General features: G+C 38.4%; 7 protein-coding genes and 1 pseudogene across 11 annotated transcripts; 4 read left to right on the top strand and 4 right to left on the bottom strand.

Moving 5' to 3' along the window:
* Positions 1-45,112: 45,112 nt before the first annotated feature.
* On the top strand, positions 45,113-46,147 carry LOC122034112 (NAC domain-containing protein 100-like). The gene has a single exon (XM_042593238.1). The coding sequence runs from the start codon at positions 45,440-45,442 to the stop codon at positions 46,145-46,147; it is 708 nt and encodes a 235-aa protein (XP_042449172.1). The 5' UTR covers positions 45,113-45,439.
* Positions 46,148-47,302: 1,155 nt separating this feature from the next.
* On the bottom strand, positions 47,303-52,321 carry LOC122034822. 2 transcript variants are annotated; one of them, XM_042594177.1, is made up of 6 exons: positions 52,086-52,321; positions 51,923-51,972; positions 51,709-51,814; positions 51,480-51,538; positions 47,523-47,604; positions 47,303-47,438 (listed from the first exon to the last, which is right to left on the bottom strand). In XM_042594177.1, the coding sequence occupies exons 1-5, from the start codon at positions 52,203-52,205 to the stop codon at positions 47,550-47,552; spliced, it is 390 nt and encodes a 129-aa protein (XP_042450111.1). In that variant the 5' UTR covers positions 52,206-52,321; the 3' UTR covers positions 47,303-47,438; positions 47,523-47,549. The 2 variants fall into 2 exon arrangements, with proteins under 2 accessions (XP_042450111.1, XP_042450110.1); XM_042594176.1 differs by having other exon boundaries at positions 47,303-47,604.
* An 11,930-nt stretch (positions 52,322-64,251) lies between these two features.
* Positions 64,252-66,288, top strand: LOC122034113 (zinc finger MYM-type protein 1-like). Its single transcript, XM_042593239.1, has one exon. The coding sequence runs from the start codon at positions 64,252-64,254 to the stop codon at positions 66,286-66,288; it is 2,037 nt and encodes a 678-aa protein (XP_042449173.1).
* Positions 66,289-70,908: 4,620 nt separating this feature from the next.
* Positions 70,909-71,627, top strand: LOC122034614 (putative calcium-binding protein CML19). Its single transcript, XM_042593928.1, has one exon. It carries the CDS (start codon positions 70,980-70,982, stop codon positions 71,487-71,489), a length of 510 nt encoding a protein of 169 aa, XP_042449862.1. The 5' UTR covers positions 70,909-70,979; the 3' UTR covers positions 71,490-71,627.
* Positions 71,628-78,735: 7,108 nt separating this feature from the next.
* On the top strand, positions 78,736-79,591 carry LOC122034114 (L10-interacting MYB domain-containing protein-like). The gene is made up of 2 exons (XM_042593240.1): positions 78,736-79,014; positions 79,100-79,591. The coding sequence occupies exons 1-2, from the start codon at positions 78,736-78,738 to the stop codon at positions 79,589-79,591; spliced, it is 771 nt and encodes a 256-aa protein (XP_042449174.1).
* A 1,133-nt stretch (positions 79,592-80,724) lies between these two features.
* On the bottom strand, positions 80,725-101,833 carry LOC122033376 (annotated as a pseudogene).
* A 787-nt stretch (positions 101,834-102,620) lies between these two features.
* Positions 102,621-109,066, bottom strand: LOC122034201 (chaperone protein dnaJ 10-like). Its single transcript, XM_042593342.1, has 10 exons — positions 108,560-109,066; positions 107,462-107,521; positions 106,293-106,375; positions 105,946-106,105; positions 105,413-105,542; positions 104,345-104,503; positions 103,975-104,153; positions 103,801-103,881; positions 103,219-103,377; positions 102,621-103,010 (listed from the first exon to the last, which is right to left on the bottom strand). Exons 1-10 carry the CDS (start codon positions 108,644-108,646, stop codon positions 102,918-102,920), a joined length of 1,191 nt encoding a protein of 396 aa, XP_042449276.1. The 5' UTR covers positions 108,647-109,066; the 3' UTR covers positions 102,621-102,917.
* A 25,485-nt stretch (positions 109,067-134,551) lies between these two features.
* Positions 134,552-141,396, bottom strand: LOC122034289 (probable glucomannan 4-beta-mannosyltransferase 4). 4 transcript variants are annotated; one of them, XR_006126673.1, is made up of 11 exons: positions 141,188-141,396; positions 140,766-141,097; positions 140,560-140,658; positions 138,740-138,992; positions 137,193-137,303; positions 136,393-136,529; positions 135,744-135,857; positions 135,620-135,667; positions 135,468-135,540; positions 135,107-135,301; positions 134,552-135,028 (listed from the first exon to the last, which is right to left on the bottom strand). XR_006126673.1 is itself a non-coding variant. In XM_042593472.1 (10 exons), exons 1-10 carry the CDS (start codon positions 141,273-141,275, stop codon positions 134,866-134,868), a joined length of 1,692 nt encoding a protein of 563 aa, XP_042449406.1. In that variant the 5' UTR covers positions 141,276-141,394; the 3' UTR covers positions 134,552-134,865. The 4 variants fall into 4 exon arrangements, 3 of the variants coding, with proteins under 3 accessions (XP_042449406.1, XP_042449408.1, XP_042449407.1); XM_042593472.1 differs by having other exon boundaries at positions 135,468-135,667; positions 141,188-141,394; XM_042593474.1 differs by lacking the exon at positions 141,188-141,396 and having other exon boundaries at positions 135,468-135,667; positions 138,740-139,005; positions 140,766-140,903.
* Positions 141,397-144,179: the final 2,783 nt, after the last annotated feature.

Raw genomic sequence — 144,179 nt, forward strand, 5'->3', positions numbered from 1 at the left:
CAAACAATGAAATACCAAACCCCTCCTACGCTAATATAGCATAGGAATAACTCGGGTCGTCCGCCAACGAAAGCAACGATAGGTTGATAAACTTAGGATCGTATGCTATTTCTATTTTTGGGATTTTTAATATGGAATTGGGGGTTTTGGATTTTGATTCTAAATCTAACAAATTAAAAGCAAGACAAGTAGGAAATTAATCTAGTGCTAGAATAAAATCTAACTAAGTGCAAATAATTAATTTATAACGCATTGTCACACTACGTTATGGATTAACTATCAACACAATTAAACTAATGAATAAAATGACGAAGCATTAAAAAAAGAAAATTAGTATTTTTGTGCATTATTTTGGCTCTTATTACTTGACATTTTTACCTTCTCACATGCTTAATTTTATGCTTATATTATATTTTGTGAGTAAGATTTATTTTGGACTTAAATGTAAATTTCCTACAATTATGAAATTTAATCTCATGTTTTTATTTTGGTTTTGTAGGGAATTCAAGGAGCCATAGCCCATAGACATGAGTTGAGTCAAATAAATTGGATGCAATGCTAGGGTTGAGCATGAGCTAATTTAAAGAGCTTAGTTCATTTCATTCCAATTTGGATCAAGAAAGAAGAATCCAATCAACAACAATCCACTTCTAAGCCTTATCCAAAGCCTAACTCATTCAATTTGAAGCCCAATTTGAACTCTACTATTAATGAATCGGGTCTAAGCTCTAACGGATCTTTTCCTTTACCCAAAACCTTTACCCGACCCGTTAAGAAACTTCTCTTCTTCTCCTCATGCGACATCATGCCCAATCCCTTCTCGGTTCGCGAATCTTCCTCGCGGGCTAGGGTTTGCGACACATCCACACCGCCGACGCCTCTCTTCTTCCTTCTCTCCGGTCTGCGGCCCCATTTCTTCTCTTCCCTTACCGTCGGCCGGCCATCCACAGCTCACTACTTCTTCTTCTCAATTCCAGCGGAGACGACAGCAGCAATCTCAGCGGGGCAGCGAGTGATAGCGACAATCCCGACCATATTCACCTCACCGGAGGGGTTCTCCGGTGTGATCTCCACTGTCCGGCTTTCTTCTGGAAACTCCACTTCTTAGGGTTCAGGCGGTGGAGCAAGGAGGAGGCAGCAGCAGGTATTCCACCATTTCGAGCCACTTCCAGCGATGGTTCTCTGTTGGAAGATTTGTATCCTATTTTTTTCGAAGCAAGCAGCAACCAGCGGAGAGAGCTACTGTTCACTAGTTTTTGGGGGTTCCGAGCCGGGCCTTTTGTGTGACGGCGAAGGGTAGTCTTTGGTAATCGGAAACGGATGTGTGGATTGTGGTTTGGATAATTAGAATTTTCTTGTTTAGTTAGTTTAATTTGGTTCATTGTTAATGTTTGTGTTGAATTGTGGTTGAATGCTTGTATTAACTTGATCTTTCATGTTTAAATTGCACATACTATGTTCAATTTGATTAAGGCTCACAACATGCTCGATGAAATGCTTCAACCAGTAGTTAGGTTCAATTTTGATGTATTTTAGTTCGGTTAATTTTTGCTTTGTCTTGTTCGTTCAATTTCATTAGGTTCTAATTTTGATTGAATGCAATTAGGATAGATTAGCTTAGGTTTTGTTACATGCTTTAGGTTCCGTTACATGGTAGTTTTGTTATGCTTTACTTAATGTTGTTCTTAATTTTTGCAATTATAGTTAGGTTAGGTTTAGCTTTATTACTTGCATTGTCTTTCATTTACTAGATTAGGTTTTATTTAATGCTTTGTCATTTCATTCATTAGTTTAATTGTGTTGATAGTTAATCCATAACGTAGTGTGACAATGCGTTATGAATTAATTATTTGCACTTAGTTAGATTTTATTCCAGCACTAGATTAATTTCCTACTTGTCTTGCTTTTAATTTGTTAGATTTAGAATCAAAATCCAAAACCCCCAATTTCATATTAAAAATCCCAAAAATAAAAATAACATACGATCCTAAGTTTATCATCCTATCGTTGCTTTCATTGGCGGACGACCTGAGTCATTCCTATGCTACATTAGCGTAGGAGGGGTTTGGTATTTCATTATTTGATGCCCAATTCACGATAAAATTGGGCCATAATCAAATTGGCGCCGTTGTCGGGGAACAACTAGCGGTGTTTGGTAATCTTAGGATTGTTTTTCTATTTTCTCTCTTTTCTTGTTTCTATTTTTTGTGGTTGCAAAATTCAAAAATATTGTTAGGGGATTAATTATTTCATCTCTTGTATGCATCTGTCCTATATTGTCTATTTCCTGTGTCTTTTGATGGTATTTGCATGAGTGTTTCAGGTAAGACCAGGAAATCTGTGTGTTATCATTAGCAGTTTCAAAGTTTCAGTCTGTTCAGAATCTCAGACTTGATAAGCAACATGAAGGACACTGAAAAGACTCTCAGAGAGCTTTGGGTGCCAGATTTATCAGCTAATTCATTTTGCATTCATTATTCTGATTTAGAGGCAGACTTTGAGTTATGGAAAATTATTCATCTATTATCGAAGTTTCATGGATTTTCTGGTGAGGATCCCAACAGACATCTGCAAGAACTAGATATGGTGTGCTCTTCATGGAACCCACTTGGCATATCAGAAGAAGATGTTAAACTTATAGCATTTCCATTTTCAGTAGCAGATTCAACAAAAGATTGGTTGTATTGTCTCCCACCCAACTCTATCACCAGCTGGATCGAGATGAAGAAATTATTTCTGGCAAGATTCTTTCCTGCTTCTAGGATTATAGCTATTCGGAGGAGTATTTGTGGAATTCAACAATTTATAGGAGAATCATTTCAAGATTATTGGGATAGATTTAAAAGACTTGTTGCTAGTTGCCCTCAGCACCAGATAAGCGATCAGCTACTGATTGTATACTTCTATGAGGGATTGCTTCCCATGGACAGAAGTATGGTTAATGCGGCTAGTGGAGGGGCTCTAGTTAACAAGACATCTACTCAAGCTAAAGAACTTATCGAGATTATGGCTATAAATTATCAGCAATATGGGACTAGACTGATGATTACCGAGGATGTTCATTCCTTTGCCAGTGTACTCCCTACCAGGATCCAGTATTTTCAGCCTAATCCTCAGTCTTATCAGATCCATCAACAGGACAGGTATAATTTTGTTGTGGGATTCGGGTATGGGAACACACAACAAGGGAATTCTGATTAGTCCCAACATTATCAATCATATCTTCAGCATCAGCCTGAGCAGCATTTTTGGGAGCAGTCACAACAACTTGTACAACATCAAGAAACACAATTTCAACCAAGGACATATTCATCGACACAGTTACAGTTGCATTCAGATCAACCTACCGCATCAATTCCCGAGGAGATGGATTGTAGAGTTTGTGATATTTCTGATCTTAATTCTGTTTCTCTACATGACTCTTCTAGTTTTTTACATTGTGATGTTGTAGTTGATCCTGATAATATTTTTGTTGACGATATTGTTGTTCCAGATAGTCTTGATGTTGCAGGTATAGGAGATAATGATGGAAGTGTAGGGAAGACCCAAGAATCACTTCCTTTGACTATTCTATCACCCGTGTCAGCTGAGCCAGTTGAGCCTGCTATTGTACTTATTGATGATGGAAGTGTAGGGAAAACTCAAGAATCACTTCCGTTGATTGTACCTGATTTAGAGCCAGTTCTTTCACCTGACCAAGATAATGTCGCATTTACTGTTTTAGAATCTCTAGGTAACTTTCAGGATGGTAAGGTCAATATTTCTTTTGAATCTTTATGAAATTCCATGGAGGTAGTTCATTTTGATTATAGTGGATATGACATATCTTTTGATTCATGCTCTGTTGATTTTGATATTGTTTATAGCCCATCTCACACAGCATGCGTGCAGGAATTGCATCCTCTTTTTAGTGCACAGGATTTCTTCAGACATTTCATTTACAATCAGTCAGGTAAGGATGTAGTCTACCATTTGAAGAAAACCCTAACATTTTATGCAATAATGAAGCTTCTGGAGTGGTCACTCCAACTGAACCGTCTTTGGCCATCGGAGAAAATTTTTGAGGAGTCGAAGGTGGAGGGAGCGATCCTCACTTCATCTACATTCATTCCACTTCCAGATTGACTTCTAGAACTGAGTCGACTTTGACCACCAGAATTTCAGGGGAGTCTGTTCTATCTTACTTTTTCTTTTTCTTTCTACTTGTATATATGTTTTTACTTTCTTTGCTTTGTTTATGTTATTTGTTTTTCCTTGACAGTTCATTTTTAGTTTGTCTTGTCGGGTTTTCGTAATAAATTTCCTATGCATTCTTTTTATCATTTTAGAAATTGTGAAAGTTAGTTAAATTTGATTGTCTAATTTGATTATTTATTGTCATAATTAGATTCTTGGATTACATGTGATTACAACTTGATGATGAATTCTATATTGGTAGATTGAGATGATAATTTTGATATACCTAGTGAGGATATTTTTAAGTCTATTATTCCTATTGATGTGTGATGCACTTGTGGTTAATGCTACTCTAGAACTTGCTTAATTCTTTCAAGACCACATTATCATAGGTTTACATAATTTTTATGAAGGCTATCTCAGTTCTTTTTATTCATTACTTTTGTTATCATATGTTTCTTGAACAAAATCCATATCATTCATCATATCATTCTTTTCTCTATTCATTTATTTCCATTTATTTCACTCTCTTACTTTCTTTGGATGTGGATATCTTGGATGTTATATGATGAGTGTTTTGCCCGAGACGGACAAAAATTTAAGTGTGGGGGAGAGAAATAGTTTAGTAGAATTTAGGGGAAGCATAGGTGAACCATGCTTGATCACCATAGGTAAACCATGCTTTGTATCTTTTTATTTGAGCTATGGATGATGTTGTATAGTGATGCACAACATGTTGAAGAAAAAAAAAGTTGAAAAAAAACAAAAGAAAAAAAAAGCAGCAAATGAAAAAAAAAAAGAGAAACAAAAACAAAAACAGCAAAGAAAATAAAACAGTAAAGACAAAAATAGGAAAAAAAGAGAAAAATACTTTTGACATGTTGTGCTATTTTAATGAATGATAATTTTTACTTTAGCGATATTGAGATATTATTGTATGTCATGTGTAAATTTTTAGTGTGAAATGCTAGGGTAGGAGTTGTTCATATTTTTATTGTATTGATGAAAGGTGATAGAATTTTTTGTGAGTAACAATCTTTATGGTAGCAAAAATTGGATTTTATTGTAGATCATGAGTGAATGTTTATTGAAAAGCTATCGTAGAGATTGTTTACATTTTTATTGAGTTGTGAAAAGCTAGTTTGGGAGTTTGGATGTACTACTTTTTGGGGCATTATTTTCTTTGACTCATCTATGTAGCATTTCATTATGTCCATGTCTTCCACCATTATCTTATTTTACCTTCCTTATTTCTTCTCTTATACTATCATTTGCTTAATTCATGTTCCCCTTACATTTCAAATAATGCCTTCATTATTTTATTGTGCACTCTTTTGTTTATAGTGGTGGAGATTAGAAGAAAATCAAGCATATGGTAGTGCATTAATCATGAGTAGCTTGAATGAGCTCCATTATTGTATATATATGAGAGAAGAGCCACAATCACTTACCTTGTGAGGTTATTTCGTTATCATTCTCATTTTATCCATTATGAATTGAAGTTATCATGCTTGTTAATTAGTGTATGAATTGAATCCATGAATGCTTTGGTCATTTGAATTGGACAATCCTAGGTAACTCTCTTTTTACTATTTTCTATATATGATTGAGTATTACTAAGGGAATGCATCTTAGTTATTTTCTTATTTTATTTATTTCTCGAGAGGAGCAAGAATAAGTGTGGGGGAGTTGATAATTAGTATTTTTGTGCATTATTTTAACTCTTATTACTTGACATTTTTACCTTCTCACATGCTTAATTTTGTGGTTATATTATATTTTGTGAGTAAGATTTATTTTGGACTTAAATGTAAATTTCCTACAATTATGGAATTTAATCGCATGTTTTTATTTTGGTTTTGTAGGGAATTCAAGGAGTCATAGACATGAGTTGAGTCAAATCAATTGGATGCAATGCTAGGATTGAGCATGAGCTAATTTGAAGAGCTTAGTTCATTTCATTCCAATTCGGATCAAGAAAGAAGAATCCAATCAACAACAATCCACTTCTAAGCTTTATCCAAAGCCCAACTCATTCAATTTGAAGCCCAATTTGAACTCTACTATTAATGAATCGGGTCTAAGCTCTAACAAATCTTTTCCTTTACCCAAAACCTTTACCCAACCTGTTAAGAAACTTCTCTTCTTCTCCTCACGCGACATCACGCCCAATCCCTTCTCGGTTCACGAATATTCCTCGCGGGTTAGGGTTTGTGACACATCCACACCGCTGACGCCTCTCTTCTTCCTTCTCTCCGGTCGGCGGCCCCGTTTCTTCTCTTCCCTTGCCGCCAGTCGGCCATCCACAGCTCACTACTTCTTCTTCTCAATTCCAACGGTGACGGCAGCAGCAATCTCAGTGGGGCAGTGAGCGACGGCGACGATCCCGACCATATTCACCTCACCGGAGGGGTTCTCTGGTGTGATCTCCACTGTCCGGCTTTCTTCTGGAAACTCCACTTCTTGGGGTTCAGGCGGTGGAGCAAGGAGGAGGCGGCAGCAGGTATTCCACCATTTCGAGCCACTTCCAGCGATGGTTCTCTGTTGGAAGATCTGTATCCTATTTTTGTCGAAGCAAGCAGGAACAAGCGGAGAGAGCTACTGTTTATTGGTTTTTGGGGGTTCCGAGCCGGGCCTTTTGTGTGACGGCGAAGGGTAGTCTTTGGTAATCGGAAACGGATGTGTGGAATTGTTGGAGTGTATACTAAAAGCCTAGCTTTTGGTATAAACATTTATCTAGAAATAAGAATCACATTGGTCGAATGTCTACATTTATGATAAATGTAGTTGTTCAATTAATTTATATTGTAGATGACATGGTGTGTGGTGTCACACACAGAAGATCATGTTATCAGTAGCTTATAAATTATAAACAGTAGCTCACGACCATGATGGAAAGGAACAAACCATTGGAAGGTCGTAGTGTAATTAGGTATTTGTTTATCTTAACTATATAATTACACTAGTACACTCAGAGTGTATTGAGTAGGACCATTTGAGGCCGTTTCTTTTATACTGACTTTATAAAGAAACAAAGACCTCGGTTATTATGGAAGTGTGTGCTCTTAATCCTAATGTAATAACAAGCACATATATTTGATATTTATTTCTTTAATTTATCAATGGGTGAGATTTAGTTCGTTGAATCAATAAACCCGATAAGTTGGGAAATGGTATCACTTATAGTGTGTGTTGTTGATTATAGAAGGAAACTGTGTCCTAGAGATACTAGGTTGATAATGTCCTCAAGAGGAGCTCATAAAGATTGTCATGTTAAACCCTGCAGGTGGACTTAGTCCGACATGATAATAAGGTTGAGTGGTACTACTCTTGGACTTAGATATTAATTAAATGAGTTGTCAATAACTCACTTAATTAGTGGACATTTGATATCTTAAACAGGGGAGACTAACACACTCATAATAAGAAGGAGCCCAAAATGTAATTTGGGATTGGTGCGGTAGTTCAATGATAATTCTCTAGTGGAATGAATTATCATTGATAAAATTAAGTTGTGTGTTCGGCGAACACGGATGCTTAATTTTATCGGAGACCAAAACCAATTCCTCCTCTCGGTCCCTATCGTAGCCTCTTATTTGTAGAAGTTTTATACCCACCTATACCCACCTTCTATACCCACTAATAAGGCGGCCAAGCTAGCTTGGGAACCAAGCTAGGGCCGGCCTAGGTATATTATTGGGTGGCCCTAGCTTGAACCCAAGCTAGTGGGCCGGCCAAATTAAATTAAAAAGGGATTTTAATTTTAGTTTTTATTATGTGGAAGAAATAATTTTTTAAAGAAAATTAAAATTAAAATATCTCTCTTGTAAAAGATCTACAAAAGATTAAAGAAAGAGATTAGATCTCTTTCCTTATTTGTAGATTGATGAGTTATTTTATTTTCTCTTTAAAAATTATCCACATGTTGATAAAATTAAAATTATAGAAATTTCCTTTATCAACCATGAAGAGATTTTTAAAGAGAAATTTTATTTTTAAAATTTCTGGAAACAAATTAGGAAGTTTTAATTTGTTGATTAAAACTTGTCTAATTTATTTCCTCTAGAAGTGGCCGGCCATTAGAGATTAAATTGGGAAATTTTATTTAATTTTTCTCAATTAAATCATGTCAAGGAAATTAAGAAAATTTTATTGTAATTAAATTTCCTAATTTGCCTAGGCCAAGGAATATAAAAGAAGGTGTGAGGGTGCCTTCACAATACACAACATCTATTATTCCACTCCCTCTTTTGTTCCTTGGTGTGGCCGGCCAACCTCTCCCTCTCTTCCTCTTGTGGTGGCCGAACCCTACCCTTCTATTGGAGCTCTTGTGGTGGCCTGATACTACTCGGAGAAGAAGAAGAAGAAGGAGAGAAAGCTAGCATCTCTTGGAGCTTGGTTAGTATTTTGTTTTTCTTCCTTGGTGAAGCTTCCTCTTTGTTGGCCGAACCTAGGTAGGAGGAGAAGAAGGTGATTGGTGGTTTCTTGTCTCGGAAGATCGTTGCCCACACAACGTCCGAGGTTAGAAGAGGAATACGGTAGAAGATCAAGAGGTTTTTCTACAAGGTATAACTAGTAAATTTTATTTCCGCATCATGCTAGTTATTTATGGAAATAATACCAAATACAAGAGGCTTACGTTCTAGAATTTCGAATATGTTTTTTCGAAGTTGTGTTCTTTTGTTTCTTTCTTTTCCTTGTGATTTGATTGTTCTCTTTGGTTAACCTAAAGTTATTTTAGGAAATTAAATATTAGCTTTCTATTAAAGGTTTTGTCTAGTCGGTGGTGGTTGCTCCCATATCCAAGAAGGCCATGTGCCTCGCCACGTCAGTACTGGGAACCTTTTATGGAAATTAATATTTAATGGAATTAATAACTTAAGGAGACTTGGGTCGAACGTGTTAAGTTCCGCGGGCGATCCAAAATTTAATTTAAAAGAACACATGGTAGCTAGGAAAAGGTTCAGACCTTTGTACAAAATTTTTGTATAGTGGAACCTATAGGTTTTCCGAGTAGCAACCAACAGGAATATGGTTTGGATAATTAGAATTTTCTTGTTTAGTTAGTTTAATTTGGTTCATTGTTAATGTTTGTGTTGAATTGTGGTTGAATGCTTGTATTAACTTGATCTTTCATGTTTAAATTGCACGTACTATGTTCAATTTGATTAAGGCTCACAACATGCTCGATGAAATGCTTCAACCAGTAGTTAGGTTCAATTTTGATGCATTTTAGTTCAGTTAATTTTTGCTTTGTCTTGTTCATTCAATTTCATTTGGTTCTAATTTTGATTGAATGCAATTAGGGTAGATTAGCTTAGGTTTTGTTACATGTTTTAGGTTCCGTTACATGCTAGTTTTGTTATGCTTTACTTAATGTTGTTTTTAATTTTTGCAATTGTAGTTAGGTTAGGTTTAGCTTTATTACTTGCATTGTCTTTCATTTACTAGATTAGGTTTTATTTAATGCTTCATTATTTCATTCATTAGTTTAATTGTGTTGATAGTTGATCCATAACGTAGTGTGACAATGCGTTATGAATTAATTATTTGCATTTAGTTAGATTTTATTCCAGCACTAGATTAATTTCCTACTTGTCTTGCTTTTAATTTGTTAGATTTAGAATCAAAATCCAAAACCCCCAATTCCGTATTAAAAATCGCAAAAATAGGAATAACATACGATCCTAAGTTTATCATCCTATCGTTGCTTTCGTTGGCGGACGACCTGAGTCATTCCTATGCTACATTAGCGTAGGAGGGGTTTGATATTTCATTGTTTGATGCCCAATTCACGACAAAATTAGGTCGTAATCACACGGGCCTCTCTCTTCTCCCCATCGGCACTGCTGTGCGATTTTGGCCGAGGGGAGAAGAGAGAGGGTCATGCCAATTGGCACGGTCGTGCAGAAACCCTACCTACACGACCATGTCTATAAGACACAGTCGTGCCCCTACCCGTGTGCGCTGCCCACCCCTCTAAAATGCCCTAATTCCCATCTCCTTCTCTCCCAAAAGTTTTCTCCTCCCCACTACACCTCATCAAACCCCAATCCCTACCTCTAAAGTTCATCTTTATTTAGATCTACATCTAGATCTAACACTTCTTCAGGCCACAAATCCGGATAGAGAGAAGCAACTCCCCTATTTTTCTTCCTTCTCCTCCTCTTTCATCCTCAAGATCCATCTCCACCTACAAGAAATTCCTCAAAGTTCACCTTGCACATCATGTCGCAAATATTGAAGAGACTTCGTCGAGGAAGCGGTGGATCTGGCGAAGGAGATGTGCTGGGAGGAGACAAAGGCAAAGGGAAGGCTTCTTCTTCAAAAGGCAAAGGAAAAAGGGTGGCACACGACGAAGGTAATGAAAACGAGTTTAATATTATTTTTAGAAATCATGAACATAAAACTAGATATGATATCCTTGTTGCTAGAAGAATTATATGCACTAGATATATGGATCCCACTACTTTGGATATGCTAGGAATTAGGGAGGACGTAGATTGGATGATTAGTTCCTTAGACTAGAATGATATTATGTATGCTCATTCACCGACTTACCCCCGCCTAGTCCTTGAATTTTTGAGCTCAATTGATGTTAAATTTTCGTCTAAGGATGACTACGTAGGGGTCATAACTTTTAGGTTGATGAATAAAGAATTTCGGTGGGTGTTTAGTGATTTTAATAATTATTTTGGTTTACCTATTGGTGGTGCCCATAGATTTGATGAGGAGATTAAATGGAATGAATTTTGGACGTCAAAAACCGGATTAAAGGACCCTTACGAACCCTCTAGAGCTAAGGCATCCCGCATGCAAAACCCGACCTTTAGATACATTCACCGAGTGATGAGCAAAATGATTTTTGGTCGAGGAGAGTGTTAGAGTGTATACTAAAAGCCTAGCTTTTGGTATAAACATTTATCTAGAAAAAAGAATCACATTGGTCAAATATCTACATTTATGATAAATGTAGTTGTTCAATTAATTTATATTGTAGATAACATGGTGTGTGGTATCACACACAGAGGATCATGTTATCAGCACCTTATAAATTATAAACAGTAGCTCACGACCAAGATGGAAAGGAACAAACCATTGGAAGGTCGTAGTGTAATTAGGTATTAGTTTATCTTAACTATATAATTACACTAGTATACTTAGAGTGTATTGAGTAGGACCATTAGAGGTCGTTTCTTTTTATACTGACTTTATAAAGGAACAAAAACCTCAGTTATTATGGAAGTGTGTGCTCTTAATCCTAATATAATAACAAGCACATATATTTGATATTTATTTCTTTAATTTATCAATGGGTGAGATTTTGTTTGATAAATCAATAAGCCTGATAAGTTGGGAAATGATATCACTTATAGTGTGTGTTGTTGATTATAGAAGGAAACTGTGTCCTAATGATCTAGGTTGATAATGTCCCCAAGAGGAGCTCATAAGGATTGTCATGTTAAACCCTGCAGGTGGACATAGTCCGACATGACGATAATGTTGAGTGGTACTACTCTTGGACTAAGATATTAATTAAGTGAGTTGTCAGTAACTCATTTAATTAGTGGGCATTCGACATCTTAAACACAGGGAGACTAACACACTCATAATAAGAAAGAGCTCAAAATGTAATTTGGGATTGATGCGGTAGTTCAATAATAGTTCTTTAGTGGAATGAATTATTATTGATGGAATTAAGTTGTGTGTTCGGGGCGAACACGGGAAGCTTAATTTCATCGGGAGACTAAAACAAATTCCTCCTCTCGGTCCCTATCGTAGCCTCTTGTATATAGAGATTTATACCCACCACATACCCACCTTCTTACCCAACCTATAGGGGCCGGCCAAGCCAAGCTTGAAGCTCAAGCTTAGGGATGGCCAAGCTTAAAGGTTGAGCCTTAAGGTGGCCGGCCAATAGCTTGGAGCCCAAGCTTAGGTGGCCGACCACATCATATTAAAAAGATATTTTTGTTAAAATTATTTCTTATGTGGATATCATGGTTTTAAAAGAGAGTTTGAAATTTAAATCTTTCCTTTTATAGTTTTCTACAAAAGATTAAGAAAAGATTTGAAATCTTTCCTTATTTGTAGATTGAAAGGTAGATTTTAATTTTGAGAAAACTTTCCTTTTTTAACCATGTTCATGATTTAAAAGAAAGTCTAAAAATTAAATATTCTCTTTTATTAGTTTCTACAAAAGATTAAGAAAAGATTTGATATCTTTTCTTATTTGTAGATTGAAAAGAGATTTTAATTTTTAGAGATAACTTTCCTTTTTGGAAATTATCCACATGTTTAAAAGAAAGATTTTAATTTATAAAATTTCCTTTTTACTAACCAATCATGAAGGGATTAAAATTATTGGAGAAATTTTTATAAATTTCTAGAAACAAATTAGGAAGTTTTAATTCTTGTGTGAATTAAATTTTCCTTGTTTTGGGGAGAAAGTGGCCGACCATATGAATTGAGAAAAGAAAATTGATTTTTAATTAATTAAAATTTCCTTTTCATGGCAAAAGAATTAAGGAAGTTTTTATTAAAATTTCCTTATTTTCCAAGACTAAGGATTATAAAAGAGGGGGTAGAGGTGTCTTCATGGCTAACGACTCTATTCTATTCTTCCTCTCTTTTCCTCCTTGGTGGCCGGCCCTAGCTTCTCCCTCTTCTATTCTTCTTGTGGCTGGCGGTAACCCCTCTTGGAGCTCTTGATGGTGGCCGGTTCTAGCTAGGAGAAGAAGGAGAGAAAGGAGGTTTTGTTTCATGCATCCCTTGGAGCTTGGTGGTGGTGGTCGTACCTCTACTTCTCTTGGAGAATTGTGGTGGTCGAAACCTAGAAGGAAGAAGAAGGTGCTTGGTGGTTCTCATCTCGGAAGATCGTTGCCCACACAACGTCCCAGGTTAGAAGAGGAATACGGTAGAAGATCAAGAGGTTATTTGCTTACAAAGAAAGGTATAACTAGTAATTGTTTTCCGCATCATGCTAGTTTTCTTTGTATAGTTATTTTTGGAAATACCAAACACAAGAGGCATATGATTTTAGAGTTTTCGGATATGTTTCGAGGTTGTGTTTCTTTTCTTTTATTTTTCGAATTTGTGATTCGATTGTTCTTTTTGGTTAACCTAGAGTTATTTAAGGAAATAAACATTAGCTTTCCTTAAAAGACTTTGTCTAGATGGTGATGGTTGCTCCCATATCCAAGAAGGCCATGTGCCTCGCCATGCAGTCCTGAAAGCTAATTTTAGAAATTAATATTTATGGAATTAATAACTTAGGTAGATTTGAATCAATAGTGTTAAGTTCCGCTTGCGATTCAAATCTAAACCATTAAAAACAGATAAGTTAAATTTGGAATCAATGATGTTAAGTTCCGTCTGCGATTCCTAATTTAACTTCTAAACAACACAATAGGTTATTTAAGGAAAGGTTCGACACTTGTACAAAAAAAATTTGTACAGTAGAACCGGTACATTTTCCTAGGACTAACCAACAATTGGCATCAGAGCTAGGGTTTGCCTCTGTGTGTTTGGTTTCCAAATTAGGTTATGCACATGTCATACATAATTTAGGTAGGATAATAGTAGGATGTGCTAACTTTGTGATTGCAGGCTCCAACTATTATGGCTTATAGATGTTGTGTGATTGGACCCTTGGACATGTCAAAGGCATTATTTTGTGTGTGCATAATTCTATGTAACTAATATAGCAGGAGCTATATTAGCCCTAGGTTTTAGAATTTTATTTTTCGATCTAGATTACATGTACATTCCATTTATGGAATATAGGATCGATATTTGTAAAATTCTAATTTTGTCGCGGATCGGATGCTTATGAGGCGTGGTACTTTTGGAGCACCAGAGGTGCAACGGAATAAGAAGCAAGATGGATGCGACGATTTGACCCAATGACAGTGGCTAAAGATGGCAGCAGCTAGGGTTGGAGCACACGGAGGACAGTGATGGGAAAAGGCCATAATAGTTGGAAAATAATTTTCTTATTTATTGCTTTTATTTACTGTGATGTGTGTGTATGCATGTGATGTATGCTAGGATAGTTTAAAATTCCTCACTTTAAATAACTAAGTGGGAGAGGGACTTATTTTAATAAATTCCACGGTATCCATTACTGGTTTGTAAGTGATGCAAATAAACTTGCGCGTTGTCTCTAAGTGCCTTCCTCCATATCGGATGAGTTTGTTAGCGGATCACTAGATCAAACTTCCATTTAGGATGACTATAGGAAATTAATTAAGAGCGTGTGATCTTCCCCATCGGAAGGGGCACAATCTTTTTAATGGACTTAGTTTCAAGTAATGGTATACACTTAGGCACGTCTAATAGTATTCTCTCCATCGGAGTCACTGCTATTATTTGTGTGACTAAAGGAAAACCAACTATTAATTTGTCAAAAAGATAAGTTGACAAGATAATAAAATTAAAATCCTCTCTTACAAATGTCGAGTTTTTCTATGCGTCCACACTATCGTGGCATACAGAATTCACGGTGTATGAGGTAATTTTATTTGTCAGGATGACAAGGTGTAACGCCCGAAATTTCTCAAAATAATTATTAGAAATATCCTAGTATTTTTCTGGAATTTTAGGATATTTTTACAGAATTTTTAGAATAGCGGAAGTAGCAAAAATAAATAGAAAACGAAAATAGCCTACGCGGGAATTGAACCCAAGACCTAGCGAACCCTATGACTTATAGATAGCTTTAGTAAACCATGTGGCTCCAGCAGGGGTGTGCTGAAAGAAAAGGGAATCAATTAGATTTATATTTGAGTTGGGTGAATTACCCACTTAATATAAATAAGGAACTAATTAGTGGGGAGATAACTTTTAACGTAACTTTTCTTCTCCTCAACCTAATTCCGTCGACCCCTCTCCCTTCCTCTTCTTCTCTCGGCGCCAACCAAAAGCAAAGGCTAGGGTTCCATCCCCTAGGCTAGGAGCACCTTCCGGCGACGACTCCGACACGAGGACGCTTCCCTCCGCGAGAAGAACGCATAGGCGCGAGAAGATTGTCGAAAGGATCGTCTCCTCCGGAGATCTAGCGATTAGAACCGTAAGAAAATCCGAACAGGAGGTAAGAAACCCCTCACCTGCAGTATAAGTAGCTCTCGTGTGAATTTCATGTATTAGTTTAGTAATATGTAGACTACCGACACAAAGGATGCGAATTAGCGCATACCAAGTGTTCGATTTAAATTGTTTAGCACAGAAAAATGCAACTTAGGCATTTTAGTGGCTTAGATAAATGCAATAGAAGCATTTCATAGCTTATTGAGTCTTGCTCCAGCTTTTACAGGACTAGATGTCCAATGGGTGGGCTCCCACAGTCGCCTCTAGGTTTAGATAACCTAGTTCTAGGTTTAGACAACCTAGTAAAAGCAAGACGAGAATTTATTAGCTTATGTTCAGTATTTTACTTTCTCAGTGGCACTGTACTGGATTAGATATCCATTGGGTTGGGCTCCCACAGTCGTCCCTAGGTTTAGATAACCTAGTAACCCTACTAAATTCGGGACTTGCAAACCCGAGTCTAGTTAGGGATGCGCGCATAGCACGTACAGATATCGGGCCCATCAGCAGCATGATTAGTATTTTCATCTATTATATATGTATTTTTAAACTCTCACAAAATAGTTGGGTGAAATCAGGATAGCTTTAGCATTTGCTAGAATTAGCTCAGTTCATGCTTCAGTTCAGCTCACTCTTATGATTATGTATGATAGCTCTATGTTCAGTTTTATTACACATGCTTTAGATGATAGTATGTCATGACTAGCTTTGATTTCTATGTATGATAGCATGCCATGTTTTAGTCTAAACAGTACATATTTCAAATAGCATGTTTTAAAGGCATATTGCATCGAATGCATGTTTTTGTGAGGTAGATGGTTTCTTACTAAGCGAAAGCTTACAGATACTTTTTCCTTATACTGCAGATAGAGGTAAAGGAAAAATGGACTAGTGGAGGCTGGAGGGCAATGCGATGAAGATGTGTGTGGATGGAACTTGGAACAAAGATCTTAGGGAATCACAGTGAACCTTGTTTTGGACATTTATGAACTTAGCATTTCTTATTACGCTACTTTTACTCATTTAAGTGTTTGCATGCATGGAGTAATAGAAACTCTGCTTAGATTGTTAGTAAACCTGTTTAGAATGCTAGCTGATTGTTATTAGAATGTTTTCTAGTCATTTTAGAACTTGTAATGTGATTGAGGCATGAAACAGTGCTGAAATCAGAGCTTAGCTGCAAAATTAGAAACCCCAATCGATCGGTGGATCGATTGGGGGTTCCCAATCGATCAGCTGATCGATTGGGCAATTTGTTCCACGAACAGTAGGCTTCTGGATCGATCAGCCGATCGATCCAGCAATTTCTGTCGCGAACAGAGAGCTCCGGGATCGATTGCTGGATCGATTGACCAGACTGGATCGATCAGCCGATCGATCCAGAATATTGCCCCGAGCACAGTAGCGTGCTAGATCGATCACTGGATCGATCCAACCCAAGTCCCGCATACAGTAGCCAGCTGAGTCGATCACTAGATCAATTCAACCATTCCAATCGATCTGTGGATCGATTGGGAGGTCTGATAACAGCCAGAAAACGTTATTTCAGTTCCTTGACCATAGGGGATGTAGTATATGTTAAGTACACTTTAGTTACGCCCCTTAATACATGTAGAACCAAGAAATGTTGATAGTTTAGCAAAATTTTAATTAGTACAGCTTCCACACCTAGATTTGATGATGGTCTTGGAATAGTTAGCACAGCATAATGTGACGATCGGCCTTACAGCTTCTTTAGTAGAAGGCGGGTCGTTACACAAGGAAATAAAATTAATGGGAAAAACTCTTCTTACAAATGTTTGGTTTTGTATACGTCCACACTATCGTGGCATACAAAATTCACGACGTTTGAGGTAATTTTATTTGTCATAAAAATTTATTGACAAAATAATTAATGGGTAAAACCCTCCTCTTACAAATGTTCGAATTTGTATACGTCCACACTATCGTGGCATGCAAAATTCCCGGTGTTTGAGGTGTTGGTGAATTTAAATAATATTGTTTGAGGAATCAATGTTATTTTAAATTCAAAGTTTTGACCAAAATATTTGATCAAAGATAGACCAACTATTAATTTTATTTGTCATGAAGTTAGAATGATGAGATAATAAAATTAATAGACAAAATCTCTTTTTGTATACATCCACACTATCGTGGCATACAAAATTTACGGGGATTTTAAAGTGTTGGTCTTGACCAAATATTTTTGTGATTCTTAGGATTTTAAATGTTTGTCAATCCCCTAGTTGTTATACTATAGAATAGACTTAGTAGTCCAAATTGTAATGATTAGAAAACTTGAACATTAAGGTAGACTGTCCTCTCAGAACTGAGAGCAATATAGGTGTATTTAAATCATTTGTTGTTGAAACATGTTTAGTGGTGCTATCTACCAGTACTTGGAGTGTAGATACAGATACCACTAATCATGTTTGCAATTCATTGCAGGTTCCAGGAAACTCGACAACTATATGAAAAGGAAAACACCGTCTGCATGGGCACTACTGCAAAAGTAGCAGCTGTTGCAGTGGGAGATGTTTATCCTCTGATTGGAATAAAATATGGATTTTTAGAAATTGTCTTTACGTACTAAGTTTAGAAAGAATCTGATTTCGATTTCTAAGCTATTAAAGAATAGATATTCTGTCTATTTTGATAACAAGCTTGTTATCAAGAAAAATAGAAAAGTTATCTATTCTGGTACGTTAGTTGACAATTTATAATCCAATAACTCCCACGATGCAATAACACATTTTCTAAATAAGAGAAAGTAACCTTCGGAAATGAACCAATCATATTTTTGGCATCTAAGGTTAGGTTATATTAACTTGAGTAGGATTCAAAGGATTATAATCAATGAACTCTTGGGTTCATTGGTAGTGGAAATCTTTCCAACCTGCGAGTCTTACTTGGAAGGAAAAATAACCAAGAAGCTTTTAAGTCTAAAGGGGTATAGAGCCAAAGATATGTTGGAATTGGTTCATTCTGATTTGTGTAGACCTTTGCCTATCCAGGCAAGAGGTTGTTTCGAATATTTCGTCTCTTTTATAGACGACTATTCGAGATAAGGATACATTTACTTGACTCGCCACAAGTCTAAGTGCTTTGATTAGTTCAAAGAATACTAGGTTGATGTGGAGTAACGTCAAAGTAAAAGTATCAAGATACTACGGTGAAATCGTAGTAACAAATACCTCTTAGGAGAGTTTAGGAGTCACTTATCAGAAGTCGGGATTCAATCGCAACTAACTGCACCTGGTACACCCCAACAGAATGGTGTAGTAGAAAGAAGGTATAAGGCTCTTATGGAATAATTAGATCGATGATGAGTTATTCAGAAAATTACCAAATTCATTTTAAGGATATACACTGGAAACGGAAGTGAACATAGTACCTTCTAAGTCAGAACTCTCTATTCCATAGAATTACAGATTGGGCGTAAGCCTAGTCTGAAGCATATTCAGATTTGGGTAGTCTAGCACATGAGAGACACTGATAATATTGGACATGAGTTCACTAGTTTGTGAGTTATCCTAGAAAAATGAAAAGAGGTTTTTAGTCCTTAAAATCGGAAAGTCATTGTTGGTACCAATGCCCGATTTTATAAAAGGACTATACTATTAACCACAAGCTCATGAGTAAATTTGTTCTTAAGGAAATAATAAAGGACACGTCTAATCTAGTACCAACTGTACAAGATGAAATATCATAAGAAACTGCAACACGTATCACAAATGATACACAATTATAGACAGTGCCTCGTCTTAGTGGGAGGGTTGTCAGGCAACCTAAAAGATTCGTGCTTTGGGAAAGTCTTTGGACTTGATTCCTGGTCAACATGAACCCAATCCCCAGACATATAACGAAGCACTCCAAGATAAAGATGCAGCATCTTGGCAAAGAGCGATGAATATAGAAATAGAATTTAGTATTCTAATAAATTCTGGGAGCTTATAGTATCACCAAATGGTGTAAAAGTCATTGGGTGAAAATAAGTCTACAATAGAAAAAAGGGATAGATGGGAAAGTGGAAACTTTCAAAGCAAGGCTTGTTGAAAAAGGGAAACCTTTTATTGGTAGTCATGCTTAAGTCTATCCGGATTCTTTTATCTATTTGGCAAGTGGATGTCAAAACAACATTCCTTAATGGAAGTCTTGAAGAAAGCATCCATATAAAGCAACCAGAAGGGTTCATTGCAAAGGGCAAAGAGCATCTTGTGTGCAAGCTCAATCAATCTATGGACTGAAGCAAAGCTTCAAGGTCTTGGAACATCCGGTTTATCAAAGTAATCCAGACCTATGGATTTATTTAGTAACCGGATAAGTCTTGTGTATACAAAAAGTGTGATGGAAATATGGTGGTATTTCTTGTACTATACGTAGATAACATTTTTGGTAGTTGGAAACAATATCAAAGTGTTGTCAGAGGTAAGGGTATGGTTGTCCAAATAATTCGATATGAAGGACTTGGGAGAATGTATATATTCTTGGGATCAAACTAATAAGGGATCGTAAGAAAAGAATATTTTACTTATCCCAAGCTTCATATATCGAAATAATCCTTGCTCGTTTTAAGCATGCAAAACTCCAAGAAAGGTTTCTTACCTTTTCAGCATGGAGTAGCTTTATCTAAAAGGATGTCTCCGAAGACATCAAAGGAGATAGAAGAAATGAAGGCAGTTCCTTATGCTTCGGCTGTCGGAAGCCTAATGTATGCTATGCACGAGACCAGATATCTGTTTTACCGTGGGCATAATTAGCAGATATCAAAGTAATCCTGAACAGGGACATTGGTCTGCGGTAAAGCATATATTGAAGTAACTAAGAGGCACTAGAGTTATATGCTAGTTTACAAGACAGATAATTTGTTCCATGTGGGTTTCATGGATTTTGACATCCAATCGGATAGGGACAATAGTAAGTCGACCTCGGGTTTTTTTGTTTACTTTAGGAGGTGAAGTCATAACTATGGAAGAGTGATAAGCATAGGTGCTTTTTCGGACTCCACCATAGAAGCTGAGTATATGGCAGCCTCTGAGGTAGCCATAGAAGCTGAATGACTCAGTAACCTCAAGATAGACTTAGATATGATTTCTGGTTTGTCCAATGATTATTACAATTTATTGTAATAATAAGTGGTGCAGTAGCAAACTCGAAGAAACCATGAGTCCATAAGGCAAGTAAACACAATAGAGCGCAAGTACCACCCAATACGAGACATCGTATAAACGAGGATAAGTTGTTGCCGTCTAGATTGCATCAGATGATAACCTGTAGATCTTTATAGGTCCTTAAGGCAAGAGCTTTTGATGGACATGTTAAAGGGATAAGAATCAGATGTATGGCAGCAGATATAGCAGCTTAGTCTTTTAGTATAAGTGGGAGATTGTTAGAGTGTATACTAAAAGCCTAGCTTTTGGTATAAACATTTATCTAGAAAAAAGAATCACATTGGTCAAATGTCTATATTTATGATAAATGCAGTTGTACAATTAATTTATATTGTAGATAACATGGTGTGTGGTGTCACACACAGAGGATCATGTTATCAGCACCTTATAAATTATAAACAGTAGCTCACGACCAAGATGGAAAGGAACAAACCATTGGAAGGTCGTAGTGTAATTAGGTATTAGTTTATCTTAACTATACAATTACACTAGTACACTTAGAGTGTATTGAGTAGGACCATTAGAGGTCGTTTCTTTTTATACTGACTTTATAAAGGAACAAAAACCTCAGTTATTATGGAAGTGTGTGCTCTTAATCCTAATATAATAACAAGCACATATATTTGATATTTATTTCTTTAATTTATCAATGGGTGAGATTTTGTTTGATAAATCAATAAGCCTGATAAGTTGGGAAATGATATCACTTATAGTGTGTGTTGTTGATTATAGAAGGAAACTGTGTCCTAATGATCTAGGTTGATAATGTCCCCAAGAGGAGCTCATAAGGATTGTCATGTTAAACCCTGCAGGTGGACTTAGTCCGACATGACGATAAGATTGAGTGGTACTACTCTTGGACTAAGATATTAATTAAGTGAGTTGTCAGTAACTCATTTAATTAGTGGGCATTCGACATCTTAAACACAGGGAGACTAACACACTCATAATAAGAAGGAGCCCAAAATGTAATTTGGGATTGATGCGGTAGTTCAATAATAGTTCTTTAGTGGAATGAATTATTATTGATGGAATTAAGTTGTGTGTTCGGGGAGAACACGGGAAGCTTAATTTCATCGGGAGACTAAAACCAATTCCTCCTCTCGGTCCCTATCGTAGCCTTTTGTATATAGAGATTTATACCCACCACATACCCACCTTCTTACCCAACCTATAGGGGCCGGCCAAGCCAAGCTTGAAGCTCAAGCTTAGGGCCGGCCAAGCCTAAAGGTTGAGCCTTAAGGTGGCCGGCCAATAGCTTGGAGCCCAAGATTAGGTGGCCGGCCACATCATATTAAAAAGGAATTTTTGTTAAAATTATTTCTTATGTGGATATCATGATTTTAAAAGAGAATTTGAAATTTAAATCTTTCCTTTTATAGTTTTCTACAAAAGATTAAGAAAAGATTTGAAATCTTTCCTTATTTGTAGATTGAAAGGTAGATTTTAATTTTGAGAAAACTTTCCTTTTTTAACCATGTTCATGATTTAAAAGAAAGTTTAAAAATTAAATATTCTCTTTTATTAGTTTCTACAAAAGATTAAGAAAAGATTTGATATCTTTCCTTATTTGTAGATTGAAAAGAGATTTTAATTTTTAGAGATAACTTTCCTTTTTGGAAATTATCCACATGTTTAAAAGAAAGATTTTAATTTATAAAATTTCCTTTTTACTAACCAATCATGAAGGGATTAAAATTATTGGAGAAATTTTTATAAATTTCTAGAAACAAATTAGGAAGTTTTAATTCTTGTGTGAATTAAATTTTCCTTGTTTTGGGGAGAAAGTGGCCGGCCATATGAATTGAGAAAAGAAAATTAATTTTTAATTAATTAAATTTTCCTTTTCATGGCAAAAGAATTAAGAAAGTTTTTATTAAAATTTCCTTATTTGCCAAAACCAAGGATTATAAAAGAGGGGTAGAGGTGTCTTCATGGCTAACGACTCTATTCTATTCTTCCTCTCTTTTCCTCCTTGGTGGCCGGCCCTAGCTTCTCCCTCTTCTCTTCTTCTTGTGGCCGGCGGCAACCCTTCTTGGAGCTCTTGATGGTGGTCGGTTCTAGCTAGGAGAAGAAGGAGAGAAAGGAGGTTTTGTTTCATGCATCCCTTGGAGCTTGGTGGTGGTGGCCGGACCTCTACTTCTCTTGGAGAATCGTGGTGGCCGAAACCTAGAAGGAAGAAGAAGGTGCTTGGTGGTTCTCATCTTGAAAGATCGTTGCCCACACAACGTCCGAGGTTAGAAGAGGAATACGGTAGAAGATCAAGAGGTTATTTGCTTACAAAGAAAGGTATAACTAGTAATTATTTTCCGCATCATACTAGTTTTCTTTGTATAGTTATTTTTGGAAATACCAAACACAAGAGGCATATGATTCTAGAGTTTTCGGATTTGTTTCGAGGTTGTGTTTCTTTTCTTTTATTTTTCAAATTTGTGATTCGATTGTTCTTTTTGGTTAACCTAGAGTTATTTAAGGAAATAAATATTAGCTTTCCTTAAAAGGCTTTGTCTAGGCGGTGGTGGTTGCTCCCATATCCAAGAATGCCATGTGCCTCGTCATGCAGTCCTGGAAGCCAATTTTGGAAATTAATATTTATGGAATTAATAACTTAGGTAGATTTGAATCAATAGTGTTAAGTTTCGCTTGCGATTCAAATCTAAATCATTAAGAACAGATAAGTTAAATTTGGAATCAATGATGTTAAGTTCCGTCTACGATTCCTAATTTAACTTCTAAAGAACACAATAGGTTATTTAAGGAAAGGTTCGACACTTGTACAAAAAAATTTTGTACAGTAGAATGGGTACGTTTTCCTAGGACTAACCAACAGTGAGAGTGATGGGGTGGTTAGAAAGGTAGAGCTGTATTCTCTTTGGACGATGTTCAATAAAGTGGATTTTGATTCTGGATTTCATTTCTTACAAAATTTGTTGAGGGCAGCTAAAGTATCTTCGGAGATGATAGTGTTTGGTGGATTGATCACCCAAATAGCATTCAATCTGGGTTGTGAGCTTGATGGATTAGAGGACATTCATTGTAATGACAAGATCGACGTCGATTCTTGTCTTGCAATGAAGAGGATTTATCGGGATGAGACTGAGTTCGCCTTCCCTAGGAATAATGATTTTCGACTACCCCTTCCTTGCCCCGAGCGCACTTCAATTTGCAACCCCGCGAACTGGGTGGTCACTGACTTAAACCCCGAAACTGTTCCCTCCATTATAGAAGATACCGAATACCACCAAGAGCCCTCGTCATCAGGATATCTGGAACCTCCTAGGCACTCTTTTGCCTATGGTACGAGACCTTCTAGATTTGATTTTTCTGACTTCCGTGTCTCCTTAGACTCCCTTCATGAGAAGCAAAAAACCCAACAACAATTGTTGGAGGGTTGTTTCAAGTTATCTGATGACCAGTTTAGGGAGGTACAAAATCATTTTCAATTTACTAGGGATTTTCATAGTCAGGTGTCAGGATTCGTTTAGTACTATGAGGTTGACCAGGAAAGAATGAGGAATTTTATGGATGATATAGATATTAGTAGACAACAAGTAGATGCCCTTTATCGATACCATCAACACATTGGTCATTTTCCTGGTATGCTTAGATTTCCCTCCGGCACACATCGGGGACCCCCTTACCCCCACCCCCGCCACCGTATTGATTTCATCAGGTCGATGAAAAGTTTAAGTCTGGGGGGGGGGGTGTTGTGTCTGCACAACCTGAGTTGAGTCGAGTCTTTCCTTTCATTCTACATATTTTATTAGTCTACTTTGTTTTCTCGCTTTTTATTAGACTCGCATTTTATTAGTTTCATATTTCTACTTGCATCTCATTTGCACTTTCCTTTTCTACTGGTAATTCTTCATCATTTTTGAAAATTTTGAGGTATATTTGAGAACATCAAACCTTTTACTTTTTCTACTAACTTGTCCGATAGCAAAATGACTAACATTTTCTTAGTTCATGTGTTGTCAAGATAGTGTTAGTATGTTTGGTGTATCTCCTTTCTCTATCTTTAGTAGCATGAAATAAGCTAAGTATTGTATGAAGTTTCGTATAAGTCTTGGCCTAACCTTAAGGATTTTATTTTCACTACATTTAAGTACTTAAGCTTGAATAGTAGAAATATTTTTGAAATAGTTATGATTCATCCAAATTGTTTAATACTTTTGTTCCCATGGTGATTCCTTATTTACATTTTGATTACTGGATGACCTCGGATCATGGAAGCTCATTTGGAAAAATCTAAATTCCAACATATGCATCTCGCATTTGTGATTAGTGCTACACCTCTATAACACCCAAAAAAATGAATAAGGGATAAAAAGCAGTTGTCGTGAGTGGAAACTAACAATTTACCCCTTTGAGACCGAGTTAGGTTACTGGAGAAATAAATGTTATGTTTCTCTTGATTCCGAGTAGTATCCTTTGAGACCTTGTGTCATTTAAGGAAAAGGAACCAAGTGTATGGCAGGTAAGTGTTTATCACCGAGAGCATTAGGAACTCAATTGTATGATGACTTAACTAAGACAGAGAATTGAAACTTGAAGAGTTTGAGTTACTTATTGCACCGAGCACAAAGAACTTATACTTAGGTCATACTTAGGTTACTCCACAATCGTGCTTATCAATGAAACTAGCTGATAGAGCTAGGCGAATGCACTAGAGATTATGAAACACTGCAGGAACTCATGAACATAGTTTGCAGTGTTTTGCTTGAGGACAAGCAAATGTTCAAGTCTGGGGGTATGATGTGCGTGAATATTATGATCATTTATGCATGTTTTAACGCATATTCACTTTCTTTATGCGTATATATTCTTTGCATGATCGTCTCTCTTACCATATACTCATCATAAATACTCTTTTGTTCGGAGATCTGCTCTTTGTTTGATTTTATGTTGACAGGGATAACTTTCGGAGTAAAAATAGCGATTGTTGACGTACCAGAACACGGCCGTGCAACCTCGCATGGTCGTGTGGCCAAATAGAGGAAGAACAGTGCACGGTCGTGTAACTCTTGCACGGTCGTGTGGCCAAACAGAGTTGGATCCGTGCATGGTCGTGCAAACCTGCACAGCCATGCCCCCCACGACCAGCAGCCAAGCCATGCACGATCGTGCGATCCTGCACAGCCGTGTCCAAGGAGTAGTGCCCCAGATCCACACGGCCGTGCCAATTAGCACGACCGTGCAGTGTGGCCAGAGACAAAAAAGGTACAGCCGTGCCATATCTGCACGGTTATGCCACGGCGTTGTACCCTAGCCTATAAAAAGGGTTCTAACCCTTCTCCTTGGGTAGGAAGCGAGCCGTAAAAGGGAGTATTGCCTTGGTGTCGTTCCACACCATCCAGGACCTCCATCCAGCGATCCTTCATCACCACATCAACTCCAGAAGCAAAGGATTGGATCCGAAGATCACTCGTCATCGTTGGATAAGCATCCTTTCTCTTTCTTTCTTCTTGTTTGAGGATTGTATGCTTAATTACATTATGTCTTCGGGTTTTTCTTCGGCGTCTATGGAGTAGATTTCTTGTTCTAGGATTAGGGAGTAGTTGTGGATTGGTTTTGATGTAAGACTCATATTTATGCCTTTATTCATTGAATGATTTCGCTTGCTTTGTTTCAACTACTATGCGTGAGATTGATTGTGTAGGAATTTCTAACCTCGTAGAGAGAGTATCCTAGATCGCATACCCGAGGGGCCCTAGTGATAAGGGTAACCCGTTCAAGGACATCTATGGTATTTCCTTGAAAGGAGAGGCAACTTCTCCACAAGGAAGTAAGAGACCAAACCAAGCCCTTATTTCTATCCTTAATGACACCAATTAGAGTTGCGTTCTTCTGATCTACCGAGGCGCCCTAGTGACAGGGGTTAACCATAACAGGATTTCACAGGGATCTTCTCTATTTAGTGCTTAAGGATGGTTGCTTTAGCTTTCGACGAATGCATGTTGACGGATAATGAGTAAAGGATAGAACGTGATACATCAGTACCACCACAATGAAACCGAACTCCTAGAACTCTTCATAAACCAAGTTAATTACTTTTTCTCCACTAGTTCTCGTTTCCGCTTCCCAATCTCTTTTCTTTAGATAAGTTACAACCATTGGTAGTTTAGCTAATCCTAAGTGAACCATTGCTAGTGCTTATAACCAGTCCTCGTGGGATCGATAATCTTTATTACTGACGATGAATCTGTGCACTTGCGGAATCGTAACACTTCCCAAGAACTCTAGAATGGTCATCCTTAGTAGATGCATACTACATCTCTAAGGATTTTGAGGTAAGTACACTAGAGAATTTGTTTTCCACTTTTGAACTTCACGAAACTCGATGTGTTGATTCTAAAGAAATCGAAAAGTCAAACAATAATCTTGCCTTAAGAGCCAAGAAGGAAGGTCCTGACTCTGAAGCATCGATCGACGAAGATGAAGCTCTACTAGTAAGAAAATTTAATAAATTTATAAAATCTAATAAATTTAAATCGCATATGAGAAAGCATTATCGAAATAAAAGGACAATCTGATGCTACAACTGTAATGAAGAAGGGCAAATCAAGAATGACTGCCCAAAACTGAAGAACAAAGATATGGAAAAGAATAAGAAGTCAGCTCGGCCCAAACATAATTTAAAAACCACATGGGATGAATTATCGTCCTCCAACTCTGAAATTGAAGTCTATGCTGGACTAGCCCTAATAGCAGACTATCAAAAAGAAGACGAAACTAGCTCAGAGATGAGCATTGACGAAGGGGGAATATCATCATAGGAAAGCTGCGATGAAGGGGGAGCATCAGAACTTAAGATAAGTGAAGTACACACTCTTTCATCCGAACAATCTTTTCAGTTCATTAAAGTACTTTCTAAGGATTTAGTAAAATTAGAAAAAGAAAACAATGATTTGAAAAGACAATTATCAAAAGCATGTCCATTAGATTTGTTTGATAATTTAAAAATAGAAAATGATAAACTGGAAATAAAAATAGAATACTTGAAAAATCGTGCATGGTTAAAAATCAAAATATTAGGAGATATAATAATTTGAACTGGTATATTAGATATCACCAGAGACAAATTAGGAAATTCCTAAAATTATGTACCTCCAAATTTTTTGATTAATCCAGTAGGTGGGAACTTATATTGGGTTCCAAGATCATACCTAGAATAAAAATTTTTTAATTATAAAAGAGTTAAATTGAATATTAATTTCTTTAAAAAGCTTTGTCTAAGAAAGTGGTTGTTGCTTCAATATCCAAGAAGGCCTAGTGTCTCGCCATAGCCTAGAAGCCAATTATCGAAATAAATATTTAATTAACTAAGTGTTAAACGATTTACTGTTAAAATCTTTTAAGTTAATTTTTTTTTAAAACTTAGTCAGATTTTTTTTAAAGTGTTTTTAACTCTTTTATTACTTGTCAAATACAAAGTATGTTATCTATTAAAAAAAATCTGTTTAATATTTTCACGTACCCCTAACAATTAATTTCTAACTTCTTATATTTTTCTCCATTTTTTTTATGTGATCAAAGGGAGAGGATTAGGGAGTTAGGATTTTTTTTTAAGTTTGCTAACTCACTTGCAACATTAAAGTTAAACATTTACAATGTTATTCTTGCGATTTCATTAGTACTTATTGTAATTTGCTTGTTTTTATCCTAACTTGAATTTGGGTTGATGCATATTAAAAAGGGAGAGATTGTTGGACCCCGTGATAGTTTTGATGTGATCAACCAAGTTAAGTTAGGTTCTGTTATGTTTTGATCTTTGTTTCTAAGGGTGCAAGAGCTTATGAACACAAAAAGTCGAGCAAAAGACACAGCTAGCGAAAAGGATGACACGAGAAGGGAGCTGACGAACTCGGTACATCCAAGGGGCGAAGTGCTATGGAAGAGTACATCGGTGGATGAGAAGGATGTGCATGATGTTTGAGGGGCAAGAAGCCGGAGTGGAAGCCTGCTCGAGGAGAAGGCCAGAATTGGGTTCGGGTGAGCCCTATTTCGATTGGCTAAAATCACCCCAGTGATTGGAGCATCGGAAGAGCTAAAATGGAGCTATGGAGCTGCTGGCGGCGCCTTCAACAAGAGTTGAAGGCGCCTCCGTGACCTTCAGGCGAAAGGCGCCTTCAAGGGCTGAAGGCCCCTTCAACTAACTATGGAAGGTGCCTGGAAGGCGCCTTCGATCAGAATTTTAGTCATTGCCAGAGGATAAAGTTCTATCCTTTGACGCTTCCCTGGAGGGGCCTTCCAGCCTGTTGGCGCCTTCCAGTTCTGGATAAACTTTCCCAGGGGCTATAAAATGACCCCTAGACCTAGGAAATAGGTATCAACTCCTGTTTTCATTTCCTAGCAACTGTCTGAGCATTCAACGATTGTAAGAGGCTTCTTCGCCTACACGAAGGAGATCTTTTAGAGCTTTTTCATTGCCCTTGGATTAAAAACTACCCAGATTGTAACCAAGTAAATAGCGTGTCTCAGTTTTTTTTTGTTGTTATTTTAATTTATCATTATTGTTGCTTAAAATTAAAGTTGAAAGAACGGGAAAGGAGTTTTTCTTTTGCAAGCAATTAACCTCCTCTTGTTGGCTGCCAAGGGTCCTAACAGGACACCTACTCTTGTAGTGTCCCATCTCCCCACACTCAAAGCACTTGATGTGGGATTTAGTGCTCTTCTCAGTGGGTGCGGTTGAAGGTTGAGCTTCCAAGACCTCCTCTTCCTTGGATTGCTCTTCTTCTTCTTCCTTTGAAGATGTGGACGATTCTACATCCTCCTCCCTTGAAGATGTGGATGACACTTCCTCATCTTCCTTCTCTTCCTCGGATGTTGAACACGTGCCAACATCCAATTGGCCCTTCTCCTCTTGGACCAATGAGTTATTCTCCTTAGGCTCCTCCACTACTCGGAGTTTTGTAGGATCTTCATAGAATGCAATGATCTTTTTCCAAAGACCACTTGCATTCTCGTAATTAACTACACTCAACAAAATGTTAGGAGGCAATACATTCAATAAAATTTTTGTTACCTCCTAATCCGCCTCCGATTGTTCTCTTTGCTCCTTGGTCCAATACCGAGGTTGGAGGCTTTCCTTTTCTTGTTCGTTGGAGCTTCTAAAGGATCTTCCAATGCATTCCAATGGTCCCAATCTATTTGGAACCATGTCTCCAAGCGTGGCCTCCATTATCTGAAGTCTTGCTTCTCATATGAAGGTGGGATCCGGATATCTCATCCTAATGGTCCTTCCTACTCCATCTTTCTCTAGCGCTTTGCTCTCTCGGCGATTAGTCCAATGAAGAGTGACCAAACTCTGATACCAATTGTTGGGACCTTGACGCCCAGCTAGAGAGGGTGAATAGCCAATCATCCACTTCGATCGCTTCCTACAACTTGTTAGTATGCAGTGGAAATATAAACACTAGTAATAAGAAGAATGCTAATTTATAAGACAATGAACAAGAAGAAAACACACAAACCTAACATGTTTATATAACATGGTTCGGAGATAACTTACTCCTACTCCATGACTTATCCGTAAGGTGGACGATCCCGATCCGTCGGTGGATGACTCTTTAGAAAACCACGGTTAATTCAAACCTCCTTCTCGGTAGAGAAACCTCACCACAACCTTGATCCAAATTCCCTTAGCTCATAAGAAGAACTTGGAGCACTTAGGAGACTTCTAATAGACTTTAACCAAGTCTATTTTGTCAACTCAAACCAAACTTCAAAGCCTTAGTTATATAGGCCACGGGTTGGAAAATCCCGCCTACCAGTCGACTGTCCTCTGTGGAATTCTACCGTTACATGCCAACAACTCGATACCAGTCGATTGATAAAAATATCAGTCACTACTATAGTAACTACTACAATAATGATTTGACTGCTACAACCCTAGTTAACTAGTTTTTACAGCTGTCAGGCATAGAAATATTCTGTGCCTTAACCCAATCAAATGGTTCAGTTGTTAGTCGATTGGTAAAACCCTAAACCTAGGATTTTACCTTGAGTACAATCTCTCATGCACTTGTCCTTGCCTGCACAACCTCGACCTTGTCTTCTAGCCTCCTCCATCTACCTTGCATCCCGCAAATGTCTCCCCATCCTTCATGCCTTGCCTTCAAGAGATTCCTTCAGCTTTGTCCTTGTTGTTGGATCTTCTATTGCTAAGAGGCTCCTCACCTCTGGGACTTCAACCTTGCCAAGTCACACTTGGACTTACATTGCCAAGACTACATACTTGAACTTATACCGCCAAGACTCCACTTAGACTTTCACCTTTGCCAAGATCCCACTTGGACTTTGCCTTTGTTGTACATGCATCCTGCATACTCACAGCGTATAATCAAATACAATAATAATTCTAACTTAAACCTTTGTCCAAATATCAAAACCTAGGATCACACAGATTGCTCTAATAGTTTTATACTACAACGATACAACGCACAAGTCGTAGCGGCTACAGCATGTACTAGATAGTTGAACAATTATCTGCTACCGGTTGAAAACTAATATTTTAATGTATCATCAAGATTATCACTATGATCTAATGTATTTCTTTGATAGAATTTAATGGTGAGCCAGAGAACTTCTTGTCTTATTGTATTATTGTATTGCAAGTGTAGATGTGTGAAAATTGGCATTTAATTAACCCTTACAGATGCCACCATGACATTCCAAGAATATGCTAATCGACTAGTTGATCGCCCTTCTTATCTTTTTCATTTACCTCGTATGGTGGTAGAAGAAGTTTGGGCAATCAAATCAAAAGAAGAGGCTTCTTGAAATTCATTGAAGCACATAGTCTGGAAGATGGAAGAAGAGAACATGGAAGACACACAACCAAATTTCAGACAAAGATATTCCTTTATGAACCCCAAACTGGCTACGTACAACCATATGAAAGCTTAAAATACACCATGGAAGACAACATAATCGCCTTATCAGCTCCATTTTAGGAGGAAGAAACAATACCATATTTTGGACAAAGACAATGGATGCCATAAAAGAAATAATAAAGGTGGTGTAGGGAAGATGGTGCCATAGTTACGCTGCTCGTAAAAGTGTTATAAAAGGAAAAATGATAGAGAAAGTGAGAAGGCTCATAAAAGAGTGATGATGTGGAAGCAATAATGAGAAGCATCCCTCTGTGACACCATCATTTTATAGGAAAATAAGGCCGCTATAAAATCCGGGAATAGAAGTATCATGCGTCCATAGTTGCCCTTCTACCAAAGTTGAATTCTTCCTGTGTTCACGGACCATGGTTTATAACAAGTATGAGTAGTCATTCTATGAAAGTGATGAGGAATTCGCGGAGTAGGTAGATCTCTATTAATATTAATTGATGAGTCATCATATATTAATTAGTGTCAGCTAACTGCTACAACGTGTAGCAACTAATGTAGGGTAGTTGGTATAATGTGAAGCAGCTATTGTTAGGTAGTTGCTACATTATGTAGCAGCTATTGTCGAATAGTTGCTATAAGTTGTAACTGTTACAACGTGTATCATCTATCAATGGGGTAACTACTACATTGGCAAGTTTCCTACAAATTATATAACATAAAAAGGTAAGACAAGGTTGTTTGGAGTGTCGAAGTAGCTACTACAACATATTGTATCAGCTAGCTATGGAAGTAGCTACAACGTTATAACAAATAACTGTGAAAATTAGCTGGTACAATATTGTAGCAGCTATCCGTCAATTTAGCTATTACAACGTTGTAGCAGCTATCTGTCGATTTAGCTATTACAGCGTTGTAGCAGCTACTCGTCGAAGTAGCTGCTACAATGTTGTAGCAGCTAACATTCCAAGTATCTGCTACAGTGTTGTAGCAGTTAACATTACAAGTAGCTGATATGACGTTGTAACAACTATATTAATTAATAATTTAACACCCAGGACATCTAATAAAGACAACATATATTTTTCCTTATATTAATTAAATAGATCATTTAGAATCATGTATAAACATTATATATTAGGAATAGAGGGAATTACAACTTAAAATAAAATGACTTAGACGTGTAGCAACTACTTGAACATTTAACTACTACAACATATAGCAGCTAACCGTCGAAGTAGCTACTACAACATATAACAGCTAATTATCCAAGTGGCTGTAGGCATTGTAGAAGGCGTCGACTTTGTATGTTATAATATAAATCCTTCTAATATATATTAGGATCACGGTCGGGAATTACAATATAAAATGAAACGAATTACCATTAGTTATCAAATGTAGGAATTGATGTTTGGCAAGTTTTCTACAAATTATATAAGCAAAGATTGGTAAGAAAGCAGCTAGGGCTTGTGCGTTATAAGATATATCAGAGCTAAAAAATATTGTATAGAGCTGAAAAATAGATAGTGAAGTGGAAAGACTTATGATCGAAAATGGAGTATTGGTCCCCGTGGTTATTTTAATGTGATCAACCAAGTTAGGTTAGGTCCTATTTGGTTTTGATCCCTGTGTCTAAGTGTGCAAGAGCTTAGGAGCGCAGGAAGTCGAGCGGAAAACGCAGCTAGCGAGAAGTACGGCACGGGAAGGGAGCCGACGGCCACGGTGCGTTAGAAGGATGAAAGAGCTATGGAAGAGTACACCGGTGGATGAGAAGAACGTGCGCGACATTCGAGGGATGAGACCAACTTGGCCGTTGACGAGCGGATAAAGTTTTATCCACTCATCCCCTTGGAGGCACCCTCAACCCCTTTAGAGGTGCCCTCAAGACTCGAGATAGGATTTCCAAGAGCTATATAAAGGCCCCTGAAGCTAAGAATTAATAATTCAACTATGTATTCAATTTCCTGGTAACTCTTGAGCTCTTTAAGTGTGTAAAAGGCTTCTGCGCCTTCAGAGAAGGAGATTCGTAGTGCGCTTTTTCAACCACCTTGGATTAACAACCATCTAGGTTGTAACCAAATCAAATTGTTGAGTCTCTTATTTTCTGTTTCTTTTATTTTATTATTGCTATTTTAGTGTTGAAAGATCGAGGAGGGTATTTTCTTATTGCAGGCAATTCACCCCTCCCCTCTTGTCAGCCCCGCAGCACCAACAAGTGGTATCATAGCCCAACAGCCTCAGAAGGACTAAACGCCGTCTAAAGCAACAAAGATCAAGACGATGGCCGGTGCAAGTATTCATCCCCCGAAATTTGACGGAGACTTCACTACATGGAAACGCCGAATTGAGGTATTCTTCAAAACAGAATTTGATATTCTTTTAGTTATGAAATATGATTTTGCAGCCCCTAAAGATAAGGAAGAATACAACTGGATGAAAAATGAACAAGCTGATTTCGTGGCCAACGGAAAGGCAGAGTTCCATATGCTTAGCGTTCTGCCACCCTAGGAGGTAAGTCGGATCAGAAGCTACAATTCCGCCAAAGACCTCTGGGAAAAATTCCTGGGGCTCCACGAAAACACCTCAGAAGCGAAGTTAGCAAGACACAACATTCTCCGGACTCATCTTACAAATCTCCGGATGAATAATGGCGAGAAGATAGCGCAACTCCAAGCAAGAATCAAAGAACTAATAACTCAACTGAACAGCCTCGGAGAATTGGTAACAAACCGAAACTCGATCCGGTATGCATTCAACGCCTTCCCAAGAACTCCAGAATGGGTGTCCTTAGTAGATGCATACTACATCTCCAAGAACTTTGAGGTAAGTACGCTAGAAAATTTATTTTCTACATTTGAACTTCACGAATCTCGAATTATACAACCTAAATAAATGGAGAAGTCTCAAAGACCAATGTCCTCTAAGCGCAAGAGTCTGAAGGCTAGATGGGATGAATTATCAACCTCCAAATCAGAAGTCGAAGCCTTCTCAGGAGTAGCACTGATGGCCAACCATCAAATTGAAGAAGAAACCAGCTCAGAGATGAGCATAGCTGAAGGGCGAGGATCATCATAAGAAGAAAGCTGCGATGAAGGGGGGGCATCAGAAATTGAGGTAAGTAAGGTACGTGCTCTAACTCCCAAGCAGTCCTTTCAGTTCATTAAAGTGCTTACTAAAGATTTAGTTAAATTAGAAAAGGAAAATGATGAGTTAAAATTAAACTTAGCAAAGACATGTCCTCTATAAATGTACGATAATCTAAAATTAGAGAATGAAAAATTAAAAATTGAAATTGAAAAATTGAAAAATAATCATGCATGCTTTAAACCAAACAAATTTCAAAAATTAAAGCTTAGAATTTATGGAAAGTTGAATTGGTATATTAGAAAACATCAGGGACAACTTAGAAAAGTTTCCAAAAGTTATGTATCTCCTAAATACTTGATTAATCCAGTAGGAAGGAGCCTATACTGGGTTTTAAAATCTTTTCTAGATTAAATTTTTGTAAGTTAGCGCTTTCAGCAAGAAAAATTAAACAGTTAATGTAGGACCGTTGGGCCGGCTAGAAGGGGGGGTTGAATAGCCTAAAAAAAATAAACAGAAAAGACCTTTCTCGAACTTTCAACAGAACACTTGCATAAAGTAAATTAGCAGTAAATAAAAAGCAGAAAGAAGAGGCTCACAATTTGACTTGGTTACAACCAAGGAGGTTGTTAATCCAAGGAATGAACGTGCACTAAAATATCTCCTTCAGGCGGAGAAGCCTCTTACAGCAGTGAAAGCACAAAAAGACAGAAGCGCACAAGTGTTTGGAATGTAAATTTCTGAGTTGATTCAAAGCTTCTGGACCAAGGCTATATTTATAGCCTTGGTCGGGGCGCCTGGAAGGGTTCCGGGCGCCCTGGGGGGGATAAATTTTATCCCCCAACGTTCAGATCGAGTTTTGACTCGATCTGGTCAAAATCAGGGTCCGGGGGCCCGGAAGGGTTCCGGGCGCCCCAGAGCCCAAAGTCAACAGCGTTGACTTTTTTTGTCCGGGACCTCTTCTCTGGTTCAGTCCCTCCTCAGTCCGGTTCTTCTCCTCCGGATCCGCTCGCTTGGGTGATCTCTGCCATCCGGAAAAGGGCTCACCCGAACCCAACTTCCGGTCTTCTCGAGCGTGCTTCCCTCCGACTTCTCGTCCCTCGGAATTGCGGCGTGTTTCCTTCTCGTCCGCCAGCATACTCATCCGCAGTCTTCGTCCCTCGGTCGTCGACCTTCTCGCTAGCTGCGTCTCTTGCTCCCCGAGCAATCTTCCGCTCCAGCTTTCGTCCCTCGGAACCACCGCGCGCTTCCTTCTCGTCCGCCGATGTACTCTTCCGCAGCACCTCGTCCTTCGGACGCACAGCGTGCCGTCCTTCTCGCTAGCTGCGTCTTCCACTCGAGTACCTGTGTTCCTAAGCTCCTGCACACTTAGACACAAGGTTAAATACACAGGACCTAACTTAACTTGTTGATCACACCAAAACAACCTTGGGGTTCCAACAATCTCTCCCTTTTTGGTGTGATCAACCCAAGTTAAGCTAGGGTTAAAATAGACATAAAATTGAATTAAGTAAATTAACTTAAATTACAATTTAAGTGCAAAAAGATAGAAAAAATTAAATCTATCTACCTCCCCCTAGACTTATACTTTCCCTTCTCCCCCTTTGATCACAAAAAAAAAATGGGGTTCCAAGAAAAATAATCTAAGGGTTAAAGACTTAGAAAAAGTATTTCTAAAAAAATCTAAGTTTTTAAGAAATTAAGTTTTTCTAAGTAATTAAAGCTGAGATTTCTAGTTTCAAGAAAAAAGTTCTTAACTTAGGAAAAAATAATTTTTGAGAATATTTCTAAGTATATAAATAAAATCCAAAAAAAATCCTAACTTACATTTTAAAGTATTTTTTTTTAAATGACTTAGGCAAAAAAAAATTCTAAGTAGGTAAATTTCTAATTTGAAATAAAATGTTTTGAATAACCTTTTTCAAGCACTAATTAATTCTTGTATTAATGCTTCATTAGTAAGTTAATTAAACATTTATTTCAATATTTTGACTTCCAGGTCGTGGCGAGGCACTAGGCCTTCTTGGTTATTGGAGCAACAACCACTTCCTTAGACAAAGCCTCATAAAGAAATTCTTTGTTTAATTTTCTCACTTAAAGCGCTAATTTTACTTTTAAAATAATTTAAGCATGATTTAGGAACCCAATATAGGTTCCAACCTACTGGATTAACTAAAAAGTTTTTAGGGACATATTTTCTTGAAATGTTCCTAATTTGTCCCGGGTAATATTTAAAGTACCAATTTAAATTATTAAATTTTCTAACATTGGTTTTAGATGAACATGCATGGTTTTTCAAGTTGTCTACTTGAATTTTCAAATCATCATTTTCAAGTTTCAATTTTTCATTTGCTAGTTTTAATTTATCTAATTCTTCTAAGGGACAAGACTTAGCTAGAATTACTTTTAAATTTTTATTTTCACTTTCTAATTTGCAGCAATCTTTTGTTAAAAGTTTAACAAACTTAAACATTTTATCGGGAGGAAGAGATCGTACCTGACTTACCTTGTCGATCTCGTTGTCCGTTTCTCCCCCTGAGCTGCTGCTTTCTTCCGACGTGTCTCCCCCTTCATCGATGCTCTCGATGCTCATTTCGGAAGAGCTTGAATCGCAGTCGTCGTCTTGATGACTCGCCATCAGTGCGAGTCCGGAGAATGCTTCGACTTCCGATTCGGACGACGTATCATCCCACGTCGCCTTCAGGGCCTTTCATTTTTGGATAGGCTTCTTACCCTTTTCCTTGTCTTTGTTCTTCAGCTTGGGGCAGTTGTCCTTGACATGCCCTTCTTCGTCGCAATGGTAGCAGCGGATCGTTCTTTTCTTTCTACCCTGTGGATGGTTAGTTTTTCAAGAATTATATAACTTCTTAAATCGTCTTACCATCATTACCATTTCCTCGTCGTCGAGAGAAGATTCCGATTCAGGTTCGTCTCTCGAAGCTTTGAGGGCGACGTTGTTCTTTGGCTCTCTCATTCCTGCACATCTTGACTCATGCACTTCAAATGTTGAAAAAAATTCTTCTAATGAAATTTTTTCTAAGTCCTTCGAAATGTAAAAAGCATCTACTAATGATGCCCATTTTGAATTTCTAGGGAAGGAATTTAAAGCGTACCTGAGCGAATCTCGGTTACTTACCTCTTCTCCGAGATTTGAAAGTCCGGTGATGAGCTCCTGTATCCTCGAGTGTAGATGTGCAATTGTTTCACCTTCTTCAAGACGGAGGTTGGTGAGCTGGTTGCGAAGTAAGTCCCGTCTCGCAAGCTTGGCTTCGGATGTTCCTTCGTGTAATTCAAGGAACTTCTCCCAAAGCTCCTTTCCTGAGTTGGCCGACACGGTTGACTTCTTGTGGAGGAAGTACGGTTAGCAGATGGAATTCTGCTTTCTTGTTTGCCACGTACTCGGCCTGCTCTTTCTTTGTCCATTGACTTTTTGTTTTGCCCTTGGGAGCTTCAAAATCGAGTTCCATTATTAATAATAAATCAAAATCGGTACCGAAAAATACCTCCATGTGCTTCTTCCAGCTTGCAAAGTCCCCCTCGAATTTTGGCGGGTGGATGTTAGATCCGGCCATCTCGTTGCTTCGTTCGGCGGTTAGTCCTCCTTAAGCGTCTCGGCTCTGATACCACTTGTAGGACCGTTGGGCCGGCTAGAAGGGGGGTTGAATAGCCTAAAAAAAATAAACAGAAAAGACCCTTCTCGAACTTTCAACAGAACACTTGCATAAAGTAAATTAGCAGTAAATAAAAAGCAGAAAGAAGAGGCTCACAATTTGACTTGGTTACAATCAAGGAGGTTGTTAATCCAAGAATGAACGTGCACTAAAATATCTCCTTCAGGCGGAGAAGCCTCTTACAGCAGTGAAAGCACAAAAAGACAGAAGCTAAACTAGAACAGAAGCGCACAAGTGTTTGGAATGTAAATTTCTGAGTTGATTCAAAGCTTCTGGACCAATGCTATATTTATAGCCTTGGTCGGGGCGCCTGGAAGGGTTTCGGCGCCCTGGGGGGGATAAATTTTATCCCCCAACGTTCAGATCGAGTTTTGACTCGATCTGGTCAAAATCAGGGTCCGGGCGCCCGGAAGGGTTCCGGGCGCGCTGTTGACTTTTTTTGTCCGGGACCTCTTCTCTGGTTCAGTCCCTCCTCAGTCCGGTTCTTCTCCTCCGGATCCGCTCGCTTGGGTGATCTCTGCCATCCGGAAAATGGCTCACCCGAACCCAACTTCCGGTCTTCTCGAGCGTGCTTCCCTCCGACTTCTCGTCCCTCGGAATTGCCGCGTGTTTCCTTCTCGTCCGCCAGCGTACTCATCCGCAGTCTTCGTTCCTCGGTCGTCGACCTTCTCGCTAGCTGCGTCTCTTGCTCCCCGAGCAATCTTCCGCTCCAGCTTTCGTCCCTCGGAACCACCGCGCGCTTCCTTCTCGTCCGCCGGTGTACTCTTCCGCAGCACCTCGTCCCTCGGACGCACAGCGTGCCGTCCTTCTCGCTAGCTGCGTCTTCCACTCGAGTACTTGTGTTCCTAAGCTCCTGCACACTTAGACACAAGGTTAAATACACAGGACCTAACTTAACTTGTTGATCACACCAAAACAACCTTGGGGTTCCAACAGTTAATTTCTTTATGAAGTTTTCTCTAAGAAAGTGGTTGTTGCTCCAATAACCAAGAAGGCTTAGTACCTCGTCATTGCCTGGAAGCCAAAATATTAAAATAAAATATTTAATTAACTTACTGATAAAGCATGGAAATAAAAAATTAAATAATGCTTTAATAAGTTTTTTTAACATTTTTTTGGAGATTTCTCAAAAATATTTTGTTTAAATTTCCTAAAGGTTAGAATTCTTTGTTAACTTAAAATTTATTTTGAAAAATTCCTATCTCGTTTTTGCTGTGATCAAAGAGAGAGAGAGATAGGAACAAGTTTAGGGGGAGTTAATATTTGGTAATTAATTTTTTTTTATAGGAACAAGTTAATATTTTTTTATTTTACTTAAAAAATTATAAATTCTATTATTGCAATCTTTATGCTTAAAATGTTAGTTTAGTAGTTTCTTTAAATTACTTCTTATCTGTTTTTTCCCTAACTTGAACTTGTGTTGATGCACATCAAAAAGGGGGAGATTGTTTGTCCCCGTGGTTGTTTTGATGTGATCAACCAAGTTAGGTTAGACCCTGTTTGGTTTTGATCCCTGTGTCTAAGTGTGCAGGAGCTTAGGAGTGCAGGAAGTCGAGCGAAAGACGCAGCTAGTGAGAAGGACGACACGGGAAGAGAGCCGACGGGCTCGGTGCATCCAAAGGACGAAAGAGCTACGGAAGAGTACACCGGTGGACAAGAAGAACGTGTGCGACGTTCAAGGGACGAGAAGCCGGGGCGGAAGCCTGCTCGAGGAGGAGGCTGGAAATTGAGTTCGGGTGAGCTCTATTTCAGCTGACCGCAATCACCCAATCAAACGAATTTCGGAAGCTGAAAAGGAGAGGAAGAAGTGCTGGAAAAATAGCTGGAGGAGCCCTCAACAATCGTTAGAGGCGCCTCCAACTTCAGCACGCTGAAGGCGCCCTCAATGGCATTGAGGGCGCCCTTAACAGCCTTGGAGGCGCCCTCAATGCCTTTAAGGGCGCCCTCGACCTGGCCAACTTGGTCGTTGATGAGTGGATAAAATTTTATCCGCTCATCCCCTTGGAGACTGTTAGAGTGTATACTAAAAGCCTAGCTTTTGGTATAAACATTTATCTAGAAATAAGAATCACATTGGTCAAATATCTACATTTATGATAAATGTAGTTGTTCAATTAATTTATATTCTAGATAACATGGTGTGTGGTGTCACACACAGAGGATCATGTTATCAGTACCTTATAAATTATAAACAGTAGCTTACGACCATAATGGAAAGGAACAAACCATTGGAAGGTCGTAGTGTAATTAGGTATTAGTTTATCTTAACTATATAATTACACTAGTACACTTAGAGTGTATTGAGTAGGACCATTAGAGGTCGTTTCTTTTATACTGACTTTATAAAGAAACAAAGACCTCAGTTATTATGGAAGTGTGTGCTCTTAATCCTAATATAATAACAAGCACATATATTTGATATTTATTTCTTTAATTTATCAATGGGTGAGATTTAGCTTGATAAATCAATAGGCCCGATAAGTTGGGAATGATATTACTTATAGTGTGTGTTGTTGATTATAGAAGGAAACTGTGTCCTAGTTATCTAGGTTGAGAATGTCCCCAAGAGGAGCTCATAAGGATTGTCATGTTAAACCCTGCAGGTGGACTTAATCCAACATGACGATGAAGTTGAGTGGTACTACTCTTGGAGATAGATATTAATTAAGTGAGTTGTCAGTAACTTACTTAATTAGTGGACATTTGTTATCTTAAACACAGGGAGACTAACACACTCATAATAAGAAGGAGCCCAAAATGTAATTTGGGATTGGTGCGGTAGTTCAATAATAGTTCTTTAGTGGAATGAATTATTATTGATGAAATTTAGTTGTGTGTTCGGGGCGAACACGGGATGCTTAATTTCATCGGGAGACCAAAACCAATTCCTCCTCTTGGTCCCTATCGTAGCCTCTAGTATATAGAGATTTATACCCACCGCATACTCACCTTCTTACCCATCCAATGGGGCCGGCCAAGCTAGCTTGGAACCCAAGCTAGGCCGGCCAAGACCAAGTGGATGAGCCAAGTTGGTCGGCCAAAGCTTGGGTCCCAAGCTTAGGTGGCCGACCACTAGAATATTTAAAAGGATTTTATTAAAATTATTTCTTATGTGGATATCATGATTTTAAAAGAGTTTAAAAATTAAAAATTTCCTTTTATAGCTTTCTACAAAGATTAAGAGAAGAGATTAATCTCTTTCCTTATTTGTAGTTTAAAAGGATGGTTTTAATTTTGGTAAAACTTTCCTTATTTGTAAATCATCTACATGTTTAAAAGAGAGTTTAAAATTTGAAATCTTTCCTTATTTGTTGATTAAAGGAGGATTTTAAATTTTAAGAAAACTTTCCTTTTTAACCATGTTCATGATTTAAAAGAAAGTTTAAAAATTAATAATTCTCTTTTATTAGTTTCTACAAAAGATTAAGAAAAGATTTGATATCTTTCCTTATTTGTAGATTAAAAGAGATTTTAATTTTTAGAGATAACTTTCTTTTTATCCACATGTTTAAAAGAAAGATTTTAATTTATTAAATTTCCTTTTTATAAACCAATCATGAAGGGATTAAATTATTGGAGAAATTTTATAAATTTCTGGAGACAAATTAGGAAGTTTTAATTAATTAAAACTCTCTTTGTTTGTAGCTTTGGTGTGGCCGGCCAAATAGAATTGAGAAAGAAAATTATTTTTAATTAAATAATTTTTCCTTTTCAATGGAAAAAGAATTAAGAAAATTTTTATTAAATTTTCCTTATTCGCCAAGATTAAGGATTATAAAAGAGGGGGTAGAGGAGGCTTCAAAGTGAACGACTCTATTCTATTTTTCTTTCTCTTTTCCTTGGTGTTGTGGCCGGCCAACCTCTCTTCCTCTCTTCCTCTTGGTGGTGGCCGAACCTTCTCTATTGGCTTGGAGCTCTTGTGGTGGCCGGATACTACTTGGAGAAGAAGAAGAAGAAGGAGAGAAAGCTTGTATCCCTTGGAGCTTGATTGGTGTTTTGTTCTTCGTCCTTGGTGAAGCTTCTTTGTGTTGGCCGAACCTAGCTAGGAGGAGAAGAAGGTGCTTGGTGGTTTCTCATCTCGGAAGATCGTTGGCCACACAACGTCCGAGGTTAGAAGAGGAATACGGTAGAAGATCAAGAGGTCTTTCTAGAAGGTATAACTAGTAATTTTTCTTTCCGCATCATGCTAGTTATTTATGGAAATAATACCAAATACAAGAGGCTTACGATTCTAATATTTCGAATATGTTTTTCGAAGTTGTGTTCTTTTGTTTTTTTTTTTTCTTGTGATTTGATTGTTCTTTTCGGTTAACCTAAAGTTATTTTAGGAAATTAAATATTAGATTTCTATAAAAGGTTTTGTCTAGTCGGTGGTGGTTGCTCCCATATCCAAGAAGGTCATGTGCCTCGCCACGTCAGTACTGGGAACCAATTATGGAAATTAATATTTAATGGAATTAATAACTTAAGGCGATTTGGGTCGAACGTGTTAAGTTCCGCAGGAGATCCAAGTCAAAACCTAAAAGAACAAATAGATTAAGTTTTGGATCAAACGTGTTAAGTTCCGCAGGCGATCCAAAATTTAATTTAAAAGAACACATGGTAGATAGGAAAAGGTTCAGAACTTTGTACAAAATTTTTGTACAGTGGAACCTCTAGGTTTTCCGAGTAGCAACCAACAGAGACACCCTCAACCCCTTTGGAGGTGCCCTCAAGATTCGAGATAGGATTTCTAGGAGCAATATAAAGGCCCATGAAGCTAGGAATTAATAATTCAACTCTGTATTCAATTTTCTAACAACTCTTGAGTCTTTAAGTGTGTAAGAAGTTTCTGCGCCTACAGAGAAGGAGATTCGTAGTGCGTTTTTTCATCCGCCTTGGATTAACAACCATTTAGGTTGTAACCAAGTCAAATTGCTGAGTCTCTTATTTTCTATTTTTTTATTTTATTTGTCATTATTTTATTATTGCTATATTAGAGTTGAAAGATCGAGGAGAGTATTTTCTTATTGCAGACAATTCATCCCTCCCCTTTTGTCGGTCCCGCTACACCAACAAGGAGAGGAATGTCTTCAAAACCAACGTCGACTATGTGTTTCACGTGTAGTTTGGAGAGCTTCAGCCAGCTTGAGAACAAGTTTCAGCGTTGGAAGGAAAGAGAAAATAAAAAAAAATATTTTTTAAAAAAAAAATCGAGCTGTTAACAACACATATATATATATATCACTTACGATCGCATACGAAACGTCGGACAGCGTATCTTATCTCTGTATATATGCGAAAGGGAAAAAACAGAAGCGTGGCAGGTTTACTTGGGAGTAAAGTGGAGGTAAAGGTTAGCAGGAAGGAAAAAGTGTACGAGCCAATCACAAGGCAATCAGCAACTAGTTGAAGTATATTCTATCCCACCTTTTATTTGTCGTGTGCCCTGAACCGATCGAGAGCAATTGAAATGGCTCAAACAACGACGTTAATTGTTTCACTACACAAGCAGCCAGTAGCAAATGCAGAACAGCCCCAAAAACCTGCTGCTGTAGCAGCCATTTATTAATGCGACGACGCTTATGTATTAACTAATTATAATAGGATGGAAATAACACAAACTTCTCTGTCTAGTGATCGATTGGTGGCAAAAGTGTACGTACACACATACAGATTAGGCTCGGATCGACTGTTAGTTATGATCAAATCGATCAGTAGTACTCCTACACTAACTCGGATCGTAGGAGCAGTCCAAGAACTGATGGAAGTAGCCATGCATGCAATCAAACGCGTTTGCATGGATTGACCATTGGAAAATCGATCAGCTGCTGAGCGTAGCCACAGACTTAATTCTTATAAGGGCTAATCCTTCTATGTATCTTCTACTTATACTTCTTTTTCTTTCCTTCGAGACATTGTGAAGTAGCTAGCAACGTGGAGAAGATGATGATGGAATTGATTGATTGATTCATTGATTGTTGCACCTGAGGGAGCTGCATGGCTGCTGCAAATTTTGTACGCGGGCAGAAGTGTTATATCTCGACTCGTGCAATCGCCCCCATCTCGCTTCTCCCAACGTGGGAACAGTTTGCTTCCTTTTCTCCCTCTCTCCGATCGCTCCCTTCAATGCATGCAGCACCATAACAACAACATATAAATAAGAGCACCAAATTCAAATCTTATTAGGACAAATATTTTGAAGGTTTTTTGAACGTTCATGCTTCAGATTTACTCAGCAGATAAATCATAATTAAGAAAACCATTTATATTCAGAATACTCTGCTCTAGCTCTGTAGGGTTCCTGGCAACCACTGCCTCTACATGTTGATATGATACGACTGGTAGTGGTAGTGGTAGTGGCCATGCATTACAACATTCATTGCAAATGCATGTACTGGCGCATAGTGACAAGGATGAGCAGTGAGGGGTAGAGAAAAATGACCTCTTCACAGACCATGCAAAGATCGTAGAACTGTAGAAGGGGATCGGAGTACCAATTTTTAAATATTGGTCGCCAGCTTAGTTGTTCAATGACTTAGCTAATTATATTCCTCGTATTATACATGGTGCATGTGATAAAGCCTAAACTGATTAATTAGTTGCTAAACCCGGCCCCTGTTTGTTAGATGTGTACATATGTTCTCTACTGCAAGAAAGCAAACTGGGCGCAAGGTCATGTTATCTGCAGTGATCCATGCACGCATGCACAGACCTGTGTCTTTCACCTCCAATCTCACTTGTTCACCAGCTCACGCATTCAGAGATCCCAGAGCTCTCTAGCTACATGCATTTACTCCCCATGCATGGAACTTATGATCCCACTTTCCCATTTAGACCCTCTTCCAGGTGATCCTTAATTTGTACCAACCCTACAGAGTACAGAGAAATATAATGCAGCAATGGATCACCTCCCCTCGCATTAAATCACCCCGCCAGACATGTACCCTATTCTGCCCTAAACCTAGGCCTAGCTAGCCCAGCTAGCTACATGATCTGATCCCTATAGCTAACTCCCTGGTTTCAGTGCATTCCTTTGTTATAATATTTACACCTCTTCTCTTCTATCTCCTCGTCTAAATGCCATAAGGAGCATCGATCCTGGATAGATCATCGAGGTCGTCATCTAAACTTGTGTGCATGCACGCATGCAATGGAGGGTGTGTTGTGGGACTTGGCGGTTGTCGGAGAGGATCTTGTCTCAGAGCAAGGGCTGCCTCCCGGATTTAGATTTCACCCAACTGATGAAGAGCTTGTCACGTTCTATTTAGCTTCTAAGGTCTTCAATGGCGGCCTCTGTGCCATTGACATTGCTGAGGTGGATCTTAATAGATGCGAGCCATGGGAACTGCCAGGTTATATACATTCATAAATTAACCTAGATATGCATGCATGTGTTTAATCCGTGAAGTTCATCTGCACAGAAATGGCGAGGATGGGGGAGAGAGAGTGGTACTTCTTCAGCGTAAGGGACAGGAAGTACCCAACCGGACTGAGAACCAACAGGGCCACGGGCGCCGGCTACTGGAAAGCCACCGGCAAGGACCGGGAAGTCCACAACGCCGCCACCGGTGCCCTCGTCGGCAAGAAAAAGACCCTCGTCTTCTACAAGGGCCGAGCCCCCAACGGCGAGAAGACCAAGTGGGTCCTCCATGAGTACCGTCTCGACGGCCACTTCTCCTGCCGTCGGACCACCGGGAGATTTGCGCAGGTAGAATGGGTGATTTGTAGAATACTCAACAAAGTAGCACCGGGAGATCAAAAGAAGAGCCAGTTACGCCAGTACTACTCCAGCATCTCATCGAACCCTAATCCCCTTCCTCCACTCTATGATCAAAGAACCCTGAATATTAACCTCCTCCACAACTCTGACCATGCGTACGAATTCGACGACGCCACTGATGATTACCCTCTTTTTCCTCTTCCATTGTCATCCTTTCAATCTTCTTCTTCTTCGAACGATCACAGTAGTTTATTCCTCCTCAACTCACCGTCGCATCAGTTAAATATAGTTACAACTCCACGGCAAGAGGATGATGAGATACCACTGCCTTGGAATGGAAACTGGATCAGGAGCCTGTATGACGTTGTGCTTAACCCTGGCCCTGATCCAGCAGACCATCCTGAGTCCTGACCTCATCTTCATGTGTCCCGGCCCTTCTCATTGCATGTAATTGTTCGGTTACTGATGTTAAAGTTTTTTTCCGTGCATGGACGTTAATGACTTTTAATTTAATTTGCATGCATGCACGCATGCATGATGCGATAGACGTGGACAGGAGTGAGGTGTTGGACGAGCAGGCGAAGCCAGCAATTCAGCTTAGCGCTTGGATGTGCCATGCCGTTGATTGATTGACGCATCGATGTGTGGTGGGAGAGACGTAGATTGATCGATGTATCCGTCCAATACAATTAGACGCCATATCGTTTTTGTGCTGCGATAGCTTGTCGCATTGGTGAATTTGAGGGTTTAACTAAGTTTGAGAATACGATCATAAAAGACGAATATCTTCGTCCCTATCGCCTCAATCAATTCTTTTGAGAAGGTAACTTACGAACAATTATTAATTTTTAAAATAATAATTAGTACATAACAAAAATATTTAACTCAATTTAAAGTTTAAATCTCATGATGATAACATTTTATACGTTAATCATTAGATCATCATAAAAGGACAGGTTTGAGAATCCATGGACGGAGCCATGGGTCAATTTATCGGTGAATTTCAATTCATCTGGTTTTCCCCTGCATGATTAGCGTGAAGGAAGAAAACAACAACTACGACTAGGGGTGTAAACGAATCGAATCGAGTCGAATATGCTGAAAAATTTAAGGCTCAAATTCAGCTCGAAATAGATATATTCGAGTTCGAGCTCGATTCGAAGCTCGAAAAATTTAAAATGTTTGGTTGGAGTTCGGTTCGAATTAGGGTTCGGGTTCGAATTCGGCTCGAAATATTCGAACATGTTCGCGAACTATTCGAATTATTACTCGAAAATAGGTTCGAAAGACTCGAAATTTATTTATTTAATATATATTTAACTTATATTAATAAATATTAAAGCTCGTGAGCGACTCACGAGCGGCTCGAACAATATAATTTGGGCTCGAGTTCGGCTCGAAAAAAAGTTCGAACATGTTCTAGTTCGGCTCGAATTCGATAAATTCGAATACGAATCGAATATTTTTCGAGCCGGCTCGAAAAGCTCGCGAGCCGACTCGATTCGTTTGCAGCCCTAACTACGACGACTGAATATTAATTGTTGAAAAAAAATACACATTAAACAATGCACTAATTCATGCGGCTTATTACAAGTCGCTCGGATTTTACATCAGGCAGTTTCTTTGCACCGTGCACTATTACTAAAAAAGCAGCAAGAATATAAAACACCAGGGTCCTGGACTACGTATCATACAACATTAACTACAAAGAAAATGAACAATAAATCCAGTTAATTTCATTGACTAATGCCGAGGTGATCAAATGAACACGACTAAGCAAACGTACATCAGGTGGACTGATTGAATTCAGGGTCTACCAGTAGTCAAAGGATCCCTTTATTCCGTCCAAGCTCTCTCCTAGTGAAACTCTGCAAGAAATTAGCAACATTGGGCCTACCTTGATATTAAGTATCAAGTTTTAAAAGACAATTCCATTCATCTATCTAAATCAGAAAAGCTGGATGAAAGATTCTGATTCTAGTTGCCATGTACAATTCAAACTTTACAGAATAAAGTGGGAAATGACTTGTTCAATTTTTCCAAACATAACCACCAAAACAACTAGCAGAGAACCACAAAAAGGTAGGACGAATTATAAATTAGCAATTTGGTTTGATATGTGCATTCATATCTTCCAACTCATTTTTGATTCCTAGAAGTGCTAGATATATAGGTTTAACTATACAGTGTCTTTTATAACTTATGCATGTTTATTCAGTTAAACACTAGATTGTTTTATTGTGGGAAGCTTTTGTGCCAGGAAAGTCTTTGATCGCAGAGTGATTTACAGTCTTTGTTCTCAATTTCGACTGTCTCATTTCCAATGATATTGGTCAATTATACTTCCAGTTATTGTTGATGGCAGTAGGAGATAACTTGCCTGTGGAAGCACAGTGAGCAGCATGTCCTGACTAGCAACTGCTAGCCCATGGAAGGATGTGTTTAGACAGCACAAAAATTGGATAGAAAATAGAAATCACATGTTGGCTGTGTAACAGGCCTCATCAAGAAAGCAATAACTCCCAATAGTTTTCTACCAAGTTGACATGGAACTGAATAGTCTACCACTAAGATATCCACCATAACTAATTTGCTGCCTCAGATTTGTTTCAATTAAAGTATGTTGTCAATAAATACCCCCGTGATAATTTATTCATTGAAGCAATGAAATTTGGTTAAAACTAGAAGCCAAATGGAGATTAAGCATTATCTGGCTAAGATCTTTGTATTACATCCAACAATTCATGAAAAAGAAAGTTTCCACAACCTACTTGTTTATTTGTTTTAACCAGAGAAGGAAAAACAAACAGAAATTGATACTTCAGAGTACTTGCATTTTTATGAAATTTGCTCAAACAAATTTCACTTGTTTTATTGAAACAATGCAATGTAGTTAAAAATTAGAAGAGAAAAATTGAGAAGCATTATCTGACAAAAAGGCTAAAATTTTTGTACTCAATCCACATTATTACTAGAGAATTTATCCAGGTCCTTCTTGTATACTTAAGCAAAATGATCAGAGATTGGCATCTCTAAGGGTTGGCATTATTTGAAAAGAGACAGATATTTGAATGTGTAAATATTGTTGGATAACATCAACGATTAATTCTAACCTATGTTCCTTGAGCTCAAATATGAGTATCTGACATGGATATCGATCCAGGTGTCAGACACATCATTTTTTCAAAATGAGGTCATGGGGACTAGTCAAAAAATTTAGGACACGGATATAAGGGCACAACAAATATTAAAAATATTAATCTAGTATAGCTAATATTAATCTATTATCTTAATAATATCACTTAAGGATCAATTAGATAACCTACAATAATTACTATAACGTAATAAATACTACTTATAATATAACATAATAATTTATATAACCTGAGTTAACTTGTATAACTAGGAATCTAGGATAAGTTATATAGCTTAAGACGTTTGTAAATTATAAGTACTCTTGATTATATTATAAGTTATAGCATTTGTAATTACTATTATAATTCTTAACCATAACTGTTACTTGTTTGGCATTTGACCCTTCCCTTGATGCAATGCAGAGCACCCCTTTCTCAATTTCCCTGACATGAAGTTGAGAAACGTTATCAGATTCCACGTGAACCTCTCTGCCTTACCTAGACCAATTGACATACCCATGTGAGTGATGTTGTCGAACTCAACTTCTCTCCCTCCGTTTGTGAGGCGTCTCTGAATTCCCATTACCCACGAAGTTATATAAGCTTCCTTTGTCTCTTTTTCTTCTCATGCTCTCCTTGTGCTCTTGCATCCAAGTTTGGCTACTTGGTCTCATTTGTATATCCATATCTATGTTGTTTTATGTCAACATGGGTAAGGAAGGGAAATAACATAGATTCCAACTAACAATGACATAGGTAAGGAAGGGAAATAACATAGATTCCAACTAACAACTTTAATATTCTACTAAAAAGTAAAAAATAAAAGGTTTAATTGTGTAAATTTTAGGACTCTTACGACATGTCTACATGAGGGGAACAGAAGCCAAGCAAATAGAAAGGAAGGGGAAAATAGTAAGAATTCTTTGTCTACCACGATGGAAAACACAATAAGAGGAAGAAGAGTGCAAATTTTTTTCCTTTCCCCAATTTTGTTCATCTGATTGAAGAGTCTTGGAAACAATGAAAATGTAAGAAAAGACTTCTTTGACACTACGGCTTACAGTGATAGTAAAATCAAAGGCATCTGTCTTTGGCATTTATTGTCATCTTCATTCTCTCTTTTCATGTAACAAAACAAGGGAAAACTCCCTCTCCTCTCCTTTCATTCCCTCCTTCCTTTCCCAGCCTAGCCAGATTCCTTTACTTAAGTAGGCACTCTTTAGTCAAATGACAGCCTTTAACAATTTCATATAGCACATCAAACCATATATTAATTTACTCATAATATTGTTGCAACATATCAACCCAATACGTGGACAATAAGAAAACTAGCATAAATAAGTTGAAATATAATCAAATAGGATACCAATAAATTCCTGCCTGATTATCAATGCAATGACTCACCCAAAAGTTAGTACTAGAGGAGATGGTAAGACAGAAGTGGAGATGATTCATGAGTCAATATGAGGATTGGTAAATGCCACCAAGTGGTTTTCTAGTTTGAGTTGGTAGCCACTTTCTCCTTAACAAATAGTATCAAAGTGGGGCTTACTCTTCACCAATGATCATCAGTGGTGAGCATAGGAGTGTTGTCACGTATGCAATGGATCAGTACAAAGGCTTTAGACCTTTGCAAGGTAAAAATGCCACTAAATGGATCGAGCTAAGTGCTTGAAACAATAGGTGGGGTATTTCATTTATATTAGTGGGAATGATCCATGAGTTAATACTATCAAATGGAAACTCATCCAACCGTCATTTTGAATTGCTGTGAGTTTACCGCATGAGAATCCTCTAGTTGCCTACATCAGCGGTTTTATAGGCATCAGATAGAGCTTATTTCCATAATAGAAAATTTCTTATTGGGTTTTTATGAGAGTTTTTGGACTTGCAAAAAGAAAAGTATAGTCTATATGGTTTATATTAATGGGAATGATCCATGAGTTAATACTATCAAATGGAAACTCATCCAACCGTCATTTTGAATTGCTGTGAGTTTACTGCATGAGAATCCTCTAGTTGCCTACATCAGCGGTTTTATGGGCATCAGATAGAGCTTATTTGCATAATAGAAAATTTCTTATTGGGTTTTTATGAGAGTTTTTGGACTTGTAAAAAGATAAGTATAGTCTATATGGTCAAATTAATTAGAACATATTCCATAAATCAGCACACGAATCATCAAAAAGATTATGATTAGGAATGGGAATCATTTAAATTTTTGAAACAAAAACAATACAAAGTTATCACTCAAAACATTTGTTCGCCATGATGATGGTTCTATAATAGATATCTGTTAAGTTTAAAGTGTCAGTAAACAAAATTGTAAATCATGGCATGCTTCATTTACAAAGTTAATCCCACTGTACATCTAGATTTCTCCTCTTTAACACTCGCTTGAAATGAAGAATGGTAGATTGGTAGTTCAAACTAAATAATCCTTATGTAAACAAATATTTAACTTGTTTTCCTTCACAGTTTCAAGATCTTTCGTAGATGGTCCCCTCAAAATAAAATTGATTGAACTAAGAACCTTGTTCCTATTTAAGAAGTTAAGGATGTATAGATAAATTGCAACTAAAAAAATGTGCGTATATTATTGGTCATACTTGCGCATGCAGAACTTGTATTCCTGCCCCCGTACAAAGTCAATTTCTCCTTCTTCAAGCTGACCAAATGGGGAAGACCAAAATTAGGCAGAACAAATGCAGTACAAAATTAGGAAGAACTCACCACCGACAATTATGCAAGAAGAAGAAACAGAAAAGAAAGTCCTTTGTCAGTAAAAAAAAATTTAAAAAAAAAACTTTCTTAATACACATTCCCCTTTCATCTTACCGGATCGCTTTCATAGATCAGTTGATAGCAAACGGAAGAAAGGCATCGAAGTGCACAGTTCTCCTTCTCGATTATCGACGACCTACACTTCCAACCCCACGAGCCGCTTCTCCCACAGAGAATCAGGTAAAGCCAATTTCTCTTATTTCTCACAAGAATAATATAAATACTCAATCACAATAAAAGAAGAGGGAAAATGAAGCTCGGCGGCTACCTTTCGATCTCCGCATAACAAGTTTGCTTCTTATCTCCGATCTCATTATCCTGGAAATAATGGAAACGGCATCATAACTTTAAAGCAAGAGATCGAGACTGACACATCAAAAACAGGGTTGTGATTAAATCAGAAGCGACCAGGAACGACGGAAACGACTTACAGTGATCGGGCGAGGAGAAGATTTGGCGAGAGCGACGGAAGAGAGGAAGGAGATAAGCAGAGGTCCAGCAAACAGGCAAGCGAGGAGTTCGGCGTGAGGATGAACTGGATGCTTAGCCATGGACGATGGATCTCGGAGCTGTGACGACGATAAGAGAGAGCCAAGCCAACCCTCGAGAATACCTCGGCTCGCTATGCAGCGGTACGAGAAATGCTCTCAAAGCGGACCGGCAATTGATTGTTGAAAACCCGGTTCAATTTAAGGTGGACATGGTTGCATCACATGAGAAGAGATTGGGAAAATGTTTGTCCAAAGTAAAAGATAAAACGATTAATTTCTTCTAAATTTTTTATACTTTTGTTTGATAGTTTTCTAAGATAAAAAAAAAAGATATTAATCTTTATGATAATGTTCTTCAGGCTGCTCGAAGTGTTAATGTCCAACCATTTTTTTAAAAAGAAATTTTACTTCTTTGACCTAAATATTAAGTTCTAAACAATAATAATACGGGATGGAATTGAATGAGTAGGTAGGATTCTATTTCACTCTTTATAGATATCGCACCTCATGTGCGCGCCTAAGAGCATCTTCAATGAGAGATTAAATCTTTCAATATAAACTCTCTTTCATAGACGAGATTTATAATTTTTTTAATAAACATATATTAAAATCTTAGGATCATGTTTATAAAAAAAATAGTAGAGAGAGGATAGAGAGAAAATTTTAAAAGAAGTGAGATTTTTAAAAGAGATGTTTTATGATAGGGAGAGATGTTTTCAAAATGAATAAAGTTTTTAACTTTTGATATGACAATGATATGACGGAACATAAACCTCTTCAAAAGGTTTATGACTGTGAATGCCCTAAGAAGACATACCCATGTAAGGGTTTGACTGACACTTGTCACGTGGAACGGAAGAACTCCCTCAGGTGCGTTGTCGAAGGCGCACATTTAGGATGAGCAACATAAAAGTGCTTTCTATATATATTTAATATCTTACACATTTTCGGTGTGCATCCACCGTGGACGACTGAGTACTGTTCTGGGAGTTTAGAAGTGGTTCGGGCACCCCCAAGCATTAGTCACCCATGGTGGATGCGCATTGTAGATACGGAGGATATCAAACCTAAATAATTTCACTCTTTCATGTCATTTTTTTGACGAAGGTAGCGGCGATTACAACAGTGAGTGCCGATTTAACTTTGGAATCATTGAAAATGGCCTTGATCAGCTTGCTCATCCCTGCCGTGGCAGTTGGAAGGTGAGTGAAGTCGAGCATGATGGTCGGAAAAGATCGATGGGCGAGATGGTCGCTCCAGCAAGTAAACTTCTATTGTAGTCAATTGTCGAGGGGTCTGTGGAGGACAAGGAGCCGGACAATATCATAGAAATGACCTCTTTAGTGATCTTGGCCATTGCGATGGCAAGAGGAGGAAGTAGGTGGTTATGGCATCCCTTGTAGGTAGTTATCAGCACTGTTGGATCCTCTGCGCAACGCTGAACCTACATATACATATATATAGAACAAATAATGTGTACGAACATGAACATTTTAATTAGTTAAATGTAGGAATATATATATATATATATATATATATCTATATATATATATATATATATATATATATATATATATATATATATATATATATATATATATATATATATATATATATATATATACGCGCCGCAGTGCATGCATAGCATATTAGACTTTTCTAATTATTTTTTTAAATTTGAATTTTAAAAAATAATATTTTTATATATAAATCCCTAATATATAAATATACTCCTAAACATATTATAATACTCCATAAATATTTAAATTTATTTTATTTTTAATTTTTTTTTACTAAACACTATAATCTAATTGGGATGCCTGAACCCTAGAGGTAAAATCTTTTAAAAAAAATAGCTTGAAAATTATAACCTAATTGGGAAGCATGGACCCTAAAATAAAATCTTAAAAAATATTTTAATTAAATTTTTTAATTCAAAATTTTTAAAAAATAATAATAATAAATAATAACATACGATATCTATTATTTTAATTTTGAATTTTAAAAAATCAATATTTCCTTATATATAAATTCCTAATCCATGAATATATCCCCTAAATACATTATAATACTCCATAAATATTTAAATTTATTTTATTTTAAAATTTTCTTTTTACTAAATACTATAATCCAATTGGAAAATCTGAACCCTAGAGGTAAAATCTTTTTTTAAAAAAAAAACTTACAAATTATAACCCAATTGGGAAGCATGAACCCTAGAAATAAAATTTTTAAAAAATATTTTAATTATTTTTTAATTCAAAATTTAAAAAAAATAATTAAAAAGAAAAAAAAACAACGCTAATATCCTGCGCGACGTGCACAGTCGTGCACTGTGCACGTCGCGCAGGATATCATATTCGCGCGTGTGTGTATATATATATATATATAAACAACACTAATATCCTGCGCGACGCGCACAGTCGTGCACTGTGCACGTCGCGCTGGATATCATATTCGTGTGTGTGTGTGTGTGTATATATATATGATCCAGTGATAGGGAGGGCCTCGGTCAGCAGGGTGGTCAATGATAGGGTGGAGGTCAAAGTCAAGCTGGTCAACGTCCCAGTATTATCGTCCGATCGGGCAATCCCCTTTTCCGACTGGGAGGAAGAACCGCCAAGCCTACATGAAGCAGACGTTAGCACAACTCGACCAGGTACTGAGCTTTCGGCGCTCAGACAGACAGGGTGGGTGTCGAGCGGCAAGGTCGCTCGGACTCACACCGACAAAATAGTGACGACCGAGCAGACTACATTCAGACACAACTCCGTTCTACATAGCAGTGAAGCCTTGACAGCGGATGCTGGCCGAGCGGCCATTCCGCTCGGCCCGAGGACAAGATCGCCCGGACGACCGATAGATGGTCGAGCGGCTCTTCCGCTCGACTTGTAACAGACAAAAGGAGGATCAGAAGATATCCTTTTGGGAACTTGTGCCGCCGACAGACAACATGCTTGGCGGCATGGTCAGGCAGAAGATCATACAATGGAAGTTTCCGCTGTCTTGTCAGAGATATGCTCGGGTCGTTAAGATATGGTGTCAGGGACACTTTTCTGACACGTCTCTTCAGGATATGCTCTGAGGAGCATGCACGCATTGGGGAGTGTGCACGCGCTCCCAGGGAGTCCTATATAAAGACCCCCAAGCTTCGACGGAGGTATGCATAATCTCTACTGTAACTACAGTTACTCTGTCATTTTGCTTCCTCGTTTCTTCTACATCGCCGGTGTTTGACTTGAGCGTCAGAGGGTCATCACCGGGGAACCCCTCCCCAGCTCGGCACTAACGTTGCTATGGTTGCAGGCTTCATTGGCGAGGAGTCCACCACCAGTCAACAGGAGTGCCACGTTCCCAGCATCCATTGTCTCGACTCTCGGACATGATCAAATTTGGCGCCATATGTGGGAACGTACCTGCATCCGACCCGGGAAAATGGAAGAAGCTGGACGACTTTACACCGTGGCGCTCACTCAAGAAGAGCTTGACGCGCTAATACAAGCGCGAGCGGCAAAGATCGTCGAGCAACAGCAGCAAAAGGCACTAGCCGACCGACTAGCGCAACAAGCAACGTCAGCCTCTGGAGGCCGAGCGGCTCGTGACGACAGACCGGAGTAGTATTCTATTTGGGGGCAAAATAAGCTGCCGACCGACACGCATGGAGAAACTCCACTTGCGCCTATTCCATTTCATCGGACTCTTTTCCAAACGCCCTCAGAGGTTGTGCAAGCAAATCAAGAGAAGGAATTTTCTGCAGACGAAGCGCCCGTTCAGGACGCAAAGAAAGGCAAGGCACCCCGAGCGGATCAACCGTCAGTTCTCCGAAGCAATACTGCAAGGGCCATTGCCGAGGCACTACTCTCCATTGGCAATCGGAGAATACAACGGATCGACTGATCCAGATGATCATTTGGGAAAGTTCGACAATGCTGCTACACTCCACCAATATACAGATGGGGTAAAGTGCCGAGTCTTTCTCACAATGCTGTCTGGCTCGACCCAACGATAGTTCAGGAGGCTGCTGGACGGATCAATACAAAGCTTCAAGGATTTCCGAACGGCCTTCCTCCACCATTTTGCAAGCAGCAGGCGCTACCAAAAGACAAACATCAGTTTGTTCTCTTTGAAGCAAGGGCTGAGAGAAACCCTTCGAGCATACATCCAGCGCTTCAACCAGGTAGCTATGGATATCCCCTTGGTCTCATCTGAGACCATAATGAATGCCTTCACTTAGGGGCTCGTGGAGGAAGACTTTCTTCCGATCGCTCATCAGGAAGCTGCCTCGCGACTACAATCATATGCTTAAGAAGGCTAATGAATACATAAACGTGGAGGAGCCCCAGGCAGCCAGAAGAAAGGAGGCACCATTCGAGCTCGTGGTGCCAATCGAACGGGAACCGCCTAGTAGCCACCAACCACCATGGGGGCCGAGAGCTGAAGGTCGGCCGCACCAAGAAGCAAAGGCCAAGGCCGTGCAGTATGTGACTTCCGATTGGCCAAAAGCAACGAAGGGCAAGGTATGGATGTCTATGTTTTGTTCCTTCCACCAGTCAGCGTCACACAACACCTGGGACTGTTGCGGGTTTACATTGATCGCCCGATCAACGCCAAGGGGCTATCGCCGCCGATCGCCTTCACCCGACCGACGACGCGAGCATCAAACTGTCGGGTGATGAGAAGATGACAGGCGGTCACCCGAGCAGCCGCACAACCATCAACAGAGGAGCAATGACCATCCCCGAGCCTCACACGAGCGACACAGGCCTAGCGCTCGGGAGCAGGAAAATAGAAGCAATGTCGCTCGGGGAGAGATAAACATCATCGCCGGTGGACCGACCAACGGAGACTCCAATCGAGCCAGAAAAATGATATGCTCGACGCTTGGAAATTCACGCCATGGGCTACAGTCAGGAGAGGGCGAGCGGGCTCGAGATAAGCTTCGAACCCCGGGACCTCGAAGGAGTGGAAGTCCCTCACGACGACACCCTCATCATCCGAGCTGTAATCGCCAATTATACAATTCACCGGATTTTTGTTGACACGGGGAGCTCAGTGAATATAATTTTCAAGAAGGCTTTCGATCAGCTCCAGATCGATCGAGGCGAGCTACTGCCAATGACGACCCCACTATATGGGTTCACCGACAACGAAGTTCTACTGATCGGCCAAGCCAAGTTGGCCATATCACTGGGAGAGGAGCCGCTCAGAAGGACCAGGACCACGAACTTCATTGTGGTGGATGCCCCCTCAGCCTACAACGTCATTCTGGGTCGGTCGGCTCTCAACGAATTCCGAGCTGTAGTCTCAACATACTGCCAGAAGATCAAGTTCCCGGTAGAAGACTGGGTAGGAGAGGTAAAGGCAATCAATTGGCCGCTCGGTGCTGTTATGTCGAGATGGTCAAAACTAAAGCCAGAATCGCTTGGAAGACACCCTAACTAGAGGTGAGCGTCATCACTGAAAAGCCCCCTACTCTAGTCTATAAAGAAAAATAAGAAATACGGATCCACCCCTGCTGAGTAGAGGCAACGATTTTCATTGCATTCGATCTGGGAGCTGAGCAGAAGGTGTAGCTGGTCGCTTGCCTCCAGCAAAACCATGATGTATTCGCATGGTCAACGCACGAGCTTCCCAGGATCTCGCCGAGCATCGCGCAACACGAGCTTCACGTCCGACCAGACACTCGGCCGGTGAAGTAGAGAAAGAGGGACTTTAGTGCCGAACAAAATCTGACCATCCGAGCAGAGATAGAGAACCTCTTGGAAGCCGGCCACATACGTGAGGTTCAATTCCCGAGCTGGCTCACGAATGTAGGAGTGTGGTCTTAAAGCTGGGCAACAAGTGGTGTGTCTGCATCGACTTCAGGGACCTCAACAAGGCGTGCCCGAAGGACTTCTACCCGCTAACCCGGATTTAGCTGCAAGAGAGAAAAAGCAAATCAGCTAGACTCAAAGGAGAAGTGCCAACAAATTTCATACCTAAGCCATTCGGGAGTCTCGTGCGAATCGGACTCAGCCCGAAGATATACATGCCCCTCTCATGCAGCAGTTTGTGGATATCGTATTTCTGACCAACCAGCATGTTCATGGCGTGAAGGTAATCCGGTCGGCTCTTATACTTCTTCAGGTCAGGCGGAGGTGGTAGCCTGACCTACCATTGGGTCCGGAAGCGTGGCCATTCGGGAAGCCGCATGAAGAAGAAATACTCTTTCCAGTATTTATTCGAAGTAGACATCTTATCAAAAAAATACTAAACTGATCCGAGACTGAAAGAGATAGGTCCCCAGCTCGAACTGCTTGGGGTAGTAAAAATAATGAAAAACTTGAGGGGTTAAAGGGATGTCGTGCAGCCGGAACAGGACAACAACGCCGCACAATAGACGAAAGGAATTGGGTACTAGTTGGGGAAGAAGAACACGAAAGTAATTACAAACTTCAAGAATGAAAGGGTGAATCGGGAAGCAAATGTTGGTTGCTACTCGGAAAACCTATAGGTTCCACTGTACAAAAATTTTGTACAAAGATCTGAACCTTTTCCTAGCTACCATGTGTTCTTTTAAATTAAATTTTGGATCGCCTGCGGAACTTAACACGTTTGATCCAAAACTTAATCTATTTGTTCTTTTAGGTTTTGACTTGGATCTCCTGCGGAACTTAACACGTTCGACCCAAGTCTCCTTAAGTTATTAATTCCATTAAATATTAATTTCCATAAAAGGTTCCCAGTACTGACGTGGCGAGGCACATGGCCTTCTTGGATATGGGAGCAACCACCACCGACTAGACAAAACCTTTAATAGAAAGCTAATATTTAATTTCCTAAAATAACTTTAGGTTAACCAAAGAGAACAATCAAATCACAAGAAAAAGAAAGAAAGAAAAGAACACAACATCGAAAAACATATTCGAAATACTAGAACGTAAGCCTCTTGTATTTGGTATTATTTCCATAAATAACTAGTATGATGCGGAAAAGGAAAAACTACTAGTTATACCTTCTAGAAAGACCTCTTGATCTTCTACCGTATTCCTCTTCTAACCTCGGACGTTGTGTGGGCAACGATCTACCAAGATGAGAAAACACCAACCACCTTCTTCTCCTCCAAGCAAGGTTCGGCCACAAAGGAAAAACTTCACCAAGGAGGAAAACCAAAATACTAACCAAGCTCCAAGAGATGCTAGCTTTCTCTCCTTCTTCTTCTTCTTCTTCTTCTCCGAGTAGTATCCGGCCACCACAAGAGCTCCAATGGAAGAGGGAGATTCGGCCACCACAAGAGGAAGAGAGGAAGAGGTTGGCCGGCCACACTAAGGAACAAAAGAGGGAGAGAAACAATAGATGTTATGTCTCATGAAGGCACCCTCACTCCTTCTTTTATATTCCTTGGCCTAGGCAAATTAGGAAATTTAATTACAATAAAATTTCCTCAATTTCCTTGACATGATTTAATTTAGAAAAATAAAATAAATTTTCCAAATCAAACTTCAATGGTCGGCCACATCATTGGAGAACAAATTGGACAAGTTTTAATCAACAATTAAAACTTCCTAATTTGTTTCCGGAAATTTTAAAAAATAAAATTTCTCTTTAAAATCTCTTCATGGTTGATAAAAGGAAATTTCTATAATTTTAATTTTATCAACATATGAATAATTTTTAAAGAGAAAATAAAACATCTCTCCAATCTACAAATAAGGAAAGAGATCTAATCTCTTTCTTTAATCTTTTGTAGATCTTTTACAAGAGAGATATTTTAATTTTAATTCTCTTTAAATTATATCTTCCACATAATAATAAAAATTAAAATTAAATTTCTTTTTTAATTTAATTTGGCCGGCCCTATTAGCTTGGGTTCAAGCTAGGGCCGGCCACCCAATTTCTTACCTAGGCCGGCCCTAGCTTGTTCCCAAGCTAGCTTTGGCCGGCCCCTATTGGGTGGGTATAGAAGGTGGGTATAGGTGGGTATAGAACTCTACAAATAAGAGGCTACGATAGGGACCGAGAGGAGGAATTGGTTTTGGTCTCCCGATAAAATTAAGCATCCCGTGTTCGCCCCGAACACACAACTTAATTTTATCAATGATAATTCATTCCACTAGAGAACTATCATTGAACTACCGCACCAATCCCAAATTACATTTTTGGGCTCCTTCTTATTATGAGTGTGTTAGTCTCCCTGTGTTTAAGATATCGAATGTCCACTAATTAAGTGAGTTACTGACAACTCATTTAATTAATATCTAAGTCCAAGAGTAGTACCACTCAACCTTATTATCATGTCGGACTAAGTCCACCTGCAGGGTTTAACATGACAATCTTTATGAGCTCCTCTTGAGGACATTATCAACCTAGTATCTCTAGGACACAATTTCCTTCTATAATCAACAACACACACTATAAGTGATATCATTTCCCAACTTATCGAGTTTATTGATTCATCGAACTAAATCTCACCCATTGATAAATTAAAGAAATAAATATCAAACATATGTGATTGTTATTATATTAGGATTAAGAGCACACACTTCCATAATAACTGAGGTCTTTGTTCCTTTATAAAGTCAGTATAAAAGAAACGACCTCTAATGGTCTTACTCAATACACTCTGAGTGTACTAGTGTAATTATATAGTCAAGATAAACTAATACCTAATTACACTACGATCTTCTAATGGTTTGTTCCTTTCCATTTTAGTCGTGAGCTACTGTTTATAATTTATAAGGTACTGATAACATCATCTTCTGTATGTGACACCACATACTATATTATCTACAATATAAATTAAATGAACAACTACAAACAAATGTAGACAATTTGACCAAATGTGATTCTTTATTCATAATGAATGTTTACAAAGCTTAGGCTTTCAGTATACACTCCAACAGCAAAGACCAGCCACAAACTGGTCTCGGAACAAGCAGATGGTGTCGGTCGGCGGGGTAATGTGGCTGATCGGACGAAGAAGCCAGAATGACCTCATGGTCATAAGGGATTCCGAAGGCGTTTCTAAGGCTTTCAGCATCGCCCGCATCGAACCTGGTCTCCATGGTAGAATACCAAAGCCCAGGCGAGGGGTCCGACGGCTGTGAAGAAATGGCCATTATCGGAAAACAAGAAGACATGTTAGACGAGAAGAAAGGCAGACACAGAATACAGCAGATAACGGGAAACAACTAAGTAACGAAAAGATTGAAGAACAAGAAGGAACAGGAGAGCTTACAAGAGAAGAAAAGGTCGTTGAAAATAGGAGCGGAGATCACCGGAGCACTGGTCACGTAGAGGAACGCCGGCAGCCTTTGCAAAAAATGCAGGAGACAGACGCCGACATCGCGGCTTTATAAAGCTTAAGCTCGGTCGACCGGGGCCGTCTGATCCAGGTCATAGAAGCCGGAGCGCAGATCCAGCCGTTGAATTCAAACAGCCAAACGTCACATCAACGTCTGTCGCTTCGGGTGTGCGATGACGGCGGTAGTGACACGTGGCACACGCCTACAGGGCAACATTTAATGAATGCCATTAACAGGCGTGGGCACATGCTCGACTTTAATGGAGATGATTTGCACAAATTTCGAAGGGATTCGGATGATGTCAACGTTGACCGCTCTTAGCCAAGGGTAGAAACTGCAATCTTCTCCAAGTGCGAGTGGCGAAGTACCGATCTGCCTCAAGGAGCAATCGCAAGGCCGTTTGACACCCTCGGGCAGACCGATCGGAGTTCCAACTAGTATCACGGGTGATTGGCCAATCGATCTCCAGACTAGCTCATCCAATCAGTCGGACTTGCATCCTCCTTCGACTAGACTTGAGGGGGAGACATGTGATCCGGTGATAAGGAGGGGTCCCGATCAGCAGGGTGGTCAATGACAGGGTGGAGGTCAAAGTCAAGCTGGTCAACGTCCCGGTATTATCGTTCGATCGGGCAACCCCCTTTTCTGACCGGGAGGAAAAATCGTCGAGCCTACATGAAGCAGACGTTAGCACAACTCGACCAAGTACCGAGCTTCCGGCGCTCAAACACACAGGATAGATGTCGAGCGGCAAGCCCGATCGGATTCACATCGACAAAAGAGTGATCACCGAGTAGACTACATTCAGACACAACTCCATTCTACATAGCAGCGAAGCCTTGATAGCGGATGCCGGCCGAGCGGCCATTCCGCTCGGCCCGAGGACAAGATCGCTCAGACGGCCGATAGATGGCTGAATGGCTCTTCCGCTCGACCTGTAACAGACAAAAGGAGGATCAGAGGATATCCTTCTAGGAACCTGTGTCGCCAACAGACGACATGCTTGGTGGCATAGTCAGATAGAAGATCGTACGATGGAAGCTTCCGCTGTCTTGTCAGAGATATGCTCAGGTCGTTAAGGTATGGTGTCCGAGATACATTTCTGACACGTCTTTTCAGGGTATTTTTTGAGGAGCGTGCACGCGCTCCCAGGGAGTCCTATATAAAGACCCCCATGGTTCGACGGAGGTATACATAATCTCTACTATAGCCACAGTTACTCTGCCATTTTGCTTCCTCGTTTCTTCTACATCGCCAATGTTTAACTTGAGCATCGGAGGGCCATCGTCGGGGAACCCCTCTTCGGCTCGGTACTGACGTTGCTGTGGTTGCAGGCTTCATTGACGAGGAGTCCACCACCAGTTATCAGGAGCGTCACATCCCCAGCATCCATTGCCTCGACTCTCGGACAGGATCAATATATATAATCCTACGGACCATTATTTTTTTCTAAAAAAATTTGTGTCAATCTTTTCCCATTTTATTTTTAGAAAATCTACCTTTCCTCTGCCGAACCTCTCATCGCCACCTCAGTCCCCACATGTAATTCTCCTCACCGCCCCACACGTGATTCCTCGCCTATAGAGGCTTGCCTTCTTTGCGCCCTTCCCTCCCTCGCCATGACATCGACCCTCACCGCAACGCAGAGGCGGATTTACATATGGACTGGGGGGGCCACGGCCCCCCCAGTCCACGTGTAATATTTATAAGTAATATACTAATATATTATTATTATTATTATTTATAAGTTAATTAATAAGAAAGGCAAATAGGTATTCTGATTTGGGAGTTCAACATTTCGAACCAGTTGACGGCGGCAGTGACTACTCGCTCCGCAGTAGGCGCAACTCTGGTGTGGAGGTCTCAGATCTCTGCGAAACTACCATGAGAACGTTCTTGATCCCGATTCGAGAGAAAGGTGCAATTCCTCTTCTCCTTAATCCTTACTCCTTTGGGTTTTGAAACTCTTAGAACTGAGAAGGGAATTTTTTTTTTTATTTTGGTTGGTGTTTCCATATTCATTTCTTTATCCTACCTTCCCTTTCTAGTTCCTCGATCGATCATCCTTCTAAATTTTATCTGTAATATGTAGATTGTAGAACTTTGCCCTCTTTTTTTTGTTTAAGGATGTTGGCTATTGCCTGTTGATCCTAATAAACTTATTATTGTTTTAAAACTCAACCTAATAATCTTATTATCTAATAATTTATTAGATCCTACCTTGCCTGTTGGTGTAATAATCTTATTATCGTTTTAATCCGCCACTATATATGCCACTGCATTTTAAAGGGAAAGTAGGATCTATCGCACTATGATTATGATTTATGAAGCTTACTAGCTTAACACAAATTTATACATTTATTTTATCATTTTTATCTTCATTTTCAAGAAAAGAACGATATAAAGTTCACAATTTCGCTGGACTTCTTGATTTTGTTTGCTTTTCTACTTTTTTATTTGATTCCTTGATTTTGTTTGCTTTCTCCTAATGATTAATTTAGACATTTTAATTTAATCTTGTTATTTTAGAAATTAAAGTGCCTAAATAGTTGAAGTTGGAATTGCTGATTTAATAGTTAATGATCCTGAATGATAAAACATTTGATATTTTTGTTTTTTTATGTTGTTATTATTATTTACTTTTTATCATTGACTTAATGTTTGGTTTAATATTGTTGTTAATAATTATTATTCACTTATTTGAAATAATTCGAGTTTTCCTCCATTGTTAAAGGTTTTATATACATCAAATGAGAAATACTGTTACGATTGATAAATTTTTTCAAAGGAAGAGAGCAAATGAACTGGATCCGGCTACTCCGATGACTCTATCGACAAGATCAAATAATGATGATCTTCCATCTGAAATTCCTCCTAAAAGATTCAAAAATACAGAAACTGAAGAGGTTGATCTTGATTCTTTAGAGCGTGATCCAGGATTGCGTCAACAAATTTGGGAATATCATCCTAATCAACGTGACGAGATTCGTCGAGTTTATTTGAATCTGAAAGCATATCAACCTATTCTTCAAGAATATCCATTAAATAAAAATATTAAGTACCCTCGAAGATTTCAGTCAACTTGGTATGAACAATTTCCTTGGTTGGAGTATTCACCCACTAAAGATAAAGCATATTGCTTTCCATGCTTTATCTTCAACAAGCCTTCAGGATGCTTAAATCAAACTACATTTACTCTTGATGGATTTGATAAGTGGAAGAAAGTTCGAAATGGAAAAGCTTGTGCTTTCCTAGGTCATATGGGAAAGGATAATGTATCTTCACCCCATCGTAAAGCTGAAAAGACATGTGAGGATTTGATGAATCAAACACAACATATATCAAGAAGATTCGATAATTTTAATGATGAACAAGTTGCAACTAATCGTCTTCGATTGAAGGCTCACATACACGTGGTGTTGTTGCTTGCACTTCAAGGAATTCCGTTTAGAGGACATGATGAGAAATCTAGTTCATCTAATCGTGACAATTTTCTTGAATTTTTGGATGTGTTGACCATGTACAATGATGAACTTTCAAAGGCAATTGCGAAAGCTCCAAAAAATGTCAAATATACAAGTCACGATATTCAAAAACAAATACTTCATGTGCTTTCGGTGAGAGTGAAAAATACAATTCGTGAAGAAATTGGAGTTGCCAAGTATTGCATAATTGTTGATGAAGCCCGAGATGAGTCAAAAAGAGAGCAAATGTCTATAGTATTGAGGTTTGTGGATATTAATGGATTCATTCAAGAACGTTTTTTTGGGCTTGTTCATGTATCTGATACTGCAGCTTTAACTTTAAAGGATGCTATATATTCTACTTTGGCTCACTATAATTTGGATGTTCAAAATATTAGAGGTCAAGGCTATGATGGTGCTAGTAATATGAGGGGCGAGTTTAATGGATTGCAAGCTTTTATTATAAAAGATTGTAAAAGTGCTTATTATGTTCATTGCTTTGCTCATTGGTTACAATTGGCTTTGGTTGCAGCAGCAAAAAATGTGACACCTATTCATCAATTTTTTGATAGATTTACTTTTATAGTTAATATTGTTGGTTCTTCATGTAAGCGTAATGATGAATTGAAGAATGCTCATGTAGATGACATTGCATATTTGATTGCTATTAATGAACTTGAGACATGGCGTGGACTTAATCAGATAGGTACTTTACAACGAGCTGTTGATACACGCTGGAGTTCTCATTTGAGATCATTGAAAGGTCTAATTAAGATGTTTAGTGTATCGTGTACGGTATTGCTCAAGATTATGGATGATGGGCTTCCTTCTCAACGAGCAGATGCAACAACTGTTTATGATGAAATCACTTCCTTTGATTTTGTATTCATCTTGCATCTTATGAAAGAGATTATGGGGATCACAGATATTCTTTGTCAGACTTTACAAAGTAAGTCTCAGGATATTATAAATGCAATGGAGCATGTATTATCTACTAAGAATTTACTTCAACAGATGAGGGATAACAAGTGGGATGATTTGCTTGTAAAAGTGAAATCCTTTTGTGAAATTCGAAATATTGACATTCCTGATTTCAATGCTCCGTATATTAATAAACGAGGTCGAGGGTGTGCTCATCAAGACAATTTTACCATTGAACATTATTATCGAATAGACCTCTTTTATGCTTCGATAGATTCACAGCTGCAAGAAATTAATGGTCGCTTTAGTGATGATGCTATGGAATTGTTCATTCTTAGTAATGCCCTAAATCCTCAAAATGCAGCGGAGTCTTTCAGAGTTGTGGATATATATAAATTAGTTGAAAAGTTTTATGCTCAGGATTTTACCAGAGATGAAAAAAAAACAATTGGAGATGCAATTGAAGCATTATGAGTATAACGTAGTCAAAGGGTCTGACTACAAAAATCTTTCAACCATTTCAGAATTATGTCAATGGTTGGTAAAGACTAACAAATATGTTACATACAACCTTATTTTTAGAGTGATCGTACTTGTGCTTACTCTTCCGGTTTCTACGGCTATTCAGAATGATCATTTTCTGCGATGAATATTGTGAAAACAAGGCTTCGAAGCAAAATGGAGGATGCTTTTCTCTCAGATGCGTTAATGGTATATATTGAGAGAGAAATTGCTAGAAGTGTGAGCATAGAAGCTATCATTGAAGACTTCGAACATTTAAAAGAACGTCGAATCCCTTTTAGTTAGAGAATTGTAATTAATACTTAATTAAATATACATTAACTTCATGTTTTTGAATCATAGTTTGTTTACAATACTGTCAACATATAGTTTGTTATCAAAGGAAGCTCCTGATTGCTTTGAATTATCTCCTATGTTAATTGAAATAAATTGGGTTGATTATGTTTACTATGATGCTTTCGATTGCATCATATTTGTTGTTGCCATGATGAAAGAAAATTTGATTTTGTTATTTTCATTTTCTCATTTTTCTGATCTCTGATTGGTGATTCTTCCTTGCAACTCATAGAATTTTTTTCTTGATGATCTTGGTAAGCGTCGTTTCATCGAGGAGGCGACATTTGTGTTAGCAATGGATGTGAACAATATGTATCAATTTTGCAATATGGTTTTTACAAGTTTTAGTGTTCATGTCCTGATTTACTTGTATTCATGTATGATTTTTGAATAATGTATGATTATTAGTGGTGGATGCACATGGTTTTTAAATAATTTATGATTTTCAATTCAGTAATGAAAAGTTGTGAATTAAAATTAAATAATATTGAATGTTAAATGATATTGTTTACTCATAGAGTTTTCTTCTTGAGGCTATTGTTGGATGTTTAGGATCTTATTATCAAGGTTTAAACAAGCTATTGAATATTTTCGTCGCTAAATTTAGCGACTGAAAATTAATATCTGTCATTAAATTTAGCAATGGAAATTTAATTTCGTCACTAAAATGTCTTGACGATCTCAAAATTTGTGATCAATAATTTTAATCGCTATCGCATTTTTTTCTTATAATGTGCGGCCCCCTCAAACTTAAAATTCTAGATCCGCCCCTGCCGCAACGTTACGCCACAGCAATCCCTTGCCATGCCCTACCCTCTCTTGCTACACCCTCCTGCGAGTCTAGGTTTTCCATCCCTTTCCTTTCCCTGCCCTCCCTCACCCCAACTTCGACCATCGTCACGCTGAGCCTCCCTCCCTCGCTGCGAAGAAGCTAGGCTTTCCCTATACTGCGACGAAGCTAATTTTTCCCACGTGTCCCTCACTTGCCACGACGAAGCTAGATTTTTCCTCGCTCGCCGATCCGTCTCCTGCCGATAAGTTGGTGATAATGAACTCTCCCCTAAATGTCTTAATGGAGCACAGAGGTTCTTGAAACCTGACATCATTTCTATTCCATCATCGTGAGATCTTATTTACTCATAGCTAATGAGAATTACTTGGTTCTTGTAGTTCTGGTATTACATTTGATATAAAGATCTTAATTCTGGTTGATCTCTCCAGGTATACAAGTTTTCTGCAACCAGTGACAGTAAGACGCGAACCCCTCTAGTGAGTTGAGCACGATCGGAGGATGTCGTCGTCGTCGCTCGCAACCACCAGCACTCGTTGCCATCCATCGCCGCTGGAGAAATAGCAGAAGAGAGGGGCTCAGGATTTCCTTTCTCCTTGCATTGTGCGCGTCATCTTCTCCCCGCAACCCCTCTCTTTTGCGATTTCTCTAGGAATGATGGATGACGACGAGTGATAGTGACTGCAAGCGACGACAACAACATCCTCCTATCGTGCTCAACTCACTGGAGGGGTTCTCCAGTGAGTCCCCTTTCCGTGGCTTTCTTGTTCTTCTCGCCGGGACGGGTTAGACATTAGGTATGTCTAAGATTAAAATCTATACGATGTTAAATTTGAGAAAAACATGCACTCTTTTTAGTAAAGAGAATAACATAGTGGCATGTGATTTATACCACATATACTATTGCGACAATAAAGGTAGTAGGAGAATGGATCCCTATTTCTCCACTATGTGAGACTTTTGAGATTATAAGTTAATCTCAATTTTACCTTTAATGACTATTTAGCTATTTACTTAAAATTTTAATCAGTGTCTGCTACTTTAGTATGTATCTTATGGCTATGGATGATTCAATTTATGGAGCAAAAATAGGAAAGCAGCTGATTAGAACGAATGGATTCTAGCTAAAAAGGAAGATTAAATAGATTTACATCTTTTTGATGTTATTCATTGGTCGACCCATTTCTGTTATGTATAAAAATAATTATGAATATTGAATATGGAACATGCTCTTGACATAATAGTCATAATAAGAGATTAGAAATGTTTATATTGATATAAATGAAGATTATTTACTCTAAGTAACTAGTAAGATATGGATATCTCTAAGATAATGGTTGTGTCACTAGGAGATTGAATGTTTCCTGGATAAAAGTTACGTGCCACTAGGACAGAGAAGCTATGTGCCATTATGAGAAAGACTCTGATTCATTTGGAAGAGCGGCTAAATAAAGTGTAACAACTTTATTAGCATTGATTGTTCAAAGAACAATTATGTAAGGTGTAATAATCTTCTTAGCATTTATCGCTCAATGTGTTTGTTGTCGCACGAACCATTTTCTTTAAGTATGGATCGGATGTTCTGATATAGTCTTTGTGACTAAACTCTTATATAGTCTATGTGACTTATTTAGTCTTTGTGACTAACTGGTCTTAGTGACTTACCTGAATGAACTAGTCTTAGTGACTTACTGTTGGGGTTCAATCAAAGTCCCACATTGGAAATATTTGATAAAGATTATGAGTTTAAAAGGATGTAGAATATCTCGATTGGCATGAGACCTTTTGGAGAGAGCCCAAGAGCAAAGTCATGAGGACATAAGTACAAAGTGGACAATATTATGTCATTGTGAATATATGTGAACATCCTTATCAGAGACATGATCCAGACCAGATGTCCTGTGAGGTGCTCTTAAACGAAGTTAAGGGTGGGCCCGGGGTAGGTCATGTTGATCGAATGCTTGAGAGAAGGCCCCGAAGCAGGTCAGGGTAATCAGATAATCGTAGGGAGACCCAGATCAGGTCAAGATGACTGGATGCTTGTAGGGAGGCTTGAAGAAGGTCAAGATGATTGAATGCTCGCAAGGATGCTTAGAGCAGACCATGAGGGCTTAAACCCAAAATGGGTAATATCATGCAACACTTATATTGGACTAGTGAGAGATGTAGGAAATGATAATAGTGTTGCTCATTTTCTTAAAGGAAAAAGTTCCTTTTATCTCAGGATAATTCTCATTATAAAACATGCGTCACAAAGATAAAATAAGGAGGAGAAAAAAGAAGAACAATCAAGATTATAGAATTTGATTTATGAAATTATAAAAGACTATCTTAATTTTGTAATTACTCTTTCGACAATCAAGCCGAATATCATATTCTGTCGTTGCTCGTCGGCGATTGTAGAATTACAAAACATCATTGTAAATTTTTACATATTAAGAATTTCAATATTCTTATATTAGATGGTAACAATAATCACATGAGACACGTTGTAGACTTCTGCCTGATTAGTTCGTCAAAACCAAGATGGCCATGCATTCTGTTTCACAGGTTGTAACAGGTCTCGATTCTGTCATTTTTCAGCACGACTAAATAATACTGGTTATATCCGAGGATTGATGAAAACCAGAAATATCTAGGTATACATTTTGTTTTATTTATCGTTCTTTTTTCCCATTAATTTCCTAATTAGTTTTTCATAGAAAAAGTTATTTATCAATTTACAATGCCACGTCATGCAAATGGAAGGCTGAATCAGCAATATATTCGGGTATCAGACCAACTAGCTAAAAGTAAGCAATTTAATTTTGAAAATACAGACAAACAAGCTAAGAAATGTTCAAATGATCATGTTTTAGAATATTATTACTAGCTCATGCATGGAGTGTGGAAAACTTGGTCACTTGTATTTTCTACAGATCAAGCACAGGTCAGCATTGTCTAACTGAGATTTCATTTTAGCTAGATAAATTTTCAATAACTAAAAGGAAAAAAAACTTAGTTTGTATGCGTAGAAAAGTAAAGCTCATGCTGCTGAAAAAGAAAAAGAAAAAAAAAAGGATAATTAAGGGTGGCTGGTCCCATCTCACATCTTCCTCGAAGTTTCTCTTTACGCGTGCGAGATACATGCAATAGACGAATCACGAATGGATAACTCCAGATGGATGAATGGTTGCGTTCAAGCGAATCAATGCCATTTATCGAATATAACGACAGCAACGATGCATGAATTATTCAGACGCGAACATTATTTATCAAACATAAACTAAATATGAATCCGTACTTTCCGTGTATTGTGCGGCAAAACTTCCTCCTCTTTCTCTACAATAAAGCGTGATTCGTGATCAGAACAAGAAAGCTATTGAGAAATTGCCTGGAAATGGTGGACCTGTAAATTAGTATATCTTTCGCCGCCTCTTGCGATCTATATAACAGGTATAACGCTGACCCTTAAACTTCAATTCGCAGTTTGCTAACAACCAACCAGCATCATTCATCGAATTCAAAACTGATCGCTATGTTTTGCGTCTCGAAATCGCAGCGCGGGAAACAGGAGAAAACAGAGGAGGCACCGCAGCCTTCGCCAATCGCGCAGAGCGTTTCCAAGTCGTCGTCGTTGCGGCAGGTTTTCTGCCACTTTGACGAGAACGACGACGGGAAGATCTCGGCGACGGAGCTGCAGAGCTGCATGCGGTCGATAGGGGAGGAGCTGTCGCACGAGGACGCGGTGGCGGTGGTGGAGTCGAGCGATAGCGACGGCGACGGCTTGCTGGGGTTCGACGATTTCGTGAGGCTGGTGGAAGGGGATGATGGCGAGGAGAAGGAGAAGGAGAAGACTTTGAGGGAGGCGTTCGAGGTGTACCAGGAGACCGGCGACGCCTGCATCACGCCGAGGAGTCTGCGCCGTGCGCTGGGGAAGCTCGGGGCGACGAAGAACGTGGAGGAGTGCAGGATCATGATCCGGCAGTTCGATATAAACGGCGATGGAGTCATCACTTTCGATGAATTCCGCATAATGATACAGTAAACGACTTCTTGTTCATTATTATTATTATTATAAACAAAAAGGGGATATAAACATTCTTAAACAATGTAAGATTAATCTACTCAGGAACGAATAATACATCTGAGGAATTTGAGCTTGATAATCGCATCTCCAAGAAATTTCTACTAAGGCAATGAAATCCAATCGGAAAAGTTTAATTGTGCAAGGAATAGAAACGATTGAGCTAAAAAAATAGAGAAAAATCAAACGTTTATTCAGCTTAAAAGGATATTCCAGCACAGAGAACTTCAAGGTGGCGGTGCAAATTAATTAATCTCGGCCAGCCGCCGATGAAACTTTCAGCAACCAACCGTGAGCCATCTCCGATAAAGTCGGGTGCGCTCCGCCCGCCTCCTCTGGTTCTGGAAAGTGGCACCCACCGCCTTCTCCGCCGCGCCTACTGCCTTCTCCAGCTCCTTCACCTTAGCAAACAATGCATATTAATCGACCGTTTAGATTCATCTCAGGATGAGTATTTGATTAATTTGATATTAATTTTATATAAATTTTTTTACTGTTATTTCAATTAATTATTAATTTATGCATCGAATTAATCGAGCTCATTAGGCCTTTGTCACTCACCTTTATGGTCGGTTTCTGATTGGGAAGCTCGCGAGCGCCGCTCTTGAGCAACACGCCTGTCCTCCACGACCAGACGCCGCGTCTCTCGTTCTTCTCTGCGCGCGCTACAGGCTTCAGAGGGGCAGCGCCGCCATTGATGGCGCTGCCTACCGATGGCGTCTTGCTCGTGCCGCCGCCGCCTATGTCCTTGTCCAGCTCCAAACTCAGCTATGGACCGACGGCAAGAAACATGAATCAGCCACGAGTAACATACCGCAATCAAACAATTGACGCCGGCCGATCTTAAATCACCTGACGGATTCGAGTCTCCAGCGAGTGGAGACGATCCAACAGAGCGTCCTTGAGTTCCAAATCGTGCATGGTGGACAGGGAGGTCGATCGACTGTGTTTGCCGCCGGCGTGCCTAGCGGACAAGAGATGCAAGTCGGCGGTGAAGTAGCAATCCGCTGCAGGGAGCAGCAGTCTGTGCGTCTCCTCCAGCTGCCTCAACTGCACCATCAATCCTCACGTTATACGTGCACGATCACTTGCTATGAATGACCAGTTAAATATGCTAAAAACGTACCCGGAGGTCAAATTGGTCGAGCCGGCTGAGGAGGGATTCCCCTGGAGCAGGCAAACTGGTGGCCTTTGCTTGAACCACTGCAGAAGATCTTTCAGATGATCGAAGACCTGAGTCTTCCATAATTTGATCTCTTCTCTCAGTGAGTTTTCCACTTAATTTGTGCTTGGAAAAATATGAATTGGTAAGGAATTCTGGTGATTAGATTATATAGAAAAATATGGCTTTAGATCCGGTCAGATTTTATCCTCTATAGTTAGTGACCAATAATTGATTCCTTCTTTTCTACTAGAGATCCGGAGAGCAAGGGCAAAGGGGCTAATTTATGAACACGTAATTTGGATGGTGCGCAAAAGAAGATCTCACGGAGTTGACCGTTAATTTAACTACTTGGTGCAATGTGCAATTTAATTAGGAATATGTTTTTTTTAATATATTTTACTATAATTAATTGTTTAAGTAATCCAATAAATACAAAATGGAGTTGGTATCTTATCATGTCCGGAGGCGATGGAGATGGCGGATAAATGATTTTACTGTTGATTGGGAGAAAATTTCAAGCTAGAGAAAAGGATGAAAATCTGGCTTTTCTTTCTGCGCATACTAGAGAGAGCAAACGAAATATTAGAGCGAGAATCAGGGAGGAGATCCTTGATGCAGATATTCCGAAGCTCAAGTCAGTAGAGTGGTCGAGCGAAAAGTGAAAAAGATGATGAACAATATGCTTGTGTGTGTAGGGTAGTAAAGATGTGCGTGTGTGTAAAAAAAAGTCTAAAAATGTACCTCGCCAATGAAGAGGATCCCGTTTATATCGTCTCTCATAACTTCCATTGATACGGTGCATGATAGAGGGGTCGAATAGCTAACGTGGTCAGAAGTCAAGCCCACGTGGAGGTCAGAAGTCAAGCCTACGTGGCGGTCAAGAGTCCAGCCTACGTGATAGTCAAAAGTCTAGATTACATGGCGGTCAGGGTCGAGCCTATGTGGCATTCAGGGGTTATGCCTACATGACAAGTAGGAACTCGAAAGGTAGGACGAACATGCCGGGATCGGAGGGCTGAGGCTTACAGGTCGAGACTTACAGGATACATGATAAGAGATGCAGAACAAGATATGCGAACCAGGATGTACAGTTCAGAATAAGTGGACTAAGGCTTGCAGGTCAGGACTCACAGGATAAGACATGCAGAGCAGGATATGCAGACCAGGACGTACAAGTCAGGATAGGCGGATTGAGGCTTACAGGTCGGGACTTATAGGATACAGGATAAGAGATGCAGAATAGGATATGCAGATCAGGACGTACAGTTCAGGATAAGCAGACTAAAGCTTGTAGGTCAGGACTCACAGGATAAGACATGTAGAGCAGGATATGCGGACCAGGACGTATAAGTCAAAATAGGCGGATTGAGGCTTACAGGTCAGGACTTACGGGATATAGGATAAGATATGCGGAACAGGATATGTGGGTCAGGACGTACGATTCAAGACTCACAGGATAAAATACGGAGCAGGGCCGTGCATACTGGACGAGACTTAAGGAACGACAAGTGAATGCCTCGATTGGCAGGACGATAAGCGCAGGTCTGGATTTATCGAGATTTATCGAATGACAAATGCAGGGCTGGACATATATATCTGGATTTACGGGGCGACAAATACAAGTCAGGGAATGCGCCAGGGAATGCATGTCTGTGCCCACAGGTCAAGCTTTGCAGGCACAGGGACCTAGTCCGGGGTTAACGGACCTGGGTGGGCACGCACTATACGACAATCAAGTCAGGGAATCATAACAACCTGTCAGAGAATAATCACCACATGTCAGGAAATATGCTAACGGTCTAGGGTTCATTGCCCCCCATCCCTCTTCCGGCCTATAAGAAGATGTCACGTGTCATTCACCGCCAGACAAATCCTGACACTCGTCAGACTTCAGAAGTACCCACAGCCATAACAAAAGGGAGACTTTTTCCCTTACGCAGGTACGCTCATTCATCTTTTCTTTTACTTTTCGTCATTTCATTGTGCTTTAGGGAAAAAAGTACCTGACTTAAGCGTCGGAGGGCCTGATCCGGGGACTTTTTCCCTGGTTCTTGGTCTCTAACGACCCGGGTGCTTGTCTGAGTGTGCGCAGGAGACCCCCACCTCATCGTCCTAGTCATCGTCTTTCGTCATCCTCCCGCGGTAGCCCTCGCAGGAAGTATAGCGCCAGCAACGCGTCTCAACAACCCCTGTCAACGCCGACGACAACGCGGCCGGCCTCCGTCTGACTCAGCTTCCGGACGGGATCATCCGTAATAACAAGACAGCAAGGAATATCTGGTGTCAAAATATGTCAGGTAATGGAAAATGTACAGTCTGAAAGATGCATAGTTATCTTTCGAGTAATCTTCTGTTACATGCATATGAACATTTTTTTATAACCTTCGCAATAAATAAGGTGACTGAGAATGTCTGATGTCAAGTACTAACAGATATATAGCTACCCTCACATGAAGGTTCCATCGCAAGTTTATGTCACAGTAGCGAAATATTTCCTAACAAGTAGCTGTTATTCTCTGATCTGCAGTTGTGATTCCCTAATAATGTTGTTTCCTGGAGATAGTCGTATCAGACCTATATCCATGCGGCTATATGATGAGAGACTTGCACAAGAGAAGTGGGGGAACCAAATCCAAAAGGTCTGACCGACACCATAGCCAATCGACCATATGATGCGCGCCCTGGCGTTGTAAGTCCTACTGAATCTTAGTCCGATTCGTTGTATGCTGAGAGACTGCCTTTGTTATAAGCTAGAAGAATACCCCTAAAGGATGGGGAGCTGAGTCCCTTATGTCCGGCCGTCGCTAGGATCGTTCGGGTATATTTTGTATATCTTGGCGCTGAGTAGAGCGATAAGTCCCCTAAGTCCGACCGAATATGAGTTGACCTGCTGTATGATGGAAGACTGGCATATGAGAAGTGAAGAGCTTAACCTCATAGATCTGTCCGACACTTTAGGTCAACCGGTCATAGGCTGAGAGTTGCTTTAATACTGAGAGATAAGGAACTATGCCCTGTAAATCCATCTAGCCCTTGGGCCAGCCAACCATATGCTGAGAGTTGCATCGTAGAAGCAGGGAGCTGGGCCTCATATGCCCGACCATCGCGGGAGTCGACCAGGTTTATCCTGTATATCTTGGCATTGAGATGTTGAGCGATGATGCCCTTAAGTTCAATCGTCTCTAAGGCCGACCGACTTCATAATGAATGCCTTAGCCTCTGTTTACTTAGAGGCAAGGAAACTAAAATAAGAGAAAAGTTTCCCTTCTAGAAAATTTTTTATTATTTACTTGATTAAAAATTTAAAGCGGATGGAAATTGTATTCCTTCGACGGATATATTTTTGAGGAAAATTTATCCCGTCCAAATCGGACGGAAAGACAAAGGAAAGAAAAGTAAATAAAATGAAATCGCATAAATATCCCTAACCTTTCCTTTTCTCTTCCACCAAATATGCGATTCTGCCTGCTCACCCAATGGTGATTTCTGCCTCCACACCCAACGGTGATTTCTGCCTCCACACCCAACAACGCCTTCGCTAAATCGCTGATTTCTTCTTCCTTCTCACCTGCGGACTCTTCTTCTTTGTCCTCACCCGCCGACTCCTCCTCCGGTCCGTCTTTTTCTCTTCCGAGACTGCTGTAGTTGCTCCGACATTGTTGTAAGTGCTCTTCTTCTACGATTGCTTAGCCAATGCTTTGTGTTGAGTTTTCCTTCTTTGTGATTGCAGTAAGTTTGATTTTACTCATTTCTTCTTCCTTCTCACCTGTGGACTCTTCTTCTTCCTCCTCACCCATCGACTCCTTTGTCGATCCATCTTTTTCTCTTCCGAGATTGCTGCAGTTGCTCCAACATTGTTGCTAAGATTGATTCACAACTGTTGTAAGTGCTCTTCTTCTATGATTGCTTAGCGACTGATTTGTGTTGAGTTTTCCTTCTTGTGATTGCAGTAAGTTTGATCTTACTCATTTCTATCTTCCTGCTTTGTGTTGAGTTTTCCTTCTTGTGATTGCAGTAAGTTTGCTCTATCTTCTTGTTGAGTTACTCATTTCTATCTTTGTTTTGATCTTGCCACTAATTAGAAAACTCTAATTACAGGAAATATAATTTTCCTAATTTCTATAACTCTTATTAGATGAAATAAAACTCTGATTTCTACCTTCATTTTAATTTCTATCTTCGTTTTTTATTTTTATCTTTATTTTACTGATTTCTATCGTTTAGATGAAATATAACGTTTTTGATAGCAACCTTGTTGAATTTATTATAATAGTCTATTTTTATTATTTATCTTTCAATAGATTTGATGAGATGGAGTGGGATAATGGTGAAGGAGATTATCCGAATGTTAATGATTGTTATGAGGAGAATAATGATACTCTAGATGAGAGTTCAGATGATGAAGTTTTCATAAATAGAAATTGTTTAGTTATTCTTGGGATGATGTTGAAGAATATTAATAAGTATGTAGATAAAGGTCTAATGAAGAATAATGAGCAAAAAGATGATGCAAGACGTATTTTGTTGCACAACCTTATGACATCTAATGAGGTATGTCGTAGCATTCTTAGGGTAAGTGTGGATGGCTTTGTTCGCTTGGGTGAACTATTAAATCACAACACAAGGGTAAAAGCCAATAGGAATTCAAGTATTGAATAGAAGGTTGCTAAGTTTTTATATTTGCTTGGTCATGATGTCAAGCATCGAGAGTTGAGTTTTTTTTTTCGTCGAAGTACAAGGACTATTAATAATCATTTTCATGAAGTCTTAAAAGTCATTATTGGACTTCATGCTGAATTTATAAAGCAACCAGTTGGTTCTGAAATCCCTCCGCTTATATAGAGTAGTAGTAGATTCTACCCTTACTTCAAGGTAACACTCATTTTGATCATTTTGAATTTTAGAAGGTTTGTAAGGTACTTTGTAGCTAAATATGCTCATTGTCTCCTAATTGTAGGATTGTGTTGGTGCATTAGATGGAACTCATATACGTGTTAAGATATCTGATGAAGATGCACCTAGATATCGAGGAAGAAAGGATTGGCCAACTACAAATGTGTTGGCGGCATGCTCCTTCGACCTGAAGTTCACATATATTTTATCTGGGTGGGAAGGACTGCATCTGATTCTCGAATCATCAAAAATGCTCTATCTAGACGTGATAAATTATTAATTCCTCATGGTATTTAATTTACAATTAATGTTCATTGGTGGGCAATGTTTGGAAGTAAATATGATTAAACTATATCCTTTGTTTGTTGTAGGTAAATACTATTTAGTTGACTATGGATTTATGTTGAAGAGGGGTTTAATTACCCCTTATCGAGGAATTCGTTATCACTTAAAGGAATACTCGAGATGTGGCCCTACAAATGCAAAAGAGTTATTCAATCTTAGATATGCATCTCTTCGTAATGTAATCGAGAGAGCTTTTGGGGTTCTAAAGAAGAGGTTTCCCATTATTGCTAGCGGAACAGAACCTCACTATGAAATTAACATTCGCACAGACATTATCTTAACATGTTGTATTCTTCATAATTTCTTAATGGGCGTGGATCCAGATGAGAGGTTGATTAGTGAAGTGGATCATGAATTGAGTGTAAATTATGACAATCAAGTGAATTTCAATGAGAGACAAGATGATGACTGGAGTCAAGGGAATATGATCAGGGATAACATAGCTAATGTTATGTGGTCGGATTACAATAATAACTAAAGAAGATTTATTTGGTTTTATTAAGAAAATTATGAGAGCGGTTTGATGTAGCATACTAATTAATAATGCTTAATTTGAACAATGTGATGATTTGAACATGCTATTGGTAAATCTTAATACTGGATATTCTATTATTGAATATGAATTTTTATGCATTGATTATGTTTGTTAATCCAATATTATACAGTTGAATGTTACTAGTTTATAACTATGAATAAGATTTAATTTTTTTTCATGGTCACATGTGAATTTGATGCAGGTATTGAGTAGAAATGAGTTCTACAGTCGAACAAGTCAAAAAGGATATGATTAAGTGGACTGATGAAATGGATAAAATTTTTATAGATGTTATGTTAGATCAACAAGTTAATGGCAACCGAGTAGGTAGCACTTTCACGTCTACTGCATACAAAGAAATGGTTGTCATTTGCCGTGAGAAGACTAAAATTCCATTGACAAAGGACCATTTGAAGAATAGAATGAAAACATTGAAGACTAACTTTAATTCATGTTACGATTTATTTAAAAATGCAATTGGAGTTCAATGGCATGCTGAGAGTAAGAGATTTGAGGCCGAGGAAGAAGTTTGGAAGCAACTTATTGATGTAAGTATTAATGGTAGATATTTCATTTTATATTTTGTCAGTTTATATAACTATTATGTTTATGATTAATTTTATTTTTATCTAGGCTAATCCATCAATTAAGAAGTGGAGATATACCCCTGCACCTCATTATGAGAAGTTGTTTGAGTTATTTGCTTATGACAAAGCGAATGGTCAAGGAGCTTCCACTGTTGCCGAAAGAAATGTTGAAATTATTCAAGAAGAAGAACAAAGAGATGATATACATGTGAGTTTTGAAGTAGACATTGATAGTTCACCATTTGTCGAAGGATTAAAGAAGAGAAAAATTACATCTGTTGATGCTTATGGCAATAAGAAAAGTTCAGCCCTCGACTTAAATATCAAGGAAGTGGTTGCTGCAATTGACCGTTCAAGTTCATTTATCGAGAATAAGCCATTTCATCAACAAAAGTTAAATGAGAAACTCTATAAAGATTTAGTTTCTGTTGGTGTTCTAGATGAAAATATACTTGATGTTTATCTATTCCTAGGAGAGAATAAGGAGAAGATATGCTTGTTATGGGATGTCCAGTGGAGAAGAGACTTGCTCTTCTGAAGAAGATGTTTTCTTTCTAATTTTGAATTGTGTTGTTTGAATAATTACAATCTGCAAGATTTGGATAGGTATTGAGAGTATAGGGTTATATAGGTTTATTAGTAATTATTAACATATGAAAGTCAATTTAATTTTTTAGTTGATAATAATTTTGTAATAATTATGGATTATTTCTAGGTAATGTTTATTGTTGATAATTTTTTATTTTAATATATGATAATGGTATAAGTTTTTTGATTTTAATATATGATAGCATTCTTACCACATCTAGCTTTATCTTGATCAATATTTTATTCCACTTTTATGTAATATTTTCCTCACACTTTATTCTACTTATATGCAGTGTTTTTCTATTTCTTTGATAGAAATTTTTTATCAGGTTAAAAATATATTATTTGAATTCACAATTATAAGACAATATATAAAAAATTAAAAATAAATATAAAAATATTGGATTTTGAGAACATAATTATAAATACGTTTTATATTTTTTTAGTTCAAATAAAGAATTTTATATTTTTATCTAAAAATGGGAAAAAATAAAAAGGGTGCTTTGGGTAATATATTATTAAGTTTTCTTTCTTTTATTATAGTAAACGAGTAATGGATTCCTCTCATTCTTCTTCCCTAATTATAGTAAATAAGCACACCAAATAAAGAATTCTTTTCCTTTTCCCTAAAGAATTTTTTCCATTATAGATTCCTTTTTTTTCTTAATTCACACCTTGAAGTAAACAGAGCATTAGTGTTGAGGAGTGAAGAGCTGAGTCTCGATGAGAGTGACTCGTCCATCTTCTTGATTATCACTTTATCCTAATTTCAATTGTCACATCATCTTAATTTTGATTGTCATCTCATTACTGGATCCACTCACAATATACTGTATCAATATCTATTAACCTGTTATCAACTCAAATGTAAAATGAACAACAGCATAGTATAAGGCCACCTAAACTATCAATTGAAGATTACGGACCAACATTGTTTGATAATGTAAGTTTTAGCTGTCATACATCTCATATAACCATTATCAAATATGCAAATGGTTGTTAAACTACTACATTTCTATCTACCTATATCTGGATATGTAATCAGTAATGAGTATAATTATAACTATAGCAGATGTTTGCCAATCATATACATGCAATACAAGACACCAATCTCCATATTTTTCTCGTTCGCCTGCAAATCTTCTGCAATCGATTAGCAATAAATGCAAGGAAAAAGTTATCTGGAAAAGCTGTGTGATTGTCTTCGTTCCAGAGTTCCCTGTCACTACTTTGTGATGTCAGGTCAGTGCCTGCGTTTCCAGGGTGGAAAGCGCTGCTTATTCTGTTTGTCGGAAGATAAAAGCTCCTGCCACCAACTTCTCCAATCTTGTTACTTTTGCTTAAGCGTGTTGAAATGTTTCCTTTTTTTTTAATTATAAAATCTCAATCCTAAGAGTTTTTAATACTGAAATCATGTTTCGGTATGTAACATAGATGACGAACGTATGATATCTATGACGTAATGATTAAAAATTGATTTTCAGAAAATAATGATCTAAGATTTATCCATCATGCGCCTGACGCCTCCATGTACTTTCATCCATATCCATGAGATCGACATTAAAGAGAACATTAATATAATGGATCTATATTTTTTATAATACTGCAATCCTGAAAATTTTCTAATTACACACTGCAAGAACAACAAATACAAAATTTTTTACAAAACGTGAAGGAAAAGTATATAATGTTAAATTAGCTGATCAAATTTGTCATTTGCATCTCCAAGGTCATCGTCCTTTGATCTGGTCAAGCCGGTTAGTATTAGTTTGTTAGAGAAGATACCTGTTATTTGTTAGAGAAGTTGCTTGGCATATCTCATGGAGCTTCGTAATTTCAAAAAAGAAAAAAAGTCATGCTATTAATGCATGTGATATGAACTTGCGTTAAATATATGTACAACTGACTGCACATTTCACATGGTACCTAATATAAAAAATAAAGAAAGATTAATTAGATTGAGTAATATTGAATCTGGGGTAATCGATCTGATCCCATAAAAATTTTCCATCAGTCATCAGGATAAATCAGGAAGCGCTCACAGCAGGTAACCCAGGAGCCCAATATCCTTTAATTACGTATCTCATTTAGAGAAAAATTTTTTATAAATTCATCATAATTGGAACATGGTACCTAATATAGAAACTTAGAAAGCTGTTACGTTTAGAAGGGCATGCCAAGAAATTAAAGTTTGCCAATTTTAATCATTATCAACTGGATGACAATAAGATTGTTTAAAATCAATGAAATAGGGAATGATATTTCTTTAAAACACTCTCACGTGATGCATTGAGATAATTATATAGGAAGCAACCTATTAAAGTTATATGAATTATGCACTCCATTTATATCGTACTAAAGAGAAACAATACCTGCAGGCTAATAGTCTTGCGAAGGGTGTATTTTTTACAGGCCTACAACTTGGCAGAGTAAATTTAGTAAAGACTACATATCGAGGGGAAAAATACAAATTTATGTGGTAAAATTTCAACTCTCATTCTCACTAATATAGTATGTTGCAAGCGGATCCAGAGATGATAGGATAGTTAAAGTTAAAACGGTAATTTATTAAAAGACGTACTACAGTTAATATATTTATCAAAAAACATATCACGGTTTTGTATTTACCAAAAGGCGGAGTTTACCAAAATCAATTCCCAGATTACTCCTCTGGCTAACCTGGCAACCGTCTTTTTCAAACACATTTTTCCAAGCATCCAAGCCGAAAGTAGAATAGAAAAATAATTTGTGGTTCGGATACACGTCTTCTCACCGTCTCTCTCCCTTCATCCCTCTGTGTGGTGTTATAAACTTGAAAGAAAAAAAAATATGAACCCTGCGCTTGCCATTACTGCTCGTGGTGGTTGGCGATTGCAATAGACCAGTTAGGTTTATGGCATAATTGCGTAAGAGTTGCTAGAGGAGACCAAGGACAAATTAAGTTAAGAAGGTCAGCCGAGAAGAACAAACTTCTTGCAAGAGGGAAATTAGTAGAAGCACACATTTAAAGATTTAGACATGTATATATGAATTTTTTTACTGTAAAATAGGGTAGTGAAGGTAAATAAAAAGTACACCATTTGTGTGTGAAGGGTGGCAGCAAAAAGTGATTTTATGGTTAATTTTGGTTGTGTGGGGAATAATATTCAATAACACCTGAATTATGATGTAATAGAAGACTTAATCGATTTAATTCATATTAGTTTTTGACGTAGATAATTAAGTTTGGCTAAAAATTGTTTATTTATGGTTTAGGGTTTAGTCAGTGGTGGTCCTAGTTTACAAGAAGTATCTGCTTCAAAAGTGGCCTGATATCTATGATATCAGGCCAACGTGGGCCTGATATATATGATATCAGGCCCACCTTGGGCCTGATATCGATAATGTGTTATGTGGTTAAAACTTTGCTTTTACATCAGACCCTTCCTAGTTTGAGCAAAATTACAATTTAACTATAGAAAAAGATTATGTAGTTGCAAATTTACTAAAATAGTTTGTAATTTATTTATCAGGGATGATCATATAACTGACGAAATTCTATCTGACATATGGAATACTCTTAATGCAACTTCTAGCATTGGACATGCAGATAATGTAGGAGAAGTATCCAGAACAAATATTCCATCATCTTCACAGTATAGTTGTGTGCATAACACAAATAGAAATACAAACAGTAATTTCACATTTGATCTAAATGAAGAAGCTAGTATTCAAGAAGATGAGGTTCTGAACTCGTGTGCAACACTTGTTGATTACTATGAGCCTAGTTGGAGTGAGGAGGAAGGGTATTATAACCGAAATGGAGAGGAAATGCAATGTAATACAGATGTACAAGAATTCTTTGCTGATGATATGCAGATTGAACAATATGAAATATCTCAAGAGCAGTATAGTGACTTAGAGGAGGAGTTCCCAATAGCTGATGATCCATATATTCTAAATTCTCGATTGCTCCAAAGGCCAATTGAAGAGGCAACAGATCAGCATGAATTTTGTGTAGGACAGATATTTCAATCTCGACAAGAGTTCAAGAATCAACTTGTGAAGCATGTCATGGTTAAACATATGAGATATAACCCAGTTGACACTAGGAAAAATAAAGTAAAAGCTGTCTGCTTCAATCAACCGTGTAAGTGGAGAGTAGTTGCCAGGGGGATGTCGAGTTCATTGTTACGAAATATATAAAGGAACACCAATGTGGTACCATTAGGGAAAGTGCTGATCATCAAGCATGCTCTTCATCCTTTGTAGCTTCTTTTGTTGAAGAGCAATTTCTTGCTAATGAACAATACAAGCCAAGTATGATTATAGTAGATATAAAAGCCAAGTTCGGAGTGACCATATCCTACAGAAAAGCTTACATAGCTCGAGAGAAAGTGATGAAGAAAGTTATTGGAGATTATGATCAAGCATATAGAGATCTTCCACTATATCTGCGTGAGTTAAGAGTAAGAGATCCTGAAACCTATGTTGCACTACACAGGAATGGGGATAACCAGTTCCAACGATGTTTTTGGGGTTTTGGAGCTTGTAGGAGAGTATTCAGGTCTTATCTGCGTAAATTAATTGGAATTGATGCCACACACCTAAGAGGCAAATATCCGGGTGTGTTGTTGATGGCTACATCAATAGATGCTAATGACAATGTCCTCCCAGTAGCCTTTGGAATCGCTGAAGTTGAATGTGGGTCTGCATGAGAGTGGTTTCTGGATCATACGAAGAGATTCTTTAATGTTGATCCAGAGTCAATGAGTATAGTATCAGATAGACATCGTGGCATTATAGCAGCAGTTAGGAAAGTCTACCCTACTGCCCATCATGCTTTTTGTTGCCACCACATGTCTTGCAATATGGTAACAGATACTGGCAGTAGGTCAGGTTTAGGGTTGTTTTGGGCAGCTGCTCGAGCAAACACAACACTACAATATGATCTCATAATGCAGTCCATGCTTGAAAAACATCCAGATGCTCATAAGTGGCTTCAAAACATTGACCCTAAAAGATGGGCTAATGCACACTTTAGTGGGAGAAGGTACACAATGCTAACCACCAATTGTGTAGAGAGTTTAAATGCTTTGTTCAAGGAGACGCGTGAACTTCCGATAAACAGGTTAATTGATAATACCAGAAGAAAGGTAGCTCAATGGTTCTGTAACCGTAAGGAGGAAGCGTCAAAATGGTATGTAGCGTTGACACCTCATGCTACCAAAGAAATGCAATCAAGGAGGGAGAAAGCTAGACGATATAAAGTCCACCCCTACTCTCAATCCGAAATGGAAGTAGAGACATGGGGTGCTTCATACATTGTTGATTTGGAGAGGAAATATTGTAACTGTGGGGAGTTTCAAATTTCAGGATTGCCTTGCTCACATGCAAATGTCGTCATAATTCACCGAAACATGGATACACTCCCATATTGTGAGCATTACTTTCATTCACATAATTGGAAAACGACATACATGGATATCTATAGGTGCTGGGAAAAAATAATATAAAATCAGGCTTCGTTAGGCCTGATATGCTTGGATATCAGGCCCAACGTGGGTCTGATATGACTATCATTTAATAAAGCATTATTCTATCTCCCCCTAATATAAACTCCAAGCATTCTTACAGGGGCTTGATCAAAATAATAAAATAACATCAATTTTAATAGTCACCTTCCATAGGGTAGAAAAGAAAAGTTGTGCACTGTTCCGTGCCTACTGGCACGGAGCCATACTTCCTAATCCATGGTGTATAAATTATGTTTGACACCATAAATACCATCTCCCCAGCAAGACCTTCACTGGGGACTTGATTTCATGAAAATCCAAGTAGGGGAGGGCCATCAGTGGGTTTTGGTCAATACCCACTGATGGACCTAGACACCTCTGATTGGACCCATTTCAGTTCTAGTGGTTTTATGGAGTTGCAAGGACTCAGAATCTGGTGGCAAATAATTATTTAAATATCTATAGGTGCTGGGAAAAATATAAAATACAATCAGGCTCCGTTGGGCCTGATATGCTTGGATATCAGGCCCAACGTGGGCCTGATATCCAAGCATATCAGGCCCAAAGTGGCCTTGGTATGGTATCCTTTCTTATAAATTTATACTATTTCGCCTTTATATAAACTCAAAATGTGCTACTATGCTTCTTATGAAAAAATAAATGGCAACTGGCACGGAGCCATACTTCCTAATCCATGGTGTATAAATTATGTTTGACACCATAAATACCATCTCTCCAGCAAGACCTTCACTGGGGACTTGATTTCATGAAAATCCAAGTAGGGGAGGGCCATCAGTGGGTTTTGGTCAAAACCCACTGATGGACCTAGACACCTCTGATTGGACCCATTTCAGTTCTAGTGGTTTTATGGAGTTGCAAGGACTCAGAATCTGGTGGCAAATAATTATTTAAATATCTATAGGTGGTGGGAAAATTTTAAAATACAATTAGCCTCCGTTGGGCCTGATATGAGTGGATATCAGGCCCAACGTGGGCCTGATATCCAAGCATATCAAGCCCAAAGTGGCCTTGGTATGGTATCCTTTCTTATAAATTTATACTATCTCCCATTTTCTATAAACTCAAAATGTGCTACCATGCTCCTTATGAAAAAATAAATGGCAACTAGCACGGAGCCATACTTCATAATCCATGGTGTATAAATTATGTTTGACACCATAAATACCATCTCCCCTGCAAGACCTTCACTGAGGACTTGATTTCATGAAAATCCAAGTAGGGGAGGGCCATCAGTGGGTTTTGGTCAAAACCCACTGATGGACTTAGACACATCGGATTGGACCCTTTTAAGTTCTAGTGGTTTTATGGAGTTGCAAGGACTCAGAATCTGGTGGCAAATAATTATTTAAATATTTATAGGTGCTGGGAAAAATTTAAAATACAATTAGCCTCCGTTGGGCTGATATGAGTGGATATCAGGCCCAACGTGGGCCTGATATGAATATCATTTAATAAAGCAGTATTCTATCTCCCCCTAATATAAACTCCAAGCATTCTTACAGGGGCCTGATCAAAATAATAAAAAACATCAATTTTAATAGTCACCTTCCATAGGGTAGAAAAGAAAAGGTGTGCACTGTTCCTTGCCAACTGGCACGGAGCCATACTTCCTAATCCATGGTGTATAAATTATGTTTGACACCATAAATACCATCTCCCCACCAAGACCTTCACAGGGGACTTGATTTCATGAAAATCCAAGTAGGGGAGGGCCATCAGTGGGTTTTGGTCAAAACCCACTGATGGACCTAGACACCTCTGATTGGACCTATTTCAGCTCTAGTGGTATTCTGGAGTTGCAAGGACTCAGAATCTGGTGGCAAATAATTATTTAAATATCTATAGGTGTTGGAAAAAATTTAAAATACAATTAGGCTCCGTTGGGCCTGATATGCTTGGATATCAGGCCCAAAGTGGCCTTGGTATGGTATCCTTTTTTATAAATTTATACTATCTCCCCTTTCTATAAACTCAATATGTGCTACCATGCTCCTTATGAAAAAATAAATGGCAACTGGCACGGAGCCATACTTCCTAATCCATGGTGTATAAATTATGTTTGACACCATAAATACCATCTCCCCACCAAGACCTTCACAGGGGACTTGATTTCATGAAAATCCAAGTAGGGGAGGGCTATCAGTGGGTTTTGGTCAAAACCCACTGATGGACCTATCTAGACACATCGGATTGGACCCATTTCAGCTCTAGTGGTATTCTGGAGTTGCAAGGACTCAGAATCTGGTGGCAAATAATTATTTAAATATCTATAGTTGCTGGGAAAAATTTAAAATACAATCAACCTCTGTTGGGCCTGATATGCTTGGATATTAGGCCCAACGTGAGCCTGATATGAGTGCATATCAGGCCCAACGTGGGCCTGATATCCAAGCATATCAGGCCCAAAGTGGCCTTGGCACTGTTCCGTGCCAACTGGCATGGAGCCATACTTCCTAAGCCATGGTGTATAAATTATATTTGACACCATATATACCATCTCTCCACCAAGAACTTCACTAGGGACTTGATTTCATGTATATCCAAGTAGGGGAGGGCATCAGTGGGTTTTGGTCAAAACCCACTTATGGACCTAGACACCTCCGATTGGACCCATTTCAGTTCTAGTCGTAATCTGGAGTTGCAAGGACTCCAAATCTGGTGGCAAATAATTACTACCTCCCCCTTTCTATAAACTCCAAATGTGCTACCATGCTCCTTATGAAAAAAAAATTAAAATAAAATAAGATCATTTTTTAAATTCACTTCCCATAGGGTGGAAAAGAAAAGCGATGCACTGTTCCGTGCCAACTGCTACGGAGCAATACCTTATTAGAAAAGGGATTTAAAGAAGGTATTTAGTAACCATAAATTTAATTTACAATAATTTTATTCACCATAAATTTAAGTTACACAAACAGTAAATCATTACTAGAATAAATTATTACAATTGTTCACGATTTCTTTAGTTTAAAGTTTTTGTCAGACATGATTTTGTGTCCAAGTCTAAATCTATAAGCTCTCATATCAGCTTGTACAAAGTCTGTAGATCTCCGGAACATCAAACTCTCTGCATAGCGCATTATAAAAAAAGCACAATCCAACCTACAAAACAAATGCACAATCCATCATAAAAAAGGCAAATAGAATTATTATGGAACATACACTAATACTTACGATTTGCTTTGTGTGGGGCCAATAACTTGCATCGTTTTATACTCTCTCCCGGAGAATGGTGCTAAACCTTTATGCCATATGTGATAGTATGACCAGTTCAGCTCCTTAAAAAACAACACCTACAAATATCAAACCATAGTAATTAATACATAAACAATGATTATTGGACATAAGAAATTTGTTACTTACAGTTTGATTAAAAACAGAAGTGTAATTTTCTGTGGTGCCAAGAGAGTTATAATGAATTATTTGACGTTCCTCCAGGTCCATGACCATTAGATGCCAATGATCATCTTGGTTATGTAGAGGACAAAAAATATATCTAATGTCCTTGTCGTCATCAGTTTTTGTAGTTTGTTTCAATGCATCCACGTGCATCATTCCGAACAAGTCCTATGCAAATAATAGAGCTATTATGGTGACTGCATCCAATATATATTGTAAACAATTTACAATAAGATAAGGGACATACTGGGAATCCAACCCCACAAAATATGGATGGGTGGTATGGTGAGTTAGAGTGTTTGGCTTCATTAGCAAGAATATTCCAATAAACATTTATGCAATCCCCATTGGTATATTGTGTCCAATCAAATATTGTCATAAAAGATTGCATATCTAAAGAGAAATTATCATTTGCCCATATTGGTTGCACCGTCACCCTACACACAAGTATACAGTCAATGGTATTTAATAAATTAAAAATAAAAAAAAATATCATTAAACTCCAATAATAATCCTTTGTTGACATGTGGATTAAGAATTTAGGTTGGCAACTACGTTACCTTAACTGACTGAGCTTCAACAATGCATCGGCTATCACATCATCTTTGCTCTTTTTAAAAAATGTTTTCGCTTGCTGAGATAATTAAAATAATACTATGTCATTAAGGATTATAAAATAACAACTTACCTACTCTCGACCGTACCTTCAATATTTTGGTTTTGACCTTGTTAATTTCATGACATTGTGTTTCTATCTGTGATGAACTTGTATTTTCTGTCTTTGATGGTGCAGGAGCATCTGGTTCGACACTAAGAACAAACTGTTTGTCTTTTTTTTTGGTGCATTGGGATATCAACCTTCTCTGGGTTCTCTTTCTTTTGGGGCCTACCCGAAAAATAGTTGGAATTATAGGCAGATTAGGGTCTATGCCTTCTGATGCTGGGTCTATGCCTTCTGATGCTCTTGGCTCCCCTGATATGCTTTGTATGACTTGTTGGAGTTCTTTAATCTTATTTTCGGTATCGGCTATGATTTTGTCTTTTACAGTTAAAATTCTGTTATCCACGTCAGAATTTATAGTGTCAGCCTTGTTGCCACCCGTATCCCGTTCTTTACGCAGTTCACTTATTTGTTGATCCTTTTTTTTAAGCATAGCTTCCATATCAGCAATCACAATATCTTTTGCTGCTACTAGACTATCCTTTTCTTCTATCACCGTTGCCAGGTTTTTATTAGCTTCCTCCAAACTTTGAGAAGCTTTATGTAATTCTTGCTTTAAACTCTCAATTTTGTTATCCTTTTCCTTGCACAAAATACAATCTATCGTATTGTCACACTGCAGTAGACCTTCTTCGGCTTGATGTAAAGATCCTTGGCCAACCAACTCAAGATACTCAGATGGCTGAGGCCGGTTTGGTAGTAAATCGAACTCTGATTCTGTCGGAATTAAATCTACTAAAATTTTATCTGCAGTTACACGGTCTATCATTTTTTTTTACTGTGTCAACATGATAGTTAGACCACCTCCATCGTAGTATTCTTGGCAATTTTTCTGGATGGTCTGGATCAATAATGCTGATGTGCTCACACACCCATACCTACAATATGATTATAAAAATAATTCATAATCTTTACACATATCTTGCTATATATGTAATCGGACTTATAGCTAAAATATTTGGAAATCCCTTTAGCAAGGGGGCCTTGGGCGTTGCATCAGCAACCTGTGGTTTTGGTCTTAATGTAAGCTCCAATCCAATGGAGTCTAATTGTTGAGCCATGAAACTGTATACTGCATTGCACCAATTAAACCTAGCTAAGTTGTCAAAATCATCTACACAGTCAATTAGGGAGAGCACAGGTATTCTGAGAACACTGCTACTCCCACAAAACAGAACAGTTGTAAAAAAATATAGGATAAAAAGCTGACAGTACAGCTTGTCGTTTGATCTAGACTTCCTAATCAGTTTCTCTAAATGTTTGGCAGAACAATCTGATTCTCAGGAAAACTCCATGTACAGTGCGCTTGAAGCCTCATTTAAATTGAGACGAACTAAATCTCCATTGTCAGGTAGGCCAAGAATCAGTCCCACATCTACCTTTGTAAAATTGAGCTTCTTCCCATGGAAGATAAAGTTTTTTCCTCATGATCCCAGTTATCAAACATATTTTGTACATGAGCTCTTACAAAAGAACTATCAGGGAGGTCGAGGATCCACGAAAAAGGTGTGCCTCGAATCATCTGTTCTTGTTCTGCAGTCGGGTTAACAGAAGAGATAAACTTTCTGAAGTGGCAAATGGTACTTTTCCAGTTCATTCTTTTAGTTCTTCCTCTGTTGACGTAACTTTGATAATTTGGTCGATCAGCACACACACTTGTCGAGACTTCTTTTGTTGCCATTGCGAACCTAGGCACTGTATAACCACACCCAGAAAAACAACTCTTAGTTCCCGTAATAACGACTACGCTCTTATTCTAAAACACTCACACAAACCCTAGGTTAACCGGTTATAGAAAGCTTAACTAAATGAGCAACCGACCTACGTATGGAAATGATTCTTGAACGCCGATGAAGGAAGAGTCACGCTTGGACAGGAGCTGCGTAGAATGGCTTCGAGAAGAAGATGAAGACCGAAGCAAGAGAGTGTGCGCTTTTGCAGATTGAAACTTGGGCCTAATATCTCATTATTTTATTTTATTTAATCGCCTCGATTTATGTGTAAGATTATTTATTATTATTTTGAAATAATACTTTTTATAATATCAGCCCCCACGTTGGGCCTGATATCCAAGCATATCAGGCCCAACGGAGGCTGATTGTATTTTAAATTTTTCGCAGCAACTATAGATATTTAAATAATTATTTGCCACCAGATTCTGAGTCCTTGCAACTCCAGAATACCACTAGAGCTGAAATGGGTCCAATCCGATGTGTCTAGGTCCATCAGTGGGTTTTGACCAAAACCCACTGATGGCCCTCCCCTACTTGGATTTTCATGAAATCAAGTCCCCTGTGAAGGTCTCGGTGGGGAGATGGTATTTATGGTGTCAAACATAATTTATACACCATGGATTAGGAAGTATGACTCCGTGCCAGTTGTCATTTATTTTTTCATAAGGAGCATAGTAGCACATATTGAGTTTATAGAAAGAGGAGATAGTATAAATTTATAAGAAAGGATACCATACCAAGGCCACTTTGGGCCTGATATGCTTGGATATCAGGCCCACGTTGGGCCTGATATGCACTTATATCAGGCCCACATTGGGCCTGATATGTTTGACGGAGCCTGATTGTATTTTAAATTTTTCCCAGCACCTATAGATATTTAAATAATTATTTGCCACCAGATTCTGAGTCCTTACAACTCCAGAATACCACTAGAGCTGAAATGAGTCCAATCAGAGGTGTCTAGGTCCATCAGTGGGTTTTGACCAAAACCCACTGATGGCCCTCCCCTACTTGGATTTTCATGAAATCAAGTCCCCTGTGAATGTCTTGGTGGGAAGATGGTATTTATGGTGTCAAACATAATTTATACACCATGGATTAGGAAGTATGGCTCCGTGCCAGTTGGCACGGAACAGTGCACACCTTTTCTTTTCTACCCTATGGAAGGTGACTATTAAAATTGATGTTATTTTATTATTTTGATCAGGCCCCTGTAAGAATGCTTGGAGTTTATATTAGGGGGAGATAGAATACTGCTTTATTAAATGATATTCATATCAGGCCCACGTTGGGCCTGATATCCAAGCATATCAGGCCCAACGGAGGCTGATTGTATTTTAAATTTTTCCCAGCACCTATAAATATTTAAATAATTATTTGCCACCAGATTCTGAGTCCTTGAACTCCATAAAACTACTAGAACTTAAAAGGGTCCAATCCGATGTGTCTAAGTCCATCAGTGGGTTTTGACCAAAACCCACTGATTGCCCTCCCCTACTTGGATTTTCATGAAATCAAGTCCTCAGTGAAGGTCTTGGTGGGGAGATGGTATTTATAGTGTCAAACATAATTTATACACCATGGATTAGGAAGTATGGCTCCGTGCCAGTTGGCACGGAATAGTGCACACCTTTTCTTTTCTACCCTATGGAAGGTGACTATTAAAATTGATGTTGTTTTATTATTTTGATCAGGCCCTTGTAAAAATGCTTGGAGTTTATATTAGGGGGAGATAGAATACTGCTTTATTAAATGATATTCATATCAGGCCCACGTTGGGCCTGATATCCAAGCATATCAGGCCCAACAGAGGCTGATTGTATTTTAAAATTTTCCCACCACCTATAAATATTTAAATAATTATTTGTCACCAGATTCTGAGTCCTTGCAACTCCATAAAACCACTAGAACTTAAAAGGGTCCAATCCGATGTGTCTAGGTCCATCAGTGGGTTTTGACCAAAACCCACTGATGGCCCTCCCCTACTTGGATTTTCATGAAATCAAGTCCCAGTGAAGGTCTTGCTGGGGAGATGGTATTTATGGTGTCAAACATAATTTATACACCATGGATTAGGAAGTATGGCTCCGTGCCAGTTGGCACGGAACAGTGCACACCTTTTCTTTTCTACCCTATGGAAGGTGACTATTAAATGTGATGTTGTTTTATTATTTTAATCAGGCCCCTGTAAGAATGCTTGGAGTTTATATTAGGGGGAGATAGAATACTGCTTTATTAAATGATATTCATATCAGGCCCACGTTGGGCCTGATATCCAAGCATATCAGGCCCAACGGAGGCTGATTGTATTTTAAATTTTTCCCAGCACCTATAAATATTTAAATAATTATTTGCCACCAGATTCTGAGTCATTGCAACTCCATAAAATCACTAGAACTTAAAAGGGTCCAATCCGATGTGTCTAAGTCCATCAGTGGGTTTTGACCAAAACCCACTGATGGCCCTCCCCTACTTGGATTTTCATGAAATCAAGTCCCCAGTGAAGGTCTTGCTGGGGAGATGGTATTTATGGTGTCAAACATAATTTATACACCATGGATTAGGAAGTATGGCTCCGTGACAGTTGCCATTTATTTTTTCATAAGGAGCATGATAGCACATTTTGAATTTATAGAAAAGGGGAGATAGTATAAATTTATAAGAAATGATACCATACCAAGGCCACTTTGGGCCTGATATGCTTGGATATCAGGCCCAAGTTGGGCCTGATATCCACTCATATCAGGCCCAATGGAGGCTGATTGTATTTTAAATTTTTCCCAGCACCTATAGATATTTAAATAATTATTTGCCACCAGATTCTGAGTCCTTGCAACTCCATAAAACCACTAGAACTGAAATGGGTCCAATCAGAGGTGTCTAGGTCCATCAGTGGGTTTTGACCAAAATCCACTGATGGCCCTCCCCTACTTGGATTTTCATGAAATCAAGTCCCCAGTGAAGGTCTTGCTGGGGAGATGGTATTTATGGTGTCAAACATAATTTATACACCATGGATTAGGAAGTATGGCTCCGTGCCAGTTGGCACGGAACAGTGCCAAGGCCACTTTGGGCCTGATATGCTTGGATATCAGGCCCACGTTGGGCCTGATATCCAAGCATATCAGGCCCAACGGAGGCTGATTGTATTTTAATTTTCTCCCAGCACCTTTAGAAATTTAAATAATGATTTGCCACCAGATATGGAGTCCTTGAAACTCCAGAATACCACTAGAACTAAAATCGGTCCAATCCGAGGTGTCTAGGTCCATCAGTGGGTTTTGGTCGGTTTTGACCAAAACCCACTGATGCCCCTCCCCTACTTGGATATAAATGAAATCAATTCCCCTGTGAAGGTCTTGGTGGGGATATGGTATATATGGTGTAAAACATAATTTATACACCATGGATTAGAAGGTATGGCTCCGTGCCAGTTGGCACGGACCACTGCACAACTTTTCTTTTCTACCGTATGGAAAGTGACTTTTAAAATTGATGTTATTTTATTATTTTGATCAGGCCCCTGTTAGCATGCTTGGAGTTTATATTAGGGGGAGAAAGAATAATGCTTTATTAATTGATACTCATATCAGACCCACGTTGGGCCTGATATGCCCTCATATCAGGCCCACGTTGGGCCTGATATCCAAGCATATCAGGCCCAACGAAGGCTGATTTTATATTATTTTTTTCCTAGCATATATATATATATATATATATATAAATAATGATTTGCCACCATCTTCTGAGTCCTTGCAACTCCAGAATACTACTAGAGCTGAAATGGGTCCAATCAGAGGTGTCAAGGTCCATCAGTGGGTTTTGACCAAAACCCACTTATGGCCCTCCCCTACTTGGTTCTACCTGAAATCATGTTCCCTGTGAAGTTCTAACTGGGAAGATGATATATCTGATGTCAAAACGTATTTATACCCCATTTCTAATAAGGTATTGCTCCGTGGCAGTTGGCACGGAACCTAGTGACGTGCTCTTGAAACCGACTGTTGGTCCGAGCCTATTTGATTTTTTAAACAATCCCAACCGTGACCATGTTTTCATTTTTGAGAAGATAGAAATGGTGTGCATTACAACTTATATACATTGTCTCTTTAATTTCCACTGATAAGCACCAGCATTGCATTTTGTATATTGTGATTTATATTTGACTAATCACTATGCAATATTATTAATATTCCAGTAACAGTTTCTAATCTTCTCATACACTACATACCACCGTATTATACAACAGAGACTACATACAAATATATTAAAAGTCCTACACTACGTAATAAGTGCATTTACATTCTATACAAGTTTTTACCTTACAAGACTGGATATTTAATCCAATGTTTTAAAATACTTATCCCTCAAAATTGCTACCATTACATCAATTCTAATCTTTTTCATGTCTCCTTGTTTGAAGTCCATCTTCATATCATATAGGAGACATCGAATGTATTGCATCATAAAGAAGCCACAGTCTACGCTGTAAAGAACAACAGCATTTTAATTGTCAACATTTTTTTATCAATTATTTATATTCACACGTTGTGCTCGATTTACCTTGCTTGTTGTTGTGGACATTCAATTGTGCGAGAGACCCATCTATCAAACGGATAATGCCTTTCCAAGTTTGGATGAATAGCAGCAACGTGCTCACGACTATATAATTTAAAATCTGGTACCTGAAGATTGAAGTGGAAATTTCCATTTTCCATCAACTAGCATTTATATTAAAATACAAACCTACACATTATTATTAGATGCTCACCGCTGCTTCAAATTCATATTTGTATTTACTTCCACTTGCAATAGAATTATACTGATTGAACGTCATTGATTTGGTGGCCACCACCAGCAAGTGGAAGTGTGCATTATCACTGCACAAAGGTATAAATATATACCTTACCTCTTCATCTCGTCTATCCGTCTTTATCATGTGTTGGAAGGCAAACTTACTTGACGATTTCATTAATGACTACAAATATGCAAAGTCATACATACATAACCAAATAATAAAAAGAATTCTATTGTTTACTATAATCAAATCAATTCCTTACTGTGAAGAATGTTGAACAATATATTGACTTGTTGTATGTGCTTCCAGACGGGAATGCCCCCCTAAATAAAATTTTACAATACGTGTCGATTACATCCCCTCTTGTCAACATTTCTTCATTCACACCAGATAAAAGGGAATACAAATTTAAACAAAAGGGTGGTTCCTCCCAAACTATATCATTTGTAAACCTACAAAGTAAACAAATCACAGATTATTTTTACAAATTTCTTTTTGATAACCTTAGCCCAAATATGTAATCAGATAAGCATATATTATACTTTACTATTCAACTATTTAATTTACATACTTTATTTCCTCCAAGGCTTTTAACAAGTACGCCACCTCTTCGTCTTGTTTTTTTTTCTTGGAAGACTTAAATTGCTTCTTCACATACTATGCATGCAAACAAAAAAGGCAATTAGATAATCCATTATATCTAACAAATTGCAAAGAAATTTGCATATATCGTCTTACAGTAATTGCTTGTTTCCTCATTTTGTCATATTTGGCAGACATTTCTACATCCTTGTCTGCCTCTTCATCAGATTTGTCTTCCATCAATTATACAATATTAATTTCTTCTTCCATTTCATCCAAACCTATTTTTCCTTTCCCCTTGCCCACAACAACATATTCTTTGACAAATTTTTTTCCTTCTCCTATACTTGTAACTTTTTCCGCAGGCTCACTTATATGTATATTTCTACGCTGCCTCTTAGATAGAGTTTTGAGCCACAATGGACTATCAATTAGAGTATCCCTGTAATCATAGCGACTTCTGTCACGTCCTCTCCTACTTCTTGTTGTAACACCTACAGGTTCAATTTGAGGATCGTCTAAAGGCTCGCTATATTGAGATTCCATGCTTTTTTTTCAACTATTTTAAGTAACTCTTTCACCCTCTCCTTCAATTGCATGTTCTCCATTGTTAGCTCTTTATTTATGTTTGCTTGAATAATGCAATTACAATAATCCTTATTAATCTGCCTTCCTCCTACACTGACTTCAATTTGTGATGCCTCCATTGCATGTGGATTGTCATCAACGCCAGCAAGGTTCTCAACCAATGATCTTTCATCTTGGTTAGGGATTAGGTCAATCACAACCTATAAGAATATTAAACCACATGTTAAAACCATACTTTTTAACCAAACTATAGTCAAAGTATTCTAAATTTACCTCTTCAGATGAAACTTGGTTAATCATTTCTCTCACCTTACTAATATGTGAAGGAATATTCCTCCACTTATTTATTCTGGCTCCTTTTATTTTGTATGGTTTTTGGATTGGAACATGCTCAAAAAACCATGCCTGATTCACCATGACAAGGGTTAACTATTTTATAATTGTTCGCAAAATATTAAAAATTTTCACACAAATTAAACACTTACTGCCAAAAGACCAGCAAATCCCTTTAGGCAAGGGAGGTTGGTGTTAGCATGTTTTGTCTCAGTTGATGAAAATATGTCCCCAATCTTAGGTAATTATGGAGCCATAAATTCATGGATTGCTTCAACCCAGTTGAATCTATCAAGATTCTCAAAATCATCTACTATATCTATAAGACTTAACGGGACCTTATATGTACTAGAAGAAAATAAGACACAAACAAATATATACAAAATATAGAATTTGCAAAATAATAAAATATCATCTTCGCCTTCAACGCGATTGCCATAAAATTTAAGCAACTCCTCAATTCTTGATCTAGTAGCTTCTTTTTTGTTTGAGAAGTAAGTTAGAAAAAGGTCACTGGATGCTTTAGCTGAATCAATCGGAATTGAAGCTCCTCGGTCTGCAATACCGAGCAGCAATGTGAAGCAAACCGGAACACCTGACCAAGTTAAATTATTATTAGACTTCTACCAGCACATACAAAAGTATTAGGAACACCGTGGACATGATACAATGTCATATCAAGCACTGATACTCCATCGTATCAGGCCCACGTTGGGCCTGATACGGCATCGTATCAGCCCCACGTTTAGCAAAAGCTTAAATTTTACCATACAACTACTTTGTAATTAAAATACAAAATTATAAATTGTACCTGAGAATCTAAAGGTTTGACTACTTGAATCCCAATTTTCAAATATATTTACCAAAATCCCACGGATGTGCTGCATATCTTCTATGTCTAAAAAAATATGAAAGGGTGAATATTTGATCAGCACTATGTGTCGGTCATGTAAAATAACAGAGCCTCCATGCGTTCCTTTCTTCGTGGATGGTTGAAAAAAACTTTTAAAGTGACCGAGGGCACTGTTCCAATGCAGTTTCTGTCCAACATCAACTAAACCCTATACTTTATAAAAATAAAAAAATTTAAATCATACTAGTTCAGCTTCTCAATATCACAGAGTTTGTAAAATGATAACCTTTACAGCTAATTGATGTGGAGAGGATGATGATTCACCCGATCGACGTCTTTGCGCCATTATGATACTAGCTGATTAATGTAATGTAAACCCTAGAATCCTTCACTAATGGCTCACGAACACTCCTGGTTTTTAATTAAACTGAAATGCTAGCTAGATGCCGTTTGAGAAAAACTCGAACTGATGGCTCACGAACACTAAACTAGGGTTTCACAAGACCGAGCTGCACTCGCATGTCACGAAGGAGGGAGGTACCCTAATGATCGTTTTTTTTTAATATCTAAGTTTTTTAAAAATGTGGTTCGGATGCCTGGGAAATGATGACTGATCAGAGGAGTTGGCGGTAGGGTTATATTCGGTAATAAACATCACTTACCTGCGCCTTTTGGTAAATACAAAACCGTGATGTGCTTTTTGGTAAATACATTAACTGTAGTACGCCTTTTGGTAAATTGTCGAAGTTAAAATGAGATAGTGGTCAAAGTCAGGATAAAATGACAACCAGAGTCAGAGTATATGCATTTGAACAGATTATTTTCACTAGGACTCAACTCCTCACTCGATACTATGATCCTCAACATAAAGTCGGTTGGCCTGGGAGCCGATTAGGCTTAGGGGACTTGATTAGTGCTCTACTTCTCAGTATCAAGGTACCTAGCATGAAGTTGATTGGCCTACGAGCCGGTTGGACTTAAGGGACTCAGTTCCTCATTTTTTTAATTACAAGTCTCTCAATATACAGTCGGTTGGCCCCAAGGGCCGATCGGACTGGGATGACTTATCGCTCCACTTGATGCTAAGATATACAAAATAAACTTGAACGACCCTAATGTCGGCCAGGCATACGGGGCTTAGCTTCCCATCCTTCACAAGTATTCTCCTAGCACACAATAAAGACAATCTCCTAGTATATAACCAACCAGGATAAGATCTAGTCAGACTTGCAAAACTAAGGTGCTCAGTATACAATTGGTCGACCCTACAATATAATTCTCAACGTAACCAGTCGACCCAATAGCCGGTCGGAACTCCGAGGCTCGATTCTCCACTTCTCATATGCCGATCTCCATATATAGTAGTCGGGTAAAGTGATGATCAGATTGCCTCCAGGAGACAACAATGTCAGAGAATCGCAATAATCCGTTAGAGAATAATTGTTATTCACCAAGAAATATTCGAATATTCTAACACATACCTATAATGAAACCTTCTTATGAGGTGGTCATATAGCTTTCATCATTATTATGGAAGTTATAAAAGACTGTTTATAAAACGAAAGATTCCTTGGAGGATGATTGTATAACTTCCGGACTATACACCTTCCATTATCCGACATCTTCTGACAACAAATATTCCTTGTCACCTCATTATTACAGAGGTAATGAGAGGTGGTATAAAAAGAGGGTCTTCTCCATTTGAGAGGTATGCTAACATTTTTACTTACGCACACATTTTTACATACGCATCTATTGTTCATTTTCTCTACTTTTCGCCCGGCCACCTTACGGACTTGAGCATCGGAGTACCTGCGCCAAAGACTCCTCCCTAGTTCTCGTTCTAACGTTCCCTTTGCTTTCTCTTCGGTATGTGCAGAAAGGAGTGCTCAGTTTCATCCTCTTCTCCAGCTCGAAGTCTTCTCATATTCAACGACAGAGCTACCTGACCAATGGGCCATCTCCGCCACTTTCACTTTCAGATAGGATCACTCACCAAACAACAACCACCACAACTTAGAATAAGTTTGGAATGAATATTAATAAAAGGCAAGGCCAAGAACCTTAAAGAATGAGGTTACCACGTTTCCTACTTCAGTACTACAAAATAAAACAGTGTGACGACAGTTTAAATTACTAGAAATTTTAAGGGAAATGCCAACAATTAAAATGGCACCCAAAAAAGCTCAAGGGAATTGTCTAGTTCACTTAACTAGCACCTAATATCCAGATATACATATGCTGCAAAACCAGAAACAATACGGTTTTCTGATAGAATCCCACTAAAATGTACACTAGAATAAACAAAAAGCAAGTTTCATGAGAAATATCATCTATCTTTGTGAATTATTATTAGGTGCAATATGAGATCCTAAAATAAGACTACCTTTTTCTATCAAGTTTCATGAGATGGCCCTTCATCCACATATATATGCTTAAGTTGATAAAGCGCTTAATGGTAGATGAACTAGACAAGATTTGCCGGAGCATCATAACACATGGATTTGTACGTTTGTAGGATCCAAACATAGGACTTCCTAAGATGTTATGTTTAAGTTTGAATAAGAAGATAGAAAAAGAAAATGTAATTGAGCTCTTTCCAAACATACCACAACAACTCAATGACCATGCGGCTGAGTAGGTAATTATATTATCTGGAGGATTTGGGAAGACGTTTATCCAACTCCAACTGAACTCGAAAGAATTTATAAGATTCATTTGTTAAAGAAGAAAATTAGTTTTGTGATTCTGATCTTGTCAAGTTTGGTGATCTGTTGGGTGAACTAGGTTAAGTATGCCTCCAGTAAAAAGTAGTACATTCGCCACGTACTGCATCTCAGATGCAAAGAGAAATCGTGTTTAACATGGCTCAAAGAGCTTAATACCACGCATTGAGCTCAATTTTGGAAATTTTCTACGACGGATGAGGGGACAAATGAAAGATGCATACCCTGGAGACTGAAGTGGGAGTGGTGGAGCTGGAAAGAATCAGCGGCTTGCCGGTCAAGCTAGGCACTCCTTCCCTCCCTGCTCTACTTGTCCACCACCGCTGCGATCGCTTCCTCCACTCTGGCCCCCATCCTCACCATCGCCCTGACCGGGCCAGGGCTCCCTTGTACCGTCACGCTCACCACAACCTTTGTCCCCTCCTGCAAAACCACTGCCGAAGAACCAGCAGATACAGTTTTTTATTATTATTATTAAACCACCGATCAGTGTTACATCAAACGAAAACGAATCTCTAGGCGTCGAGTGAAAGGAAGCTTGGAGGCCGGAGAGGATTAAGGCCGACCGGCCCTCGATCCCGTATTGGAAGGTGGGATCGAGGAGGAATCGAACGGTCCGAAGCAGGGGCTGTGAGGAGGAACGGGGTAGGACCCGGGTAGGCCTCCGGAACGTGGGGCGACGGCTGGAGGGGAGTGTCAAGCGAGGACCGCTGAGGCGAGCGCCGCCGACCTCGGTGGCGGTCGGGGGTTTGGGGCGGCGGCTGGACCTTTTCCGTTCGGCCATGGCGGAAGCAAATGTCTTGGCTCGCGGCCAGCCGTTACGAGGCCGAGCCGTTTCAAAGTAAAGGCTGTTGCTTATGTCAGGGGCGGTGACTACGCGTGTGACGTGTCGTTCGTTTCGCCGTTTGCTAGGAGAGACGACGTCGAGTGCAGACTCTCCCACCTACTAACGACAACTCTCGAGGGAACGGCCATTCAAATGTTCCAACTACACAGCGCTGCACCACCTCGCTGGCTCGCTTTCAGTATTTGTCGAGTTGACGGGCGGATGCCTAGGGTAGGACCCATCTCATTGCCAGGTTACGACTCAGGAGAATCTGGTTCTTATCAGTATAAAATGCTACAAAATTAATTTATAAAGTTTACCTAAAAAAATCTTAATTTTAATTTGTCTAAGAATGCATTTTTTTTTCACCCAATACAAACACACGAGAAATGTTATTCCAGAAGAGACCAGATCCCCTGTCCACCAAAAGTTGATCCGAGAATAAGAAATAGAAGATATACCACATATAATTATAATTAGACCGTACTTATAATTTGATCATAATTAATTACGTTCTCTCTCTGAATTTACCGTCTTTCCAAATTATAATTTAAGTCAAAATAAATGACCAAAAGCCACCACTACTCGACGTCAAGCTGCCTGACCACTTACCCACCATCCATGATCTTCGAATAGCTTTCGATCATTTGTCCCGACCCAAACTATAAGAAACAGTAAATCCAAGAAGAGATCATAACTAATTATAATCAAATCATGACTATAATCCAACCGTAATTATAAGTGATCCATCCCTGATCCACCTTGTAATTGACCAGAGTATCTGCCCTCCTTACATATAAAAATCATAGTTGATAAATGCAAGCTCATCATAATTATATGTACATTCATCTTCTGTTGCAACTCGGACCAAGTAATGACAAGCCACACATGAAATATCAACTCGGATGTAAAATGCCGGCCCAAATAATTGATACAAACACAACTTTAACATATACAAGGTCAAACTGGCAGCTGCTGGCCTAAATTATGAAACATGTATGAAGAACCAACTCTTTCCAGACAAAACACCGGATGCGTGAGCATGACCTAATGACCCCGTCAAGGCCCACTCCTTAATACATAAAATTGCATTTTGATTATGCAAGAAAACTGATAACCCGGTTCAGAAACTACAAATAATGCAAGCAGCAACGTCCATGAGTGGTACGAGATAAGAACTTGTTGCTCCAAACTATGATGATCAAACATGTCTTTGCGCACCAGGTGGTGCAGTAGGCATGGGGAAATTGTAGTTAGCACCCGTAAATTGAGGAGCTTCCACCACGTATGGACTCTGCCACCGAGAAACAAAATTAGATTTTACTTCAAAATAAACTAATCCGTTATATATATTCTGCAAAAACAGAAAAGAAAATGAGAAGAAACCATACAGAGGCTTCACAGTGCCAAATTTAGTCAAACTAGTATAATTGATGGAAAATTGGCATTGCCGGACTAATTAGTTTAGATTGCAATGCCTGATTATAGGAAAGCAGCATTACCTGGGTAGCTGCGGAGCTAGCATATGATGTTTGCTCAGTAGTGGATTTTGGGGATGTGTCTGGAGAACTGCCGTCGTTGGATCTATCAGTTCCACCTAATTTGTTATGAGCTGCGCCGCCAGTCAATGATGATTCACTTCCATTATTAAGTTTAACCCTCTATTGAAAACAATAACTTTAGTTTCCACTTTTCAAGGCACTCACTACAACTTACCACTGAATATCTTGACATATACAGTTAAATATATCTGCAAATAGTGTGAAATCTTATAACAGCTATTATAAATAACTATTTGATACAGAAGCGTGTGGAGAATTAGTAGTGAATATGGGAGTTTCATTTAAGTGAACCACAGGCCAGGCCGGAACATACAACAGCCAGAACAAATGATTGAACAGCTGATATCAACAGTGAAGGCTAGTTGGAGGTTGCAGAAAAATGCAGATGGAATTTAAATGAAATTAACTCTCATTGCAATATTTTCTGAGGTGTCGTGGGTTTGAAGTCTCTTTTGCACCATGGTTGTAAAGAAAAAGATTAAATAAAGAGTACACATTCGATGATGTTAAAGATGTTTATACCTGAAATATTTTCCCCAGAACTTTCAGACCTTTGGCTCGAGCACGGAGTTCCTCCTTTTTGACATTGTTTTCTTGAAGCACCTAAATTCAAATTAGCATGACTAGTGAATAAGGTAATTAGGATGACAAAGCAAATAATATCATCTCAGAAAACACAGGTTGAGAAGGAAAGACCATCAGACAAACACGGGACAAGGTGGCTTCAATATCAGCAACATTAAGCTTCCACAAGGAATCGATCATCACTTTTTTATGATTCTGCATATATTCTTCAAGTTCTTCCTCTGTATAATTACCTTCTGCACTAAGATGCTTTTTAAGGTCTTCCTGTAGCTGCATTAGTGCAATGGCACCTACATATATAGAAAAATGTAAGAAACTACGTAATATCTATGGAACTCATGTACTATGATTTTTTTTTCTTGAAAAAATCATTAATGGAAAGATAGTATGAGCTATGTCTAGGTATTAGGTTGTCACAAGGATAGGCATAGCTTGTTCATTTGTTGTGAAGTCCATGTATGCATGACCATATAATGCAAACCTGTTGCAGCAGTTACTTGTGACTTTATGAAGTGGCCTTTGTTTCTAAACCATTCAGCAACAAATGGCACACCCAAGTACATGGCCTTTTTTCCAAGCTCTTTTGCAGCCTGTCTCACATAGATGTAGCCTATAGTATTCAGCATATCTACTCCATAAGCTGTACAAGGAAAAGTAATAATAAATTAATAATAATAATTAGATTAATCAGGTAGCCACTTGATATGGCCTTATGGCAAAATAGTAAGCATGACAAGTGTTTTTAAGTGAGATGCATAAGCTGTCTAGAAAATAGTTTGATTAATCAGATGGCCTTATGGGGAAATAGTGAACATGTCTGTATCATAAGATGTAATCTAAGAAAAGTTGAAGGCATTGAAAACAGAAAACGTAATCTAGATCATTCATAGAATTAAGGCAAAGAGAGTCCTTAATGGATCTGAAATGCAAGTCATAGGATATGACATTTGGATGTTGACATAATCCTGAACTTGAGAAATTACATTTCTATGCTTAAATTTAACTATCTAGAACAGGCAGAAGAATTGAACTTTCACAGCATTATGCCAAAGATCTTCATTAATAGACTTGAAATAGGCAATATGCAAATCATTGGATAGGATTTTAGGATGTTTAGATAATCCCATAAATTGAAATGCTTGATCTTGATTATATTATCAAACTTCACGTTGCAAAATCTTCAAATATTTCAGATTATTTTTCTTATAATGCAACCATATTGCCTCTTCTACAAATTGAACACCTTCAGCCTCCAAAGTGCAGAATAGAATTTTTTTTTTTCCCTCTTCTAGGAATCAAACACCTCAGCCTTCCAAGTGCAGAATAGAAAACAATTTAACTCCATAAACACTATTGGCAGATTTGATTAATGCTGGAAGTTGTAATTGTTCTATACAACTATCATCAGATTCTTGACGCTTAACAAGTTAGAAACAACACTGGCAGATCTGATAAGTTCTATAAGTTGTACTTGTTCAAACAGACACGACCTTCAGATTCTTGACACTTAACAAGTCAGAAACAACTAAAGAGATAAAGTGATGGACACCTGCATTAGAAAGCCTCGTGACCTCAGCTTCAGCATGACTAACAAATTCGTCTATGTTTCTTTGAACATACTGGTGGAGTCGGTTTTTCAGTATGTCTGCAAGTTTCTCCTCTCTTTCTTTCTGAATGGCCTAGGTAAAAACTTCAGGATCAGCTCACATGTTAATATGCTTACAATAAAGGAATTTATCAATAGACAAGTTTGAGATTGTAAAATTGCACACTAACGAAAACTCTTGTCACCCAAGCAGAAATAATTTACTAGAAGTTTTAAGGTACAACTAATTGTCTTCTTTTTCATGACTCGGTTGGCATCAGCATTAACCCAAACCTTACATAACATGTGTGTGCGTGTGAGAGAGAATGTGAATTTATGCACAAATGGAGGTTGCTAGAGTTAAACCAAAGTGAAATGCAATGAAAGTTTTTCCAAGTAATTCATCTTATTCTCTTTTGAGCATTTTTCAATTCCTCGAGACAGAATAGATACACATAATAGAAACATATTAGAAGTAGGCAATCACATATAGATACCCTCATTTCTTCTTGCAACTTTTTGGCATCGATTTTTTCCCCTTCAGTGAAAATATCAAGTGAAGCCATTGATGCCATGGCAAGCTGACCAATATAGTCCTCAAATAGCTCACTCCCAAAAAGCATTGCAAAAATTGCTGCAGGGTCGATAATTGCTTCCCTGTAAGTACACAAGTATGCAAAAAATCAGCCCATTCAATATTACTGGTCATTGATTTTGAATGAATTGCAAACAAAAACTTTTCCTTTTGAAACAAGATGAAGATTTGATGCCACCATTTGTACACATAATAGTAGCATCTTGTTATTTGTGGTATATTGAAAATTATTATCAAAAGGTAGCTTACGTGGAAATGCCTGATTTTCCATATGCGTCATAAGCTTGACGTTGTGTGGGATCACTTAACACTTGGTATGCCTCTCCTAAAGCCTGAACAAGATTAGGGGTTAGTAAAGCTTGAGAGTCAAATAAACAACAAGCTCAAGACAGCAATAATGTGCAAATTTGCAAAAAATCTTTGGCAGGTTAGTAATCTTCTGCTTTCATCAATTTGTGCACTAATCAAATGTACAACATTTATATACCATCATTTACACACGCGCGCACAAAAACAAGCAAAAACAAAAAACAAAAAAACAAAAACAGAATACATAGAATGAATTGGTAAAGCCGAGGTTTGAAGTCTTGGTGTTGGGACAACATTCCATCTCAGCATGAATGATTCCTTTCCTGTGCCTGCCAATGCCAATACACAACAATTGGAATTTTGATAAAATCATACTTACTCATCTTCAACACCTGCAATCATTCATGTTGTTCTAAAGATTGGGGAGCAGCAAGGAGGCTAGTCAAGTTGTCCATTACAATGTTTGTTTGAGAATTGAGAATGCCTTTTAAGAATTCAGAGTCCCAGCACAAGTATGAATTTCATTATTCATCTTCAAAGTATGTCAATATATGTGTTCAAGCCAGTGTGTTGCATGCCAATGATCTTACATGGTCACATGGAAAAGTGTGACAGTCCAAATAGGGCTTATACTGTGATAGCCCAAGTTATATTAGCCCTCTAAGTGACTAGTCATTTTAAAATAAAATGGGTTCTTCCCCGCTTACATGTTATCAGAACCAGGAACATATTTAACAGTTATGGTGATTGTGCCGGGCTGGTTGAAGCCCAGTGCTCCATGCTTATAATGTCATGGGGATATGTGTGGTGGCATAAGTTTTGGATATATTGAGAGGAATTCCCCTCAAAAGTGGTTAAGCATTCTGAGAAGGCATGCACTCCTCTTCGCTTTTAATAGAATCAAAAAGCAAGAGCTACACCAATCATCAGTAGGATATATTGAGATGTAAGCCAAAGATTACAGAAGACTGAAAAAAAAAAAGATATCAAATGTTACTACTAAACCAAAACTAATAAAATCTAACTGGTATATTTATTGGCTTAAGCAATTTCAACAATAGTCACTTCTGTAAAAAGAAAAAAAGATAAAAAAGAAACATATCACTTGCCTGAAAATTTTGGGCTGCAAGAGGATCATTTGGGTTTTTATCAGGATGCACCTGCCTTGCCTACCAATAGCAAAGTGACAATAAAATTAAGATTATTAGATGAAGAATGCCAAGAAATATTCGGCAGTTATAAAGTACAACAATTGGAAAAGAAATATTTCAGCAGAGAAATTATAATTTAAGGCTTTCAGCACTTTCACTTGAGTTTCCCTTCATCATTTGTGTATGTGATAACTGTGAAAACCTCTAATATGCAATTCTTTTGCAAGGAGATAGGCCATAGTTCACGAATTGCTATTAGCAATCAAATACCCAACTAAAATTTTGAAATTTGATCTCATTTTTTCAATATTTTTGCAAGCTATTCTGAAGATCCTTTCTAAGAACCCATAGTATTCCATAGCATAGGAGGCCAAAATATGTAAAACAAGGAAAGAAATGAGAAAAAAACTAACAACGAGCAAAAGTAAGGCCATATGCTAGCATAATCAATTTTTTCATTTTCATTTTTATGAAAAGGCTAGGTAGCCTAAAAACAGTTTGACTCGTACATTATGGTGCTCCTCCAGAGATGCAATTACTATTAGAACACTATGAGAACAGATAACCCTACACTCTCTAACACTTATAACGAAATAACAATGTCAAACTTCATAAGCAATCTAATGTCATAGCATTAACAGGTCTTTAGTCCAGAATGCGAAAAAAGCACCACAATAGTTTGAAAAGGTATGGGACAAAAAGAAGACAGGAGAAGCACCAAAAGTGGTACTTTGAGAAGTAAAGGCTAACGGAAGCCTGGCGGACAGTGGAGGGTCGCCTGGGGTATTGCATAAAATCTCCCTAATATATTCCAATTGCGAAATGCAAAAATAGGTCATCTAAGGATCTCAGATCCACAACTATTACGAGGGGGATTCCGCCGGAAAGAGGAGTTAGAACAACTGTGAAATCCAATAATTCAACGACTACCTTATAGTACGAGCCAAACTAGACGTGAGGATGACGGACAAGCGCAAAACGGAGGCAGATAGAAAATTGAGTGAGAATGACCGAGTAGAATGAAAAGCCTAATACCGGCAAGGAAGAGGAACTGACCTTCATGTAGTAGGCCTTCTTGATCTCGGCCTCCGTGGCTGAAGGGCTGACACCAAGCACGTCATAGTAATCGGTCTCCTTTACCATCTCCGCCGTCCCCTCCGCACTGTCTCCTCTCCACTTTCTCCTCCTTCCGCTCAGGTCTTATCTACCAGCCTCGAGCCTACAGCAGCAGAACGAATCTGCACCGGCGATCGGATCCGATCTGCAACACCAGCAAAATCTCCCTTCTGCGCGTCGAGGAACCAAAATCGAATCCCCTTACTTCCCAAATCCTCTCTCTCTCTCACACACAATCCCCGCGTCGTTGGTGTCACAAACAAGCCATCTGGGAGTCTTTTCCTCGGTGGAAATGGAAAAGGGACGATGAAGGAGGAAGCTGAAAGGAAGGGCAGATGGGATGGGAAAAGGTTTGATGATGCAGGACGGTGCCTGATTCGGTGAAGGTGGATCGGTCTCGTTCCAATCAGTCAGCCGACCTCAGATTGATTCTACCGGGCGCGCCGCGTGCTGCTGGCCAACGTGGACCCGGAAGCCATTTTATAATCCCAAAACTCGCCTGCTCGCACCAACTCAATTTCCAATTCTCCAACCGCAGCAAATATTATATTAATATAACTGCCAATTTTCCTTTTTCATGTTATGCAAGCAAATTCGACTTCCAAATTAACTTGGTAAATTTCCAGAAGGTCAATTGCTTGACGAGTTTGAATGGATAATGTTTCATTTTGCTCGAATTTTTTTATAGGCGATTCGGTTCCCCGTCGCCGGAGCATTTAAGATGAGTGGATGGGAAGCTTCTTAATCGCCATCGAACACCACAGAGAAGGGGAGAGCCTCCCTATCGCTGCATCGTAATAGTCAAACGATCGACTCAGACATGAAAATGTCAGGCGTGGAATCATTAAATTCCGGGTCGCAGGGAGCAGTTAACGTGCATAACACGGCTAAAGGCTTCTTCGTTATCGTGTCTATGGCGCATTGATTGGCCGCCTGATGCCGGTTAAAGATTAAAGTAATAGAAAGAATTATTTGCAAACTTCGTATTTAGACTAGGAAACTAAACGGAAAGGACGGTTATGGGTCGTAAGCAAACCAACTAACCTTTTGTCCTTTTGATGCCGAGCGAAGTCGGAAACAAGGCGCGGCCCAAGGCACTCAGAATTTAAATTCTATCGCAAAACAATTAGCCAAATCATTTTTTTGTATTGCGTTTTCATGTGTTTTACCTGAAGAGCATCACGGTACAAAGCGTGGATAAGCTTGGAAGTCGCCTTATGGCTTCTGAGCTTCGAAATAAGATTATCATAAGACTACATTTGATTAGGTGTAATATAATCTTGTTTATAATGTAATTAAATTTGTAATGTAATGTAATGTAATCTTGATTATATTACTACGTTTGATAATGTAATGTATATAATCTTTAATTACAAGGATGATTATATTCTTTTGTTTGGTGTCCATTATTTTTTATAAGAAATGTAATTCGTATTATTATAAAATAATAAAAATATCCTGCGATCTTTTGTTTGGTGGTCGCCACCGTCGGTGGCCGGTGGTGGTAGCCGCCGACGGGGGCGGCGATGGTCGCCAGCTGTGGTCGCCAGCGGCGGCGATTGACGGTGGCCAACGGCAGCCGACAGCAGTGGGCGGCAACGACGGTGGACTAAGGGTATATTCGACATTTAAATTTTGGTTAAACGGTGACCTCATAATGTAATCGGATTATATAGTATTTACTTTGTAATCTAAATTACAAAACTTCACTACTTTTTATAATCCACATTACATTATATTACAAATTTAAAATTAAACCAAATAAAATAATCAACCTTGTAATATTATAATCCTGATTATATTACAAAACATATTAAATCCTACCAAACATAACCTTAACAGACACAATGATGTAAAGCTACAACTCAATTCCACGATATCCAAAAGGAATTTACATTCCATAACTACACCTCATTGTTCATTTTATTCACCCAGTGGCAGGATTTTGTTTGCCTTATCCAAACTTTCACATTGTCATATTTCACCCTGTTAACAATATTCCCTTGAAATTGTTCAGATGGCCTTGAACTTCATAATTTTCAAATATTCAAAGCAAAATAGTCAAGACCGAACCAAAAATTATTTTATTTTGAATTATCCTAGAATCGTTCAGCAACGAACTATCATCAGCTTTGTATTGTACGAACGTGTGAAGAAATGGAATGTGACCCTTTCTTGGAGCAAACATTGAATGTTTGCTGTTGAGAAAGGGACAAATCCTTGGTGAAAAGAAAAGTGAGAGAGAAACCAGGGAAAGTAGTGCCAGCCTACATAAAGAAGTGTTGAATCTGACAGGAAGAGAAAACGGGGTGGGTTACATTTGAAGAATTTATATTTCAACCTTCAATGGATATAGTTATAACTCTAGTTCAACTCATCTAGTCATTCTTCTTCAACAACTTGACAAGTCAAAATTGACATGGTCCAAAAAATTCATTGATCCTGTTTGAAATCTAAGTTAGACAACATACAAGTCAAGACTTAACAACGATACGTAGGCCGGGATATGACATCGACACTCAGGTCGAAATATGACTTCGGCACACAGACCGAGATAAGACATTGACACACAGATCAGGATAGGACATCAGCGCGTAGGCCGAAATAGGATCTCGACATGCAGGCCAGCACACGACACACAAACAGACAAAGCCCGAATAAGACAACGATGCGAAGATCGGAATGTAGCCTCGGCCCGAAGGCCGGAACACAGAGGAAGCGGAATATGGTCAGATCGGCAACAACGACCATAGTAGTCGGATCCTTGCCAGGGGACAACAAACCCCGAATCCCTGTCAAGGATAGTTGTAATGGCTGTGAGGGGAAAGCGGAGGTGGCCTTTGGCCACCGGCGGACCGAGGAAGAAGTACGTAGAATCGGGGGCAGCACTCGCACTACCAACGTGCCGAAGGAGACTGTGTAGTCGGGTAGATGACAAGGGCGGTGAGAAGGGATTGCTCAGGCAGCAAAGGCTATCAGTGTGGAGATGAGGCAGTGCTGGCGGCAGCGTGGAGAAAAGAAAAGGGAGAAGGTTGCAGCGTCGAGAGAGGGAGAGGCGGCGACATTCGTGATGAGGGTCACGGGGCGCGCGTGGGGCAGAGAGGTCTGCTTGCATCCGCGAAGAGGCGAGCGTGAGAGGGAGGAGGCGATGGATGGAAGCGACGAGGGCGGCCCTTCGCATCGTCCCCTTGGTCGCGATGGCATAGAGAAGAGAAGCGACGCTGGCGACAGCATGGAGAGGAGAAAGCGGCTTCACGTGCTAGGCATCGGTGACGACACGAGTTCGATGATGTTTCCGTGAGGCGGTGATGGCTTGAGAGGGAAGAGGAGGTGGCTTCTGAAGTGGACGTTGGAAGCGATGTAGGTGACGACTGGTGTGCGATAGGTGGCGTCGTTGGTCCCATGGCGACAGAGACAAACCATGAACACCCCCCTTATCCACGGGTGAGCAATGCCCTAAAAGAGCTGCTACGGTACAATGACCAACATGCCATACTTCTCCCTCCTAATTCCCCCTCTACCCTTAAGCATATCTATATCACAAGCCTCCCCTTCAAATCTAGTCAAAGGAGGTGCAAGTTCGACTGACTAGACCTAGCCAAACGAAAAGCAAAATCCATCCTGAATGCAGAGTCCGATCGTTGGGCTGACCGTATAACATCAAACGAATAGCGATGAACGACAAGCACCTGGCAGAGCGACGAGTGAGATGAGAACAATGAGTGCTAGGCAGAGCGACGAAATGACATGTGAGCAATGAATGAGGTGAATGTCGACCAGGCCATAGGGAGAATGTCGAGCGAGTCGAAAGACGACGAGCAAAGGGTTCTGAGGGCACGATCGAAAAAATGTCGACCAAGTGACAGTAAATCGCAACGGGGAAAAATACTGACCGAGCGACAGTAAATCGCGACCGGACAATAGAGAGAATAATGGACGAGCAGAGTCGTGGGTGCGACCGAGAAAAATATCAACCGAGAGACAGTAAATCGCGACTGGGCAATAGAGGGAATGATGGACGAGCAGAGTCATGAGCGCGACCAAGCGACCAGAGATAATGCCGATCTGGTGGAATAAGAACTGGCGAGCGAAGCCAAGCGCACGACCGAGAAAATGTCGAATGAAAAATCGGGAGAATGCCGATCGGGTAGAGAGACGCTAAGCTAGCGATGCCGAGCGCACGACTGAGCGACAATAAACCACGACCAAGCGACCGAAAAGTGCCGACCAAGAAACAGAGAGAATGCTGAGCGGGTGGAAAGATGATACGCGAGCGGTGTTAAGTGTGCGATCGAGAAAATGTCGATCGAGCGACAGTAACTGGGATCGGACAATCGAAAAATGTCGACCGAGCAATAGGGAGAATGTTGAGCGGGTCGAGCCAAGAGGTCAATGGCGAACAAAAGCAGATCCCGTGAGCGGAGCGGGCGTAAAGCTTAGTCGAAGGCGAACGGGAGTAGAGCCCTTGAGCTGAGCAGCAAGTGAGACGTGAGTATCAAGCAATGCGGCGAGTGAGATGAGTGTCGGGCAGAGCAGCGAGTGAGCGATGAGTGCCGACTGAGCAACAGTCAGCGAAACGCGAATGGTGAGTGTCGAGCAGAGTGCGAGTGAAGCAAGTGTGATGAGTACCAGGCAGAGCGGCGAGTGAGCGGTGAGTGTTGATCGAGCAACAACGATGAGTAAAAAGCGAATAGTTAGTGTCGGGCAGAGTAGCGAGTGAAGCGAGCCCCTGACTAGGGAGTAAACTCAACCGGCTAGTAGTTGGTCGCGAGAGCCCGACTGAAAGGCCGTTAGTCGCGAGAGCATGCTCACTTATAACTCACACTAGGGCGAGAGTCTGGAGGCATGAGAACATGCTCACTTATAACTCGCGCTGGGGCGAGAGTCTGGAGAGCCTGACCAAGAAGTCGTTGGCGATACTTTGGTCAGAGACCAGTGGTAATACTCTGGTATGAGACTAGGGCGATACTCCGGTCCGAGACCGGGGGTGATACTCTGGTCCGAGACCAGGGACGATACTCCGGTCCGAGACCGGTGACGATACTCTGGCCTGAGACCAGGGGTGATACTCTGGTTCGAGACCGGTGGCAATACTCTAGTCCGAGACCATGGGCGATACTCGAGTCCGAGACTGGTGACGATACTCTGATCCGAGACTAGGGGCGATACTCCGATCCGAGACCGATGGTGATACTCCGGTCCGAGACTGGTGGCGATACTCAAGTTCGAGACCGGGGGTGATACTCTGGTCCAAGACTAGGGCGATACTCCGGTCTGAGACCGGTGGCGGTAACTCGACCCCGAAGGAGGGAGATAAGAGATCCGATAAGCTAATCTGAGACCAGTGAAGACCGCTCGACCCCAAACGGGGGAGATAAGAAATTCGATAAGCTGGTTCGAGACCAGTGAAGACCGCTCGACCCCGAACAAGGGAGATAAGAAATCTGATAAGCTGGTTCGAGATCAGTGAACACCGCTCAACCCCAAACGGGGGAGATAAGCCATGATGTCCGTAGAAGCAGAGCCTGTAGCAATATGAGAGAGCAAAACATTTATCATACCTGATCGTGAAGTGGTGTCGACCAGTTGAGGATCTGACTTGATCCCTTGACTTTGAAATGCCCGTGAAGTCAGGGGGAGAAATAGTGTTGATCCCTTAACCCCAAATATCCACAGAGTCAGGGAGAGAATAATCTAAACCCTGACCGTCAAAGGGAGTAAAGCCCATAGCCATATAAGGGAGCAGAGTCCGTAGCAATAGAAAGAAGCAGAACACCGTTGATGAAGGGAGCAGAGCCTGTAGACTTAAGAGGTGTTGGGACCTTGACGCCGTTAGAGGGGGGGTGAATAGCGACTCACCCAACGTTTGCTTCCTATAATGGTTAGTATGTACAGCGGAATACAAAAACAAATACTAACAAGAGAAAAACTTCCTATAACACGTTGATTTAACGTGGTTCGGAGATAAAACTCCTACTCCACGATTGTCCGTAAAGTGGACGATCCCGATCCGTCGGTGGATGACTCCCCAGAAAACCTCCGACTAACTCGAGTAGCTCATTGTGGGTGGAAAAACCTCGTCACAACCTCGCACAAGTATACTAGATCACTTGGGCACTTGAAGACTCTAATTAGAGTTAACCATCACTAATTTTGTCAACCTTGGCCAAGCACCCCGAGCCCTATTTAATAGAGCTCGGGAGTAAAACACCTACTATTTTTCCTGCCACCAGTCGACTATTGGTTGGCTGGTCCTAAGTGAATTCAACCGTTACAACACAACAGTCGGATACCAGTCGACTGATGAAAACACCAGTCGACTGCTACAGTACTGCTACAGTAGCACTACAGTAATGCTACAGCCACGCTGCAATAAAATCCTAATCCTAGGATTTAACCCTCAAGTACATTCACTCAGCACTCGTTCTCGCCCGACCAACCTAGACCTAGCCTTCTAGCCTCCTCCATCAGCCTTGCGTCCCTCGGATGCCAACCCATTCTTCACGTCTTGCCTTCTGGAGCTTTCATCGGCCTTATCATTGTTGTCGGATCTTCTTTTTCCAAGAGGTTGCACCTCCAGGACTTCATCCATTGTCAAGTCACACTTGAACTTATGTTACCAAGACTACATGCTTGGACTTACTCCTTTGTCAAGATCACACTTGGACTTTTCTTGTTGTACCTGTATCCTGCACACTCATAATGCATGTCAAATACAACAATAAACCTAAGTTAAACCTTTGCCCAAACATCAAAACCTAAGGCACCTAGATTGCTCCAACAAGAGGATGCAAAATAGGTGGAGGATGCAAAGGATATAGTAATAATAGAGTGAAGCGCCTTATAGCAGTAAGAGGATGCAGAGCCTCATGGTGAAGGGTGCAGAGCCTGTAGCAATAAGAGGATGCAGAGCCCCATGGTGAAGGATGCAAAGCCTATAACACACCTGATTGGGGAGCTGGGCCCCTAATCCTTGATCGGAGAGTAAGTCCCCTAGCCTGTAATCAAAGAGTGAGGCCCCTAGATCCTGATTGGGAAGCTGTACTGCGAGTCACTGATCGGAAAGCTATGTTCCTAGTGTCTGATCGAAGAGTTGTGTCCTTAATGTCTGATCAGGGAGCTGGGCCCCTAGTGTCCGATAAAAAATCAAAAACCCTAGTCTTTGATCAAGGAACTAAGATTTTACTCTCTTATCAGGGAGCTATAGCGGATCCTATAACAGTAAAAGGGAGCAGAACTCGTAACGTACCTGATTGAGGAGTCGTGCCAACCGATTGAGGGTTAGTCTCGGTCCCTTGACTCCCGAATACCCATGGAGTCAAGAAAAAATATAATGGAAAAATTGACATGTCGGCCAGCTGAAGCTCCAACTCAATTCCTCGACTTCTGAATACCCGTGGAGTGAGGGTAGAAGATAATATGTTCGTCGGGGATCCTCCGATACTGTGATAATGGCAGATAATCTCCCGACATCATCCATCTTCACGTTCCAGAACAGGTGGAGAAGATTTCCACAAACGGCGCCAAATTGATCATGTCCGGAATCTAAGTCAAACGGACCACCGGGCGAGGTGGATGAAATGTTGACCTAATTGTGAAGTCCCGAAGGGGAGTATGCTGAGATGACTTCTATGTTGACCAAGTCGTCAGCAACGCTACCTGCAGCCAGCGACCGGGTCTCCCCGGTCTCTGGTACCCCGATGCTCGAGGCAGGGCCCAGGGGGCGCCCTCGGGTGGATTGGTAAGCTGGTCGAGACGCTGCTTGAGTTGTCATGACCTGAAAGAGTAGATGACCCCGAGCAAAATGAAGAGCTGGATCTGACGACACCTAGTCGAGCGCGACCAGGATCCAGAAGATGACATGTAGGTTGGGACCTAACAACGACGCGCAAGCCAGGATATGACATCGACACTCAGACCGAAATATGACTTCGGTACACAGACCGAGATAGGACACTAGCACACGAATTGGGATAAGACATCGACGCGCAAATCGAAATAGGATCTCGAAACGCAAGCCAGGACACGACACATAACAGACAAACCCAAATAAGACAACGACGCGAAGATCGAAATGTAGCCTCGGCCCGAAGGCCAGAACATAGAGGAAGCAAAATACGCTCAAATCGGCAACAACGACCATAGTAGTTGGATCCGTGCCAGGGGATAGCAGACCCTGAATCCCTGTTAGGGATGGCTATAATGGCTATAAGGGGAAAGGGGAGGTGGCCCTTGGCCACCGGCGGACCGAGGAAGAAGTACATAGAACCGGGGACAGCGCTCGAACTACCAGTGTGCCGAAGGAGGCTGTACAATCGGGTAGATGGCGAGGGCGGTGAGAGGGGATTGCTCCGGTAGCAGAGGCTGTCAACATGGAGATGAGGCAGCGCTGGTGGCAACGTGGAGAAGAGAAAGGGGAGGAGGGTGCAACATTGAGAGAGGGAGCGACGGCGGCGTTCGCGATGAGTGTCACAGGGCACACGTGGAGCAGAGAGGCCTGCTAGCATTGGCGAAGAGGCGAGCGTGAGAGGGAGGAGGCGGTGGCCAGAAGCGGCAAGGGTGGCCCTTCGCATCGTCCCCTTGGTCGCGGTGGCGTGGAGAAGAGAAGTGACGCTGATGACAACGTGGAAAGGAGAAAGCGACTTCACGTGCTAGGCAGCGGTGACAGCACGAGTCCGATGATGTTTCCATGAAGCGGTGATGGCCTGAAGGGGAAGAGGAGGTGACTGCTAAAGTGGACGTTGGAAGCGGCGTAGGTGACGACTGGCGTGCGACGGGCGACGTCCCATGGCGGCGGAGATGAACCACGAACACCCCCCTTATCCACGGGTGAACAGTACCCTAAAAGGATGGCTACAGTACAATGACCAACATGCCCTCCTTCTCCCTCCTAATTACTGATAACCATGATTTTACTACATTATTTTAATTCATAATGCATGTTTTTATTGGACTATTCACAGCATAATCTTACATTTAGATTGCATTTCATAATTTGCATGTGATCTTGGACTTAATTGTAAATTAGCCTATTTTCATGGTATTTTGGTGCTAATATTTGTTTATTATTTTGTAGGCATCAAAAGGGTCATGGACCCGATCAGATTGGACCACACTTGGGCTCAAATCTAGGGCAAAATGAGGCGATCAAGACCTAGATCGATTTGGACTGTCCGTTGAAGATTGGAGAGATCTGGGTCATCCGTCAAGCATCTGGTCCATCCGACCTAATGAGGAGTAGATCTGGACCGTAGATGAAGATCAGTACTGTTGGATCGGATTTTAGGTTATTTTCCACCGTTGATCGAGCTCCGAAGTATCGCAACCGTTGGATCGAATCTGAGGAGATTTAAAAGGCCGCGTGAGAAGCTACAGTGTTCCTGAGCTCGGCTTCGCGATTCCACCACTGTTCATCTTCTTCGTCGCCGAAGCTTCCCTTCCACAATTCAGATCTGAGAGCAGATTTTCTTCTCCGACGACGATAACCAAGCTTCGGCGTTCATCTTCTGGCGATCAGAGAGCAGCCGAGGGAGGTTTCTCAGTCGTGCCTTGTTCTGTTCCACCGCCACATTGCCGATCGGGGAGGTTTCCGATCAGTGATCTTCGCATCCACCAGGGCTTCGAGGGAGGTTTCTTGGAGTTTCTGTACCTTTTCCGCATTCCATTCCGCAGCGAAGCTGGTTTGTTCTGATCAATCGGATTAGCTTGGAAAATCACAGAGCAAACTCTGTTATCTTCGGTTGATGGTGATACCAGTCAGATGCGAGCTTGAGGGGAGGTTTCCAATGGCCATGAGCATCATCTGGTGATAGTTGGAAGCTTGGTAGTTCGTTGGATGTTCGAGGGGAGGTTTCCGAGAACAAATCTGTTTAACAGCAGATTGATGAAGTTTGGTTTTGGTTTTGGGATTGTGGAATGTTTAGGGTTTTAGTTTCCTTTATTCTATGTCTTTGAATTGTCCACGAACATGCTCAGATCTCGTGATCTGATTACATTTCTTTGCAATTTCTATTTTGTTTCATGTTTCCTTATGCAATTTTGTTTGTGATTTCTTGCTTACAAACCCCAATCTTAGATCTACTTTCTGATTAGTTTTGCAACACTGATACTAACAGTTGTAGGGTTTTATAATTTAGTTAGCAATTTAGTCTTTGTTTCTATAATCTTGTTTAAGTGTGAGATGCTTAATTTGATGGTTAAGTTGCTATTTCTGTTCATCATCATGTTGCATTTGGATGTTAGAGTGAATTGAATGAACCTTTGGTTGTTATAAGCTAGTGCTTAAGTTTAATTCAAGGATTTATAAACTCAAACATTTTTGTTCAGTTCATTGAGTTTATTGTGATTAAGTTCAATGATTCATAATTGATACTAGCTTGATGAGAATGAACCGATCTTAATCTTCCTTTTGATTGCAGTAGGATCCAATTAGCAATGGGAATGGAATGGAAAAGTTTAATTAACTTTGATGATGGCATTAATCAATTGGAATTAATTCTAGGATTTACACACACTTACTAGTTGCCCTTGGAAAAAAATACGACTTGGGACTCCATACTACACGAGTTTATTTTAGCTTATGTGAGTTTCAATCTTTATTAATTTGATGTGCCATGTGACACGAAAATGGCTAACACCAATTACCCCTCTACCCTTAAGTCATATCCATATCATCCACCTTTAAATAAAAATTCTAGTTCCTTTGCAAAAACGCAAGTCCTCTGTTATATAAACAGAAATTCACAAATAAGACTAGGATATCATCAGCTTCACGTGTAGTTGGCCAAGACAATAACAAATTATATATGAGTTCTAAGTCTTGCATATCTCTGTCTATGGCTCTCTCTGTGTTTTAAAAACAGAAAAGCTACACTTGAATCCAACCACCAAACTATTTGTTTGAGCCCTAGAAAACCAACTTGTGTTGCTCAAGTACTGCCAAGCTGAAGTGATTGAACATGAACAAATTGTGCCGTCAAAATTCATTCTTGATGAACGAAGAATGAAAAATATTTATTAAACTAAAGGTAATCAATATAAGGGTTCCTACCCCTTTTAAGAACTAACTCTTTGTAAACCAACAACATAGCTTAGCCCTAATAAATCTATATTCCTTTGGTAATTGTTTTCAAGCATTAGTGATTTCATCATGAAGTATGATACCATTTCTTAGGCAGCCTCTTCAAAAGGTGAAAAACTGGGATCTTCATATTTGATTTATTTCTCTTCTTTTTCAGTCATCCCTTCCAATAAGTTAGAAAACACTTTCACTGATCAAGAGGAAACTAATCTTTGTACCTTCCCTGTGACAAAGGTATAACATGCAAAGACAATGATTTGAATTTTTCTGAATAATTTAACACACTCTCTAATATGAAAGTTGAACTATAGAAGATTTGAGCAAAGGATAGTTAGGCTCTTTCAAGTAAAAAAATTAACAAGGGCTTCACTAGAAGACCTAAGTGAAAGAGAGGACTCTCCAGAAGGTTCAAACGTACTAGAAGACTCTTTCAAAGGTCGCCAGAGAAGACTCGAAAAAAAAATCATCATGGGACTCTTTAGGTGTTACTATTAGAGGGCCATCAGTTGTGAGGGGACAGATTTCACTCATTAAGACAAAAGCTTTGACTGTGTGCTAAGTGTTGTTTGATGAAGGTTGGTTTTTAATGTACTCCTTTTTCAACTAAGAGTTGAAGTTCAATTTACACTATTTTGGTTTCAAGGGAGAACAAACTAACAAAAGTTATTCTAAGATTACAACATCGACTGTGTCATTTGAGGATTCTTTTATGGTCATCTTTTTATATGGTGAAAACATCAAGGAAGTCTTTTGCAGTCAAATCATTCAGGAGTCTTCTAGAATTTTGGTGCCATCTAAGAGTTTCTAAAAGTCGTCATTAAGGTTGCGTTTGATAGGATATATTCTGTCTTATAATATAATCAGGATGATTGATTATTTTGTTTGATTTAATTTTAAATTTGTAATATAATGTAATCTGAATTATAAAAGTAATGAAGTTTTGTAATCTAGATTACAAAATAATACTATGTAATCCGATTATATTATGAGGTCACTCTTAAACCAAAATTTGAATGTCGAATATACCCCTAGTCCGCTGTCGATCGCCGCCTCTAGCCGTCAGTTGCCGGCGGTGGTGATCGGCGGTTGCCGGTGGTGGTCGTTGGTTGCCGGTGGTTGCCGCAAGCTCCGGCAAAAGTGCGACGGCCGCCGGTAGAAATCGTAAGATATTTTTGTCATTTTATAATAATACGAATTACATTCCTTATAAAAAATAATAGACACCAAACAAAAAAAATGACCCTTGTAAATAATAATTACATATATTACATTACCAAACGTAGTAATATAATCAAGATTATATTACATTATATTAATTATACTACACCCAACGTAACCAAACGTAACCCAACCAAACGTAACTTAAAAGAAAACTTCTATAGTCAGGCTAGAGGAATTTACTAACATCGTCTTGTAGCACAATTATAGGTTCATGAATTTCAGGTAAGGTGAGAAATTTTGGTGTTGTTACCTTTTGATACTATACTTCTCTTTGAGGTTGTGTAATTTTGGTCAACGAAGTTCTAGATGTAGAATACTAGTAATCCTGTATACTTTTCTTATGCTCAAGATTATATTCAATCCAGTTAGCTTTATATAACATCCTCTACTGAAACAAATAAAAAAACTTGCATTTTGTTTTAATTTTTGATTGCCTATTAGTGAATGAAAGGGTCAACCTAGGTTCTTTGCTAATGTTACAATGCATGTGTAACTTTTCAAATTGTGATAGGTATTTTACACATAAGTATGATTGTTTTAAGCTTATAAATTTATTATAGAGTTAGATTGATAAAGTATTACGGATTGTATCTTTCTCTAAGTTGTTTCATATCAAACTAATGTTTTACTAATGGCTTAAACAAATAGCTAATGTGTTCTAGCAGGTCCACTGAGCATAATTTGGCAAAGTACAAGTTCAATAACAGAACCTCATTTAGAGTCCAAATCCTATCAAATTAGAGTTGATACCTCTCTGATGCAGTGTGAATAAATCATGCTGCTAAAATTCAATTCTTGACAGAAAAATAATCTATTAAACTCAAGATTATAGATATTAATCTCTTTTATATTAATGAGATATATTCTTTATAAACTAATGGTCTAATTTATCCCTAATAAATTTATCATTAACTTTTCTAAACAATTAAAAAAAATAATTAATTAATAAAATCAAATAAAAATATTCTAAAATCATTTTTTTAAAAAAAAAACCCTAAAATTTTCTCAAATGTCAGATTGCGCATTCCATAAAGAGACTCTTTTGCAGTAGAATGCACATCTACTCCACATGCCACTGCCACCTAACAAATTCTTGTTATGGGACGGCGTTCTTGGGCATTATAACGACAAAAGAACAGAATAGCCGGAATGGACATCTTGATTAGTTGATTTAGACTCAGGATTCCATTTTTTACCGTTTGTTTGATTTGACTTAGCTTTTGATTCAATCTTTCAGTATCTTGTTTGTATTGAAAGAAGAAAAACATAATATCACTATCACATCACATCTGTTTTTCAACCTTTTGCCAATAATGCATGCATCTACCATAAATTTGAGGATATTCATATCTTTCAGTATCTTGTTTGTATTGAAACAAGAAAAACATAATATCACTATCACATCACGCATTTTTTTTAAGCCTTTTGCCAATAATACACCATAAATTTGAGGATATTCATTTGAGGTCATCATCAACTGAGCACCTTCATTTCATTAATTAATCTCTTCTATCATTTTTCCATCATATTTGACAAACAATCTTGTTTAAGGTAAGTTTTCTTATTCTTTTATTTAATATACTAAGTTATTAAAAATTCTTTATTTTTATGTGATTCAATATGTGTTCTCATTAGCATGATTTTTATCATTATCATTAAGTCAAAATTATGTATTATTATTTATTTGTTTAGAATGATATCAAACCCTCATATTGGTTGACAGTTTGGTCAAATGGTAGATGATAACTGTAAAATAATATAATATAAATTTTGTTGAAAAGTTATAACCAGAGGAATTACAAGATTAAAATAGTATATTACACATGTTACTGGATATGTCATAAAGCTCCTAAGGAAATATCATCAATGTTATGAAAATATCTTCAAAACTTTAAGGCAAATATAAGTTTACTGCAAAGAAAAAAACAAATAGTCTTAGAGTCAATTACACAAAACATACGTGTATCAAAAAATGATAGTAGTAGTGAAGATGACATCGAAGATAGAGAAAATCGAAATTACAAAAAGCATTAATGTACTTAACTACTCTAAATTACACTGAAGAGATGATGCGTAATTGTTATGGTCAAGGTAAACAATATTTTAAATTCATGTGTACATATTTTATCAATTTAATGTACTTAACTACTCCAAATTTTATAGCCGTAGGGTTCTTTTGTTCTTCGTCTGACCTAGATCCTGATTTAAAAAAAGGGATGTCTTGAATCTTTAGTATAAGAGAGAGTTATCGATTACCATCAAAATGAATTGACTCTTTTATGTTTTCCACGAAATATAAGAGTATCAAAAACTAGTTTGGTGTTAAAAAAAAGTAAAAGATGTTGGTAAGGGAATATCAAAATAGTTCATATATAATGTTATTCCACTTAATGCGGCAGATAGTGGTCCATATTATCAATTCATGATAAACATCATTACTAAGGCCAGAACAAGAACAAACGGTTCAACAGGATATTAAATTGGTGATGTTTATTTACAAGAGGTGGTGGATGAGATAAATAAATATTTGAGCACTTTAAAATCAAAATGATCAAAGTATGGATACACAATAATGTGTGATGGTTTAGATCATGCACAAAAAAAAATTTATGATACACTATGACCGCAACATGATATTTCATAGTTTTGTTAATTGCACTAACAAAGCAAAGACAACTAATTTTATTTTATCTTTGTTAAATAAAATTATTGGCGAAATAGGGGAGAAAAATGTTGCGCATGTGGTCACATACAACGAAGGTACAAATAAGGCTTCTAGTGTCAAATTGATGATAGAAAAACTGCATTTGTTTTGGTCTCCTTGTGCAGCACATTGTATCGATCTCATGCTAAAAGATATTGGCAAGATGACAAAAGTAAAATGATGTATTGAGAAAGCCAAGAAAATAACGAGTTTCATACATAATAGCGATAAATTTTTGAATTTGATGAAAACATTTACAAATGACTGTGACTAGGAATAACCCAATTTGCAATGGAATTTATTTCAATTGAAAGTCTTGTTGGGCATCCTTCAGATTTAAAAAGAATGTCCACTTCTCGTGATTGGGAAGCATACAAAAACACAAGCAAAAGAAGGAAAGAAGTAGAAAAAAATTGCAAACATCATAATGGATGGAAGATTTTGGAAAAGAGCCCGTGATATTTGTGTTGCAATTGAACCATTAATAAAAGTTTTGAAATCAATTGACCAAGATCAAAAACCAACAATATCAATTATAAACAAAGCAATGGATAGAGCGAAAATGACAATAAAAGATAATACCGAAGATTGGCAATCATATTGGAATATTATATTTGTTTAATATACGAAGTGATGGTATAATCATATTTGTTTAATACCAAAGATTGGCAATTATATACCAAGTGATGGTACAATTAATTACACCTACATCTACATGCTGTAGGTAATCATATAATTTATTTATTTAAATTGTTGAGCACAAAATATGTCATTAAAATCATTTTCAAAATTTTCATTTCTAATTTCTTATTATCTTATTGATATTTCAGCATATTTACTAAACCTATTACTTAATATTATGGAACTTATGCTTATAATGATGAAGTTAAATGAAGATTAAAGGTTGGTAATCAAGAGATTGGAATCAGACCTAAATGCACAAGCTTCAGTAGTGAGTGAGTTTTTTTTTTGTCTTCCTATTTTTTCCTAAACATAAAGAATTTGGGTTGAGCAATTGGTTCAAAATCGAACTGACCAAACTAATTAAACCCAAACTGAACAAACTGAAAATTTTTTTGAACTAACTAAATCAACCCAACTTTCCAACAAAAATCAGACAAACCAAACCAATAAAATATCGGTGAATTCGGTCAACAACCGAATTAAGTCAGAAAATCCAACACCTACCACTATGGTGCTGCATTTTTGAAAATGAGCACCACAAGTGTTAAATTTCGAATTATTTAGTTTAAGTAAATTAGGAGTTTTAAAATCGAAATCGAACCAAAGTATCCAAAATAATCAATTTTTTATAAAAAAATTGAAATTCTAAAATAATCGAATCGAAATTTTAAATTCGATTATTTGGTTCAACCAAACTTTGCTCACCCTTATAAACAATAATTATTTGTTTTTCTTCTCTTTTTCTCAAACCAGATATGTGAATTTGGGTCTCCATTAGCAAAATATGGAGACTTAAATTCAACTATCTAGGAGACATTTTGTAATTATAAATATTTGTAAAATTTTAATTCAAAACTTGAGATTTTTTTAACTGTCATTTTTGCTAATAGAGACCCAAATTCACCTATTTGGTCTGTGAATAATTTAATTAAAAAAACAAATAATTTTTTATAGGAGTAAGCAAAAAATTTGATTAAACCGAATTAACTGACTGAATCTAAAAATTCTATTCAGTTATTTCAGAATTTCATTTTTTTTTATAAAAAAATCGATTACTTAAGATAATTTGGTTCGATTTCGAATTTAAACTCTTGATTAAACTAAATAAATCGAAATTTAACACCACTATGATGTTGATATTCAAAAGTGAAGCACCACAGTGGTGGGTGGTTGGGTTCTCCGAATCAATTTTCGACTGAATTACCCAATATTTTATCGGTTGGATTTGTTCGATTTTTATTGGAAAGTTCGGTTGGTTCGATTATTATTGAAAAGTTTGATCGGTTCAGTTAGTTTGAAAAAAAATTAGTTTGTTCGATTTCGGTTTAGTCGGTTCGATTTTGAACTGATTGCTAAACCCTAATTGTTTAAGTTTGGAAAAAAAAAATATAGAAACATAAAAAAAAATTTACCTCATGCTGTGTGCATTTAAGTTTGGTTCCAATATCTTGATTACAACCTTTAATCCTCGTTTTACATCATCATTACAAACACAAGTTGCAGAATATTGAAGTAACAGGTATAGGAAATATGCTTAAATATCAATGAGATAATAAGAAATTAGAAACGAAAAATTTGTAAATGATTTTGATGATATACTTTGTACTCTACAATTTAAACAAATAAATTATACGGTTACCTACAACATATAGATGTTGGTGTAATTGATTGTACATCGATTATCAATAATATCCCAATATTATTGTCAATTTCTGATATTATTTTTTATTATCATTTTTGCTCTATCCATTGCTTCGTAGATAATTGACATTGTTAGTTTTTTTATCTTTATCAATTGATTTCAAAATTTTTACTAATGGTTCAATTGCAACACATATATCACTAGCCCTCTTCCAAAATCTTCCATCCATTATGATATTTGTAATTTTTTCTACTTTTTTCCTTCTTTTGCTTGTGTTATTGTATGCTTCCTAATCTCAAGTGGACATTCTTTTTAAATCTAAAGAATGTCTAACAAGACTTATAACTTATATAAATTTTGTCGCAAATCGAGTTATTCCTGGTCTCAATAATTCACCGTCATTTGTAAATGTTTTGATCAAATTCATAACTTTATCACTATTACATGAAGCTTGTTATTTGATTGGCTTCACCCCTGGGATAGTCAATGAAGCTAACCGAGATTATCATTTTTTGTTATTTGATTGGCTTTCTCAACGCACTTTTTTACTTTCATCGTCTTGCCAATATCTTCTAGCATTAGATTGATACAATGAGCTACAAAGGAGACCAAAACAAATGTGGTTTTGTCTATCATCAATTTGGCACCAACAACCTTATTTGCACCTTCGTTGTCTAATAAAGATAAAATAAAATCAACTATCCTTGCACCTTTGTTGCGCGTGCTCCAACCATTGCACATTATTGTGTTTCCGTACTTTGGCCATTTTGATTTTAAAGTGCTCAAATATCCATTTATCTCACCACCAATTTGACGTCTTAAAAAAAGAGGCAGCCCGGCGCACGAAGCTCCCTACTTTTTGCAAGAGGTTGTTTTCATGATTTGAACCCGTGACCTTAAACAAAATTGTTTGCCAAAGATGTAGATCAGTACACCTGAATTATTGGCAAAAGGCTGAAAAAAAAGACGTGATAGTGATGTGATGCTGTGTTTTTTTTTCTTTCAATAGAAACAAAACAAGCCGACCCACTTAATTGGATAAAGTTTGATTGTTGTTATTCAATACAAATAAAACATTGAAAGACTAAATCAAAAGCAAAGTTAAATCAAACAAAACGGTAAAAAAAAATAGATCCCAAGGTCTTCTTAATCAACTAATCAAGAAATGGTCGTTTCGCTCTGGTTGTTCCACGTCTGTTCTAACAAACCCTAATTAGAATTGGAATGGTAGAGTCTGCTATGGCTGCTGCGTTCTTGTGAACCCTGATTCACAGTTCACAGTTCACAGTATTCTTAAGATCCAGATAAGATCTCAGCCCCCGCACCAAGCATTTCAGGAAATTGAAAGCCATACATCAATTTCTTTCTAGATAATCCTTTATTCTTTCGAAGTTATGGACCAAAAATCTAGATAACGATCCACTACACTAGCGCCCAATTGCTCTATGAAAACTTTGACCAAATGCCTAGATCAAAGATAGTACAGACAATACTATTACAGATCCAAAAACCAAATTAAACAGATCCTTTAACTCCAATGCACAAAGCAATAGAAATAGTTTTCAAAGCACGTGGAAACACTGTATTCGAAGATCCAAGAAGCTAGCAGAAACCCTAATATAGTTAAGTCGACAGTGTTGTGGGAAAACAATACGACAAAAAAAAAATCAAGATAGTGGAAACACCTTGCACTTTTCTACCTGGAGAGGTGAGGTAGCGGAGGAGGTTGTGGCGGCCCAAATCAACTCCGGCTAGCGGTGTTTCCGGAGAGTGCGGCGGTCTTTTGTCGCTCGGAATTGAAGCGCATTCGGAAACGGCGATCATTATAAACAAGTTCTAGCAGTTATATATTTCCTCAGCAAGACTCTACCGAGACAGAAACGGACCGATGAGCCAACGGGCCGAAACAGCCGTCAACCCCCACATTTGAAACAGATAAACCGCAACAGGTCAAATCCGGTCATGTCAATCCGGCACACAACGGCAATTTAACAAAAAGCACACATTCTCATTTCAGATGGCTCAAAAAAAGCTGATCGAATTTTGAAATTGAGCGAAAGACGTTTTGCTTTACCGTTTTACCCGAATGACAAAAGTGATTTTTTTGGTTTTTCCTCTCTTTTACATACAACAATCTTATCTCCTCTGTTTGCTCTTAAATTACATTAAGTTTTTTCTCTTCCCTATGCATCCAATAATAGTTTTTAAAAATAGCACCATAATTCAATTACACTATTACTATTACGTGATAATCATTTTTAGAAAATAATACCATGATGGTATTAGTTTTTATCATTTTCTGAAGTCTAAATATGTTCGTTATCATCTTTAAAAAACTAACACAACATTAAAACACACCAACACTATCATGGAAATCAACATCACCGTAATGTCGACATTTAGAAAACATCCCTACTGCAATACTATTTTTTAGAAAACGTCATCATAATTTTGATAATTTTAAGACAATTGATACATACCTTTAACTTAAAGTACCTCAAATTATATATGTGCCCAAAAATATTAATTTGAAGTCATTAACCACAACGATTAAAAAGTTCCCAAAATTAATGATTTTAAGACAATTGATACATACATATAATTTATCGTAAATATGTCAAAAATTGACATGGACACCATAAATGCACTTATTGTACTATCCTATTCCATTACATTGTCAACTTTTCAAAAAAATCAAATCACTTATGTTCATCAATAAGTTTCAGCCAAAAGCATTGATAGACCTAGAGAACTCCGATCAAATTCATTCTAAGTGCTACAGATTTCTGAAATGCCTCGGAGTATATATGTGTCTAGAGATATCATCTTGAAGGTATTGACAGCGACGATTAGAAGATTTCCATAATTTATGATTTTAAGATAATTGACACATACATATTATTGGTCCCCGGACGGATGGCAAGAGAGGGGTGATTTGCCTGAAATTACAAACAAACCCTCTCTCGATTTTTAGACTAAATTAGGCAAACACTTGTTTACAAACAGAAATTAAATGCATAAAATAAAGACAGAGGAAAAAAATATTTACTTGATTTGCAATCAGAGGATTGTTAATCCAAGGCAAATGTAGCTCACTAAAATCTCTTTCTTCCAAAAGTGGAGTAGCTTCTTATAATGTTGAAAGCATAGAAAAGTAAACAATAGAACTAAAAGTTAAAGCACAGAATGCGTTTACAAGTGTTGTTCTGAACTACTGAGACCGGAGTTCTATTTATAGCATGCTGATCGAATCTGACCGTTTACTAATGTGACAGCTTTGGGCGCCTGGAAGGGGTCCGAGAGCCTGGAAGTGAATAAAACTTTATCCATGTCATAATGACTCGGCAAAGATAAAATTTATCTGGTCCAGGCGCCTGGACTAGGTTCGGGCACCCAGACGCTTGCACCCACGCAAGCTATTGCAGAGGCTCCCTGGGTTGCCCAGGGCAATCCGGGCACCCGGACAGTCAACAAGTCGTTGACTGTACGTTTCTCTTTCGTTCCAGCTCGGTTCGCTTGGGTGATTTCAGTCATCCGAAATAGGACTCACCCGAACTCATTTTCCGGCCTTCTCCTCAAGCAAGCTTCCACTACGGCTTCTCATCCCTCGAAAATGTCGCGGGCTTCCTTCTCGTCCGCCAGGGTACTCTTCCGCAATACCTCGTCCCTCAGACCCACCGAGCTCGTCAACTCTCTCTTGTGTCGTCCTTCTTGCTAATTGCGTCTTTCGCTCGACTTCCTATGCTCCTAAGTTCCTGCACACTTAAACACAAGACATCAAACATATACAGGGATATAACTTGACTTGCTTGATTACACGAAAACCACAATGGGGTACTCACACATATAACTTATCGTAGGGATGCCAAAACTTGACATGGATAATATAAATACCTTCACTGCATTATCCTCCTCCATTACATGTCAACTTTTAAAAAATTCAAATTTTGCATGTATATCAATGGATTTCAGTCAAAATTCATTGATAGACCTAGAGAACTTTGATAAGATCCATTCCAAGTGCTACAGGTTTCTAAAATGTGCCAGAGTCTATATGTGCCCAGAGATATCAGCTTAAAGTCATTAACAACAACGATTAGAAGGTTTCCAAAATTGGCAACTTTACGATAATTGACATATACACATAATTTATCATAGAAATATTAAAACTTGGCATGGACACCATAAATACCTTACTACACTATCCTATTCTATTACATGTCAACTTTTCAAAAATCCAAATCTCGTAGATCTATCAATGGATTTTAATCAAACTCATTGATGGATCTAGAGAACTCCAACCATATTCATTCCAACTCTTATGGATTTCTATTGTATTTCGGAATCCAAATATACCCTTATTTATTGTTTATAAAAAACTAACACAACAGCTTAACACACTAACACTGTTGTGGTGATGATTTTTAGAAATCAACACCACGATAGTGTTGGTGTAATTAAACGGTGGTGCCGATTTCTAAAATTAGCTCACAACAGTGTTGGTGTGTTAAAATATTGTGTTAGTTTTTAAAAATAATAAATAAGGGCATATTTGGGCTCTAAATCACTTTAGAAATCTATAGGAGTTGGAATGGATCTGATCGGAGTTCTCTATGTCCATTAATGGATTTTGACTGACACCCATTAATAGACCTAGGAGATTTGGATTTTTAAAAATTATTGGTGCAGTTTGCACTAACGGTCTAACTCAGGTTTTGATGAATGACAAGTAAGTTAAGTTAGGTATTGTTGTGATCTAACCATCTTACCAAATGTGCAGGAGATTAACCAGATAGGTCAACAAGCCGATCGGATATCTGGCAAGAAGTTCAGCTAGGTCAACGAGCCGACCGGATAGCTGGTGCGAAGTTCAGCCAAGTTGACGGGCCGACAGGATAGCTGGTACGAAATTCAGCTAGGTCGATGGGCCGACCGGATAGCTGGTGCGAAGTTCAGCTAGGTCGACAGGTTGACCAAATAGCTGGTGCAAAATCCAGATAAGTCAACGGGCTGATCGGATATCTGACAAGGAAGTCTAGTTGGGTCTGCGGACTGGACAACTGGCAAGTTGGTAAGTTAAGGCAAGACACTGGAGGAGAGTGAACTTGCGAGGACGCATACCGGTTGAGGGACAGTAGGCATTGTTCTAGATTAGGTCCATTTCAGATCCCTAATCTGAGACCTTAACTAATTTCTGTCTTGGGAGGACAGGAACTAATTCATACTGCTCATTATTATTGTGCTAACATTTGTCTTGCAAGAATTATTATTTTGTTTATTGGACTAACGTGATTTTGTAGGACAAAGGAGCAAAATTGCCTTCGAATGAACAATGTCCGAAGGCGCCTTCAAACTTGATGGAAAGCGCTTTCGTACTGTTCATAGAAAGCACATTCCGCAGGATAAAAATTGACCTCTTCGGCGATAAGCTCCAGAAAAACGCGAGATCAAATTGACCTCTATTTAAGGTTGCTCGCCCAAAGCTTCTTCAAGAACTCACATACAAGCTTCTACGCATCCGATTGAGGTTCCGACTGCTCCGACCTATTGCTGTGACTCTGCTACAATGTTGTTGCGTCCGACTACTGTTGAGGAACCAACCGACACCGAGTCTAAGCTGACAATCTTCGAGGGTATTGGGTAACGAGTTGTAATTTGTGTTTTTAACTATTTGCAATAGGACAAGTGCAGGGTGTTGTACTTGTTCCATCTTTATGTATACTTGATTCCCTTTTCCGGCGGTATCGAAAAAAGTGTTTTAGTGGATTACTAATCGATAAGTCCGTGGAACCTGGGTTTTGGAATAGGAGTCGTCAAAGGCTCCGAATCAAGTAAAATTGCTAGAGTTTTCTTGTGTTATTCTTTTTAATTTTCCGCTACGTATACTTTGATTTTAAAACGAGAAAACGAGTTTTCAAAAATCGCGTGATTCACCCCCCTCCTCCTCTCACGTGCGACCGAATCCAACAAAAAATTGATATGTAATGGAAGAGGATAGTGCAACAAAGGTATTTATAGTGTCTATGACAAGTTTTGACGCCCCCTACGATAAGTTATATGTATGTGTCAATTGTTTTAAAGTCATCAACTTTGGAAATGTTTTGATCACGGCTGTTAATTAATCACTTTTGATATCTCTGGGCACATATAGACTCCTGGGCATTTCAAAAATTTATAGTACTTGGAATGAGTCTGATCAGAGCTCTCTAAGTCTATCAATGAATTTTGATTGAAACTCTTTAATAGATTCGAAAAGACTTTAAAGAATATTTTTTGGACTTGAAACTGATTATTATAGGTTTCAATCAGTGACAAAACTTAATATGGACATTATAAATACCTTTACTATATTATCCTCTTCCATTACATATCATCTTTTCAAAAATTCAAATCTCTTAGGTCCATCAATGTGTTTCAATCAAAACTCATTGAAGGAACTAGATAACTTCGATCAAATCCATTCCAACTCATGTGTATTTCTACAATGCTCTAGAGTCTAAATATGTCCTTATTTACTTATTTTTAAAAACTAACATAATATTTTAGCACACCAACATTGTTGTGTTGTTGATTTTTATAAATCAGCACACCGTAGTATTGATTTTTAAAAAACAACATCACACAATAGTATTAGGGGGTGTTTGGTTCTTTCCTAGGAATATGAATCAGAATGAAAATTATAGTATTATGGAATGGGAATGTGTATGAGCATGGATATCACTCTTAAAAGTAATGTTTGGTTAGTTGAATATTTTCTATCGAAATAAATTAAAATTTCCTTTTTTACCCTTAAAGAAAAATAAGAGAAAAAATTAGATATGAGAGAAAGTTGAATGTGAGAGAAAAATATGATGAGAGCAAAAGTGTGATGGGAAAAAATGAAGAGAGAGAAAGTGCGATGAGAGCAAATGAGGAAAAAGAGTGTGATGGAAGAGAGCATGATTATAGAAGATGAGAGAAAAATATGTGGCAAGCATCCCACCACATACCAACTCGGATGACTTGTGGGGTCAAAGATGAGAGAAAAATATGATGAGAGAGGATGAAGAGAGAGAAAGTGTAATGAAAAAAATGAGGAGAGAGAGTGTGATAGGAGAGATTAAGGAGAGAGAAATTATGATGAGAGAGAAAGTATGATAAGAGAGAAAAGTGTGATGAGAAGAAATAGGAAAGCGAATGTGATGAGAGAGATTGAGGAGAGAGAAAGTATGATGAGAGAGAAAGTATGTTGAGAAAAAAGGGAGAGAGTGTGATAGGAGAAATTGAGGAGAGAGAAAGTGTGATGAGCTATAAAGCATGATGAGAGAGAAAGTGTAATGAGAAGAAAGAGAAAAGAGAGTGTGATGTGAGAGATTGAGGAGAGAGAAAGTATGATAAGAGAGGAAGTATGATGAGAGAAAGTATGGTGAAAAAAAAAAGAGGGAAGAAAGTGTGAAGGAAGATAGTAAGGAGAGAAAAAGTGTGATGAGAGAGAAAATGTAATGAGAAAAAAGAAGAAAGAAAATGTGATGAGAGAAAGTAGGTGATAAAATAAGAAGAGAGAAAATATGATGAGAGAGAACAAGGAGAGAGAAAGTGATATGAAAAAAAATTAAATAAATATATTTTGATATTTGATATTAAGGGAAAAAATTTTAATTTTGGGTCAAGGGTATTTTTGGAATAAGAAAATATTTTGATTATTGAAAATAGAGTAATGACTCATTAAAAGAGGGAGACATGAGAATGAGTCATTACCCAATTATAATAATTCATTTCGTTATTTGTATTTTCATTTTTATAATTTAAACATCAACAATGACAATTAATAATTGCTATTCTCATTTCTCACTTTTATTCCTCTAAATCAAACGTCCCCTTAGTATAATTAAACTGTGTTATTAATTTTTAAAAATTAATATTATAGTTATTGTTATATGCATGTATAGGAGAGAGAAAAATCAATATAATGTAAGTTAAAAGGGAAAAGATAGAGAGGAAATTGTTATATGCAAATGAGAAAGTAAAATAAGAAAAAAATCACTTTTGCCAAACGGATAAAATGGGAAAGAAAGGTATCTTTTGAGCCATTTAAAGTTTGGTGCCTTTGGACAACTTAAAATTTAGGGTGCGTCTGGTAAATTACCGTTCTAATAATCGATCTCAAAATTATTAAATAATAAATTATTTCTGAGAAAAAAAGGGTTTTCAATGTAAATTTCATTATTATATATTCCCCGGCCCTATTTTGTGTCCTTTTTAATACAAAATTCCTTTAAATACTAGGTGACGCATCCTGTTTACCTATCTATCAAATGTGGAACTTGTGACTCAAGACTAACCCGATCAGTCAGATTCAGATAAAAATTATTCGCATGAATTGTTGTAGACCAAGGCCAACCAATTTAAGGCCAATAAAAAGGACAAAAACATCTGCCCACTAAGGGAAAAAAAAAATCAAGAGGTCAGAAAAATGAACGGATCCAACTACAACAAATAATAATAATAAAGAGGCTCAAGATCGAGAAGTTTTCATGGATGATTCAGCTGCAAGCAGAGAACATAATCAAGCACAGAATGCCTACCAGAACAAATTGTTAAAAATGTTTCAAGGCAGTAAAAGGAACATAACGCAATCAGTTAATTTTTTTTTTTTCAAGCAAACGGCTGAAGTTTGATGCGTCTAAACAATTTCTGCTGTTTAATCCCGACAACAGAAACTTATGACTCACAGGAATCAGAGCAATTCAATGGTTGAACAAAATTGAAACAATGAAGCTTCCAAAAACTTTGCCTCTCGTACAAAGTCATTATGTAGTGGTAGACATTCTCCTGAGCTTCTTCCATAAACAATGTTAATCATGACTGGATAAATGGTTTCCAGTCAGTAATCCTCAAAAAGTTTTGTCAAGATATATAAAACTGCATCAGCATAGCTACGGGTTTGTGATAAAGGTTCCAACATAGCCACAGCCAACAACCAAGAATGCAACGGCTTGAACATAGATATAAACATAGTAGTAGTTTTGACCATAGGCAAGATTGTAGCAGGCACAAAGAAACAGGAATGCAGCAAACCCAAGTTCTGGTAAGTTCAATCTGGGTGAAAAGTGAACAAAAAGCCTGTAAATCATAGTGTCCAGGAAGTAAATAAATGACAAATTTCAAATTGATTACCTGTCCCTTAGACTGGTTGAAGCCCGTTCTAGTAATGGGATTCTAATTTTATCCTGGAGGGTATCTCCCAGCTTATCTGTGACGATCCATTCATCAAAAGTACCAGCCTCCAATAGACCAATTATAGTTGCTTTCATCCGGTGCATGGCCATGACATTCTCAAACAAGATCCAAAATGGCATAAGATGTAGGGAACTGCCACAGAAATAAGAGAATTGCAAAATATCTCCCAAAAATTTGTAACAGGAACAAAAATAGACAAGGAGTGAATCTTAAGTAATGGGTTCAAGAGAATATATATTTTGGATATTTTAATTCATGACTGAAGGTTAGGTTTTAAGAAAATCAAAATGTGACCAACCTAGGATTTCTTGTGGCATTCAAAATGGTAATTGTAGAAGGAATATACACTACTCCCCATGCTGGAATGGTGACTTCAGGAACCAAAACAGATGTTGGGATCACGACACAATATAGAAAGAATGTGACTAAATGGGCTACAATCTTCCTTACAAAGAAAAAACTGTAGGTTAGATGGAATTTCTTCCATATTGATACTTCCTGCGTGACATGAAACGAACAGTGTTAAGAGCAAAGAAAGAAGTTGCTGAAAGCCCTATATCAACACAAGGCATACCTTGGCCTTTAATATCTCAATGCCCATTTTCCGGAACAAGTGTGCAGCTCCACAAGTCCAACGATGCTGCTGGCGCCGGTATGCCTTGAAAGTACTGGGCAATTCACTTTTAACCTAGATTGTACCAACAATAAGTTTTTGCATAATAATCAGAATTTTATAAGATGGAAGGATGCTTGAGTGTATTCACAACAAATTGTTTAGATACAAAACAAAATTTTTTATGGATCACAGTTGTCTGATCATAGATAATTTGTGGAGCATAACGAACTAGTGCAAAGTACATTAAGCTAAGTATCAATTATTCCATTGTAAAACAAACAAGCTGTATCCCAGATAGCATTTTGGGTTGGCTACCCGGAGCTTATCCTGTCAAACTGCCAAACGAGACCTATGTGGGTGTACATCATTGCTGATAAAGCTCAAGTCATTTACCAGTCAACTATAATGAGTGAGTACATCCAAGTAACTGTTTATTTATCATATCTCAAACTTAATTCAAATCGTAAAAAATAGAAATTATCAGTCATCTTATATTCACCATTTAAAGAGCAGGAACCTGCAACTAATTACGCCATTGCATGATTGGGAAATTTTATCTCATTTGTATGCCAAATGATGCAAATTTTAAATCACTTAAAACATCTACCTTTACATCACCCACATATAAAAGTTTCCAGCCTCTGAGAGTTGCTCGTACAGCCAAGTCCATATCCTCAACAGTGGTTCTATCCTTCCAGCCTCCAACTTCATTAATTGCAGATATACGCCACACACCAGCAGTCCCTGTAAACACATTTAGTGAAAATGGACGAAGTTACTGAAAAAACTGAAAATGAATCAAGGTGAGCTAATGGTGCTTTTCTTTTAGAAAGGTCGACAATAACTAACTACTAAAAATCTGGAACTATTTACTAAAAAATCAAAGTGAACTGAAAATGAATCAAGTGAACTATTACTAAAAGTCTGGAACTATATATTAAAAATCAATGGGAACTGAATGAATCAAGCGAACTATTATTAAAAGTCTGGAACAATTTATTAAAAATCAAGACAAGCTATAAAGGCTTTTCTTTAAGAAAGGTCAACAGAAACTAAATACTAAAAGTCTGGAACCATTTATTAAAAATCAATCACTCCCAATAATTGCTAATAAACTGTAGATCAAACTTCAAGTTTTCAAATAGACAGAAAGACAGTCCTGAAATGGTTAACCTGCCACATTACAAATCCACATACAGGAATGTTTTTTCCAAGTCCATGAAAAATGTGGACAATTGTATTAGGCCTCATGGACAGCATAAAATTGTCAAAAATGTAGTAAACCAGATGTTAGACTGTCATTCGTAATGACATGGTCTTAAAAGAATCCAATTGCAGGATAATATGCTATATAATCTTGATGCTATATTCTTCTGTATATGCAATGGGTAACTGACCGGGATTTACCATTGAAGCCAAAAAATGCAAAGGTGGATGAACCTACTTCTTGCTCCACTTTAAAGTGGTAATCCAATGTCATCTTTTGTATCCTTGTCATGAGGCAATCACTGAAGTTCACTGCAAAATCGTCCATGAAATGCCACGTCAGCATCTTCCTGTCATTAAGGAAGAGAACACATCAGAACAAAAGACTTGTTTTCTAACAGCAATCTCAATAAGTATAAGAACCTAGTACATGATTTCAATAACATGCATCCTTTTCTCTTTCATTATGTATTAGATTCTTTAAGGTAGCTCTTGTATGTAAAGCACATAGACAATTTAGTTATATGCCCTATCTCTGTTCTGGGACATGGGACTAAACATAGATGACAATTCCCTTCCACAAGTCGCTCCCTGCAAATAGACATCAGTGAAGAAAGAATGCAGGGTATTCAATCATGTAGCAGTAATCCTGAGTAGGATCAGGCGTTAAAACACTAGAAATTGGCTAAGTATGACTGACTGACTGCAATCCTCTTGCTAGGAAAATACTTTTTGCAAATTTTAAGACATTTTAAAATAACCCGTACAAAAGCATATGATAGAACTTAAAGCCAAGTTCACCAAAACAACCATACTTTTTTGTGCAATTTGCATACAGTAGACTTACAAACTACGTAGATATAGACTTACAAACTAAGTAACTAACTTAAAGCATAGATACCATCTCTTGTGGAGTTATAGATAACTCCTTCATAGACAATAGTTGAATGATGTTCTTTTATATTAGGTTAAACCAACTGTAAGTAGATCTGTTAAAGCACCTGGCGGTACTCCAAAGAATTACAGCAGGGAGATAGCTGGGACAAACAAAACTAATATAAAGGGACCTTCATAGTCTTTTCTGAAGGTCTCTTTCAAAACCATTGGATTCGAGTAAATTTGGAGTAATTAATCTAAATCATTGATCAATTAGTGATTGAGATCAAATCTATTCTGATCTAATGACTGTGAATGAGGCCTTCACACAAAAACATTGTGAAAGCTCCCTTCTTCATTCTGGGGCTTGCAAGTTCTACTACTAGTTATCATTGATTTTAGTATGTATAGCTACATAGACTGCTAGAAAGTTTCTGTGATTTGACAAAAAAAAGTTACTGATTCATGTTTCTATTTCCCAAACATTTCAGTGATGAATTATTGTGCTAAATGATTCAGTGCTGATTGTCAATTACATACAATTTGATAAGAATGGAGATATGCTGATTGATAACTAGTAGACACTTAAAAAAAGATAAAGTCCAGCATCAGGTTCCTTAACTTGATAAGAATTCAGTAATAATATTTTCATATCAATCCAGACTAACATCTGATAATTATCTGATTTCTTATTAGTATTACATACATAAGAAGCTAAATAGAAAACCTAGAAATGAGTAATATAGAGTGTCAGTCCATTATACCTTACCTTGATTATTAAGGCATTACAGTTGATTTATTGTATATGCAAAACAAACCATAAATAATTGCAGTTGAAAAGAAACTAAGCTGGAAATAAATCACAGACTTACCAAATTGCCATCGTGTTTGAACAAGTGCGATCCTTGGATTATGAACAAGAAAAGGAATGGTTCTTTTGAGAAAATTAGCTTCTGGTTGGAAATCAGAATCAAAAATGGCAACGAATTCACATTCTTTGGCATAGCTATGTTCCATTCCCAGTTTCAATGCACCAGCTTTGTACCCTTTCCTGTTATTCCTAACTTCATAGTGTATATTAATGCCTTTGCTTGCCCAATGCCTGCATTCAATTTCCACCATGCCCTGAAATGAAAATCTATTTAAAATAAATGCAGTAGCTTTAGTCAAAACAAATGGCAGCATGGCAAGATATGAGTAGTCTGTCATTAATAATGTTAAGCCTTGATAAGGAAAAGAGACTAGTGGCAGAGCTTTTAGCCATATCCAAGATCTCACTAAAACATGCAACTGAAATATATCAATATATTTAGTGGTCCATTTTGTTATGCTGCATTTGGTACAATAGAATAGGATGGACAAAATCTGAGTGAGAATAGAATTCTGAATAAGGGAATATAGTTCATTTCAATTCAATAACGTTAGTTGAATAATTTAATCTATCCAAGTCTATCTGATTCTTTCAACCAATATGACATGCTTAATACATATAGTCTGTTTGCTCTGTCCGATTACTGATCCAATCATACTAGCCTACCTAGTACAATCAGTCAAACTAGTGTGTCCTTCCTGACCGCCCCATAGAGCAATCTGATTGGCCCATCAAGACAGGTGAACTGGGGCACACTATCCAAGCAGCCCATCTTGTCTATCTGATCCACCCGTCCCAATTTGTTCGCTCAACCTGACCAGCTCATCTACTCGTTGAACAGAGTTGGACAGCCTTACACAACCAAGTTACTAGTCTCCAAAAGTGTAATTTTACTCAAGAAAAATTTGATACAGCAATTAGTTGAATTCATTAAAAGCCAAGATCCCAATGAAAATGCCGTGTTCTCTGATTATACATAGGCCTCGGCAAGTATCCCAATAAAAATCCAGTATATACTAATATATTCTATGTAGATAGACAGGAAAATGATATTATTTCCAGCACACATTTCATCAACAGCTGCAATATACTCAAATGAACCAAGTATGCAATTACATTATAGTGCTATTTCACATTGCTCTCCTTGTGGCCACAGCACTATTGTATTTGTCTCCACATAATTTACAACATATATAATATATAAAAACAACATAGCAAAATCAAAGTGCCCAGTTTATTCTATAATAATTAATTCAATAAACATTATGTGATCAAGGAATGCACGTGAGTATTTTAGTAATTTGCCCTGAAAGATGAGAGAATGTATGAGAAAATAACAAAAGATGACCAGTTGACAACTTAACAAAAAAATATTTTGGAGCTCGGGTGGAAGTTGCAGTAATTCTTGCTGCCGGTTTATTTCATTTACATACACCAGAGTGGTATTTAACGAAGAATTTCCCGAACTGCAATTGGCAGGTCCTCCACCGCACGTTATGGAAGATCGGACATCTGAGCCTAACAGGATTTTCGAAGAACGTTTTCCATGTGAGCATTCAGTACGAGATGCTAACCTAGCATTTCTAGAAAAAAGACAAGTTGCATTTTTGTGATGAGCGTACGACCTCAAAAGTCTAAACTTTATGTCTGCTTTCTGTCCTTAGAGAACAGTCATACCAGTACCGTCTGTGAGGAAACAAATAATTCAAAAGCAAAGCTTCAGAACTAACCAACTCGTCTTTATCACCTGCTACTTGCTTAATAACCAAACTCAGATTTTATCGGCTGGTACTGATTAAAGGCAACAGGAAATAGCGATACCTTGACCGTTGGATCCGTGGAATCATCCAGAATTTGGATTATGATCCGATCGGACGGCCAGGATAGAGTGCAAGCGGCCCCAATCGATAGCTTGTATACCTGCAACCAATTTCATTGCATCCACCGACCATGGCCATCGATTTTGTTAAACAATAAAAGAATTAATTAAAATTAGAGTAAATCAGTGTCAATTATCGTTTTATCACCTCTCTCTCGTTGTACATCGGAATCTGAACGAGCACCATCGGAAAAGCCAGATTACCGGACTCCGGATCATCCCCGGCATTGATCGGCTCCCAGCAGTAGCGCGACTCTGGCCGGCGGCGTAGGATCTTGATCGCGAGGCTGACGACGGCCATAGAGACCACCTCGACCAGCAGCATCACCGACATCACCAAGCAAACGACGATCGCAACCCGCAGAACCGGCGCGAGCGCCCACGACCGCACCTCCCGCCAGGCGTCCCCGATCGAGACCGATAGCGCATCGGTCCGGTGCCGAGGGAGGAACTCTATGGCGCGCTGGATCGCGACGCCGTCTGGGGAAGGAAGGAGCACGCGATGACCATCAGTTTGAGAGTAGGAGGATTACCAGAACGGAAGGAGATTGGTAACCGTAGTTCACCTACCTGAATGTAGTGAGATGGTGGATAAGAGATGGGAGACGAGGCCGACCGAAGAGGGAGGAGCGGCAGGAGCGGAGGCGAAGGGCTCCATTGCTCGCTTTCGCTCCGTGCTTCTCTCAAATCCTTGCTTAAGCTGTGGAAGACACACGAAGGTAAAGGAAGAAGAGAAGCGTTGCCTTTCTAAAGAAGGAAGGAACAGAGAAGACAAAGACGCCTTGTTCTTTTTCTACCTTTCTCGGGAAAAATGTAATAAATGAAAAGAAAAAAAAAAAGTAAAGTAGACGGTGGACGTTGCGAAACTCTGTGCAACAGACAACTCTCCGAATAATTTAAAGGAACCCAAAAAGTGGCCAGCATCTAAATCCGAATCCGTTCTTCCATTTCTGCTGCGGTGGGTAATCGGTCAATCGGACCAACAAGCGAAGCGAATCCGTACATAGTGTTTGATCTATGGAACAGATTGTGGCACTTAACATATATCTTTATTTTATTTGGGTTAACCCAGATGGCCCACTCTTGCTATCCGACTAAGACGGTCCGGCCCCATCTTCAGGTAAATCCGAAAAACGTCAATCATCTTGACGGACGGCTCAGCAGCGTAAATAGTTTGATCATCACAGACATTTGATATGCCCGGTAAAAAAATAGAATCCTCATTGTTGGGTATACCGCGTTATTATTTACCATTACATTATGCCCATTTTTTTAATTCAGGTTTTATTTTTAAGTTTTACTAAAATCATACTAATAGACATCTTTTTCCTTATAAATTCATAATATTTCTTATATATTTTTAATATAGAACTTTATTTACAATCTTAAAATCCTAACAATCTTCTTTCAAACGAAGAACCTCAATGTAGCCGGAAACTCGAAAGGTCACATATTGAATTTGTAAGTGAGTTATGTAGAATGTTTGAATAAAACCTTCTTTTATAGGATATTTGGACACCTCCAAGTCTCGTCCAAGGCGTCTCCAAGTATAAGTTTGATCCTAAAAGCCTCAGTCACGATAAGCTCCGCTTATGGTGGCTTTTATCTACTCGAATGTGCCTCCAAGCACTTTGAGACGCCTCCAATGCGCCTTGGAGGCGCCTCCAACGCTTCTAGGGTGCTTTTGTGCCATGAAGTGTTATCGTAGACTTATCCTCTTAAGGGTGCCTCCCGGCTCATCAAGGGAGCCTTCAAAATGTGATCCGAGGCGCTTTGAGCACCTTGGAGGCGCCTCAGACACTGTTCATCCAAGGTTGATTTTTGCTCCTTTCGTCATGTAAAATGTGCTAGTCTAAAAAAAGATAAAATATACTCTACAAAGCGAAATTAGCATAATAATAATAAATTACATTAATTAAATCATGTCTATTCAAGACTAGGATCTAGTCAAGGTCTCAGTTTATGAATTCAAAATGGATTTAAACTGGACCTACGTCTAAAGTCCCTAATTAAAACTCGTCCTCACTGGAACTCTCTCCATCAGTGACTTATCTTACTTACCATATAGAATTGCTTGACTCTCTAACGATCCACCAGTCTTTTTACCAGTTGTCAGGTCTGTAGACCTAATTAGACTTCGGTCAGTTGTCAGATCCCACGGACTTAGCCGAGCTTCCCGCCAGATATCGGGTCACTCTTTGATTTATCTGGACTTCCACACCAGTTATCAAGTCCTCCAGATTTAGCTGAATTTTAGCCTGGTGTCAGATCAGTCAAGTTCTATACACTTAATAGAAAGGTTAGATCACAACATAACTAACTTTAATCCACTTGTCATTTATCAAAATTTAGATTTGATCATTGGTGTCAGCTGTACTAACAATCTTCCCTTTTTAAATGCAATGACAACCTGGGTTAAAGTTAGAAAATATGCAAAAAAAAGAAATAGCAATAAAAAATGATTCAAGAGAAAAAAATAAGTAACTTATGTTTTATTCTCTTAATCATTTTAGGGTTAAGATTTTCAAATTTTTAGTTTTACCTTTAGTTTTTCTTACTTAACCCCTTACCCCTCCCCTTTGGCATTCACAAAAAAATATGCATATATGTATACTAAAAAGTATGAAATAAATTTATAAAACAATAAAGGTTTATAAGTCTATTTCAAGGAAGGGTGAAAATTTTCAAAATAGATTTCAAAGTATTTTGAAGTACTCTTAAAGTGATTTCTAAGTATTTATTACTTTTCAAACATAATAAGTTTCGAGTAATTTTCTAAAATATTTTTTAAAACCTCTTCAAAGAAGTTATAGTAGAATATTTTTTGAAAATTAAATTTCAAAACGAATTTTTAAACCAACAATTTACGAAAATTTGTAAGAAAAAGAATATTTTCAAAATCAAACTTTTTTAAAGTAATTTTTAAATATCCTCTCCTTTAATCTGAAATTACTTTAGAAAGAATATTCATCTATAAATTTTCTTAAATGTTTGATATTTAGTTACTAACTAACTACCAGACAATAGCAACGTTCACTTGGTCAGTCAAGTTAAGTAATATTGTCTAGTTAGATTTTTGCTGAAAAATGACTACTTAAATTGATCACTGTATTTTTATATTTTTTGCCCATACTTATATTAATGCATTGATATAAGCATCTGAAGTTCAGGCAAAAGACCTACGCATCTCATGTCATTCTAAGTTTTTGAATACACAAACAAGTTAGATCTAGTGTGCTTGTAAGATGCTCGTTGCCTAGATCTATAGGATCATGCTTTCTAGGGGTTCATCCTAGACTAAGGCCAAAATAAATTTTGAAACCTTAGAGAAATGAGAATTTTTAAAGGAAAAAAATAAGAGCAACCTAGAATTTGTAAATCACTTGAAATTTTATTTTATAATAAGAGTACTAGTCTATAGTGCACATTTCTAATCTTCTTCGTAAGTTACTAAATTCATATTCTAGCAGTGGTATAGTGAAGATGTCAACCAGATTTGATTTGAACTCAATATAGTTGAGTTCAATATCTCCTTTGGCGACGTGATCTCTAATGAAGTGAT

Source organism: Zingiber officinale, chromosome 11B, assembly GCF_018446385.1.
Source record: "Zingiber officinale cultivar Zhangliang chromosome 11B, Zo_v1.1, whole genome shotgun sequence".
Taxonomy (NCBI): domain Eukaryota; kingdom Viridiplantae; phylum Streptophyta; class Magnoliopsida; order Zingiberales; family Zingiberaceae; genus Zingiber; species Zingiber officinale.

Coding starts and splice junctions, on each gene's coding strand:
- LOC122034112 (XM_042593238.1), top strand. CDS start 45,440: ATGGCGAGGATGGGGGAGAGAGAGTGGTACTTCTTCAGCGTAAGGGAC.
- LOC122034822 (XM_042594177.1), bottom strand. CDS start 52,205: ATGGCTAAGCATCCAGTTCATCCTCACGCCGAACTCCTCGCTTGCCTG. Junction 51,973..52,085: donor CTTCTCCTCGCCCGATCACT/GTAAGTCGTTTC, acceptor CATTATTTCCAG/GATAATGAGATCGGAGATAA. Junction 51,539..51,708: donor TGATCTATGAAAGCGATCCG/GTAAGATGAAAG, acceptor CCATTTGGTCAG/CTTGAAGAAGGAGAAATTGA.
- LOC122034113 (XM_042593239.1), top strand. CDS start 64,252: ATGACTCTATCGACAAGATCAAATAATGATGATCTTCCATCTGAAATT.
- LOC122034614 (XM_042593928.1), top strand. CDS start 70,980: ATGTTTTGCGTCTCGAAATCGCAGCGCGGGAAACAGGAGAAAACAGAG.
- LOC122034114 (XM_042593240.1), top strand. CDS start 78,736: ATGGATAAAATTTTTATAGATGTTATGTTAGATCAACAAGTTAATGGC. Junction 79,015..79,099: donor TTTGGAAGCAACTTATTGAT/GTAAGTATTAAT, acceptor ATTTTTATCTAG/GCTAATCCATCAATTAAGAA.
- LOC122034201 (XM_042593342.1), bottom strand. CDS start 108,646: ATGGTAAAGGAGACCGATTACTATGACGTGCTTGGTGTCAGCCCTTCA. Junction 106,376..107,461: donor TTGCAGCCCAAAATTTTCAG/GCAAGTGATATG, acceptor AATCTTGTTCAG/GCTTTAGGAGAGGCATACCA. Junction 103,882..103,974: donor TGTCCCGTGTTTGTCTGATG/GTCTTTCCTTCT, acceptor ATTTGAATTTAG/GTGCTTCAAGAAAACAATGT.
- LOC122034289 (XM_042593472.1), bottom strand. CDS start 141,275: ATGGAGCCCTTCGCCTCCGCTCCTGCCGCTCCTCCCTCTTCGGTCGGC. Junction 138,993..140,559: donor CCACGGATCCAACGGTCAAG/GTATCGCTATTT, acceptor TTTTCATTTCAG/GGCATGGTGGAAATTGAATG. Junction 135,029..135,106: donor TCAACCAGTCTAAGGGACAG/GTAATCAATTTG, acceptor CTTTTCACCCAG/ATTGAACTTACCAGAACTTG.